This window comes from Haematobia irritans, chromosome 1, assembly GCF_050003625.1.
Source record: "Haematobia irritans isolate KBUSLIRL chromosome 1, ASM5000362v1, whole genome shotgun sequence".
NCBI lineage: Eukaryota > Metazoa > Arthropoda > Insecta > Diptera > Muscidae > Haematobia > Haematobia irritans.
Window position 1 is genome coordinate 231,542,811 of NC_134397.1, and position 104,026 is coordinate 231,646,836.

A 104,026-nucleotide genomic window follows, 5' to 3' on the forward strand; every position below is an offset into this window, starting at 1 on the left:
TTCTCGCCGCTTCAGCTACAGTCCTATTGAATCCTATTGAGATCTTCTTGGTATATTACCTGATTTAGAGGCTCACTTCTGTAACGCTGTCTGATCTTGCGTTCTAGAAAGTGAAAATCACAAGATGTTGGATGGTTAGATACAACTTATGGGACCGATCTTGGTCTCCACATAAAGATAATCCCAGAGTGTACTGCGGAGACATCCTTTCGCAGTTCTAAGGGCAGCGTTCTGATAGGTCTTTAAGTCTTAGGTGCCCACACTTGCGCTGTAGTCAACAAGGTTTCTTTGTCTGTATCCCAAGTGCAACCGGCAAGCGACTTGTTGAACTTGTTTCTACTGCAGAGCTTTTCCCACATTGCAGTGGAGAGGGCACACGACAAAGACTATCGAATGTAACCGCGGGAATTTTGGAGTAGTTTTTAGTTGGAATTGTTATCCCATCGACTCTGACATTTTACTGGCTGCGTACTTCCTTCATGTAGTAGGATATTCTCCACGATCATTTTCTCCCATTCACAGAGTTCAAAGTGGGCTAACGTATTTCCAAAGTGATATAAGGGCAGGACTTCGGCCGTAGTTTGGGACTTTCTCCTCTGGATGGAGTACATAGTAGGCTATCTCGGTCGGTGTTTTAAACTTTCTCTAACGAACCGAGTAAATTTTAAAATTTAATTAGATTTAAATTAAAAACCTAATAATAAGATTCGGCAACGGTTACCTTTACTTCCAATATTGGCCACTCATATATACACAAAGAAAATATTACATACCAAAATCGTGAATGGACGGAATGTTCATGGTTTCATCCATGGGCGTTCACATGATCACATGAAAGGCTTTCGTTTTTCTTTGGTCATTAAACTATTCGTTGTTATGGCAACTCCGTGGGTGGTGCAAGGCGACTGTTAATGCAGACAATCCAGGTTCGAATCACGGGAGCGGGTTGTCTTAATAAATTCGGAACCATTACGTTTTCAGATCATCAACGCTGGTTGTTGTTTTGACAATATTGTCAGATTGACACCGTCTATTCTCCGTCTGACACCACACGCCGTTCATGATTTTTTCTATGGGTGTATTTCCATTCACGTAATTTAAAAATGTTCCACGTTTTCGGAAGCAAAAAAACCTCATCCCACTATCCCATCCCATGCAATGGCAAACCTATTGAGTCACTTATCTAAGACACCCATCACCACCAAGTATCGTCTACGTAACTTTCTTTTTATTGATTCAAAGAAATGTAAATTCAAATATTGTGTATCTACCAAAGCTAAAGTAACTTGTTGCTCTTCCCTTGATGTATATTCGAAGCCCTTTGAGTATGAGTGATATGAGGGTGTGTTTTACAATGTCCTTTGAATGCCATCATATTTTTGCAGAAAAATGCTCTCTTAGTCCTTCTAAGAAATTGAAGTCATCGACGCCATTCCCGCCGACGTTTTGGATTTTTCATTGTCGTCACACTAGCCGTCGCTGAGTATTTTGATGAATAAAAGGACATTCCATTTGCTTTAAAGGATATTGCAACATTAATACCGACATGAACCATGGGCAGCTATAAAATTAGGTTAATTTTTTTGTCTGGCGAAAGCCATTGATGCGTAGGAGTATATGGCTCTATGGTGGCAGATATAATTTCAAAATTAAATTCCAAAGGACTTTAGTTATTAAAATTTCTCAGCTAGAAGGGAAGAGTATTTGTGAATATTTCAACCATTGTTGTATCAGTCATAGCAGTCACACATATTGGGACGTTAGAGATGGAAAGAGGAGATATTTTCTCATTTTTCGATTTATAGGATTATTGCACAAACAGTAACAGTGTTGTCAGTATTGAAGATTTTAACCGAAATTGGAATTTTTTTCCCCATGAATGGGACGAATTTTTTGTTTTGGGAATTTCATGGAGAATTTCAAGAAATCTGGCGATTATTCGTTAGCCCCCCAGTAAAATTGGAAGTTGATCCACAAACATGTCATTTGAAGTGCATCCCGGGATAATCTATATTGTTTACATGCGTTTTGACCTATTGGATTCAAAAATTAATTTCCCACATTATTCGTGATGGAATTCAAGCGTCATTGTGTGATTGCTTTACATTTGAAACCATATGTGGCTATCCTTAGTGCCCACCAGCATTTAAAAGTGAATAAATGTTTTGTTTAGCGTACCATTGCTCGTTACCATGATAATGGCAGTGGATGAAAAATCCATATAATAGGTTAGGTTGAAAAGATGATCAAGGTTTCCCTGTCTCATGTCGGGTGACATACCCATAAGCTAGTATTTGTTGTGCGCTCTAATTTCTTATTTCCGTCGTACTCTTCTTTTATTCCAGGTACTCTGTGTCCTTAACGAATTCCCTAATTTGTTCCCAGCCTGAACTATGTCCCGAATCACCTCTTCAGCGACCTGATTGCCTAGTAAAGGCTGGCCAGTGACAAAGGCAGTGTTCCAAGGTCTCATTATCTTCAAAACTCGCCCTACGTGTGCCATCCTCTACCGCTCCTTTTCGGAACAGATGTACTCTCAATTCTAGGTGCCCGGCCATTATACCTCCTGACTATCGTCCTACTATCCTTTGGTAGTTCTCCAGACTTTTTCTTGCCAAAGTCACCCCACAGTATTTTCGTCGTTCTTTCGGCTGTTCCTTTGTTCCACATCGCTTCACATGGCTCCCATGGCCATTCATCCATCTCGGCCCGCGATGTTGCTATAGGCTTTGCGTTCTCTAAGTTCATTTCCCTATGTATCCCCGCTCTTATTGCCAGTTCATTTGCCTTTACGTTTCCTCTTATCGCGGCATGTTACGGCAACCATATGATGCGAATCCTTCTGTATTCTGAGTATTCCTTGATCATTCTTTTGCATTCAAATGCAGTTCGCAATCGCACCGTAACTGTCCTCCGGCAATATGTGTGAATGGTCATGTTTTGTGACCGCGTGCTATTTTCGAGCCATTTAACACATTCCATTATGGTAAGCAGTTCTGCCTGCAGGATTGTGATGTGGTCCGGTATTCGGAATAGGATCTCGGTGACTGGGTTCTCCACATATATGTCCCGTATTCTCACCCACCTTCGATCCATCGGTGTAGCCGTTATTTCTCTCTGCTGTATGTTCTGGGGTCCCATTTTCCCAGGACCATCTTACTGGGGTCAGAATGTCCCACTCGGCAGTTATAGCCACCTGAGGCACACGATTATGGCTTGCTGTGGCGGCAACACAAGAAATGATCCGAAAGTGGATGCCAGACTTGATCGAAATCCACGCCGAAATCTTGTTCCTGAGCTGATCATATTAAGTGAACGGATGCAACACACAAATAAGCTTGGACTAAGCAATTAATAAGCTTGGACTAAAGCAACTAAAAGGGCAATAAAGAGCTCACGGATGCAAAGAAAATGTTAGACTGGAAAGAACCAAGGAGTGGCTACGCTTGCACGGAAGTGGCTAGTGTCCGAATTTGGGTTTATCCGATGGGAAATCATTCCAAAATGAGCAGTTTGCGAACAAACAAAATGATCGGGTTTACTTGTTAGAGAGATCAGCTGAAAATGTACAACTTCGATTGGACACCAGAACTCAATGGCCGTCCACTGTAGTCGTCATAACGGCGGATGGTTCAAATTCATCGACCGTGTGATCAAAACAGATGGCATTTTTCCTGTAAGGCGTATTATCGGCAGAATGTCCTAAAGACAGTATTGAAGTCCTGGGCAGCCAAACATTTCGACCGCAGACCATGGACATTCCAACAGGACTCAGTACCATTGCACTCAGCTCACATCAAGCAAGAATGGTTTATGTTAACATGGTCGTTCCTCTCATCATTTCTCTCCGTATCTCAAACCGTTGTACTTTGCGCCTGGGACATTTTGGAGATTCAATCTCAAAAATCGTTTCGTTGGCAGTCCGCCAAATTACCACAGATCCACTTTCACGCAGCATGTAATGACTTTGTAGGTCGTGTAAAAGCCAATATGAAGAAATCTAAACTGAGTCTGAAGTTTGATGTTATTTCCCACATTTTTGCTTTCGAACAATAAAATTAAAATAACAAATACAACTCTTTACAGTCTTTACTTCTCGGCAGTTTCCTTGGATTTAATTTAGGAAAAGTTTGTGTATATGAGGCTAATTCTCTATTGACAGGGTTTCTCAAATGACAACTCTATCACATTGAGTGTTGTGTTTATTTATTTGCTATCGTGGCCGAGACATCCGTTTAACAATCAAAATAATCCTTATCTTCGAACTAAAATTTTTTTGAGGTGTGTCAATATTTTATGTTTGTCCAAGATTCCATGTGGCATACCGCTATTCCATCATTGTCGTCAAAATAGGGTTAGAACACCTGCATTTTATCGGCTATTAAGTTTTTTTTTTTTTGCTTTGAGGACTAATAACAATAGTTGCGAATAAATGTTGTAGATACGTTGAACATAAAGGGTGATTTGTTAAGAGCTTGATAACTTTTTTTTAAAAAAAAAACGCATAAAATTTGCAAAATCTCATCGGTTCTTTATTTGAAACGTTAGATTGGTCCATGACATTTACTTTTTGAAGATAATTTCATTTAAATGTTGACCGCGGCTGCGTCTTAGGTGGTCCATTCGGAAAGTCCAATTTTGGGCAACTTTTTCGAGCATTTCGGCCGGAATAGCCCGAATTTCTTCGGAAATGTTGTCTTCCAAAGCTGGAATAGTTGCTGGCTTATTTCTGTAGACTTTAGACTTGACGTAGCCCCACAAAAAATAGTCTAAAGGCGTCAAATCGCATGATCTTGGTGGCCAACTTACCGGTCCATTTCTTGAGATGAATTGTTCTCCGAAGTTTTCCCTCAAAATGGCCATAGAATCGCGAGCTGTGTGGCATGTAGCGCCATCTTGTTGAAACCACATGTCAACCAAGTTCAGTTCTTCCATTTTTGGCAACAAAAAGTTTGTTAGCATCGAACGATAGCGATCGCCATTCACCGTAACGTTGCGTCCAACAGCATCTTTGAAAAAATACGGTCCAATGATTCCACCAGCGTACAAACCACACCAAACAGTGCATTTTTCGGGATGCATGGGCAGTTCTTGAACGGCTTCTGGTTGCTCTTCACTCCAAATGCGGCAATTTTGCTTATTTACGTAGCCATTCAACCAGAAATGAGCCTCATCGCTGAACAAAATTTGTCGATAAAAAAGCGGATTTTCTGCCACTGATTTTGGTAATAAAATTCAATGATTTGCAAGCGTTGCTCGTTAGTAAGTCTATTCATGATGAAATGTCAAAGCATACTGAGCATCTTTCTCTTTGACACCATGTCTGAAATCCCACGTGATCTGTCAAATACTAATGCATGAAAATCCTAACCTCAAAAGAATCACCCTTTAGTTCCCCACATGAGCAATGTGAATCCACAGTCTGGAAATTTTTGCCTATCATTCTCGCTGATAAGAACGCGACAAAATACTCATTATAGTTTTACGATACCCTACACCAAATAGTGAGTACAACTGAGAGTTCCATAAACTACAACCTCAAAAAGATCGATTCTGTAGCAAACACATTCTGCTTCAAGAATATATATTTTCAGAATTTATTCCGCCTAAATATTTTGTATTTTTGTAAGGCTCCAAATAGTTACTTACAGCCAGTCAAATTGCGGATATTATTTGGTGGGTGGGGACGACATATTTGAGTTGGGGACTTGTAGACTTGGTGGAAAATTTCCAGAAATTAGGGAATTTTTGTGGGGATATTTTCGAAATCGGTTCAGTATAATCCCCCACCTTAGGATGGGGAGGTTTTGTAACACATCGAAATATTGGTTCAAGGCCCCATTAAGTACATATATTCTGCGTGGTGGTGAAATTATGAGTCGATCTAGCCACGTCCTTCCGTCCGTCTGTTGAAATCACTCTAACTTCCCCTACACTGAACAAAATATTGTCGTGAGGTCAAAGATTTCATGTCTTTAAAATACGAATACAAATTTTGCTTAGCATAGAAGACGCATTTCTCTAAAATAAAGTTATTTTCCTTGTCCAAAACTCGATAAACTTTTCAATGAAGTCGTATTGTCCTTAAAATTAAGTGATTTGACTTAAAAATGGGTATCTTAACATGAAAGAAAAAATGTTTGGGCTAAGGTCAACTTGACTTTAATAATTCAGAAAAATTCTTTAAATTTAATGAAATTGTCTTTAAATTTGTTGTCTTTTTGCATCTTGACTACAAAGCAAAAAATCGTTCAAATATAGGACATGTTTTTCAAAACTTTATTTTAAAGAAGTTTTTTACTTCAAACATAGCATAATTTCTACTGGAAGTCGAGTCCTAATTTGGAAAATAAAGTTGCCGTTAACTCGTTTTTAAAGGACTTTGATAGCATATGGAGAAAAAAGCTGAGAAAGCGAAAAATTAAAATTTGCTTCCTAGAAGCAAGTACACAAAACCTAAATTTAAAAGAGAATTGTGTCCTAAAAGTATCCTTACTTGTATTCTCCGCTTCTTTGGATCGGAATCAATACCAAATTTTTTAAAGTAAAGACAAAATCTTTGGAACCGAGTATGCTTTTTTTTCAGTGTACATATAAACGGACCACCAGATTTGACTTGCGGAGCCTCTTAGAGAAACAAATTTCATCCGACCCTGTTTAATACCCATGCACCTATACAATGTCCATATCGGTCCATAATTATATATAGCCCCCATATAAACCGATCCCCAGATTTTGCTTGCGGATCCTCTTGGAGAAGCAAAATTTATCAGATCCCGTTCAAATTTGGTGAATGATATTAGTATATGGTTTCTAACATTCACGAAAAAATTGGTCCATATCGATCCATAATTATATATAGCCCCCATATAAACCGGTCCCCAGATTTGGCTTACGGAGCCTCTTGGAGAAACAAATTTCATTCGATTCAGTTGAAATTTTGTACGTTATGTTAGTATATGGCCGGTAACAACCATGAAAAATTGGTCCATATCGGCCCCATATATACCGATCCCCATGATTTGACCTCCGGAGCCTCATGGAGGAGCATATTACATCCGATTCGGTTGAAATTTTGGCCTTTAACACCCATTATACCATCCGATCCGGTTTTTTTGTACGTGGTGTTAGTATATGGTATCGAACATTCATGCAAAAATTGATCCATATCGGTCCATAATAACATATAGCCCCCAGATTAACCGATCCCCAGATTTTACTTCCTGAGCCACATGGATAAACAAATTTCATTTGATCTTGCTAAAACTTGGTACTAATCACACAAAAATTGGCCCATATCGGTTCATAATTGTATATAGCACCGATATTTCATCACCGGTCTCCTGATTTTATGATTCGAAATCTTGATCTTAATACAGATCGGAAGCTGGTATGGCAAAGATTTTATATACATTTTTTTAATGTTTAAATTATTGTTTTTTTAATAAAAATTGTATTGGGGTTTTTTGTTGTGAATTTTAATTTAAAATGGGGTTTTTGGAAACGAAAACATTTGGGGATAAGAACTAGAAAACTTCCGGCAACACTATTTCCAGCTTCCAAACATTTGTCCTATATACAATTTTTCATTTGAGCAGAACTTTGATTGTCGGTATTTGCTTAATGGCATAGGCGTAGCTAAAGGGATTTTATGGGTTTGTCATCTCCCCCTACCTAATACCATGCAGTAGTTCCTCAAACGTTGATTATATATCATTGAATTAAATATTCTGGTTTCTTCCCATCTACAAGAATTATTTTTTTCTCTTTTTGAGGTATCTTCACAATGAACACACATTATAGCTATTACCCCTTACGAGAATGTTGCTATCTACGCCAATGTTTAATTATCAATTGTGACAAATAAAAACTCAAAATAAAATTATTTTATACCAAAAATTTCGAAATATTCAATTTGTTTTAAATTTATGACAGAATAGTATCGAAATAAATGGTCCTCATAATTGATGGTAAGAATTACTTCAATTATTCTTGCGAACCGTAACACATTTCCTCATATTTCGAATTATACATCGATACATTTCCAGATTTTCTCAATTTTAAATTTGTTGAACAATGTTTCCAACAAGTGGGAAATTTAAATCAATTTGTCTGACAATCAAAGTTTCAATATGGCAACTGACATTTTTGTTTTTGTAATACTAAAACTACCTTATTAAATATGCCTTCCCTGCCAGCATTTCAAAGTTCCATTTCATCCTCATCGCTACCACAGACTCGTAAGTGACACTGCAACAATCGCCAACTGTGATGGGGGAAGCGTATGAAAAAGTAAGAAATTTACATGAAAGTATTTTGCCATCCCTATTGTTACAAGAGCCATTTTATATTTTGTGAAACACCAAGCGCAACTAGCTTCTTATAATTTATTTAAATAAAAACGATAATGAAGTGCTGAAAACATAGTTATTTTGCTTAAAATTGTGAAAGGTATATTGTTGACTTTCCAAATGGAATAAAGTGATCGTTTTTCAAATATTTTTCCAGACACGCTGCCTCCATCGAGAATAAAAGCACTGGCTGATAGACTCTGCAACATGTAACTTGTAACTCAACATTATTATTTTGTTAATGCAACAAATTATGTTGAATGTGATGTGATAGTCGTATAAATGTTATATTTATAAGAATTTATAAACGTTTAATCAAATAATTATACATCTTAACAATCGTGTACAACTACCTTAAAATTCACTTTTTTCTGATAGTTTGAAGGGACTGTTATTGGCGTCGTTCTAAATTTATTAAAACAGGCACCTAATAATTGCACTCATGCGATACTTTTTTGTAGTAACTTGGAGTGGTACAACTTCTCAATAGTGACGGCGTTTTTCCGACTAGTTTTGGATGTCGTATACGATTGTTTTCGACGTGGTGGGGATTCTCAGAAGTGCCGTCAAATTCAAAAAATGTTGGCAGGGTTGATGTAGGTCTAACTGATGTTTATGCCTCGACCCATCTTCAAGCAAATCTCTTGAATTTGTTTTATACTGGAGAGTATATATGATTCGACCGGGCCGGACCATATGGGTTAACTTTTAAGTTGATTAGTCATTTTATTTACCATGAACACTAATTCTATGAGAACGTAGACCTAGTTCGCCTTATCTCAAACCCAAAATTTATGGGGAAATCTTAAGAAACAAACTTTATTAAAAACAATCAAAACATTTGCCATAATTTATGAATAGGGTCTGGCGTGAATTAAATATAGTCTAAAATACAATACAATAAAATTCAACAGACATTCTTATCTGTGGGGGAAAGACTATAAAGTAACCACGATAAATCTATTGACTTGATGACTCAACATATTTCCAAAGAAAGATTATGCTTATAGAGAATATACTAATGATTAGGGCAATCACAATCAGAGAATGAAGACATGTCCTTGTCATGTGAATGGCAATGTCAATTATATCCATACATTATCCAAACCATTATATCCGTTATAGTATCCAAACTAAAATATGGGAACCGTTATAAGATTGATTGTAAAACCAATATTTAAAGAATAATTTTCATTATTCATTCGCAAAAACTTTGCGAATACGCAAAATTTTGATCGCACTTCTTTGAGCTTGCGAATTCAATAGTTTACGGCTTTTTTTCATGCCATTACGAAAAAATATATCCAAAACCAAAAGTGATGTAATAGACAATACGCTTGAGAGTTGATTTGTACCAATCAAACCCTCATCCGAAGTTTAGTTCTTGGTAAAATCAATCATTTTATAATACACTGATCAAAATTGATTTTACCCGCTAAAGTAATGAAGAATTTGGCAACTCCGAAAAATACTTTGAACAATAAACTCATTACTTGATTTGCGTTGCCATACTATGAACATACATTTCATTTCGAATGTGCAAAAACACAAATCTAATACGCACGATTTCAAATCGTTTCAATTACGCGACAATATGTGAAAACCAGAACAATCCTGAATGAAGACAATTAACAACAATGGCTTAAAAAATTTGATAGGCAATGGCAACACCACCCCATTGTTTGCCAGAGAGAATAAAAACACAAGAGGACGAACATTTCTCTTCTATAAAAACAACAAACGTCAATCGTGTAGATGTCGCACAATGCCTGCAGCTTTGGTATTACCGACGTTGCGGTCGAAGCGCTGTTTTAAATTCTTTATAAAGCCATCGGCAGTTATAATTTCAAATTGTCTGCCAAAAAATTTAATAGAATGAAATGATTTATATAAAAGAACATTTGTTATTACAAAGAAGGTTCTATACCTATTTTCCTTAGGTTTCGTAAAGCCGGCAAAGAACTGAACTGGGTGACGCCGACGAAAACTGTATGATATTTGCCAAAAAATTTAATAGAATGAAAAGATTTATATAAAAGAACATTTGTTATTACAAAGTAGGTTCTATACCTATTTTCCTTACGTTTCGTAAAGCCGGCATAGAACTGAACTGGGTGACGCCGACGAAAACTGTATGATATTTGAGAGAAGCGCCGACACAAACTGCATGATATTAGAGAAATTTTCCTCATGACTGCCACCTACTGACGCAGCTTCGCTTCACAGTTTCGTCCTCTTGTATTTTTATTCTCTCTGCCGGAATACCATTCCGTTGCAATGGCAACACCACATATATCACAGGGTGACTCGTTACTTAAAAATTAATTTGTACAAAACCACACTTCTAGAAAACATCGAAATTATCCTGTGTTACCCTGTTGCACACACAAAATGGTTCGGAAACGTACTACGATAACATTTCATAGCATACGTTGCTCTTTCAAAGACATATACTTCAAAAGATGCCGTACTTGAGTTGCAGACTATGTATAACAGAGGGCTATAGTAAATATTATTCGGGAGACCGCCCGAATTTGCAGTGCACAGCAGAGAACGGCGGCGATCTACCGGAACCGACCAGTGTATTTAGTAAACACCAATATTTGCAATCTTAAAACACCAATTGGTAAAATGAATTTCAACCACCAATATCCAACGCAACCGACGACTGTTGGAGATTGGAGTGTTGGTCTCTCGAAAACAACGTAGTAAAACCCCTGCCAGCATTTCAAAGTTCCATTTCATCCTCATCGCTACTACAGACTCGTAAGTGACACTACAACAATCGCCAACTGTGATGGGGGAAACGTATCAAAAAGTACGAAATGTACATGAAAGTATTTTGCCATCACTATTGTGAGAAGAGCCATTTTATATTTTACGAAACACCAAGCGCAACTAACTTATTATAATTTATATAAATAAAAACGAAAATGAAGTGTTGAAAACATAGTTATTTCGCTTAAAATTGTGAAAGGTATATTGGTGAACAATTTTCTACTTTCCAAATGGAATAAATTGATAGTTTCTCAGATATTTTTCCAGACACGCTGCCTCCATCGAGAATAAAAACATGTAACTTGCCACTTGTAAATCATCATCATTCTATTATTATAAAAAAATTATGTTAAATGGGTTGTGATAGTAGTATAAATGTTATATTTATAAGAATTTTTAAATGTTTAATCAAATTAATGAGCATCTAAACAATCGTGTTTTACTTGACCACTATGATTCTTTCATAACTATCTTAAAATGCAGTCGTATCGATCCGACACACTGTAGAGCGGACCGTAGACGGTCGGATAAACACTACGACAGAGGTTCGCCTATTTGTTGTGTGTTCGTTCAAGCTTTACCCTCACACTGCTAAATTAGGGATCCCTCATTAATTTAATTGCAGAAATGCTTGATTTAATTATGAAAATAAATTTGTTTTTGCTAATGTTTGGCGAACATCCCCTTACACGTGAAGCTTTGTGCCTCCCAACCAAAGACAATTAAAGAGGAAGATGTGATTTGGGCTTTGATAGTGTTAGTGTTAAGAACCAGAGATTAGCCCCATACTTGTAGGAAAAGCGCTTCGAACTTACTGGTTTGATGCAGACAATTTTTATTTTGCTATTTTCTCAAAAGTTCCCGCAAATTTCTGTGTCGATTGCACTAAATTACTGACTAAATGTTTCATGAAGTGTTTTTGTTCTTTTAAAAGTTAAAAAAATACTAAAATAAGTGAATTAGGTTTTGTTACGAATGCAAAATGAAAAGAGAAACCGAAAAAAAGTTGCAACTTCTCATCGAACATGTATGGGGCTAATCTCTGGTTCTTGAGAAAAAAGAATAACAACATGCCCAATTCACATCTTCCTCTTTAATTGTCTTTGCTCCCAACCGGAAAAAATCAAAGTTGTTTTGATTTTATGACAACACGTCCCCGAAACACGCGAACATGGCCTTATACTAGCGGATTTGTCGCCGCAACGTGTTGTGTCGCAGTTTATCCGACCGTATAAGGTGCCCTTAAGATTCTTTACAAACGCCGACATTCCGTCCGGAATAACTGATAGTCTGTAAAGCGCATTAAGCTAATGCCAACCAGGGATGGAAAATGCAGTACTATAGTACTTTTTTCAATACTTTTTCACCCCGGTCAGTACCGTAGTACCCCCGCGAAGGATTTAGTACCTTTTGTGAAGACATTTTTGAGTCGATATCAGATTTATGGTACAATAGCTTTGACAAAATATTTTAATATTTTGAGAAAGTCTTTATCAACCTTATTTGCTAATAGCCTTTAAAAATATGGCAAAACAGATATGTTCATGTGGGAAGAAAATCTCGATTTTGTAAAAGACAGTCAAAAACAGGATTTTATTGAACTTCAAGAATGTTTTAGTCGAAAAAAGAATGCGATTCTATATTATCGATTTTTTATTTCGGTAGAAAATGTTGTCAAAATTTTATTTCTATATAGAATTTTTGCAAAATTTTATTTTATAGAAAATTTTGTCAAAATTTTATTTTATAGAAAATTTTGTCAAAATTTTATTTCTATAGGAAATTTTTGGAAAATTTTATTTCTTTAGAAAAAATTTTGCAAATTTTTTTTCTGTAGAATTTTTTTGCAAAATTTTATTTCTATAGAAAATGTTTGCAAATTTTTATTGATATAGAAAATTTTGTCAAAATTTTATTTTATTTAAAATTCAGTCTGTTGACAATAATCTTCCAGTGATATTTTTGTTGGAATTTAGTAAAAAGTACTTTTCCGCTCAAAAAATACCTTTTTTGTACTTTCTTAAAAATTGTATTTTCCATCCCTGATGCCAACTGCTGGTAGTTGTTGTTGAGTACAATCACACTTATGTTTTGTATGGGATCAGCTGTTTTATCGACACGATAAATAATAACAAGACATTGAGAAACTGGCCCTTAATTGTATGTATATATGGTTTAACACCGCAAAACACTGCAAACGAACATTGGTATATACCCTGTCAGCATTTCAAAGTTCCATTTCATCTTCATCGCTACCACAGACTCGTAAATGTCACTACAACCATCCTACTGTGATGGGGGGCAGCATATCATAAAGTTCAAAATGTACTTCATACATGTATTTTGCCATCACTACTTTTACAAAAGCCATTTTATTTTTTGTGAAACGCCAAGCGCAACCAGCTTGTTATATTTTATTTAAATAAAAACGAAAATAAAGTTCTGAAAACATAGATTTTACGCTTAAAATTGTGAAAGGTATATTGGTGAACAATTTTTGATTTTCCAAATGGAATAAAGTGATTGTTTTTCAAATATTTTACAGACAAGCTGCCTCCATCGAATAAAAACACTGGCTGATAGACGCTGCAACATGTAACTCGCTACTTGTAACTCTACCTCATCATTATTGCAAAAAATTATGTTAAATGTGATGTGATAGTGGTATAAATGTTATATTTTTAAGAATTTGTAAATAATTAATTAAATTATTAAATATCTAAACAAACGTGTTTTACTCGACCACAATGATTCTTTTACCACTATCTTAAAATGTGTTTTTTCTGATTGTTTGGAGGGTCTCTTATTGGCGTCGTTCTAAATTGATCTATAAAGGCACCTAATAATTGCACTCATGCGAAACCTTTTTGTAGTAACTTGGCGTGGTACAACTTCTCAATAGTGACGGCGCTTTTCCGACGAGTTTTTGATATCGTATATGATTGTTTTCAACGTACTGGGGATTCTCAGAAGCGCCCCCAAATGCAAAAAATGTTGGCAGGGTACTGCAGGTGTTTTTATTCTTACATTTATATGAATGTAAGAGATCGCATGGTAATTGGTGTCTTACTCACTGCCACCGACATTTTGTGGGTAGGATTTCAATATGAAAAAACGCCACTGGATGTAGTTCCCTTGTGCACAGTCACCACACTCAATTGCGCAGTCAAGTGACTCAATTTATTTTTAGATAATGAGAATTACCGTACAAATAAGTTAATTCGTATTAAAAATGAGGTGTATATGTACATAAATTTATATTCTTTTACAAAATTTGGTGTTTAATCAAACGAACAAAGGAATGAAAACAAAATATAGACAATTAAAAATCACCCATTTGCAGAAGAAAATGTGTCATCTACGGTGTACAGACAAACTACGTCGCTGTGAATGAACTTAGGACGTCTACACAGTGGCAAACATAAGTATTAGCTTCACCACGTCGAAAGCAGTCGTATACGATATCCAAAACTCGTCGCAAAAGTGCAGTCACTATTGAGAAGTTGTACCACGCTAAGTTACTACAAAAAAGTATCGCATGAGTGCAATTATTAGGTGCCTCTTTAGATAAATTTAAAACGACGCCGCTAATAGCCACTTCAAACTATCAGAAACAGTGCATTTTAAGATAGTTGTAAAATAATCATTGCGGTCAAGTAAAACACGATTGTTTAGATGTTTATTAATTTGATTGAACATTTATAAACTCTTATAAATATAACATTTATACGACTATCACATTTAACATGTTTTTTTACATTATTAAAAGAATGATGTTGACTTACAAGTGGAAGGTTTCATGTTGCAGCGTCTATCAGCCAGTGTGTTTATTCTCGATGGAGGCAGCGTGTCTGGAAAAATATCTGAGAAACTATCAATTTATTCCATTTGGAAAGTAGAAAATTGTTCACCAATATACCTTTCACAATTTTAAGCGAAATAACTATGTTTTCAACACTTCATTTTCGTTTTTATTTATATAAATTATAATAAGTTAGTTGCGCTTGGTGTTTCGCAAAATATAAAATGGCTCTTCTCACAATAGTTATGGCAAAATACTTTCATGTACATTTCGTACTTTTTGATACGTTTCCCCCATCACAGTTGGCGATTGTTGTAGTGTCACTTACGAGTCTGTGGTAGCGATGAGGATGAAATGGAACTTTGAAATGCTGGTAGGGGCCCTGCCAACATTTTTTGAATTTGGGGGCGCTTCTGAGAATCCCCACTACGTCGAAAACAATCATATACGACATCAAAAACTCGTCGGAAAAGCGCCGTCACTATTGAGAAGTTGTACCACGCCAAGTTACTACGAAAAAGTTTCTCATCAGTGCAATTATTAGGTGCCTATTTAGATCAATTTCGAAGGACGCCAATAAGAACCCCTGCAAACTATCAGAAAAAGAGCATTTTAAGGTAATTGTAGAAGAATCATTGTGGTCAAGTAAAACACGATCGTGTAGATGTTTATTGATTTGATTAAACATTTATAATTTCTTATAAATATAACATTTTTCGGTTTATCTCATCACATTTAACATAATTTTTTGCATTAATAAAAGAATGATGTTGAGTTTTAAGTAGCAAGTTACATATTGCAGCGTCTATCAGCCAGTTTGTTTATTTTCGATGGAGACAGCGTGCCTGGAAAAATATTTGAAAAACGATCACTTTATTCTATTTGGAAAGTCGAAAATTGTTCACCATATACCTTTCACAATTTTAAGCGTAATATCTATGTTTTCAGAACTTTATTTTCGTTTTTATTTAAATAAAATATAACAAGCTGGTTGCGCTTGGCGTTTCACAAAAAATAAAATGGCTCTTCTAACAATAGTGATGGCAAAATACTTTCATGTACATTTTATACTTTTTGATATGCTTCCCCCATCACAGTTCGCGATGGTTGTGGTGACATTTACGAGTCTGTGGTAGCGATGAGGATGAAATGGAACTTTGAATGCTGGCAGGGAATATAACATTTATACGACTATCACATTTAACATAATTTATAAAAGAATGATGTTGACTTACAAGTGGAAGGTTACATGTTGCAGCGTCTGTCAGCTCTCGATGAATGTAGCGTGTCTGGAAAAATATCTGAGAAACTATCAATTTATTCCATTTTTAAAGTACAAAATTGTTCACCAATATACCTTTCACAATTTTAAGCGAAATAGCTATGTTTTCAGCTCTTCATTTTCGCTTTTATTTATATAAAATGGCTCTTCTCACAATAGTGATGGGTAAATACTTTGATGTACATTTGGTACTTTTTGATACGTTTCCCCCATCACAGTTGGCGATTGTTGTAGTGTCACTTACGAGTCTGTGGTAGCGATGAGGATGAAATGGAAATTTGATATGCTGGTAGGGGGATAACCCATACAGACGTTGCATCGAAAATACCTTTTCAAGGTATTTTTGCTTCTATCATGGGTACTAAAATAAAACAAGCATAATAACCCTGCCAACATTTTTTGAATTTGGGGGCGCTTCTGAGAATCCCCACTACGTCGAAAACAGTCGTATACGATATCCAAAACTCCTCGGAAAAGCGCCGTCACTATTGAGAAGTTGTACCACGCCAAGTTACTACAAAAAAGTATCGCATGAGTGCAATTATTAGGAGCCCTTCTGGATACATTTAGAAGGACGCCAATAAGAGCCCCTTCAAACAATCAGACCAAGTGCATTTTAAGATAGTTGTAAAAGAATCATTGTGGTCAAGTAAAACACGATTGTTTAGATGTTTATTAATTTTATGAAACATTTATAAATTCTCATAAATATAACATTTATACGACTATCACATCACATTTAACACATTTTTATGCATTAATAAGAGATTGATGTTGAGTTACAAGTTGTAAGTTAAATGTTGTAGCGTCTATCAGCCAATACTTTTATTCCCAAAGGAGGCAGCGTGTCTGGAAAAATATTTGAAAAACTATCACTTTATTCCATTTGGAAAGTCAAAAATTGTTCACTATATACCTTTCACAATGTTATGCGTAATATCTATGTTTTCAGAACATTATTTTCGTTTTTATTTAAATATAACAAGCTGGTTGCGCTTGGCGTTTCACAAAAAATAAAATGGCTCTTCTAAGAGTAGTGATGGCAAAATACTTTCATGTACATTTTGTACTTTTTGATATGCTTCCCCATCACAGTTCGCGATGGTTGTGGTGACATTTACGAGTCTGTGGTAGCGATGAGGATGAAATGGAACTTTGAAATGCTGGCAGGGTAATAGGGGGCACGTTAATGCAATTAATAACTTAAAGCCCTCAAAATATTTCAGATGAACTGTAAACAATTCAATTGTTCTTATCAATTTCTTTGAAACCACTACATAAACAATGAAATTTTAATTTGCGTATGGTAAAACCCAAATTCTATAGTCGACGAAATGTTGTGCCAAATCAAATCTATTTGAATCGAAGTACGACCAAAGTATACATGAAAATGAATTTTTTCAAATTTTCTAAAGAAAACAAAGGTGAAACCTAAACCGAAACCAAAGCCCAAATCTCAGCCGCGGCCAAATATTAATATCAATACCCATATAAGTGAGTAGCATGTGTGCAAAGCACAGTGGCTAATTGCCAAAATTTATATATAAAGCAAATAATCAACATACTAATTTATATGTAAACTTACCAACATTTTGAGATACTTAATCATTTATACTGGACAGTCATTTGAAGAACATTTCAATAACCCTGCCAGCATTTCAAAGTTCCATTTCAACCTCATCGTTACCACAGACTCGTAAATGTCACTTCAACCATCATGAAAAGGTACATCAAAAAGTACATACATGTATTTTGCCATCACTACTTTTACAAAAGCCATTTTATTTTTTGTGAAACGCCAAGCGCAACCAGCTTGTTATATTTTAATTAAATAAAAACGAAAATAAAGTTCTGAAAACATAGATTATACGCTTAAAATTGTGAAAGGTATATTGGTGAACAATTTGGTGATTTTCCAAATGGAATAAAGTGATTGTTTTTCAGATATTTTACAGACACGCTGCCTCCATGGAATAAAAACACTGGTTGATAGACGCAGCAACATCTAACTCGCTACTTGTAACTCAACATCATCATTAATGCCAAAAATTATGTTAAATGTAATGTGATAGTGGTATAAATGTTATATTTTTAAGAATTTGTAAATGTTTAATCAAATTAATAAATATCTAAACAAACGTGTTTTACTCGACCACAATGATTCTTTTACAACTATCTTAAAATGCACTTTTTCTGATTGTTTGGAGGGTCCCTTATTGGCGTCGTTCTAAATTGATCTATAAAGGCACCTAATAATTGCACTCATGCGAAACATTTTTGTAGTAACTTGGCGTGGTACAACTTCTCAATAGTGACGGCGCTTTTCCGACGAGTTTTTGATGTCGTATATGATTGTTTTCGACGTAGTGGGGATTCTCAAAAGAGTCCCCAAATTCAAAAAATGTTGGCAGGGAAAGTACTTAGTTTAGGCATCTGAAATTGTAACAACTTTTGAACTTTAAACTTTTTGTTATTTATTTGCTATTTATTTCCTTATATGATTTATTTACTCTTTATTTTCAGATATAAAGATTGGATAAGGTAATGGACGAAAGTTTTTTTTTTTGCATTTGTGTTCTAAAGATAAAATATTTATAAAAAAATTGGCTTTAAGATTCTTGTTGTAAAATAAAATAATATACTTGAAACAAATGGGACTTTTTCATTTTTTATCCCTAGGTGATTATAAATTTGTGTTGTAAAATAAATAATTGGAATATGAATGTGAACTCATCCTAATCTTATGCGCTTTACAGACTATCAGTTATTCCGGACGGAATGTCGGTGTTTGTAAAGAATCTTATGCGCTTTACATATTATCAGTTATTCCGGACGGAATGTCGGTGTTTGTAAAGAATCTTACAGTGTGTCGGATCGATACGACTTGTCGGCGATGACTAAATAATCGGTAAATGTGTTATCGATCCCATAAACATGCAGCAGTATCGATTATGCCTTCGGACTTAACTTATATTGTGCACAATATATGGGATATGTTCGACACGAGCACTGTCGTCCGGAATAACTGACAGTCTGTAAAGCGCATTACAGTGTGTCGCATCGGTACGACTTGTCGGCGATGACTAAATAATCGTAAATGTGTTATCGATCCCATAGACATGCAGCAGTATCGATTATGCCTTCGGACTTAACTTATAATGTGCACAATATATGGGATATGTTCGACACGAACACTGTCGTCCGGAATAATTTTTTTTTTTTTGATAAATAATTTTCTTTGATTTGAAAACAAACCTATTACTGAAAGAAAACATTACAAAGAATTTAATCAGATTTTTTACTTGACATATTCTGTGCAAATTTTTACAATACATGATATTTGTTTCCGAAATATGAAAACAGCACATTTATAAAGTAACGACCGTTACTTTTTTAATGGTCAAAAGTATTAAGTTCGAGTTTAGCCGCTAAAATCGTCATTTTTTCACGATTACTTTTCTTTAATAATCCATTTTATGGAATACAAACTTTGTGAAAATTAGCTTTGTGCTATTCCCCATCAAGTTATAATGAAATCTGCAACAAATATGTATAATTTTATGCCTTTTTTACTGATTTAGTTTTCACTTTAGTGAAAACATGACGATTTTAGCGGCTAAACTCGAACTTAATACTCACCTTTAAAGTGAAAACTAAATCAGTAAAGATAAAATTATACATATTTGTTCCAAATTTTTTTATAACTTGGTTTGGAAAAGCCCAAAGCAAATTTTCACAAAGTTTGTATTCTTTTAAATAGATTATTGTAGAAAAGTAATCGTGAAAAAATTATGATTTTAGCGGCTAAACTCGAACTTAATACCCACATTTCAAATGCAGGTCAAATGAATCTTTTGTAATGTTTAATAATATTTTGACCCATATTTTAATGCGAATTCATACTTTAGATCATTGGTATTTTTAGATATAATGACACCAAACCCTTATTTTACAGCAGACCTCAAAGAAATTTGTTTTATTTTTAAATCTCTTCCGAAAAAAAAATTATTGTGATTGGATTTTTCAATTGATGAAATTTCCTATGACAATATTAACGATTAGTGATAGTGACTCTAATTTAATTGAAACATTTATGAGTAATATTTACATATATTCAATTTAAAAAAGTGCGTTTTTAAAATAAAACTTGGATAAGAAATAATTTTAGCAATTTTAAACAAAAACGTATATTGTTGTTATTAGCGATATAGCAATTTATTCTATAAAAAGTTTGTGGGCTAATTGGAAAGAATTCAAAAAAACGTTTCCATTTGAAATAAAAACGGTTTCATTTGATTTGAAACATGTGTCATTTGATTAACAGGTTGGCTGATAAGTCCCCGGTCTAACAAAGAAAAACACATTTTTTTTGTCAAAATTCGTTTTTATTATTCCACATAGTCCCCTTCAAGAGCGATACAACAATTATAACGGCCTTCAAATTTTGTGATACCATTTTGGTAGTACTCCTTCGGTTTTGCCTCAAAATAGGCCTCAGTTTCGGCGATCACCTCTTCATTGCAGCCAAATTTCTCAGGAGTGTAGTGATGGAGCCATGTTTCATTGTCACATATCGACGGAAAAACTCGGGTGTATTACGAGTTAACAGCTGCAAACACCGCTCAGAATCATCAACACGTTGTTATTTTTGGTCAAATGTGAGCTCGCGCGGCACCCATTTTGCACAGAGCTTCCGCATATTCAAATATTGATGAATGATATGACCAACGCGTTCCTTTGATATCTTTAATGCCTCTGCTATCTCGATCAACTTCATTTTACAGTGATTCAAAATCATTTTGTGGATTTTTTTTTTGATGTTTTCGTCGGTAACCACCTCTTTCGGGCGTCCACTGCGTTCACCGTCATCCGTGCTCATTTCACCACGCTTGAATTTTGCATACCAATCAATTATTGTTGATTTCCCTGGGGCAGAGTCCGGAAACTCATTATCAAGCCAAGTATTTGCTCCACCGTATTTTCCCCTTCATAAAACAGTATTTTATCAAAACACGAAATTCCTTTTTTTCCATTTTTTTCACAATAGCAAAAGTTGCTTCACACAAGACGCTCTATCTCACAAACTAACTTACAGACGTACTATATAAAAATAATATGCATTTAATACTTGCGACGCCATCTATGTGTCAGACCGGGGACTTATCAGCCAACCTGTTATTTATCACGTCTTTTGGAATTATGGTTGAAAAATTTCGAAGGCATTGATTGTGAAACATTTAATATTTCTAAATGAATTGATTCAAAATAGTACTTCAGGTGATAGTAGACATAATTCTTTAATCCTCTAATACCCCATTTTTATACCCTTCACCACTACTGTGGTACAGGGTATAATAAGTTTGTGCATTTGTATGTAACGCCAAAAAGAAAAAGTCTGAGACCCATCGTTTAGTATACCGATCGTCTTAGAATTAAATTCTGAGTCGATTTAGCGATGTCCGTCTGTCTGTCTGTCTGTCCGTCCGTCTGTCTGTTCATGTATTTTTGTGCGCAAAGTACAGGTCGCAGTTTAAGTCCGATCGTCCTCAAATTTGGCATAGGGTCGTTTTTGGGACAGACAATCGCTATTGATTTTTGGAAAAAAAACGGTTCAGATTTAGATATAGCTGCCATAAATATTTATCCCCGATCTGGTCATAATTGGCGTATTTATCAACCGATGTTCTTCAAATTCAGTACATCCGAATATTTTATGAGTCTCGAAAAACTTGCAAAATATCAGCTAAATCGGTTCAGATTTAGATATAGCTCGAGGCCAAAGGTTACTACCGATTTTCGTGAAATTTTGCATAAAGAGTAGAATTGACATTCTACCAATGCTTGGTAAATTTGATTCAAATCGGTTCAGATTTAGATATAGCTCCCATATATATCTCTCGTCCGTTTTAGACTCATATGATCACAGAGGCCAAAGTTTACTACCGATTTACGTGAAATTTTGCATAAAGAGTAGAATTGACATTCTACCAATGATTGGTAAATTTGATTCAAATCGGTTCAGATTTAGATATAGCTCCCATATATATCTCTCGTCCGTTTTAGACTCATATGACCACAGAGGCCAAAGTTTACTACCGATTTATGTGAAATTTTGCATAAAGAGTAGACTTGACATTCTACCAATGCTTGGTAAATTTGATTGAAATCGGTTCAAATTTAGATATAGCTCCCATATATATCTTTCGTCCGATTTGAACTTATATGGTCTCAAAAGCTAGAGTTTTGCCGTGATTTGGTTCAAATTTTGCACAAGGAGTACGTTTAACAGTATCGGTAAGTGTGCCAAATTTGGTTGAAATCGGTTCAGATTTAGATATAGCTCCATATATATCTTTCGCCCGATTTATACTCAAATGACTACGGGGGCGAAAGTTAAACTCCCATTTACGTGAAATTTTGCAGAGATAACAGAATTATTATTCTAACTATGCATGTCAAATTTAGTCGAAATCGGTTCAGATTATATATAGCTCCCGTTATATGTACACCAGAGTTGGGAAAATATGGTAGACTATTTCATATTTTAGACCCATTTTCAATGGGATTTTCCTCCAATTGACTGCATAGTTTCCACGGAGAATATATTTAATATGATATTTAAATGTGTCAAGTTTGATCTAATTTGGTTCAGAATTAGATAAAGCCTCCATATATTCGTTTTTCCGGTTTAAACAAATATGGCTAAATTGCCACACTTTACACAAAATTCTGTGATGATTTCCCCATATCTTAGTCATAGCCTACACACTGTAATGCCAGACTTTCCACAGAACGGTTGAGTTTTAAATGAGGCTCCAAGTCGCCCGACTAGACCAAATAATATATCACAACCCACACTTGACCACATATCTTGGCGAGATCTAACCAATATCCTTGTAAAATCGCCACTGCTGAGTAGCAAAAATTGTAAATATTACTCTAATTGTCCTATATCTCGAATACATAAGTATCGCCTGATAAATCGCAAATGCTCTTTTGTACAATTGCCTCAAAATTTCTCTCGCTTCATACTTCCCATATTTTTTTATTAACATTGTGTTTCATTCCAGGGCGTTAGCCAATTTCAATTTTAATTCTAGAGATTTTATACATGTACAAAAAATTGTCTCCATTATAAGTATTTGTATCTGGAAATGCAAACCTTTATATAGCTCCCAGCAATCCAACCTAGTGCATTAGCCGACTTAAATTTTGAGCCTATAGATTTTGTAGAAGTCTATTAAATTCTGTCCAGATCGAGTGATATTTAAATGTATGTATTTGAGATAAACCTTTATATATAGCACCCAACGGATGTGATATGGTATCGAAAATTTAGATCTACAAAGTGTTGCTGGGTATAATATAGTCGGCCCCGCCCGACTTTAGACTTTCCTTACTTGTTTTTCAGCTGAATTTTTTAGGGTTTATCACAAAAAAGAAAATAAAACAAGAAAATTCCTTACGGTAAGCCACTACATACTGTAAAGTATCTTACAAAGTTTTGACCAAATTTTCTTAGGACTTCTGATCGAAAAATGTCTGGATTTCCTTTCACATAGGTGGTGAACCTCATACCACAGGTGGTGAACTTCAGATGTAATAGGTGACTCGCTCCATGAAAAACGACATAGTCAAATTCTAACAATTCTGAAATACTATGAATTGTTAGCTTTTTGTCCTCAATACGTAGCAACATAGTACTCAATACGTAATTTATTCAGCACACCATTTCAAAAATAAAAAAATACATGTTTTGTTTTACAATTCCTTGTAAGGATTGTTTTATTTCTTAATTGTTTGAGGTTTTCTTTTGTTTGTAAAAAATCTTCTGAATTTCAGAAGTTTTTACAAAACCTTACGACTTCCTTTACTACTCCTTCTTTTCTTAAGCCCCATATTTTCTTTCGTTTTCACACAATAAACAAGTGACACACGTGTATAACAATGTTTCAGTTTTTTGGACTATAAAAATAATTTATTGACAATTTACATGGTCAAATAGTTGTCGGGGAATTCGAAGGTGACATCACGGCCAGTAAGTTTCTTGTAGACCGAGGTGAAGGTGTCAACCTGTAATGACAATAAAAAGGAGAAACAACATTAGCATTGTGAAAAATCAAATCAATGATGCAAACGATAAAAACTTAAGGTAGTATTAACTTAAAAACTAATTTAATTAAAAATTAAAACTAACATTTATAGAATATTTGGTAAATTACTTATATAAAATAGTATCGGTTAAACAATGAAAGAAAAACTAAATAAATTCATATCGATTGAGCGTATCAAATTCTAGAATAAAATTCCTCTCAAATTGAATCAAAGGAATTCATAATTTCATTCGAAAATTTGTTTTATATGCCGTTTTGTAGGAAGTCCTGTAACACTTTGAATAAAAACGTGTACAGGAGGCAAATAGACGGCCTGGAAATACTTGATCACTTAAATTTTGAAATGTAAATATTTAAAATCTAAATACCCTTCACAAAGAGTCTAGGATATTTATAGAAAATTTTAAAAATTCTTTGATCTGCCGTTTTGTAGGAAGTCCCTTAATACTTAAAATAAAACGTATAAGGGAGGCAAATAAACGACTTAAAATTTGGTGACCAATAAATTTATATATTTCAATTGTAAACAACAAATGGAATATGACGATACTTTGTTTTTATGGAGTATAGACAATAACGAGTTGTTGTTCAACTTTAATATACGTTCTTTTTGACAATCATTGATTTTAGTTAAGACAATCAACAAAAAACACAAGAACGGTGTATAAAGGAATAAAAAGAATTAATTGATGTGGTGTTAAATTTTATGGAAATACTTTTTTATTTTGTAATCGTGTAAAGATTTTCAAAATTATTTTAGAATCGAAAAGTAGTACTTGGGTTTTTTTGTTTGTCCTTTTTGACGATCACTGCGACTAGAGGTCGTTAATTCAGCAATTAACACAAGGACGAAATTATTTATATCTTTACAACATATATGCCATTTATAAAATATAGAAAAAATAAAAAAAAAACTCTTAATATAACCTATATATAAATTTGCTTTATCAATTTGTAGGAAAGCCCTTCGTTTTTGGCAATTTGCTGACCAATGCCACAAATTATGAAATGAAAAAGCTATATTCCTTGGTATTTACTTTGTGTCCTTTTTGACGATCACTGTGACTAGTGGTCATTAATTCAGCAATTAACACAAGGACAAAATATAAAATAAAATATATATGCTTATTAACTAAAATTATTTTTTTATTCCTTTATTTTGTACTGTGCTATTATAACCAATGTATGGAAATGCTTAAACGGCTAATAATGGCCTATTTCAAACAATAACGAGACATTGGTATTACTATTTGTCCTTTTTGACAATCACTGATCTTGGTATAAAACAATCAGCAAATAACACAAGGACATTATTTTAAATACTATGAAAAATATATGTAGAATATATTGGATGACACAATCTGCACTATTCATTTTGTAGATAATTTTTCAAAATAACAATTTTTTTCGTTTTAAACAAATTACATTGTAATTTAAATTATATGGATGAGATTTCCTTTTTACTTTGGTATGAACTAGGGAGCCACCGTGGTGCAATCGTTAGCATGCCCGCCTTGCATGCACAAGATCGTGGGTTCGATTCCTGCTTCGACCGAACACCAAAAAGTTTTTCAGCGGTGGATTATCCCACCTCATCAATGCTGGTGACATTTCTGAGGGTTTCAAAGCTTCTCTAAGTGGTTTCACTGCAATGTGGAACGCCGTTCGGACTCGGCTATAAAAAGGAGGTCCCTTTTCATTGAGCTTAACATGGAATCGGGCAGCACTCAGTGATAAGAGAGAAGTTCACCAATGTGGTATAACAATGGATTGAATAGTCTAAGTGAGCTTGATATATCGGGCTGCCACCTAACCTAACTTTGGTATGAACTAACAGGTTGGCTGATAAGTCCCCGGTCTGACACACACAACCTTCAAATGATTCGTGTCAAAATTTGACGTCTGTAAGTCAATTAGTTTGTTAGATAGAGCGTCTTTTGTGAAGCAACTTTTGTTATTGTAAAAAAAAAATAGAAAAAAAGGAATTTCGTGTTTTGATAAAATACTGTTTTCTGAAGGGAAAAAAATACGGTGGAAGCAAAAACTTGGCTTGATAATGAGTTTCCAGACTCTGCCCCAGGGAAATCAACAATAATTGATTGCTATGCAAAATTCAAGCGTGGTGAAATGAGCACGGAGGACGGTGAACGCAGAGGTGGTTACCGAAGAAAACATCAAAAAAAAAATCCACAAAATGATTTTGAATGACCTAAAATGAAGTTGATCGAGCAGATAGCAGAGGCCTTAAAGATATCAAAGGAACGTGTTGGTCATATCATTCATCAATATTTGGATATGCGGAAGCTCTGTGCAAAATGGGTGCCGCGCGAGCTCACATTTGACCAAAAACAACAACGTGTTGATGATTCTGAGCGGTGTTTGCAGCTGTTAACTCGTAATACACCCGAGTTTTTCCGTCCATATGTGACAATGGATGAAACATGGCTCCATCACTACACTCCTGAGTCCAATCGACAGTCGGCTGAGTGGACAGCGACCGGTGAACCGTCTCCGAAGCGTGGAAAGGCTCAAAAGTCCGCTGGCAAAGTATTGGCCTCTGTTTTTTGGGATGCGCATGGAATAATTTTTATAGATTGTCTTGAGAAGGGAAAAACCATCAACAGTGACTATTATATGGAGTTATTGGAGCGTTTGAAGGTCGAAATCGCGGCAAAACGGCCCCATATGAAGAAGAAAAAAGTGTTGTTCCACCAAGACAACGCACCGTGCCACAAGTCATTGAGAACGATGGCAAAAATTCATGAATTGGGCTTCGAATTGCTTTCCCCACCCACCGTATTCTCCAGATCTGGCCCCCAGCGACATTTCTTGTTCTCAGACCTCAAAAGGATGCTCGCAGGGAAAAAATTTGGCTGCAATGAAGAGGTGATCGCCGAAACTGAGGCCTATTTTGAGGCAAAACCGAAGGAGTACTACCAAAATGGTATCAAAAAATTAGAATGTAGTTATAATCGTTGTATCGCTCTTGAAGGGAACTATATTGAATAATAAAAACGAATTTTGACAAAAAAATGTGTTTTTCTTTCTTAGACCGGGGACTTATCAGTCAACCTTTTACAGCATGGAAGGTGTATCTCCTCGTCTTTATTTATGTTGTTTCGAAATGCATATTCATCATGTATTCTAAAGTCCTATATCGAATGGGTTAATTTTTTTGGTTTGAAATTGTTTGGGACCTTAATTTTGGTTAAGTACCTTCCGTTCAGAGATCAAATTTAGTTTTGATCTAATTTTATAAATATTTGCAGAAAATTCGAATATAAGCTATAAGTTCATAGCTATCACCTAGTCCACCGAAGGTAATTTAAGGCGTGAAAGAAAAACACCTGCGGTCGGTTACTAAATGATTTTGTTGAATCTATGGATATATGGCTAAAATCCAATGGAAAAAGGCAAAAACATCAACAATTTGGTCCGGTTGGTCCTATTTTTACCAAGACGAAGATTTTGAAATGTAGATTTGTTTTACGGAAAAGTCTATCTATATTCGTTGTTATGGGCTCGTATGTTTCCATTGTCGATTATATTGGACTTTGTATCCAGCGCACAAAATCTACCCAAATATAATGAATATGATATTCAAATAAAACCTTTTCAAAACGATCGCGCAATTTAAATTTTGGATTCGCGCTAGACCAGTTTGGACATTGCTCACGATTCGCTTATGGTGCCCCTTCGACCAGATTTCGAAGCCTATCGCTTCTCCCACAAAATTTGTACTTATTTATTTATTTTTTTTTTTTTTTCAATACAAAAAATTACAAATTCAAAGAATTCTAAAATTAATTTAAAAACCTGCATCTAATTTAGAAAAAGAAAGAAAGCTCATGTTTAGAGGTCTTTAACTCGAAAACTAGACTTTCGGCCGGGGTTTAATACTTTCTCCTATGGACAGCGTCCAAAATGGGCTAAGGCAGTCCCAAGGAGGGGAAAAATTGACGGCCTTTGGCCGGGGTTTAAAACTGTCTCCTATGGACAGTCTAAAGTGTGCTAACGCAGACCCAAGGGGAAAAAGTGGCCGGCCTGCGGGCGGGGTTTAACTGCCTGTTCATGAAATCCAAAATCGACTCGAGACGAATCGTTCGTCTAGATTGAAACTAAAATAACTTTAGATATATTTGCTAGAAAATGCTGCAATTTGTCATGAACTCATTATTAATGATTTAATATCGAACACCGAAATAATTCCACAGACTCTGGTTTTCGAGATATCAATATGGGATTGTTGACGAATCGTTGACCATGAACAGGCAGTAAGACTTTCTCCTATGGACAGAATCCAAAGTGGGCTCACATAGGCCCAAGGGGCTAACGCAGACATAAAGGGGGAAAAAATATTTCAGTAATAGTCAATCGAAGGACCAGAATATAGGCTTTCAAACTATTTAAGAAAAATCTTAGGGTATAATCGAAGACTTTTTGAGATACAACTAATATATTAAAAAATTAGGGTAAACATTTTCTCTTTTTGTTTATATCTCCCAAAATAAATATGTAAAAAAGTGCATTAAATAAGCTTCCATACGATACGAAGTTTGTTCAGATTGGACAACAAACAAAAGATATATATCAAGTTTTTATGAACCCTTTGGAGGGCTATATCTCAAGACCCGGGTACCTCCCCCGGCAATGGGTCACTTCGTTGGAATCAGATGACCGAATGACAGAACATATATGAAATTTATGCAATTCGGTGAGGGGCCCATAAAATTTTTCTCACTTTAACAAGAAAAATATTTTCCCAAAAATAAGGCACTAAGAGCGAATAAGACCCACATAAAAATTAACCTCTAAGCGGCCACCTTCTAATTTTGGACACTGTGTTGGCCATCATGGCAGAACATTTCTCAAAAGATTCGTCTTATTTTGAGACGGTAACATTCGATGTCAGTTATCCTTTGGAATAGATTATCGATCTAGAAACAACTGATTTTCCCAACTGAAAAAACAACCTTCCTTTGAAAGTCTGATCTCATCCAATATATCCTACGATTCCAAAAAATAAACTATGTCCTATGATTCACTTAAATATAATCACTTTGCATTAATAATCTCCTTTGTATACATTCACAACTACTCACTTTATGTTCAATGGTGGTTTGTTGATTCTTATCCAAATGGACCTTAATCAATTGGGAGCCATCCAACTTAACACGGATACGCTTGCCAACAATTTCAGCAGGGAAGACCAAATCTTCCAAGATGGCATCGTAGACAGCGGTCAAAGTGCGGGAACGTGGACGCTTTTGTTTCAATGGATTTCTGGCCTTGCGTGTGGGCTTGGGCAAGATTTTACGTTCGCCAACAACAACGACATGTTTGCCAGAGAATTTCTTCTCCAATTCACGAACCAAAATGATTTGGATCTTTTGGAACACTTTTTGTTGGGGAATGGGAACATAGATGATGACAGCCTAAAAGGAATATAAACAAAAGCAAATTAAAATAAAAAGTCTCTAGCATTAGTTACTGACCCTGGTAGCTTACCTTCTTGGTGCCAAATTCAATTTCACGGGCACGTGTAATGTGCAAATCTCTCAAATAAGGCTTGAGGTCACTGTTGGCCTCGAGCTCAACAAGAGCTTGGGCAATAGATTTCTCAAAGTCATCGGGCTCAGCGCCACCGGGCTTGATAATCTTGGAGCCAATCATCTGTAGCAGCCAGCAGCAGCATCAGCAAGGAAAAAAATAACAATAAAAACAAAACATTTTGTTAGTATTTACACAAGCACATTGGTAACTATCAACAAAGGCCACTTTAGTTTAATTTAACTAAGCGAAATGTCCCATCACTTTATGGCTTTTATATTTATTCTTCCTTGGCCGGTTGTAAGAATTTTTCAAACACAACTTCAATCATCGAACATCTTGTCGATTTATTAGGATATTTAAATTCTTTATTCACTAATTTCCATATTTTTATATACGTTTTTATTTTTTATTCACATTTTTGTATTTGTTTAGCTTCGTTTGGCATTATTTTCGTTTTTATTTCAAAGACTATCAAAAAATACACCAACCTTAGTCAATTATTTTGACAGAAAAGGAAGTAAAAGAGAACCCCTGAACAGTAATTTCCTTCAAATTACTCGTTGCTGCTGTCAAACAAACGCCTAAAGTTGGCTGTAGTTACAGCCAGGGTTGTATCTTACTCGCCAAATTGGCATTAGAGATGGTACGTATTTATCGTTCAGATTGATTGTACGAATTGTATAATATTGTGTGACACGCTCAAATAATGATTAAAAATGTATGACGCATTACAGACTATAAAGGTTGAATTACACACCATGCGTTGAGGGAAGTGTTAATTTTTTTCTGCTTGCTGCAGACTATTCGAGCTTTTGATTTCAAAGAGAAATTTCAACGAATGGTATGTAATTCTACCTTAAGCCTAGTACTAAGATAACGTTTTCGCACGAAGAACTGTTATACTCCATATAAAAAACGTTAGCGCGGAATAAATACGAAATCTTTGTTTTGAGCATTTTCAAACACATATTTATACAACCCTGGATTTTTCGCACGAAAATATAGGCAGGTATATTATTTCGCATAAATAAGTTAAAATCCCGGGGCTTGAGACCCTATTTACGGAGATAAATGAAGATATTCGTTTTTCGCAAAAACGAACTTAGTACTACCCAATAAACACAACCGTTTGAAAAATACTAAATTTCAACAATTTTTCAAACATTTTCGCAAAGGATTAGGGAAATATTCAAGTTGAGAAATTGTTGAGAAATTCGCGTTCTCAACAAAAAACAGACATTACCCTCAACAGTGAAATTCAACACATTAGCAATAATATCTCAAGTGTTATCCTCAAATTGAAATGCATCGCTACTCAATAATTTGTCAAACAATTTTCGATGCGAGTCAAATTCAAAATTAACATCGTTGCAAATACTTTTCAACCTAAATTTGTATGAATGATATCCACACTTCAAATTGAAAGTCAAAGCCAAAATTCTATGAATTTTGTATAATTTATTCATTTTCATCAAAATAAAATATATAATAATGCACTACACTACATAATACACTACAATACCAATTGATAATTAATAATCTTATTAAACATATCAACAAATAAGAACTAAATAAAAACAAACAACAAAACTTTAAACATCTTAAACACTTTTGCATTGATAATTCGTTTTCCTTCCTTTTGGTGTCATAAAACAGCATTAAAATTTATTAACATGCGGGTAATTTGAAATTAGGAACGTACTGACCGCGTGTTAGAATTGATTTCCAGCAGAAGGAATTCACAAAATATCCATTTTAAACAAGGCATATTAAAGAGGTAAAGTCATGCAATCAGGTGACTAATATCGACATTCATCTTGCCAAAGGCTTTGTTTACGTTTAGTAGGTTTGTTTACATTCTTTGTGTACATAAATATTACAATATAACAACACTACACATACACAAAATGTCAACTTAAGTGACCTGCCATTTTAGTTTGACTTTCTAAATATCATGTGGTGTACTCACGTTTGCTCGTGACTTTACCTTTAATTAATATGCCTTGCATTTTAAACTGATAATAGCATATGAATTAAACTGACGATGTGCTGCACATTTTCATCCAGAAGTTTTTTGATTTCAACAATTTGTTGTTTTTAACAATTTTAATTGGTTGCACTTGTAATGTTTCTGGAAACTTTTTATTGTCGATAAGTCACTCATTTTTCATTGGTCAGCTTCTTAATGTTTGCAAGAATGTAGCATCCAAAGATTTTAGTTTTCTGCAAAGAGATTTAAATTTAGTGACTTCTCTAAAGTGTTGATTTAATTTTTCATATTGACTTACCAATTATTATAAACTATTTGAAACAGTTCCAGTTAATTGTCCACCCCCTGCCAACATTTGTTGAATTTGGGGGCGCTTCTGAGAATCCCCACTACGTCGAAAACAGTCGTATACGATATCCAAAACTCCTCGGAAAAGCGCCGTCACTATTGAGAAGTTGTACCACGCCAAGTTACTACAAAAAAGTATCGCATGAGTGCAATTATTAGGTGCCCTTCTGGATACATTTAGAAAGACGCCAATAAGAGCCCCTTCAAACAATCAGAGAAAGTGCATTTTAAGATAGTTGTAAAAGAATCATTGTGGTCAAGTAAAACACGATTGTTAGATGATTATTAATTTTATTAAACATTTATAAATTCTCATAAATATAACATTTATACGACTATCACATCACATTTAATATATTTTTATGCTTTAATAAAAGATTGAAGTTGAGTTTCAAGTTGCAAGTTACATGTTACATGTTGTAGCGTTTATCAGCCAGTGCTTTTATTCCCAATGGAGGCGGCGTGTCTGGAAAAATATTTGAAAAACTATCACTTTATTCCATTTGGAAAGTCAAAAATTGTTCAGCAATATACCTTTCACAATTTTAAGCGAAATAACTATGTTTTCAGCACTTCATTATCATTTTTATTTAAATAAATTATAAGAAGCTAGTTGTGCTTGGTGTTTCACAAAATATAAAATGGTTCCTGTAACAATAGTGATGGCAAAATACTTTCATGCGAATAGTGATGGCAAAATACTATCACAGTTGGCGATTGTTGCAGTGTCACATACGAGTCTGTGGTAGCGATGAGGATGAAATGGAACTTTGAAATGCTGGCAGGGCCATTTTTTCACCGGTCAGCTTTTTAATGTTTTCAAGAACGTAGAATCCATCATTTTAGTTTTCTGCAAAGAGATATACATTTAGTGACTTCCATAAAGTTTTATTTCATTTTTTATTTTCACTTACCTATTTTTATAAACTATTTGGTTATTTGTCTAAAATTTTCCATTTTTTTATTTCTTCCAATTGACCACGAACTTCGATGCACAAATAAGTATTGAAAACCACATGGTTTTTTCGTTGCATTTTAGGGTAGTGTTTTGTCAAAGTTTTCTCATATTATCTTCAACACCTTTTCAAAGATTTCGTCAACATTTTGGCAAATGGAAAGTAATTCGCAAACAATTTGAAGATGTATTGAAGATGAGCTATTTCAAGTCAAGTTGAATTTATGTTGAAAATTATATTTACCCTCAAACTGAAAAATTGTTGCATTTGAAAAACGCTCATCCTGTGTTTATTGGGTAGGCATTAAAGGTGGGTACTATGTTCGGTTTTCGAGTTGAAAACCACTTTATTTTCGCGATTACTTTTCCTCAAATAATCAAAATTATAAATGAAAACAAACTTATTCCTGTAAAGTCTTGTCGAAATCTAGAGAAACAAGAAACAGCGCATCAATTGAGTTAATTTATCTGTTTTATATTGAACTGTTTTAATAAAGTAACCACGAAAATTTCAACGCGAAAAGCGAACATAGTACTTACCTTAAAGGCCGGTACTATGTTCATTCTTGCGAAAAATTTTTATGGAAACCATTATTTCGCACATAGAAAGCGGCGTTTTTTTAGGTAGCTTGGAGCGCTATTTTACAGGGAGCGATATTGGATTAAGTTGGTGGTTGTTGCTTGTTTTTACAAAATAACATTTTATTTTTCCTTGGACAATTGATCTGCTATTCCTTTGATCCTTTGTATAGTTTCGGAACAAAAATATGGTCCGTGTTTGATTTATAAACCCGCACAAATAGTTTTTAATAAATAAATTATTTCTTAATTCACATTGCATATGGCGCCGCGCTATAAACGTCAGTTTTTCAACACGAAAAAACAAAGTATCACAAATGGAAAAAATTTCGCAAATTTTTCGCATTTTTTGGTTTTGTATGGAGTTTCAACGCGAAAACCGAACAGAGTACCGGCCTTAAGGTAGAATTACATACCATGCGTTCAATGCGTCCGATTATTGAAGAGTTGAAATATCTCTTTGAAATCAAAAGCTCGAATAGTCTGCCGCAAATAAAAAAATCAACCCTTCCATCAACGCACGGATTGACGCATGGTATGTAATTCAACCTTTATGTATTTCCGGACGGAATGTCTGTGTTTGTAAAGAATCTTACAGTGTGTCCAATCGATACGACAATTGATTGATGACTAAATAATCGGTAAATGTGTTATCGATCCCATAAACATGCAGCTGTATCGATTATGCCTTCGGACTTAACTTATAATGTGGCCAATATATTGGATATGTTCGACACGACCATTGTCGTCGGTATAAACTTATAGTCGGAGTCAAAAATTTAGTGTAGCCGTGCCGACGAAATGGTTCGGCTTCATTCTCTGATCAGCAACAGAGAATGAAGCCGCCGGGTCGCGCCTCCGATTTTCGCCAACCCTTTTTTGCCAGCCTACGTCGCCGTCGAATACGTCGACTCATTACGATTTAAAATTAACCGCTAATTAATGAAAAATATTCATTTATATTAGAAAAATGTATTAATACCCTGCCAACATTTTTTTTGAATTTTGGGGCGCTTCTGAGAATCCCCACTACGTCGAAAACAGTCGTATACGATATCCAAAACTCGTCGGAAAAGCGCCGTCACTATTGAGAAGTTGTACCACGCCAAGTTACTACAAAAAAGTATCGCATGAGTGCAATTATTAGGTGCCTTTTTTAATAAATTTAGAACGACGCCAATAAGAGCCCCTTCAAACAATCAGAAAAAGTGCATTGTAAGATAGTTGTAAAAGAATCATTGTGGTCAAGTAAAACACGATTGTTTAGATGTTTATTAATTTTATTAAACATTTATAAATTCTAATAAATAAAACATTTATACGACTATCACATCACATTTAACATATTTTTATGCATTAATAAAAGATTGATGTTGAGTTATAAGTTGCAAATTACATGTTGTAGCGTCTATCAGCGAGTGCTTTTATTCCCAATGGAGGCAGCGTGTCTGGAAAATATTTGAAAAACTATCACTTTATTCCATTTGGAAAGTCAAAAATTGTTCACCAATGTACCTTTCACAATTTTAAGCGAAATAACTACGTTTTCAGCACTTCATTATCATTTTTATTTAAATAAATTATAAGAAGCTAGTTGTGCTTGGTGTTTCACAAAATATAAAATGGCTCTTGTAACAATAGTGATGGCAAAATACTTTCATGCGAATAGTGATGGCAAAATACTATCACAGTTGGCGATTGTTGCAGTGTCACTTACGAGTCTGTGGTAGCGATGAGGATGAAATGGAACTTTGAAATGTTGGCAGGGTAATTATTGCTATAATAACCCTGCCAACATTTTTTGAATTTGGGGACGCTTCTGAGAATCCCCATTACGTCGAAAACAGTCGTATACGATATCCAAAACTCCTCGGAAAAGCGCCGTCACTATTGAGAAGTTATACCACGCCAAGTTACTACAAAAAAGTATCGCATGAGTGCCATTATTAGGTGCCCTTCTGGATAAATTTAGAAGGACGCCAATAAGAACCCCTTCAAACTATTGGAAAAAGTGAATTTTATGATAGTTGTAAAAGAATAATTGTGGTCAAGTAAAATACGATTGTTTAGATGTTTATTAATTGGAATAAAAATTTATAAATTATTCCAGGTATAACATTTATACGAACCACGCCAAGTTACTACAAAAAGTATCGCATAAGTGCAACTATTAAGTGCCTTTTTGGATAAATTTTGAACGACGTCAAGAAGAACCCCTTCAAACTATTGTAAAAAGTGCATTTTAAGATAGTTGTAAAAGAATCATTGTGGTCAAGTAAAATACGATTGTTTAGATATTTATTAATTGGAATAAAAAATTATAAATTATTCCAGGTATAACATTTATACGAACAAAAACACATTGAACTTAATTGCCCATATGCAAAAAAATTTATTGACAGTTTATCGAATGAATTTATATGGCAAAAGTAGGCTTGAAGTATTCTGTAACTTTATTGCATATGGGGGAATGTCTTAACAAAGGAATTATGGTGATTTGTACGTTGCAATTGCTAGCAGTGTTTATTATTGATGGGGGCAGCGTGTCACGAAAAATATCTGAAAAACTTGGAAAGTCGAAAATTGTTCACCAATATACCTTTCACAATCTTAAACGTAATAATTATGTTTTCTGCACTTCATTTTCGTTTTCACAAAATATAAAATGGCTCTTGAAACAATAGTGATGGCAAAATACTTTCATGTACATTTCGTACTTTTTAATACTTTCCCCATCACAGTTGGTGATAATTGTAGTGTCGCTTACGAGTCGATGGTCGCGATGAGGATGAAATTGAACTTTGAAATGCTGGCAGGGAGATTACAAACTATATTATAATAATTTTTTTTATTATTTTTAATAAATTTATTCTTAATATTGTTTAAAATATGCATCCTAAAATTTAGTTTGGTTAATCTTAATACCAAGCAAATATTTTTTTCAGTGTATGCGAAGTAAAATTTATTAAAGTAAAGTAAAATTTATTCATTTTAGAGAAATATGAAATATTTTGTGCGAATATCGAATTTAGTAAAATTATGTACTTCATTTTTACATCATTTTTATACCCTGCACCACACTATGGAACAGGGTATTATAAGTTAGTGCATATATTTGCAACACCCAGAAGGAGACGAGATAGACACATGGTGTCTTTGGCCAAAATGCTCAGGGTGGGCTCCTGAGTCGATATAGCCACGTCCGTCTGTCCGTGAACACATTTTTGCAATCAAAGTCTAGGTCGCAGTTTTAGTCCAATCGACTTCAAATTTGGCACAAGTATGTGTTTTGGCTCAGAATGTAACCCTATTGAAATCGGTTCAGATTTAGATATAGCTCCCATATATATCGTTCTCCCGATATGACCACAGTGGCCAATCTTTTACTCCGATTTAGTTGAAATTTTGCACAGGGAGTAGAATTAGCATTATAGCTATGCGTGCCAAATTTGGTTGAAATCGCTTCAGATTTAGATATAGCTCCCATATATATGGTTTTCTGATTTCGACAAAAATGGTCAAAATACCAACATTTTCCTTGTAAAATCGCCACTGCTTAGTCGAAAAGTTGTAAAAATGACTCTAATTTTCCTAAACTTCTAACAGATATATACCGAGCGATAAATCATAAATCAACTTTTGCGAAGTTTCCTTAAAATTGCTTCAGATTTAAATGTTTCCCATATTTTTTTGTGTTCCACCGTAGTGCATTAGCCGACTTAAATTTTGAGTCTATAGATTTTGTAGAAGTCTATCAAATTCTGTCCAGATCGAGTGATATTTAAATGTATGTATCTGGGACAAACCTTTATCTAGCCCCCAACATATTTGACGGATGTGATATGGTATCGAAAATTTAGATCTACAAAGTGGTGCAGGGTATAATATAGCCCGCCCGACTTTAGACTTTCCTTACTTGTTTTCATTATTTTTTAAGTAAGTAGAAATAATTAAAACAAGGAATATTTTTATGAACTAAAAAAAAGTTAAATTGACTTTGGAAATTTTCGTTGACTTTTTTATTGAATTTTGTACATAAATTAGATTAATTTCCTACACTTAAATGTTACACTTAAATTATTTTGTACCAAAACTCTTATATATATAAGATATTGTACTTCAATGAAATCACCCTTTTAATGTTGCAGCAACATTGGCAGCCTGTTGCGCTATACCTATAGCTTGAATTGTAGCATCACGAGTGTGTTTACCAGCACGTTCCTGCAATGGAAAAAAAGTATTTTTTTTTTAATATTTCAATTTGTTGCATACATTCAAAAGAAAAGATTACTAATAACATTACAAAATATTTTAGACATTTCTGCCTGCTAAAAAATCTCATTTGCGAACTTTTTGCTAATATTTCGATTAAATATTTTTTTCTTTTCAATTAAGGAAAATTTTTGATAGCAATAGGAATTCGGTTTGTATGTGTATTGAAAACAAAAATAATTAAATAAATCATTAAATTATTTTTAAATTTAACAATACTTACAATTTTCTTTCCAATCTTTTTTAACCATCCAGCTTCACTTTGACCAATCAATATTGCCAAGATCAAGGCAACAAAAATTACAACTTTATTGAAATTCATTATTTCTCAAAGGTTTTATTGAATCTACAATGTCAGTGTCAATGAGTCAGAGAGATGGTTAACTGGAAGGTAGCTTTCTTTAAGCTTTCGTCTACTGCTGTTGCTATTGCTGAAATGTTTAATGAGGAAGTAGACAACCACAGCTTATATAGGGGGGCAATAAGCGCGTGTTATGCTCGTGATGGGGTCTCTGACCATCTGTGATATCAAAATGTTTAGTAAATGTGACACAAATGTTATGATGGGTAGGTAGGTAGACACCTTTGAAAAGGGGAATTTATTTTCAGTTTTGCCAAAGAAGAAAGAAATGTTTCTTATATAGAGGCTTCCAATGGGAATCCCATAAAGAATTTGTTATTGATTTTGGGAGAGACGTTTCGAACAAATTTTTATTTCGTTTGTTTTTTTTTTTTGGCTTTTCAATATTGATTGAAAAGGGGATTCCTATTATTATATACACGTTTTCAAATTTGCTCTAATTTTATGTTTGAATTTATTTTGAAATGTTTTTCTTATATGATGTGGGAATCACATAATAATTAAATGATATACCCCCCCAAAAAAAAAACAACGATTTTTTATAGCCAATTTATTAATTCATAAAAATTAGTTGATCTTAATTCAATTTTTCCAAATGTGAAAATGTTTTTCATCCCCTCCACCATAGGATGGGGGGTATATTAACTTTGTCATTCCGTTTGTAATACATCGAAATATTGCTCTAAGACCGCATAAAGTATATATATTCTGGGTCGTGGTGAAATTCTGAGTCGATCTGAGCATGTCCGTCCGTCTGTTGAAATCACGCTAACTTCCGAACGAAACAAGCTATTGACTTGCCAGTATTTTTCTGGCTCTTGTCCCCAAATTATGATGTTTTCGTCCCCAAAAATCCCAATTTAAATTTAAATTCCTCACAAAAATCCTCAATATATTTTGACATTTTTTTTTAAATTCTATATAGAAATAAAATTTTGACAAAATTTTCTATAAAATTAAAAGTTTGACAAATTTTTCTATAAAAATAAAATTTTGAGAAAATTTTCTATAACCGGTTTTTCCAAAATTGTCTATTGAAATAAAATTTTTACAAAATTTTCTATAAAATTAAAAGTTTGACAAAATTTTCTATAAAAATAAAAATTTGATAAAATCTTCTATAAAACTAAAATTCTGACACAATTTTCTATAGAAATAAAATTTTGACAATATTTGCTTTAGAAATAAAATTGTGACAAAATTGTCTATAGAAATAAAATTGTGACACACTTTTCTATAGAAATAAAATTTTGAGAAAATTTTCTATAACCGGTTTTCGCAAAATTTTCTATAGAAATAAAATTTTGACAAAATTTTCTTTAGAAATAAAATTGTGACAACATTGTCTATAGAAATAAAATTGTGACACAATTATCTATAAAAATAAAATTTTGAGAAAATTTTCTATAACCGGTTTTCGCAAAATTTTCTATAGAAAATTGCAGTTCACTTTGGGTTGAGTGAATTACCCGAAGTTATTCTGATAATTGGTTGATAGTTTTGCTGCAAGTAGAGGATGCTGATGAGGAATGTGGAAATTCCGAAACAGCTGTACATCCAACCATCTTGCAGTCTATAGGGTTTTGCCCAAATAAATTTGACAAGCATACTTTTCCTCTGTTGGTTAAGCTACACTTGTAGTTTAGTCAATGCATGGCTTTAAGCTGAGATCAAAAACAACAATAACGATTGAAGAGAAGCCAGCAATAACAAACAAAACGAATGAAGATAGAGGAAGCACGCTCAAAAACAAACCCAGCCAACTACATTCAAATCGATGATTTGAGTTTGGCAAAGGGAAAGAGATATGCTTGCAAATTTGTTTAGGCAGTAGCCGACTATCAAACCTTTTTTCGGAAGGTTCAGGTGCAGTTCACTTTGGGTTGAGTGAATTACACGAATTTATTCTGATAATTGGTTGATAGTTTTGCTGCAAGTAGAGGATGCTGATGAGGAATGTGGTAATTCCGAAACAGCTGTACATCCAACCATCTTGCAGTCTATAGGGCTTTGCCAAATAAATTTGACAAGCATACTTTTCCTCTGTTGGTTAAGCTACACTTGTAGTTTAGCATGGCTTTAAGCTGAGATCAAAAACAACAATAACGAAATAAAATTTTGATAAAATTTTCTTTAGAACTAAAATTGTGACAAAATTGTCTATAGAAATAAAATTGTGACACAATTTTCTATAGAAATAAAATTTTGAGAAAATTTTCTATAGAAACAGAATTTTGGCAAAATTTCCTATAGAAATAAAATTTTGAAAAAAATTTCCTTTAGAAATAAAATTGTGACAAAATTGTCTATAGAAATAAAATTGTGACACAATTTTCTATAGAAATAAAATTTTGAGAAAATTTTCTATAGAAACAGAATTTTGGAAAAATTTCCTATAGAAATAAAATTTTGTTAAAAAATATTAAACCGATTTCTCGAAAAAAATCCCCAAATTTATGGAAATTCCCCAACTCAAAAAGTTCTTCCCTATTCAAGAAACAATATCCCCAATTTGGGGAAAAATCCCCAATATTGGCAACACTGAGCCCCATATAAACGGGCCCTCAGATTTGGCTTGCGGAGCCTCATGGAGGAGCAGGGGAGCCACCGTGGTGCAATGGTTAGCATGCCCGCCTTGCATACACAAGGTCGTGGGTTCGATTCCTGCTACGACCGAACACCAAAAAGTTTTTCAGCGGTGGATTATCCCACCTCAGTAATGCTGGTGACATTTCTGAGGGTTTCAAAGCTTCTCTAAGTGGTTTCACTGGAATGTGGAACGCCGTTCGGACTCGGCTATAAAAAGGAGGTCCCTTGTCATTGAGCTTAACATGGAATCGGGCAGCACTCAGTGATAAGAGAGAAGTTCACCACTGTGGTATCACAATGGACTGAATAGTCTAAGTGAGCTTGATACATCGGGCTGCCACATAACCTAACCTAACCTAACCTCATGGAGGAGCAAAATTCATCCGATCCAGTTGAAATTTGGTACATGGTGTTGGTATATGGTCTCTAATAATCTCATAATTATATATAGCCATTCTCCAGATTTGACCTCAGGAGCAAAATTCATCCGATCCGGTTCAAATTTGGAAAGTGGTGTTAATATATGGCCGTTAACAACCATACCAAAATTGGTCCATATCGGTCTATAGTTATATCCCCAATCACACAAAAATTGGTCCATATCAGTTCATAATCATGGTTGCCACTCGAGCCAAAAATAATCTACCAAAATTTTATTTCTATAGAAAATTGTGTTAAAAGTTTATTTATATAGAAAATTGTGTTAAAAGTTTATTTCTATAGAAAATTTTGTTAAAAGTTAATTTGTATAGAAAATTTTGTCAAAGCTTTATTTCTGTAGAAAATTTTGTCAAATTTTTTTTTTTTAGAAAATTTTGTCAAAATTTTATTTCTATAAAAAAAAAATTTTTGTTAAAATTTTATTTCTATAGAAAATTTTGTCAAACTTTTTTTTTTAGAAAATGTTGTCAAAATTTTATTTCTGTAAAAAATTTTGTCAAAATTTTATTTCCATAAAAAATTTTGTTAAAATTTTATTTCTATAGAAAATTTTGTCAAAATTTTATTTCTATAGAAAATTTTATCAAACAAATTATATACGTATTTAATCGGTCATTTTTAATTAAATACTTACTTACAATTTAGAAGACGGTGTTAAGAGGTTTAAAGATACCTTGCTATCGGCAAGCGTTACCGCAACTCAAAACACTGCCATACACAATCGAATTATGTGGATGGCAGTGTTTAGAAGAAGTTTCTACGCAATCGGCCTGGCCGAACTTACGGCAGTGTACACACAAAAAATTTTTTTTCTGATTCAATCACCAAATTAATTGATCCAATTAATTTTTTAATTGAAATGTCTTCAATCACGAAAATGATAGTATCAATCACAGTTTTAATTGGGCATAGAAAAAATTCTTGATTAAAAAATTAATTGATTTTTTCAGCAAATTTCAATTAATTTTTTAATTGATTCAATTAAAAATTTAATTGATGTTGATTGCAAAACTCAATTAATTTATTAATTAAAAATGGTAACTAACTGGTAACTATTTTTAATTACTTTCTGAATTGGCTTAGAGTTTTTATTTGGATTAACAAATGATTGTTTGAAATACATTTTTAATTAAAAATTAAAAAAAAATCAGCACTTTTTTTAACTGAATTAGCCTTTCGAATTTGATTAAAAAGTTAATTGTATCATTTAACTTTTTAATTAAAAATGTTAAAATGTTCAACCATTGACTTAATTAATTTCTATCATGATTAAATTAAGTTAATTGTATCAATTAATTTATTAATTGAAAAAATTTTCAACTTCAATTAACTTTTTAATTGGAAATATTTTGGTGATATTTTTTCTGTGTATACTTGTTATATTTGTAAAATTTGTAAATTTAATTAAAAAACAATACAAATAACGTTTTAATCAAACTCTGAGTACTAAGCAAGTAAAAAAATGTATTGGGACTTTTTCATTTAAAAATTTTACTGACACAATCATTTTTTTAACCCTTTGATTAGCGATGTCCACCTATTTTCCCATTTAGTTTCGATTTATTTCTCCGTGTTATGTTATAGTAGGGGCTGTAATGTAAATAATCTATAAATGTTTTCCATATTGCACACAAAAAATGTTTTTTTCTGATTCAATCACGAAATTAATTGATCCAATTAATTTTTAATTGAAATGTCTTCAATCACAGAAATGATAGTATCAATTAAAAAATTAATTGAAGGTCAATTAAAAAGTTAATTGATCCAATTAAAAAATTAATTGATACTATTATTTTTGTGATTGATTTTTGTTTCAATTAAAAAATTTGTTGAATCAATTAATTTTTTAATTGAATATTTTTTAAAACTCATTTAAAATTTTAATTGGAAAAATTTTCGTGAAATTTTTTTGTGTGTGGTGAGTACTAAAATCCATTTTTATAAACTTTTTGTTTAACAATAAACGAAAAATAAAAAATTTTGAGATCATTTTTCTACTGTATGTCTCTAATAAACGGACATTCATACCAAAACTATAGCTGATATTTGTTAAGGTTCTTTTTTTGTAGTTTTTCTCACACTTCCAAAGATATTATAGGCCATTTGGCCACCATTCAAGAATCAAGTTTTCAGAAAAAAATCATATAGCTCTTGAATTATTTGGGTATGACGAGAAGATTTTTCTCAGTGTATCATAAAATATCATATATGTTGTCTTCAACCAATCTTCACCAAGTCAAGTCAAAAAGAAATTATAAAATGAAAAAGGGGGTTACCATAACATATTCTCCCAAGTAAATCCCCTTCTCTTTGGTTGCTTTTACTTGAATCTGCAATTTCCCCCTACATAGCGTATGTGTAACAAATTATGAGTGTATAAAAGTCATGATAGTATATGGTTTCTTCATCAGTTCATATTAAGAATTCACCAAGAATTAAACAAGGAATAATTCCTCGCTATAATATATCGCCATATACAAAAAAGCGAACCACTAATCTACTTAATAATGAATTTTAACAAAGTATTCTTTTTCGTTGCTTTTGTATTGGCCGCCTTTGCTGCTCAGGGCGAAGCTGGATGGTTGAAAAAGATTGGCAAGAAAATTGTAAGTGATACTTTATGGGAAGTACCGCCAATTTTTTTGTTAATACTTTTTATTTATTTTTTTTTTGTTACAGGAACGTGTTGGTCAACATACTCGTGATGCTAGCATTCAGGCAATTGGTGTTGCTCAACAAGCCGCAAATGTTGCTGCAACATTGAAAGGAAAATAATTATGAAGAGATTTAAATAAATTTCATGGAGATTTGGTTAGGCCAAATAAAATAGTATTATGTATTATATAATTATATATTAAATAATTATAATATGTGTATCTCTAGAATATTGAAATATAGGTACAAATTAAATAAATCGTATTTTATCGAATTCAAAAAATATATATTTTTTGCGAAAATCTTTAAAGGTAAAGTGTAGCGCGTTAATTTATCAATGTGTCTATACACACAGAAAACAAATTTGTTGTGTCAACCAATTTTTTTTGCCAACCAAATTATTTGATTCCGTCTACTATCAGAATTTAACCTACATTATTTGTTACTACAACCAATTGAAATTGGGTATCACAACCATTCCATTTTGTTGTTAGTTAGGACAAACAACAATTGTCTGGCATAGCAGTCTGTTGGATTAATGGAACAACCAATATTTTACAATTTACACCAAAAATTAAATGCAATAAATTTTTCGTTAATATATTTATTGTTTATTTGCAACTAATTATATAATTCTTGAAATAAAATTTACACACGGTTTGTACCCTGAACCACTATTTGGTCAGGCGATAATAATTTCAATTTGCGTGCTTACTTGTATTATTAGTTCTTGGTTCCAGGTTGAATTCACTGATCGGTTTTGATTCACATCCTGAGTTCACTAGATTTAGCTGCCCGTATATTTGTTTCTCGTAAGACAGAATCGTATTTCTCCATCCATTATAATGTAGTTCGGAACAAGGATCCAATTTGGGGTTGTTCCTATAAATAAGAACCATGAAATGTTTACAACAATTTCTACCATCGAACACTTACCTACAAATATTCCTGGTTTCAATAATAATATGCTCCAACTAAAGAATGTGGTCTTGTTGACTGTTCCCATTATCAAATTTTGGATTTTTACCGGCTATTACAATAATTGGTTTATATTACAGACGTTTTGAACATTTATTTTACCTTCCCTTTGGAACAGACTATTCTTGGTGTCCTAACTTGAGGTACGAAAGCGTTTATCATCTTGGCATTGCTTAAAAGTTGGACTCTCTCACAAAGCCAGACTTAGGCTGTTTGGCTTCAACACTAACTTTTTCATTGGCATTACCTTTGGTATAGGAAGGACAATATAAAGGATTGACCTTCAATCCTTTTGATAAAGTTGGTTATAACCGTGCGCAAGCTCATGGATTTTCCATAATATCCCAACTTTCTCAAGTAATAAACTATTTGGAATTTCCCTTGTCTTCAATAAATTTTCGAGACATGACACTTTTTCCAAATATATGTTGCAGCAACATGTCCCACTAATAACTACCAAATTTGTTAGCACAACCAATTTATTTATAGTAAAAACTTTCTGTTGGTTTTCGAGACAATTTTAAAAAATAAATCTGGTAACACAACAGTACGGAACAGAATGAAAGTTGATTGTAATTAATAGTTTTATAACAAACAATATTTGGTCGTGAGTACTAGCCTTTGACTGTATTGATATTTTGTTGATTATACCAACTACTAAATAAAACAAATAACTGACATATGGTTCAAACAACTAAAACGAATGGGTCTCAACTATCTTTTTATTGTCGTGATCGAATTTCAACCAAACATTTCTCTGGGTGTACCCAGAAAAGAAACCCATAATAGTACCAAGAAAATCAAAATACATGCCGGATACATGTGGATGTTGTCCATCCACAAATAACATTTTGCTTTTGAAACATGTTTGATGTGATCATATTCCTTTTCTGGGTGTATAGCAGGGATGGAAAATACAATTTTTAAGAAAGTACAAAAAAGGTATTTTTTTGAGCGAAAAAATACTTTTCACTAAATTGGAAGATTATTGTCAAGAGTTCCTTTAGACTGAATTTTAAATAAAATAAAAATTTGTTTGTCAACTCCTCCATTTTAAATATTTTATTTTTTCTTTCCGCTTACATAGACTACCGTAGTAGACAAAAAAACATGATAGTTCTTTTTACGGTTTGGTACTTCATACATTTTCTATAGATAAATAAAAATATTTTTTTTTACAAAATGTTCTATAGAAATAAAATTTTGACAAAATTCCTATAGAAAATTTAAAATTAAAATAAAATTTTGAAAAAAAATTTATAGAAATAAAATTTTATAAATTTTCTTTTTTTTCTACCTTCATCAATATATGAAATAAAATTTTGACAAAATTTTCTATAGAATGTGATGTGGACAGAGTATCGCTCGTACAAAATTATATGAAAATCGAACATAAATTACGACCTCTATCGTGCAAACAAAACTAGATGAACAGACAGACGGACGGAAAAAATGTATTCTAATGTCTGGCTTCTAATCTTCCGATAAGTACACAAATGGAAATGAAACTCCGGTTAGTGAAATTTTTGTATGGCATCAGCTGTTATATAGAACCCACAATAATGCCAAGGCATTGACAAAATCGAGCAATAGTTGTAGTATTAGCCTAGTACTAAGTTTACGTTTTCGCACGAAAATGAATTATAAAAAAGTATTTGCGAAATTATTGCGGACCTTTTTCGCTCAAATAGTACTGAGTTTAACAAGAGAAAACCCTAGCAACATGTTGCAGCAATATTGTCCGACTTCGCGCGAAAAAATAGGTGGCAGCCCGATGTATCAGGCTCAGTGTGTAAATATAACCATAGCGATAGGCGGTAAGCGAAACATTTTTGCCGCAACGGCAAATACAATAAGCTTGACGGCGAATAATTCCCTTTTTCACGTTTCCTAGCGTTTTTGTTGTCAATACAGCACGCTTAGACAATATTAAACAATGAAGTTGAATAAAAACATACAATGGCTTGTTATTTGTTGAGTTATTTCAAGAAAAAATAATCTACACGTGTCCAGGCAACAGCAATTCCTAGTGGTGAGTTAAAAAAATTGATAAGCAATGGCAACACTATACCAGTTTTCTCCAAGGAGTTAGAATAAGTTTTAATTTAGCGACACGCCGCTAGCCGTCACGGTATTCCGTCGCGGATTTTGGGCTTCCCATAAGAAATACACGTAAATAAGTGTTCGCCTACCGCCTATCGCTATGGTTATATTTACACACTCACTTAGACTATTCATTCCATTGTGATACCACATTGTGAGTGCTGCCCGATTCCATGTTAAGCTCAATGACAAGGGACCTCCTTTTTATAGCCGAGTCTGGCGTTCCACATTGCAGTGAAACCACTTAGAGAAGCTTTGAAACCCTCAGAAATGTCACCAGCATTACTGAGGTGGGATAATCCATCGCTGAAAAACTTTTTGGTGTTCGGTCGAAGCAGGAATCGTACCCACGACCTTGTGTATGCAAGGTGGGCATGCTAACAATTGCACCACGGTGGCTCCCAAAAAAAAAATAGCCTTGCTCATTATGTTAATGAGAACAAGTAAGGAAAGTCTAAAGTCGGGCGGGGCCGACTATATTATACCCTGCACCACTTTGTAAATCTAAATTTTCGATTCCATATCACATCCGTCAAATGTGTTCGGGGCTATATATAAATACATACATTTAAATATCACTCGATCTGGACAGAATTTGATAGACTTCTACAAAATCTATAGACTCAAAATTTAAGTCGGCTAATGCACTAGGGTGGAACACAATGTTAGTAAAAAAATATGGGAAACATTTAAATCTGAAGCAATTTTAAGGAAACTTCGCAAAAGTTTATTTATGATTTATCGAACGATATATATGTATTAGAAGTTTAGGAAAATTAGAGTCATCTTTACACCTTTTCGACTAAAGGCCGGTATGCACCTCTAGCGAAAAATTTCATTCCCATAAGATATGCATTGCTATTTATGCTAACGAAATTTTCGGTAGCGTTCAATTTCGTAAGCTGGTACGCACCTCTAATGAAAATAACAGGGTTGTCAAAAGCATATTTTGGCAGCAAACATTTAATTTATTACAATCATTGTGTGCGTACAAGTTTTAAAAGGTCTGTAAATAATAAACAATTTATTTGAGGAATATTTGGAACATATATTAACAATTTTTAAAAGCGATTAGCTGGTTTAAAATTTGTTGTACACAGCCCTGTTTTTTTGTTGTAGACTTAAATAAATTTTTGCTACCGAAAATTTCGCTAGAGGTGCATACCGGCCTTAAGCAGTGGCGATTTTACAAGGAAAATGTTGGTATTTTGACCATTTTTGTCGAAATCAGAAAAACATATCTATGGGAGCTATATCTAAATCTGAACCGATTTCAACCAAATTTGGCACGCATAGCTACAATGCTAATTCTACTCCCTGTGCAAAATTTCTAAATCGGAGTTAAAAATTGGCCTCTGTGGTCATATGAGTGTAAATCGGGCGAACGATATACATAGGAGCTATATCTAAATCTGAACCGATTTCAATAAAATTTGGCACACTTGACTACACTACTTATTGTGCTCCTAGTGCGAAATTTCAACGAAATTGGGGTAAAACTCTGGCTTCTGGGACCGTATTAGTCCATATCGGGCGAAAGATATATATGGGAGCTATATCTAAATCTGAACCTATTTCAATAAAATTTGGCACACTTAACTATAGTACTAATTGTTCTTCTTGTGCAAAATTTTAAGCAAATTAGGGTAAAACTCTGGCTTCTGGGCCATATAAGTCCATATCGGGCGAAATATATATATGGGAGCTATATCTAAATCTGAACCGATTTCTTCCTAAATCAATAGGGTTCTATTCACCAAAACCAAAACACATTGTTGTGCCAAATTTGAAGTCGATTGGACTAAAACTGCGACCTAGACTTTGATTACAAAAATGTGTTCACGGAAAGACGGACGTGGCTACATCGACTCAGGAGCCCACCCTGAGCTTTTTTGCCAAAGACACCATGTGTCTATCTCGTCTCCTTCTGGGTGTTGCAAACATATGCACTAACTTATAATACCCTGTTCCACAGTGTGGCGCAGGGTATAAAAAAAGTCAACACAAAAAGAACTTAAAGTTAGTGATGATAAAACATATAAAAGCTAGAAGCTTCTAGAAGCTATTAAAAATAAGAAAATAGTATGGGTCAAGACCGAGAAAAATCATTGTAACTGTGTTTGCTATGTTGAATAAGTATTTTCACTAACGGACATACAACCATAGAAAGATTATTACCATACGGGCTCAAATCGATACCGTACGTTATTGATAGTTAGCTAACCCCGTATGGTACAATATCAATACCGAATGGTACAGGCAGTACGCAAAGCATGAAAGTACCATTCGGTATTATGAAAGTACCGGTATTATGAAGGTACCAAAATTAAAAGGTAACGTGAATCAATTTATTAATACCAAACGGTAATGGCCAAATACCGCCTTTTTATACCCTTCACCACTACTGTGGTACAGGGTATAATAAGTTTGTGCATTTGTTTGTAACGCCAAGAAGGAGTAATCATAGACCAACCTTTTAGTATACGGATCGGCTTAGAATTAAATTCTGAGTCGATTTAGCGATGTCCGTCTGTCTGTCTGTCTGTTGGTGTATTTTTGTGTGCAAAGTACAGCTCGCAGTTTTAGTCCAATTCTCCTAAAATTTGGTATAGGGTCCTGTTTTGGCTCAAAGACGATCCCTATTGATTTTGGAAAAAATCGGTTCAGATTTAGATATAGCTGCCATATATATTTTTCACCGATCTGGTCATAATTGGCATGTATATCAACCGATCTTCCTCAAATTCCGTACATCCGAATATTTTATGAGTCTCGAAAAACTTGCAAAATATCAGCACAATCGGTTCAGATTTAGATATAGCTCCCATATATAGCTTTCGTCCGATTTACACTCATTTGCCAACAGAGGCCAATTTTTTGCTCCGATTTAGTTGAAATTTTGCATCGGGAGTAGAATTAGTATTGTAGCTATGCGTGCCAAATTTGGTTGACATCGGTTCAGATTTAGATATAGCTCCCATATATATGTTTTTCTGATTTCGACAAAAATGGTCAAAATACCAACATTTTCCTTGTTAAATCGCCACTGCTTAGTCGAAAAGTTATAAAAATGGATCTAATTTTCCTAAATTTCTAATACATATATATTTTACTAAAATTGTGTTCCACCCTAGTGCATTAGCCAACTTAAATTTTGAGTCTATAGATTTTGTAAAAGTCTATCAAATTCTGTAAAAATCGAGTGATATTTAAATGTATGTATTTGGGATAAATCTTCTGCGCAATAATTTCTGCGCAATAATTAATGTTGCAACACATTTTTCGCAAATATGTTGTTTTAAGAGCAAACTATTATTTTTGGTCGATCTACTTGGAACATGTTTGTTGCAACCATATTATGTTCTCGGAAATGATGTATCTAATTGTGGCATGTATTCTGATGTTCTTGGTATTATTATGAGTTTCTTTTCTTATTGCTAAATTAACGCGCTACACCTTACTATTTCAATTTAAAGATTTTCGTAAAAAAACATATATATTTTTTAAGTTCAATAAATTACGATTTATTTTTATATTTATTTCAATATTCTAGAGATACACATATTATAATTATTTAATTTAAATATAATGCATAATACTAATTAATTTGGTCTGACACAATCTCAATATGATTTATTTACATATATCTCTTCATAATTATTTTCCTTTTAATGTTGCAGCAACATTTGCGGCTTGTTGAGCAACACCAATTGCCTGAATGCTTGCATCACGCGTATGTTGACCAACACGTTCCTATAGAAAAAAAAAATATTAAATGAAATTTTTCGTTACTTCCCATCCCATATCACTTACAATTTTCTTGCCAATCTTTTTCAACCATCCAGCTTCGCCCTGAGAAACAAAGGCAGCCAAGACAAAGGCAACGAAAAGGAATATTTTGTTGAAATTCATTATCAAATAGATTAGTGGTTTGTTTTTTGTGTATGACGATTTTAAATAGCGAGGAATTATTCCTTGTTTAATTCGTAGTGAATTCTTAAGATGGAACTGATGAAGAAACCACATACTATCATGATTTTTATACACTCGTTATTTGTCCCACATAGCGTAGGGGGAAATTGCAGATTCAAATAAAAGCAAACAAAGAAGGGGATTTACTTGGATGAATACATTATGGTAACCCCCTTTTTGTGTTTTATAATTTCTTTGTTACTTGACTTGGTAAAAACTAAAGTAAAGATTGCTTGAATATACACTGAGAGAAATCTTCTCGTCATGCGAATATTTGTTCACCATGCAAATGATTTTGTTACGGACTCAAAGCCTAAAGCATCTTTCTAAAGATATTTTAACATGCATTTGGATACACTGAAAAAATATTGACTTAATGAAAACGATTTTAAATTTCCTCAAAATATAGACAGTTGTTAGTGCAGAACGCAAGAAACTAAATTAAAAATAAGTAATTGTATTTATATTACACACAATTTTTTTTTCAGATTCAATCACAAAATTAATTGATCCAATTAATTTTTAATTGAAATGTCTTCAATCACGAAAATGATAGTATCAATCACAGTTTTAATTGAGCATAAAAAATACTTGATTACAAATCAAGTTATTATAATTTAATTTCATTAGCAAAGTACAATTAATTTTTTAATTATTTTAAATTTTTAATTGATGTTGATTGCAAAATTCAATTAATTTGTCAATTAAAAACGAAACTTAATCGCTTTACTATATTTCAATCACTTTCTATAATTATTTTTAATCCTTTTTAGTTTGATTAAAAAATTCATGTTTTTTTTAACATTTAATTAAGAATTAAAACCAAGTATATAAAGCAGTAAGTTCGGCCGGGCCGAATATTAAATACCCACCACCATGAATCAAATATTATAGTTTCCTGTGAAAATTTCAGGGGTATTTGGTGACAAGCAGATCAGTTCAACCAATACACTTCCCGAAGATAAATTCAAAGATTTTACCTATGAAGACTAGATTGGATTCTGGATTTATAAGAACCATATTTGTTTGAGTTTTAGAGGAATCATAAACATCGTGTGCAAGTGTGCAAGAAAATGAAATAACGCCTTGATTTAAAATCTAACACCTGTAGATTTTTACCCCCATTATGTAAATGATTACCAGAAGTAAAATCTGGAAACTATAATTCAGTTCCAAGCAATTTTCATTATCAGTGCACATGGACCGATATTCACCATTTTCGGCACACCTCTTTATAGATCGGTCTATATGGGGGATATAACAAGACCTGGACAGATACTCACCATTTTTAGCACACCTCTTTACGGTCCTAAAATACCTCCAGATTTCAACCAAATTGGATAATAACTACGGATTCTAGCAGCCCAAGAAGTAAAATCGGGAAATCGGTCTATATGGGGGCTATTCCAAAACATCAACCGATAGTCACCATTTTTGGCACACCTCTTTGTGGTCATAAAATACCTCTAGATTTCCAATGTCTGGCAAATTTGGTAGAAACTTAGGTTTTTATAAGCCCAAGACCCCAAATCGGGAGGTCGGTTTATATGGGGACTATATCAAAACTTGGACCGATATAGCCCATCTTCGAACTTGACCTGCCTGCATACAAAAAACGAGTTTGTGCGAAATTTCAGCACGATCGTTTTATTATTGAAGACTGTAGCGTGATTACAACAGACAGACAGACAGGCGGACATGGCTACATCGTCTTAGAGTTTCTCCCTGATCAAGAATATACATACTTTATATAGTCGGAAATCGATATTTCGATGTGTTACAAATGTCACCATTCTATGGTGGTGGGTATAAAAAATTTTTATACCCTCCACCATACACACAAAAAATTTTTTCTCTGATTCAATCACCAAATTAATTGATCCAATTAATTTTTTAATTGAAATGTCTTCAATCACGAAAATGATAGTATCATTCACAGTTTTATTTGGGCATAGAAAAAATTCCTGATTAAAAAATTAATTGATTTTTTCAGCAACATTCAATTAATTTTTTAATGATTCAATTAAAAATTTAATTGATGTTGATTGCAAAATGCAATTAATTTATTAATTAAAAAGGTAACTCTTTTTAATTGCTTAGTTAGATTGGCTTAGAGTTTTTATTTGGATTAACAAATGATTGTTTGAAATACATTTTTATTTAAAAAAGTAAAAAAAATCAGCACTTTTTTAACTGAATTAGTCTTCCGAATTTGATTAAAAAGTTAATTGTATCAATTAATTTTTTTAATTAAACATTTTAAAAATTTCAATCATTGTCTTAATTAACTTAATGTTTCTATCATGATTAAAAAGTTAATTGTATCAATTAATTTATTAATTGAAAAAATTTTCAACTTCAATTAACTTTTTAATTGGAAATATTTTGGTGATATTTTTTTCTGTGTAGGATGGGGGGTATATTAACTTTGTCATTCCGTTTGTAACACATCGAAATATTGATCTAAGACCCCATAAAGTATATATATTCTGGGTCGTGGTGAAATTCTGAGTCGATCTGAGCATGTCCGTCCGTCCGTCTGTTGTAATCACGCTAACTTCCGAACGAAACAAGCTATCGACTTGAAACTTGGCACAAGTAGTTGTTATTGATGTAGGTCAGACGGTATTGCAAATGGGCCATATCGGTCCACTTTTACATATATACCCCCATATAAACGGACCCCCAAATTTGGCTTGCGAGGGCTCTAAGAGAAGCAAATTTCATCCCATCCTGCTGAAATTTGGTACATGGTGTTAGTATATGGTCTCTAACAACCATGCAAAAATTGGTTCACATCGGTCCATAATCATATATAGCACCCATATAAACCGATCCCCCGATTTGGCTTGCGGAGCCTCTAAGAGAAGCAAATTTCATCCGATCCGGCTGAGATTTGGTACATGGTGTTTGTATATGGTCCCTAACAACCATGCAAAAATTGGTCCACATCGGTCCATAATTATATATAGCCCCCATATAACCCGATCACCAGATTTGGCTTGCAGAGCCTCTAAGAGAAACAAATTTCATCCGATCCGGCTGAAATTTGGTACATGATGTTAGTATATGGTATCTAATGACCATGCAAAAATTGGTCCATATAGGTCCATAATTATATATAGCCCCCATATAAACCGATCGCCAGATTTGACCTCCGGAGCCTCTTGGAAGACCATAATTCATCTGATTCAGCTGAAATTTGGTACGTGATGTTAATATATGGCCTCAAATACCCATGCAAGAATTGGTCGATATCGGTCCATAATTATATATAGGCCCCATATAAACCGATCCCCAGATTTGACCTCCGGAGCACCTTGGAAGAGCAAAATTCTTCCCATTCGGTTGAAATTTGGTACGTGATGTTAGTATATGGTATCCAACAACCATGCAGGAATTGATTCCTATCAGTCCATAATTATATATAGCTCCCATATAAACCGATCGCAAGATTTGACCTCCGGTGCCTTTTGGAGAAGCAAAATTCATCCGATCTGGTTGAAATTTGGTACGTCGTGGTAGTAGATGATATTTAACAACCATGCGAAAAGTGGTCCATATCAGTCCATAATCATTTATAGCCCCCATATAAACCGATCCCGAGATTTCGTTTTGGAGCCTCTTGGAGGAGCAAATTTCATACGAGTGAGTTGAAATTTCTGGATGACAGTCTTTCGTAGAAGTTTCTACGCAATCCATCGTGGAGGGTACATAAGATTCGGTCTGGCCGAACTTACGGCCGTATATACTTGTTTTTATTCGAAAATTAAAAAAAAATCAATCATTAACTTAATTGACTTACGGCCATTTTCATGTAGCTCCGTTAGGCTTTAACTGTCAGTTAACAGAAAGTAAATTGCAAATATCTTTTCTCCAGTTAACTTTAACTGAAAAATTTCTAGCAGTTAAGCTCCTAACTGGCATATAGAATACATAGGCAAGATGACAGATATGTCCATAGATCGGGTTAAAAATTAGTTAGCTAACGTATCACTAACGGAGCTTCATGAAAATGGGGGTTAATGTTTCTAGTTTGATTAAAAGATTAATAATATCAATTAAGTTTTTAACCCTCTATATCATAGTGTAGACTGTAGGCAACATACCGTTCGAATGCCTCAAAATTAATAGAAATAACTTCTTTAGCTCAGCTTTTTAATTAGGAATTTGGTCATATTTTTTCTGTTTACAAAGACAATCCACAATGGTGGTAGCAATGTTTCAATATTGGAAGATTAATTGTCATACACACAAAAAATGGTTTTCTGGATCAATCACGAAATTAATTGGTCCAATTACTTTTTTAATTGAAATGTCTTCAATCACACAAATGATAGTATAAATTAAAAAATTAATTGAAATTCAATTAAAAAATTAATTGATCAAATTAAAAAGTTAATACTATTAATTTTTGTTATTGATTTTTGTTTCAATTAAAAAATTTGTTGAATCAATAAAATCTTTAATTGAATATTTGTTAAACTCAATTAAGACTTTAATTTGATAAAATTTCGTGAAATTTTTTCTTTGTATATTATTTTCTTTGAGAGTTAGCATATAAAATAAGTCATCTTCTGCCGCCAGACTATGGGCCCCATGAAAATATGCCCCAAAACCTAAATGAAGTAGGACGCCAAAAAATTATATGAAAAAAAAACAATTTGTTATGTTTTCTGGGGAGTAAGTTAATTTTTTTATTTTTGGACCCGTTTGCATTATGAAAATAATTCCCAATGAAAATAAACCCAAAATTTCGTGTTTGGGATTGTGCTTTGTTTTCAAGTGGGGCATACACAGAAAAAAATATCACCAAATCATTTCCAATTAAAAAGCTGAAAAATTTTTCAATTAATAAATTAATTGATACAATTGACTTTTTAATCAGAATATTTTTAAATTTTCAATTAAAAAATTAAATTTTTAATCAAACTCGGAAGACTAAGTCAATTAAAAAATTTAATTATTTCGGCATAAGCCGGCTATCGAATAAACCTTTTTTCGGAAGGTTCAAGTGTGGTTCACTTTTGGGTTTAGTGAACTGCTTGAATTTATTCTGATAATTGGTTGATAGTTTTGCAGCATGTAACTAGAGGATACTGATGAGGAATGTGGTAATTCCGAAACGTGCTTCCATCCAACCATCTATAGAGCTTTGCCCAAATAAATTGAACAAACATTATTTTCCTCTGTTGTTTAAGCTACACTTGTAGTTTAGTCAATGCATGGTTTTAAGCTGAAATCAAAAACAACAACAACACGCAGAGAAGAAACATGATTGTCACAATCATATTCGAAGAGCAAAATAATATGATAGCAGCTATTTTTGCGGCGACCATGTAACATTTTAACCTGCAACCATGTTGGCTCAGTGAACATGGTTCTAAGAAAAATACAATTGTCCTCGTCTAAAATGTTATTATATTGATAAAAAGAAATTTGTTTCTATTAAAAGACAATGGTCACGATCCAAAATGTTATGTTATTCGTCAAAATGTTTTTCTTCTAGTTAAAAGAACATGGTCACAACCTAAAATGTTTTGATTTTTAGGAAAAAACTTTTTTCGTCGTCGAAAAAAGGACGCCACTTGAGAAAAGAAAACACTAAATCAACTTTATTTATTTGTTTTTATTTATTTATAAACTAATTCATTGTTTATTTGTATTTATAATGTCGTGGAAGCAAACATCACATATTTTTACACACTCTAGTTTGGTTCAATTTCAACAATAAGTAATCATTCCATATTTACTTCGTGCCCATCAAACGTACAAACGCAGACATCATGTGACTGCAAATAAAAATAAATTATATCATATATCATAATGCAGAACAAAAACCAGGTACATTCTTTTCAATTACACTTTCCTTTTTTGTATTCACATAAAACCACGTGCTATTTCTGAATAAATAAATTAACACAAAACACAATAATTCCGTATTCTCCGTCCATTCCAAGAAACAATCAACACACGACTGACGCGCAAAATGAAAATCGTGTGTACCTGCTCAATGTTTTTATAAAATTCTTGTCGCTGCAAAAATATTAAAAAAATAAATGGTCACGAAAACAATGTACATGGTCTTTATGGCCATGTAATGGTTGTAGACATGTCTATACGTAAACTATAAAAATACTTTTTTCTCTGCAAAAAAGTAAAAAAAAATGAATGGTCAGGTACATGATTTTCCTGACCATATAATGGTGTCAAATTCTATCATTTAAATAATAGAACATGTTTGCGGCATTTGAGAACCATTTAAATGCTTATTGCCAACATATATTTTTCTCCGCTCGAAAATTATTTTTACAAAGACAAAATACATGGTTTTCGCGACAACTACATACTCTAAATAAGCATTAAATGGATGCGGCAACCATGTCCAAACATCTTTTTTCTGTGCGTGAATGATTAACGAAAAAACCAACAATAACAAAACAAAACGAATTTAATTAAAATTTTTTTTCAAAGAATCAAATTTTTGATCAATCTAAAAACATAAAGTAGTTAAGAAAGTAATTGCGAATTAGTTTCGTTTTTATTTGAAAATTTTATTAATTTTTGCACTAATATTGTTTGAAGAAAGAACTTTTAGACAAACAAAATTTTCTCTTGACGCTAGAAAATTTCTTTAAAAGTAAATAAAAAGATTGGAGGCAATTGTTTTGTTGCTTTTCATAAACTCTGAATTAGTTGATCTTAAAGAAAGTACTTTAAAATAAATGGGAACTTCATGGGAGAAAATAATTTTTCTCTGTGTGCAAAGAAAAGAGCAAGTAAGAAAATCGTATTATGAGTATTCTTTTATTTTTTTTTTTATAAAATTCCTTTCTTGTATTATTTTGCAATTTTAGTATTAGTTTATAGTAAAATACTTAAAAATAAATTCTTATTTATGGGTACTTAATATCTAATTTAAACTACTTATAAATCTCCATATAACATATTAATATTATGAAATTATATTGTATTTAAAAATTATCCAAAAATGGTGGCAAGCACATTTGCAGCTTTCTGAGCGATATCAATGATTTTAATAGAGGCATCCCTAGTATGTTGCCCAATACGCTCCTGAATATGAAAAAAAAACAATAATTTCGTTTCCCAAGAAATTGTGTATATTTATAAAATTTCAATTTCGACTTACAATTTTCTTGTCGATCTTTCGCAACAAGCCAGCTTCTCCTTGCACTACAAAAACAGTCAAGACAATGGCAAGAAAGATGAAAATTTTTTTGAAATTCATTTTATCGATTGAATACTAACTCAAAGAATTTATATTTGTTTTATTTAGATAAATAAAAAGCGAAGAATATCTTTGAGCTTAGCTTTGATTTCAAATGTAGCTGTTCTCAAGAAATCTTCAACTTTTATATCGAATCAATTATTTGAATATTCAATTTTATTTAATTAATGATATTGGGGGGAATCCGGCAAAAATTTCCATCTTGTGGTAAATTCCAACAAGGTGCGTACACATTTGATATATTAATGTGACATCGAATTCCATTACAGGGAGATATTTTATAATTTTTTTTTTTAGAAAAGTAATCAAATGGGATGATTCATGTGACGGTGCTCGTGGTATTTAACCATTGATAATTACAATTAATGTATAGAAAACAACTTGTTAGAATAAATTTTACATATCATATGATTAATTAAGATCATCTTTATTTACAATCAATTAAAAAACTTCATTATAATAATAAATAAAGCTTTTACTCCTAACTTGTATAGCAATAAAAGTGCGATAGCTTTAATGTGTAAATACAACCATAGCGATAGGCGAAATATTTTTCCGCAAAGAAAAACAAGTATATACGGCCGTAAGTTCGGCCAGGCCGAAGCTTATGTACCCTCCACCATGGATTGCGTAGAAACTTCTTCTAAACACTGCCATCCACAATCGGTAACGCGGTAACGCTTGCCGATGGCAAGGTATCTTAAAACCTCCGTCCTCTAAATTGTATGTAAGTCCATACGTGGTATATATTAAATCAAACAAGTATATACAGCACTAAGTTCGGCCGGGCCGAATCTTAAATACCCACCACCATGAACCAAATATTAGGGTTTCCTTTGAAATTTCAGGAGGGCTTGGGGACTTGAGGACACTTCCCGAAGATAAATTTAAAGATTTCAGATTCTGGATTTATAAGAACCATTTTTGTTTGAGTTTTAGAGGAATCATTAACATCTCTTGTAAGTGTGCAAGAAAATTATAAAATAACGTCTTGATTTGAAATCTTAAATCTTTAGAAGTATAATCTGGAAATTTTACATTGAGTTTCAAGCAATTTTCATGATCAGTGCGCCTTCTACGCCCTCAAGAAGTGAAGTCGGTCTATACACAGAAAAAAATTTCACGAAAATTTTTCCAATTAAAATCTTAATTGAGTTTTAAAAAATATTCAATTAAAAAGTTAATTGATTCAACAAATTTTTTAATTGAAATAAAAATCGATCACACAAATTAATATTATCAATTAAATATTTAATTGGATCAATTAATTTTTTAATTGACTGTCAATTAATTTTTTAATTGATACTATCATTTCTGTGATTGAAGACATTTCAATTAAAAAATTAATTGGATCAATTAATTTCGTGATTGAATCAGAAAAAAATTTTTTTGTGTGTATGGAGGTATTACCAAATGGACCGATAAAAACTTAATCCGATACACGTTTTTGTGAGCCTAAAATACCAGAATATTTACAATTTCAGGCAAATCAGATAAAAACTACGGTTTCTAGAAACCCAAGGAGTTAAATCGGGAGATCGTTCTTATGGGGGTTATACTAAAATATGGACCGATACTCACCGTTTTCGGCACACCTCTTTATGACCCGAAAATACTTCTAGATTTCCAATTTCAGGCAAATAGGATAAAAACTTCGGATTATAGAAGCCCAAAAAGTAAAACCGGGAAATTGGTCTATATGGGGGCTATACCAAAATATGGTCCGATACTCACCATTTTCGGCACAACTCTTTATGGTCCTAAAATACCTCTAGATTTCCAATTTCAGACAAATTGGATAAAAACTACGGTTTCTATAAGCCCAAGACCCCAAATCGGGAGGTCGTTTTATATGGGGACCATACCAAAACATGGACCAATACTCACAATTTTTGGCACACGTATTTGTGGTCCTACAATACCTCTAGATTTCCAATTTCAGGTAAATTGAATAAAAACTGCGGTTTCTATAAGCCCAAGAAGTAAAATCGGGAGATCGGTCTATATGGGGGCTATACCAAAATATGGACCGATACTCACAATTTTTGGCACACGTATTTTTGGTCCCACAATACCTCTAGATTTCCAATTTCAGGTAAATTGAATAAAAACTGCGGTTTCTATAAGCCCAAGAAATAAAATGGGGAGATCGGTCTATATGGGGGCTATACCAAAACATGGACCGATACTCACCATTTTTAGCACACCTCTTTATGGTCATAAAATACCTCTAGATTTCAAATTTCAGGCAAATTGGATAAAAACTACGATTTCTATAAGCCCAAGATCCCAAATCAGGAGGTCGGTTTATATGGGGACTATATCAAAACCTGGACCGATATAGCCCATCTTCGAACTTGACCTGCCTGCAGACAAAAGATGAGTTTGTGCAAAAGTTCAGCACGATTGCTTCATTATTGAAGACTGTAGCGTGATTACAACAGACAGACAGACGGACATCGTTATATCGTCTTAGAATTTCTCCCTGATCAAGAATATATATATACTTTATATAGTCGGAAATCGATATTTCGATGTGTTACAAACGGAATGACAAACTTATTATACCCCCGTCACCATTCTATGGTGGTGGGTATAAAAAGATCGATTAAATACGTATATAATTCAGTTTGACAAAATTTTCTACAGAAATAAAATTTTGACAAAATTTTCTATAGAAATAAAATGTTCACAAAATTTTCTATAGAAATAAAATTTTGGTAGATTATTTTTGGCTCGAGTGGCAACTATGATTATGAACCGATATGGACCAATTTTTGTGTGATCGGAGATCGGCTATATATAACTATAGACCGATATGGACCAATTTTGGTATGGTTGTTAGCGGCCATATACTAACACCACTTTCTAAATTTGAACCGGATCGGATTCACTTTGAGGCTCCGCAAGCCAAATCTGGGGATCGGTTTATATGGGTGATATACATAATTATGGACCGATGAGGACCAATTTTAGCATGGTTTTTAGAGACCATATACTAACACCATGTACCAAATTTCGGCCGGATCGGATGAAATTTGCTTCTCTTTGAGGCTCCGCAAGCGAAATCTGAGGATCGGTTTATATGGGGGCTATATATAATTATGGACCGATGTTGACCAATTTTTGCATGGTTGTTAGAGACTATATACCACCACCATGTACCAAATTTCAGCAAGAACGAATGAAATTTGCTTCTCTTTGAGGCTCCGCAAGCCAAATCTGGGGATCGGTTTATATGGGGGCTATATATAGTTATGGACCGATGTGGACCAATTTTTGCATGGTTGTTAGAGACCATATACCAACACCATGTACCAAATTTCAGCCGGATCAGATGAAATATGCTTCTGTTACAGGCTCCGCAAGCCAAATCTGAGGGTCCGTTTATATGGGGGCTATACGTAAAAGTGGACCGATATGGCCCGTTTGCAATACCATCCGACCTACATCGATAACAACTACTTATGCCAAGTTTCAAGTCGATAGCTTGTTTCGTTCGGAAGTTAGCCTGATTTCAACAGATGGACGGATGGACATGCTTAGATCGACTCAGAATTTCACGACGACACAGAATATATATACTTTATGGGGTCTTGGAGCAATATTTCGATGTGTTACAAACGGAATGACCAAGTTAATATACCCCCCATACTATGGCGGAGGGTATAAAAATGGGATTATTTTTTCTTTGAGTGTAATTACACGAAAACCTTTTTTTTTAGAAGAACATTAGGTTTTATTGTTTGAAATAATTTAATATACCATAACTAAAATTAATTTTAAATAAATTATTTATCAAGCTAATTTAATATACAAATTTAAAATTATTTGCCCTTCACAGTGGCAGCTACATTAGCGGCTTGTTGGGCAATCCCAATGGTTTGAATTGCAGCATCTCGAGTATGTTGTCCAACGCGTTCCTGTAAAAATATACAACGAATATAATTTGGTTAATTTTTTTATTATTATTAATTATTATGAAAAATATTTTGTGTATTAAATTGAAATATAGACTTACAATTTTCTTGCCAACTTTTTTCAACCATCCTGCTTCACCTTGACCAATGAAAACGGCCAATACTAAGGCAACAAAAATGAAAACATTATTAAAATTCATTTTGTGAATAATTTTTTAAACGCAAGTAATAATTTCTTAAAATGAAATGGAATATCACACTTAATTCACTTGCAATGCTCGAATGCCCACTGATGTCACAACCAATGTTACTTTACAATTTTATAGTAAACGCCAAGCTCTGTGATTCATTACTTGAGCATTATAGCTGATGATCAGCGATTACTATCAATGAACCACACTTACGGAACGTGGACTATATTTGTGGGTGATTTCTATACATAACAACATTGGGTGCTTTGTGCGGTTGTTGTTCTTTTATTAAGTAGGGGATTTTTTTTTTTTTTTGCTTTGAAACTCAAGCCATAATTGTTGGTATTTTTCTGAACTGCATGCATCTAATTAAAAAGGAAAAGAAAAAACCCCAAGAAATGGGAACGAACGAAAATATTATTTCTAAATGTATTCATTTCCCTTATCTGTAAATTTGGTTCTTGCTAGAGATGTTGGCTATACTTGTATTTTTTCTTTAATAATTCCCAAATAGCCATTTTTTCTAAATGATACTGAAATACGTATGATTTGTTTATGATTAAAAAAACAGCTGAGAAAAAATTTCCTGTAAACTCTCTGTTTTTCAAATGTCAAATTTGATCTCGCTCTCTCTCTCTCTCTCTGGCCCTCTTTTGCGGTTTTTTATTTTTTGTGTAAACGAACGGCTTCCAGTAAAAATTTGCTGTAATTATTAAATTATATAAGCATTGAAGTGAAAATTTTGTTTTCGAGATGAGCCGCTTAATCGGCGACGGCGTGGTAGCTAAAATGGGCGGTGCGACTCGGCAGCTTCATTCTCTAATAAGATATACAAAAGTATGATTTTTCGAAACTTTCACGAAAAATTTTCCAAAAATATTCAATTAAAAATTTAATTGCTTCAATAATTTTTTTAATTGGAAAAAAATCGAAAATTAATAGTATCAATTAATTTTTTTAATTGGATTAATTATTTTTTTAATTGATTTTCAATTAATTTTTTAATTGATACTATCATTTCTGTGATTGAAGACATTTCAATTAAAAATTAATTGAACAAAAAATATTTTTTTGATTGAAGTAAAAATTTGCTGTAATTATTAAATTATATAAATTAAATGTATCCATACCGCTATGGGATTAATTGTACAACTAATCTGGCATTGAAGTGAAAATTTTGTTCTCGGGATGAGCCGCTTAATCGGCGACGGCGCACACTGTGTCCGCTGCGGCAATAAATCATTTTGGACCTGCTCTCCGATTTTGATGATTTTTGCACAGTTGGTTAAACTATATTACAAAGGTCATGTGTGTAAAATTTTATGCAAATATCTCCATTGGTTTTCTGTCCCGAGCAGCGCAAAGTTGACATATGTGAACAAGTCTCAAATAGGTTAGTTTTCTATGTCATATTTAAAACATTGTTACTTATAAACTATACACCGGGTGTACCTTATAGAAATTTTTTTCACTTTAAATAGGCATCAAGCATTATGTAAGTTAAAAAAAAAAAATAAAAATTAAAAAAAAAACAACAAATTGTTTTTTTTTATTTTGGGCCAAAAAAATAAACATTTATGATTTTCCGTTAAACTTTTAGTTGTGTGCGAAGCAGTGCGAAACATGGAGTCCTATACCAAATTAAAGCTGAGGGTCTCAGCTAACAGATTCAAAAAAAAAAAATTGTGCCCATATTTGCCCGCGGCCAAAAAAACAATGGAAAACCAAAAAATTACAGTAAAAAATATGAGTTATGCGTTATTTTACGAGTGCATCAACAACTGCGCACTCTTTCTTTCGTTACAGCTTGTTGTTGTTTTGCCTGTGTGCATGTCTATTACTATAAATAGTATATTTGTAAGATAATTGTGTATAAAGTGCTCGTACACTGAAATTAAAATCATATCAGTTATTATTTTTTTTTTTAAATAAATTTTTACATACCATAATGAAAACTTGAGCATGAGTTGGGCTCGAACTCCAGATGTTCGCACACCAGCCGCCAACTCTATCCACTGAGCTATTAAAGACGTTGGGGTTGAATGAATAATAACGTCACTTATTATTACACGCAATGTGTAGAATCTTTTAAAATTGTAGCAGTTCTTGCAGTCATTCTAAAAATAGAACCTATGTTGATGTGCAATTTATTTTTGCAAAATTAGAAAATATAACGCTATATATATCAGTTATTATTTTTTTTAAATAAATTTTTACATACCATAATGAAGCAGGAAGCGAGGAATAAAGACTATAAACGTTATAGGCTATATAACTCGCGCAAGACTGGGCGCTGTTCTACTAACGAAGACGTAATGCATTATTTGTTGATATCCTCCGACCCATACATCAATTTATTAAGAACGAAATTGAAGCTTAAAAAATTAGATTATCACGAAGATGTGAAAATGTTGTTAATAAATTAAATAGAGTGAACTGTACAATTTTTGTATGGGGGTTGTACGGGGGACGGGTGTTACAGTGGGCTGATTTTCTTCATATTTTCAAAACAGCATTTAATAGATGCTGTATGCATTTTTGCGAAAAATAAACATTCTAGTTATAAATTTACAGAAGATATGGCATTTTTGAAATATTATTTGTATGGGAAAGATATATACGGGAGCAATATCTAAATCTGAACCGATTTCAATAAAATTTGGCACACTAGACTATGCTACTCATTGTACTCCTAGTGCAAAATTTCAACCAAATTGGGGTAAAACTCTGGCTTCTAGGGCCGTATAAGTTCATATCGGACGAAAGATATATATGGGAGCTATATCTAAATCTGAACCGATTTTGTCGATACTTTGAAATTTTCTTAATTCTATTATATTAGGAACTCGTGCCAAATTTCATTACTCTCGTACAACTCCTTCTATTTTTGGCCGTCGAATGTATGGGAAGGACACACTGTGCGGCGTTGATTGACCAAAAATAGTCGGAGGTAGCTAAAATGGGCGGTGCTACTCGGCAGCTTCATTCTCTAATAAAATATACAAAAGTATGATTTGTCGAAACTTGTACGCAGAAAAAAATTCACGAACATTTTTCCAACAATACTCAATTAAAAATTTAATTGATTTAACAAATTTTTTAATTGAAACAAAAATTAATAGTATCAATAAATTTTTTTAATTGGATTAATTAAATTTTTAAATTGATTTTCAATTATTTTTTTATTTGATACTATCATTTCTGTGATTGAAGACATTTCAATTATAAATTAATTGGACAACAAATATTTTTTTGATTGGAGACAAAAAATATTTTTTGTGTGTAAAATTAAAATTTGTCTTTAGCTCTAGGCCTTAAAATACGATTGCGTCGTTTGATTAGCATACACCCAGAGAAGGAATATGATCAATGTTTATTTTTGGACAGCAAACATTATGTATCTGATTTCCGCCAACATTATATGTTTGGCGAGATAGTAAAATTTTTGTGGCACAAAAGTTATTTTCTCCCCGTCCAAAAATAACATTTTGCTCTAGGAGGTGATCATATTCCTTGTCTACGTGTAGAAGACGGACTTCTGTGACATACCGTTTTTATACCCACCATCACAGAATGGGCATGGGGGTATAATAATTCCGTTTGTAACCCATCGAAATAGGAGCCACCGTGGGCAATGATTAGAATGCCCGCCTTGCATACAAAGGGTCGTGGGTTCGATTCCTGCTTCGACCGAACACCAAAAAATTTTTCTGCGATGGTTATCCCCTCTCAGTAATGCTGGTGATATTTCTGAGTTTTTCAGAAGTTCTGGTGATATTTTGCCGTTCGGACTCGCCTGTAAAATGGAGGTCCCTTGTCATTGAGTTTAACATGGAATCGGGCAACAATCCTTGGGATTCTCGATTTAACTCCTTGGGATACCCGAATTGCCTAGAATTGTAAATATACTGGTAACTATGCCGGATTTAGTTTTTTATACCCTGCGCCACACTGTGGAACAGGGTATTATAAGTTAGTGAATATGTTTGCAACACCCAGAAGGAGACGAGATAGACACATGGTGTCTTTGGCAAAAATGCTCAGGTTGGGCTCTTGAGTCGATATAGCGATGTCCGTCTTTCCGTGAACACATTTTTGTAATCAAAGTCTAGATCGCAGTTTTAGTCCAATCGAAATTTAGCACAAGTATGTGTTTTGACTCAGAATAGATCCCTATTGATTTTGGAAGAAATCAGTTCAGATTTAGATATAGCTCCCATATATATATTTCGCCCGATATGGACTAATACGGTCCCAGAAGCTAGAGTTTTACCCCAATTTGGTTGAAATTTTGCAGTAGGAGTACAATTAGTAGTGTAGTCAAGTATGCCAAAATTTATTGAAATCGGCTCAGATTTAGATATAGCTCCCATATATATCGTTCGCCCGATTTACACTCATATGACCACAGTGGCCAATCTTTTACTCCGATTTAATTGAAATTTTGCACAGGAAGTAGAATTAGTATTGTAGCTATGCGTGCCAAATTTGGTTGAAATCGGTTCAGATTTAGATATAGCTCCCATATATAGCTTTCGGCCGATTTACACTCATATGACTACAGAGGCCAATTTTTTGCTCCGATTTAGTTGAAATTTTGCACAGGGAGTAGAACTAGCATTGGTGCTATCCGTACCAAATTTGGTTGAAATCAGTTCAGATTTAGATATATCTCCCATATATAGCTTTCGCCCGATTTACACTCATATGACCACAGAGGCCAAGTTTTTACTCCGATTTAAGTGAAATTTTGCACAGGGAGTAGTATTAGCATTGTAGCTATGCGTGCCAAATTTGGTTGAAATCGGTTCAGAGTTAGATATAGCTCCCATATATATCGTTCGCCCGATTTACACTCATATGACCACAGTGGTCAATCTTTTACTCCGATTTAATTAAAATTTTGCATAGGAAGTAGAATTAGTATTGTAGCTATGCGTGCCAAATTTGGTTGAAATCAGTTCAGATTTAGATATTGCTCCCATATATAGCTTTCGTCCGATTTACACTTATTTGCCCACAGAGGCCAATTTTTAACTCCGATTTAGTTGAAATTTTGCACAGGGAGTAGAATTAGGATTGTTGCTAGGCAGCCAAATTTGGTTGAAATCGGTTCAGATTTAGATATATCTCCCATATATAGCTTTCGCCCGATTTACACTCATATGACCACAGAGGCCAATTTTTAACTCCGATTTAGTTGAAATTTTGCACAGGGAGTAAAATTAGCATTGTAGTTATGCGTGCCAAATTTGGTTGAAATCGGATCAGAGTTAGATATAGCTCCCATATATATGTTTTTCCGATTTCGACAAAAATGGTCAAAATACCAACATTTTCCTTGTAAAATCACCACTGCTTAGTCGAAAAGTTGTAAAAATGACTCTAATTTCCCTAAACTTCTAATAAATACATATATATCGAGCGATAAATCATAAATAAACTTTTGAGAAGTTTCCTTAAAATTGCTTCAGATTTAAATGTTTCCTATATTTATACCCTTCACCACTACTGTGGTACAGGGTATAATAAGTTTGTGCATTTGTATGTAACGTCAAGAAATATTGGTCATAGACCCATCGTTTAGTATACCGATCGTCTTAGAATTAAATTCTGAGTCGATTTAGCGATGTCCGTCTGTCTGTCCGTCCGTCTGTCTGTCTGTTCATGTATTTTTGTGCGCAAAGTACAGGTCGCAGTTTAAGTCCGATCGTTCTCAAATTTGGCATAGGGTCGTTTTTTGGGACAGAGACAATCGCTATTGGTTTTGGAAAAAATCGGGTCAGATTTAGATATAGCTGCTCGAAAATCTTGCAAAATATCAGCCAAACCGGTTCAGATTTAGATATAGATCCCAAGGGGTACGTTTAATAGTATCGTTAAGTGTGTCAAATTTTGTTAAAATCGGTTCAGATTTAGATATAGCTCACATATATATCTTTCGCCCGATTTGGACTTATATGGTCTAAAAATCCAGGGTTTTGGCGTGATTTGCTTCAAATTTCGCACATGGAGTACGTTTAGTAGTATAGGCAATTGTGGCAAATTTAGTTGAAATCGGATCAGATGTAGATATGGCTCCCATATATATCTTCCGTCCGATTTGCACTCATATGACCAGGGAGGCCAAAGTTATACTCCCATTTACGTGAAATTTCGCATAGATAGCAGAATTATTATTCTAACTATACATGTCAAATTTAGTCAAAATCGGTTTAGATTATATATAGCTCCCATATATACGTACACCAGAGTTGGGGAAATATGGTAGACTGTTACACATTTTAGACCCATTTTCAATGGAAGTTTCCTCCAATTAACTGGATAGCGTTAGCCGATTTAAATTTTAATTCTAGAGATTTTGTAGAAGTAAAAAAATTGTCTCCTTTATATAGCTTCCAGCAAATGTGAAGTAGTTGAGATGGTAACACAAATTTTGCCCTACATAGGGGTGAAGGGTATAATATAGTCGGCCCCGCCCGACTTTAGACTTTACTTACTTGTTTTTTAATAACATTGTGTTCCACCCTAGTGCATTAGCCGACTTAAATTTTCTATAGACTCGATTTTGTAGAAGTCTATCAAATTCTGTCCAGATCGAGTGATATTTAAATGTATGTATATGGGACAAACCTTTATATATAGCCCCCAACACATTTGACGGATGTGATATGGTATCGAAAATTTAGATCTACAAATTGGTGCAGTGTATAATATAGTCGGCCCCGCCCGACTTTAGACTTTCTTTACTTGTTTTTAATTAAATGCATGCTACTCAGAAATAAACCAACAATGATGGATATAGTTCCTAAAAAAATCCCCTGTGCAATCGAAGAACAACAACGGCACAAAGTACCGAAATGCTTTTATGTCTAGAAAATCATAATTTTATGGCACGCTCAATAAGTGTGGTTCATTGATAGTAATCGCTGATCATCACCCATAATGCTCAAGTAATGAATCACAGAGCTTGACGTTTACTATAAAATTGTAACGTAACATTGGTTGTGACATCAGTGGGCATTCGAGCATTGTAAGCGAATTAAGTACGATAATCCATTTCATTTTAAGAAATTATTACTTGCGTTTAAAAAGTCATCTACAAAATGAATTTCAATAACATTTTCATTTTTGTTGCCTTAGTATTGGCCGTATTCATTGGTCAAGGTGAAGCAGGATGGTTGAAAAAAATTGGCAAGAAAATTGTAAGCCAATATTTCAATTTAACACACAAAATATTTTTCATAATAATTAATAATAATAAAAAATTAACCAAATTATATTTATTGTATATTTTTACAGGAACGCGTTGGACAACATACACGAGATGCTGCAATTCAAACGATTGGTATTGCGCAACAAGCCGCTAATGTAGCTGCCACTGTCAAGGGCAAATAATTTTAAATTTGTATATTAAATTAACTTGATAAATATGTTATTATATAATATTATTATTTATTTAATAAATTATTTCAAAGAATAAAACCTAATGTACTTTTAAAAAATTTTTTTCGTATAATTACACTCATAGAAAAAATAAATTCCTAATTTGTATACTAATTTTGTATTTACTCTAAATTTAGTATTAGTTCTAAGTAAATAAATAATAATAAACAAACAAAGTTTTCGTGTTATTCGCTGTCATTATGTCTGTACTCATGGGTCAAGATGATTGTAAGTGGATATAAAAAATATAAAAAAATTTAAAAAAAAAATATATAATAACAAGTATAAACGGTCGTAAGTTCGGCCAGGCCGAAGCTTATGTACCCTCCACCATGGATTGCATTGAAACTTGTACTAAAGACTGCCATCCACAATCGAATTACTTGGGTTGCGGTAACACTTGCCGATGGCAAGGTTTCTTAAAACTTCTTAACACCGTCTACTTAAGTCTAAGTTAGTCCATACGGAGTATATATTAAACAAAAATAGGTCGATTAAATACTATATAATTCAATTAGACAAAATTTTCTATAAAAATAAAATGTTGACAAAATTTTCTATAGAAATAAAATTTTGACTAAATTTTCTATAGAAATAAAATTTTGACAAAAATTTCTATAGTAATAAAATTTTGACAAAATTTTCTATAGAAATAAAATTTTAACAAAATTTTCTATCGAAATAAAATGTTGACAAAATTTTCTATAGAAATAAAATTTTGACAAAATTTTCTATAGAAATAAAATTTTGCTAGATTACTTTTGGGGATCGGCTATATATAACTATAGACGGATATGGACCAATTTTGGCATGGTTGTTAGCGGCCATATACTGCACAATGTACAAAATTTCACCAAGTACCAAATCTTAACCGGATCCGATGAATTTTGGTCCTCTAAGAGCTCCGGAGGTCAAATCTGGGGATTGATCACCTTCAGCGAGATATTACTTTGTAAAATATATTATCTCGCTGAAGATGATCACCGATGGTGTATCGAAATATCCGAGAACAGCAATATTTCAATAAAAAGTAATGAAAAACATTAACACCAGCATTTTTCATTAGTCCATGACCTCAAGCCAAACAAATAAACCCAAAATTTATAATTTTATTGTAAATGTAATTAATCGATAAATAAATAAATAACAACAATATTGATACAACTGAAAATATTAAACAAGCTGGTTAACGGCCATTTTCATGAAGATCCGTTAGACTATAAATTTCAGTTAACAAAAAGTATATTTCGGATATCTTCTCTCCGGTTAACCGAATAACTTTTGGTAGTTTAGTTCCTAACCAGAGTTGCCACAATGAATTTTTCTTTTGGGCCAACATTTTTCCAAAATTGGACCAAAATTCGTACGAGCGGACCATTTTTCCAAATTTAATTAATAAAAAAGCTAAAAATTTTCCATAATTTTACTTCGAAAGAAAATTTTGTCAAATTTTTATTCAAAATGTTTATTTTTATTTATTTCTATATAAAATTTTGTCCACATTTTATTTCTATAGAAAATTTTGTCCAAATTTTATTTCTATAGAAAGTTATCGCAAAATTTTATTTTTGTAGAAATTTTTTTCAATTTTTTTTTTATTTTTATAGTAAGTTATCGCAAAATTTTATTTTTGGTGAAAATTTTGTCAAAATTTTTGTTTCTATAGAAAGTATCGCAAAATTTTATTTATATATAACATTTTGTCAAAATTTTATTTCTATATACAATTTTGTCAAAATTTTATTTCTATATACAATTTTGCCAAAATTTTACTTCTATCGCAAAATTTTATTTATATATAACATTTTGTCAAAATTTTATTTCTATATACAATTTTGTCAAAATTTTATTTCTATATACAATTTTGCCAAAATTTTACTTCTATCGCAAAATTTTATTTATATATAACATTTTGTCAAAATTTTATTTCTATATACAATTTTGTCAAAATTTTATTTCTATATACAATTTTGTCAAAATTTTATTTCAATATAAAATTTTGTCGACATTTTATTTCTATAGAAAATTTTATCCAAATTTAATTTCTATAGAAAATTATGTCAAAATTTTATTTCCATAGAAAGTTATCGCAAAATTTTATTTCTATAGAAAATTTCCCAAAATTTTAGAAATAAAATTGTCTCAAAATATTTTTTTCTACAGAAAATTTTGTAAAAATTTTATTTCTATAGAAAATTTTGCCACAATTTTACTTGTATATAAAATGTCGATTGAAAATTTTGTCAAAGTTTTATTCAAAATGTTTATTTTTATTTATTTCTGTATATAATGTTGTCCACATTTTATTTCGATAGAAAGTTATCGCAAAATTTTATTTTTGTAGAAAATTTTGTCAAAATTTTATTTTTGTAGAAAATGTTGTCAAAATTTTATTTCTACGAGTATATACAATTTTGTCACAATTTTATTCCTATATACAATTTTGTCAAAATTTTATTTCTATATAAAATTTTGTCAACATTTTACTTCTATAGAAAATTTTGTCCAAATTTTATTTCTATAGAAAATTATGTCAAAATTTTATTTCTATAGAAAGTTAAAGCAAATTTTATTTTTGTAGAACATTTTATTTCTATAGAAAACTTTGTCAAAAGTTTATTACTATAGAAAATTTTCTCAAAATTTTATTTCTATAGACAATTTTTCCAACATTTTATTTCTATAGAAAATGTTGTCAAATTTTTTTTCTATAGAAAATTTTGTAAAAATTTTATTTCTATAGAAAATTTTGCCACAATTTTACTTGTATATAAAATGTCGATAGAAAATGTTGTCAAATTTTTATTCAAAATGTTTTTTTATATTTATTTCTATATAAAATTTTGTCCATATTTTATTTCTATAGAAAATTTAGTCCAAATTTTATTTCTATAGAAAGTTATCGCAAAATTTTATTTTTGTAGAAAATTTTGTCCAAATTTTTTTCTATAGTAAGTTATCGCGAAATTTTAGTTTTGTAGAAAATTTTGTCAACATTTTTATTTCTATAGAAAGTTATCGCAAAATTTTATTTATATATAAAATTTTGTCAAAATTTTATTTTTGTAGAAAATTTTGTCAAAATTTTATTTCTATATACAATTTTGTCAACATTTTATTTCTATAAAAAATTTTGTCCAAATTTTATTTCTATTATTATCGCAAAATTTTACTTTTGTAGAAAATTTTGTCAAAATTTATTTCTATAGAAAACTTTGTCAAAAGTTTATTACTATAGAAAATTTTCTCAAAATTTTATTTCTATAGAAAATTTTCTCAAAATTTTATTTCTATAAAAAATTTTGTCAATTTTTTTTCTATAGAAAATTTTGTAAAAATTTTATTTCTATAGAAAATTTTGTCACAATTTTACTTGTATATAAAATGTCGTCAAAATTGTATTTCTATAGAGTTATTTTCTTCCTATACAAAATTTTTGCATAATTTTGTATCTATACAAAATTTATTTTAAGTTTATTTCCGTACAAAATTTTGGCAAACTTTTATTTCTATAAATTTTTTTTAAAACTTTATTTCTATAGAAATGTTTGTCAAAATTTTATTTCTACAAAAATTTTGTAAAAATTGTATGTCTATAGAAAATTTTGAAAAATTACCGATTTGACGAAAATGGACCAAAATCAACCAAATTCCATTTGGTCCGACCACATATACTAACACCGTGTACCAAATTTCAACCGGATCGGATGAAATTTGCTTCTCTTAGAGGCTCCGCAATCCAAATCTGGGGATCGGTTTATATGGGGGCTGTATATAAATATTCATGGTTGTTAGAGACTATATACCAACACCATGTACCAAATTTCAGCCGAATCGGATGTAATTTGCTTCTCTTAGAGGCTCCGCAAGCCAAGTCTGAATTTACTTAAGATGTCTACACCTTCCTTGGTCTATGGTACAAGAGGAAGAAAATGTCTCTTCTGCAAAAGAAATCAAATGTCAACCGTATAGATGTCGCATAATGACCGCAGCTCTTTCGTATCACCGGCGTTGCGGTCGAATCGCTTCTTTGATAAATTGGTTATAGAAGTATCGGCAGTTATAATTTCAAATTGGCTGCCAAAAATTTAATAGTATGAAAATATTAAAAAAAAACATTAGCTTTTACAAAGTAGTAAATCCTATTTTCCTTAAGTATCGTAAAGCCGGCAGAGAACTGAACTGGGAAACGTAGACAAAAACTATATGATATTAGCGAATCTTTTCTCATGACTACCACCTACTGACGCAGTTTTACTTCACCGTTTCGTTGTCTTGATTTCCTACTCTCTGCTATGATCATTCCTATGGTGCCATACGGCGCTGTGAATGGAATTGAGACGTCTTTGCCTTTCTAAGTCTATTGCTTAACATAGGAAAGTTTTGTAATCAATAAGTGAAGTATACTTTTAGGCAAAACTTTAAGATAATGACAATAATGATGCTTCAATCAATGAATTTCTTTATGAGATTCAATCGCTATACATTTTTCGTTTATTGTTAAAGAAGTTTATAAAAATGTATTTTAGTGCTCACCAATATAGAAAAAATGTATAACTTATTTAGACTAAAGCCTCTGCTTTAAAATAACATCGTGAAATAAATCGAAACTAAGTGGAAAAATAGAATTTGGTATCTTTTTCGAATGTCCTTCTAAGTGGACATCGGTAGTGAAAGGGTTAGTTCAAGCTTTGTTAGAGCAGCTTAGCTAAACCACCTTTAAACCGTTCTACATATATATCTCTCGTCTTGCTTATATATCAGTTAGGCACTAAACTACCAAAAATTATTTTCGTTAAATTTAAAAGGAAATTTTTTTCTTAACTGAGAGTTAAAGCCTAATGGAGCTTCATGAAAATGGCCCTTAACTATGTTTAAAACCATTTGTGTTAATGTTTTCATTTGTATAAATATTATTTATTTTTATTTATTATTGGCCTAATAAATAACAACACAATATACGCTGTGAATTCGGTTTAGGGTGCATCCACCACCCTACATCTTGAAAAGTGATGGGATCCATGCTGCTTCGCTGTGGCCCATGAATACAGCCATAATGACAGCGAATAACACGAAAGCTTTATTAAAGTTCATCTTTATAGGACTTTAAAGAAACAGTAGGGCACTCAATCGCATGTAGTTCACTTGCAAACTGATGACAAACTACAATGAACCCTGATCTTTTATATCCGAAAAATGTTAAACTAATAAATACTTTGGTATTAAATTACTGGAAATTTTCCGTCTAAATTTTCACTTGTGTAGATAAATTTTATTATTTTAAAAAATTACAATAGCTCTTTGAGAATATTGAAATAAGTGCTTAGTTTCCTTTAACCATAGACTCAATTATGTGCATATATGTGAGGACATAGACCAAGCAATGTATAGACGTCTTAAGTCCATTCACAATGATTTTATTTATTTGCAGTGCGCAGTCATCGTACTCAATTGCGCAGTGTAGCGACTTAATTTTGTTAATTGGAAATCGAAAATTTCCGTACAAATCAGTCAATTTGCATTAAAAATAAGTAAGTAAAGTAGAAAGTCGGGCGGGACCGACTATATCATACCCTAAATCATATATCTAAGTCTGACCCCATTTGTCGAAATTGGGTGATAAATATATATATGGGAGCTATATCTAAATTTGATCCGATTTCTTCCAAATTCAATAGCCTTCGTCCTTGTACTCAAAAAACACCCTGTACCAAATTTCATTATAATCGGTTAATAATTGCTACCGGAATCATGCGAACAACAAATACATGGACAGACGGACACCAAGCGCTAGATCATCGACTCAGGAGGTGATTCTGAGTCGATCAGTATATATTTTATGGGGTCTAAAATCAATATATCTGGAAGGCACATTTTTTGGCAGATCAAAGTTATTATACTATGACCACTATGTGTTAAGGGTACAAAAAGGTGTGGATGTACTGAATTTTATATGCCTTTACAATAGTTGGTGTTTCATCAAAACAAGAAAGGAAATGAAACAAATTAAAGACAAATTTGACAAGTATATACGGCCGTATGTTCGGCCAGGCCGAATCTTATGTCCACCATGTATTGCGTAGAAACTTCTACGAAAGACTGTCATCCACAATCGAATTACTTGAGTTGTTGTATCTTAAAACTTCTTAACATCGTTTTCTAAATTGTGAGTTAGTCCATACGTGGTATATATTAGACAAAAAAGTTATGTATAGGTAAGTCTACAAATAATTACGAATCGACATGGACTTTTGCACGGTACGTAGAGAGCCATAATTGAAATATGGGGGTCACTTATATAGGGGCTATATAGAATTAAGAACTTGATATGGACCAATTTTTGTATGATTGGGGATCGATTTATCTGAGGGTTATATATAACTATGGACCTATATGGACCTACTTATGCATGGTTGTTAACGGCCATATACTAGCACAATGTCCTAAACTGACTCGGATGAAATTTGCTCCTCCAAGAGGCTCCAAACCCAAATGTCGATTATGGACTGATATGGACCACTTTTGGCATGGTTGTTAAATATCATATACTACCACCACGTACCAAATTTCAACCAGATCGGATGAATTTTCCTTCTCCAAAAGGCACCAGAGGTCAAGTCTGGGGATCGGTTTGTATGGGTGCTATATATAATTATGGACTGATATGAAGCAATTCCTGCATGGTTGTTGGATACCATATTCTAACATCACGTACCAAATTTCAACCAAATTAGATGAATTTTGCTCTTCCAAGAGGCTCCGCAGGTCAAATCTGGAGATCGGTTTATATGGGGCCTATATATAATTATTGACCGATTTCGACCAATTTTTGCATGGACGTTAGAGACCATATACTAACACCACGTACCAAATTTCAACTGAATCAGATAATTTTTGTTCTTCCAAGAGCTCCGGAGGTCAAATCTGGTGATCGGTTTAAATGGGTCTATATATAATTATGGACCGATGTAGACCAATTTTTGTATGGTCATTAGAGACTATATACTAACACCATGTACCAAATTTCAGCCGGATCGGATGAAATTTGCTTCTCTTAGAGGCTCCGCAAGCCAAATCGGGGGATCGGTTTATATGGGGACTTTATGTAATTATGGACCGATGTGGACCAATTTTTGCATGGTTGTTAGAGACGGATCGGATGAAATTTGCTTCTCTTAGAGCAATCGCAAGCCAAATTTGGGGGTCCGTTTCTATGGGGGCTATACGTAACAGTGCTCCGATATGGCCCATTTTCAATACCATCCGACCTACATCAATAACAACTACTTGTGTCAAGTTTCAAGTCGATAGCGTGTTTCGTTCGGAAGTTAGAGTGATTTCAACAGACGGACGGACATGCTCAGATCAACTCAGAATTTCACCACGACCCAGAATATATACTTTATGGGGTCTTAGAGCAATATTTCCATGTGTTACAAACGGAATGACAAAGTTAATATACCCCCATCCTATGGTGGAGGGTATAAAAATCATTCATTTGGAGACGAAAAAGTGTCATCTACGGTGCGCAGACAAACAGCAGCGCTGTAAATGGACTTCAGACGTCTATATATTTCTTGGTCTATGGTGAGGATGCGTCAAGGTGTGTCAGCATGTCATCTTCCACCATGAGCTGCTCCAGACTGGTAGCATCAAAGACTAAGAAAGATATAGACGCCTCAAGTCCCTTGCAGTTTAACTGCTTATCTTAAGATGACACTTTTTCGTCTGGAAATCAGTGATTTTTGGTTTCTTTCATTTGTTCTTTGATAAAACACCGTATTTTATAAAAGAATATTTGATTTGTACGGTAATTCTCGTTTTCCAATATGAAATTGAGTCATTTGACTGCGCAAGGAAAATAAACAAAATAATTGTGAATGGACATGAGACCTCTATATCTTTCTTAGACCAAGAAAATATAAACACTTACCATAGACCAAGGAAGGTATAGACAACGAAAGTTAATTCACAGCGCTGTAGTTTGTCTGCACACCGTAGATGGCTCTTTTTCGTCTGCAATTGAGTGATTTTTTAATTTGGCTTTAATTTGTTTTCTTTCCTTTGTTTTCTTGATGGAACACCAAATATTGTAAAAGCATATAAAATTCTATACATCCACACCTTTTTTGTAATGCAAATTGACTGATTTGTACGGTAATTCTCGTTTTCCAAAAAGAAATTGAGTCACATTGAGTGGAATGATTGCGCACTGCAAATGAACAAAACCACGGTGAATTATCAAAGTTTGTCTCTATATTTTCTTGGTCTATGATATAAAGACATACTTCCATAATTCACCATGGTTTTGACAAATAAACAAAATCATTGTGAATTGTCAAAAGACGTCTATACTTTTCTGGGTCTATGATATATACGCCTCAAGTCCATTCACAAAGATTTTGTTTTATTCGCAGTGCGCAGTTATCGCACTCAATTGCGCTGTCATGACGCACCATAACCTTTATCGTCTAAGCACTGTATCAATATTCACTAAGCTCTATTGTCATTTATTAAAATGATAAAATTTCAAAAAATATTTACACAAGTGAAAATGTCAATGGAAATTTTCTAGCGATTTAATACCAAAATAGTTTTTCGTTAAAATTTTATCCAATATAAAAGATCAGCGTGCATTATTGTTTGCCATCAGTTTTGTAAAAATTTCTTTAGAGTCCTATAAAGATGAACTTTAACAAAGCTTTCGTTCTATTCGCTACCATTATGGCAGTATTCATGGGCCAAAGCGAAGCAGGATGGTTGAAAACAATTGGCAAGAAAATTGTAAGTGGTTATTTTAAATAATATTGAAAACAAAATCAATGGAGTAGTAATATGTTTGCACTTACTGTTACAGGAGCGTGCGGGTCAAAATACACGCGATGCCACAATTGAAGCTCTTGGTATTGCCCAACAGGCAGCTAATGTTGTGGCAACCTTTGAAGGAACCAAAGCACCCTAATCATTAATCACAGCACACACTTTAGTTATTTATTATGCAAATAATAGGGCTGTTTTCTTTTAGCACTGGATATGCTAAGCCGTTAAGGACTAAAATAAAACAGAGTACCTGTTTATCCAGGACATCTCCAAAAATATGCAACACTGTCATCAGCTGTTTAAAAACAATCACAGAAAAGAAGTGAAATCTTGCATTTTTAATGTATGAAATGCTTCAATTAGTAATAAATATTTACTGCTGCGATTATTTATGACACTGTATGACTTTGAATTTCATGTTTTTCGATAAAATAGTCACAATAAATTGCTATTGTGAATCGAAGAAGCGTCACTTTATCGAAATACAATCTGGCAACATCGGCGCGACTTGCACTGATGAGATGTTCTGGATAGAACACCAGTGCAACGATGTTCTGGATAGCCCATACAAATGTTGCATCCAGTACAAAAAGAAAACAGCCCTAATATATAAAAAAAATATTTATACAATTTGTACAACTGAAAATATTAACTAAACTGTTTCTATTAAGTCATGGTTGATTAGCATATAGTAACCAAATAAACACTGAAAAAATTATCAACAATTTGTTTTCAATGAAAAATTTAATTGAATTTGAAAACATTTTCAATTTGTGCGTTTTTGTCGCACAAATTTAGAACAACTGGCAGCTTTATTATTGTGATTGGCTGAAAGTTTTACCTAAAAGTATGGTACCTTTATTAATTACAATTTAAACGATTTTCCGTATTAAGCTGAGTACACGGAAAATAAACAAAACAATTGGGAATGGACATCCCAGCAAAAAAGCGTCGCCAAAAAAGTTATATTCTTTTCGGATCCGGAAGTGGTGCAAGATTGACGTAGAAGCGATGAATTTAACTTGGGCTTGTCATAGGACGGAAGTTCTCCATTTCAACAGACGTTGCACTGAATTTGCATCACTTCTTTAGGTGTGAGCCGAATTCAATGTTTTGGATGTAAATTAAAAAATTCTGAGATATTTAGTCAAATAAATAATTTTTATATATTTTTTTATCATTTTAATGGATTCTAACGCTTGTCGGAAACGTTTGACCTCAAATATTTTTTCAGATTGGATTTAGCGGATTTTTGTCGACAAAATTTTAATGATTTGTACCATTTTATGAATTCTTACTCTGTTTTTAATCTATTTGAAACAAAAAAAGGTAAAATTATCCATTAAAAGTATGAAAAAACCAAGTTATAAAAAATTGGATTAAAAGAACTTCCTATGTAGTTAAAATAAAGACCATCATTGGGAGTGCATCTTCTGGAAGTGCTTTTAAAGTTGTGCATTTGGAAGAACTTCCAAATTTTTTTGCTGGGATGAGACCATAGGCCAACGAAGGTATAGACATCTCAAGTGAATTCACAGCCCAGTAGATTGTCTGCACACCGTAGGGGTGTGCAGACAAACTACAATTGCAGACCAAAGTCTGCAATTGAGTGATTTTATAATTTGGCTTTAATTTATTTCCTTTCCTTTGTTCTTTTGATGAAACACCAAATATTGAAAAAAAAAAACATATAAAATTCAATAAATCTTCACCTTTTTTGTAATGCAAATTGACTGCTTTGTATGGTAATTCTCATTTTTCAAAAAGTAATTGAGTCACTTGACTGCGCAATTGAGAGGAATGACTGCGCACTGCAAATAAACAAAACCATGTTGAATTCACTTGAGATGTCTATACCATAGACCAAGGAAGGTATAGACATCTCAAGTGAATTCACCATGGTTTTGTTTATTTGCAGTGAGCAGTCATTCCACTCAATTGCGCAGTCAAGTGACTCAATTACTTTTTGGAAAACGAGAATAACCGTACAAATCAGTCAATCTGCATTACACAAAAGGTGTGGATGGATAGCATTTTATAAGCTTTTACAATATTTGGTGTTTCAACAAGAGAACAAAGGAAAGAAGGCAAATTAAAGCCAAATTAAAAAATCACTTAATTGCAGACCAAAAAGAGCCCTCTACGGTGTGCTGACGAACTACAGCGCTGTGAATTCACTTGAGATGTCTTATATTTCCGTGGTCTATGATGAGACCATAGACCAAGAAAATATAGAGACATACCTTGATAATTCACCATGGTTCTGTTTATTTGCAGTGCGCAGTCATTCCACTCAATTGCGCAGTCAAGTGACTCAATTTATTTTTGGAAAACGAGAATAACCGTATAAATTAGTCAATTTGCATTACAAAAAGGTGTGGATGAATAGTATTTTATAAACTTTCACAATATTTGGTGTTTCAACGAGAGAACAAAGGAAAGAAAACAAATTAAAGCCATAGACCAATTAAAATAGAGACATACCTTGATAATTCACCATGGTTTTGTTTATTTGCAGTGCGCAGTCATTCCACTCAATTGTGCAGTCAAGTGACTCAATTTCTTTTTGGAAAACGAGAATTACCGTACAAATCTGTTAATTTGCATTAACAAAAAGGTGTGGATGTATAGAATTTTATATGCTTTTACAATATTTGGTGTTTCATAAAGAAAACAAAGGAAAGAAAACAAATTAAAGCTGAATTAAAAAAATCACTCAATTGCAGACGAAAAAGAGCCATCTACAGTGTGCAGACAAACTACAGCGTTGTGAATTCACTTTCGTTGTCTATACCTTCCTTGGTCTATGTTAAAGCCAAATTAAAAAATCACTCAATTGCAGACGAAAAAGAGCCATCTACGGTGTGCAGACAAACTACAGCGCTGTGAATTCACTTGAGATGTCTATACCTTCCTAGGTCTATGATGAGACGTCTATACATTTCTTGGTCTATGTGGCTACAAGGTTTCGAAGGCCGTCATTGTGATTGGATTAAACGGTTGCCTAAAAGTATGCTTTCATGATTTGGCTCTTATGATTTTTCTTCTACTTTCAGTTCAAAGGGTAGTTAATTATACCCTTCACCACTACTGTGGTACAGGGTATAATAAGTTTGTGCATTTGTATGTAACGCCAAGAAATAGTGGTCATAGACCCATCTTTTAGTATACCGATCGGCTTAGAATTAAATTCTGAGTCGATATAGCGATGTCCGTCTGTCTGTCTGTGTATGTAATTTTGTGCACAAAGTAGAGCTCGCAATTTAAGTCCGATCGTCCTAAAATTTGGCATAGGGCCGTTTCTTGGGACAGAGACAATCGCTATTGGTTTTGGAAAAAATCGGTTCAGATTTAGATATAGCTGCCATATATATTTATCCCCGATTTGGTTATAGTTAGCGTGTTTCACAACCGATTTTCTTGAATACCGTGCATCCAAATATTTTCTGAATCTCGAAAATCTTGTAAAATATCATCCAAATCGGTTCAGATTTAGATATAGCTCCCATATATATCTTTCGTCCGATTTAGACTCATATGATCACAGAGGCCAAAGTTTACTACCGATCTTCGTGAAATTTTGCACAGAGGGTAGAATTAACATTCTACCAATGCTTGGTAAATTTGATTGAAATCGGTTCAGATTTAGATATAGCTAACATATATATCTTTCGCCCGATTTGGACTTATATGGTCTCAAAAGCCAGAGTTTTGCCCTGACTTACTTCAAATTTTGCACAAGGGGTACGTTTGATAGTATCGTTAAGTGTGTCAAATTTTGTTAAAATCGGTTCAGATTTAGATATAGCTCACATATATATCTTTCGCCCGATTTGGACTTATATGGTCTCAAAAGCCAGAGTTTTACCCTGACTTACTTCAAATTTTGCATAAGCGGTACTTTTAACGATACTATTGTATGTGCCAAATATGGTCAAAATCGATTCAGATTTAGATATAGCTCCCATATATATCTTTCGTCCGATTTGAACTTATATGGTCTCAAAATCCAGGGTTTTGCCGTGATTTGCTTCAAATTTCGCACAAGGAGTACGTTTGGTGGTATCGGCAATTGTGCCAAATTTGGTTGAAATCGGTTCAGATTTAGATATGGCTCCCATATATATCTTCCGTCCGATTTGCACTCATATGACCAGGGGGCCAAAGTTATACTGCCATTTACGTGAAATTTCGCATAGATAGCAGAATTATTATTCTAACTATACATGTCAAATTTAGTCAAAATCGGTTCAGATTATATATAGCTCCCATATATACGTACACCAGAGTTGGGGAAATATGGTAGACTGTTACACATTTTAGACCCATTTTCAATGGAAGTGTCCTCCAATAAACTAGATAGCGTTAGCCGATTTAAATTTTAATTCTAGAGATTTTGTAGAAGTAAAAAAATTGTCTCCTTTATATAGCTTCCAGCAAATGTGAAGTAGTTGAAATGGAAACACAAATTTTGGCCTACATAGGGGTGAAGGGTATAATATAGTCGGCACCGCCCGACTTTAGACATTACTTACTTGTTTTTTACTAACATAGTGTACCCTCCCAGGCCATTAGCCGAATTAAATTTTAAGTCTATAGATTATAGATTTAAGTCTATAGATGTTCAGATGGAGTCAGATTTAAATGTATGTATTTGGGACAAAAACCTTTATATATAGCACCCAACACATTTGACGGATTTGATATAGTATCGAAAATGTGGATTTACAAAGTGGTGCAAGGTATCATATAGTCGGCCCCGCCCGACTTTAGACTTTCCTTACTTGTTTTATCTTAAAATTTGTCTAGATATTGCAGGTACGCACTGTTCAAGTTCATTCAATACGATTCCCAGCTATACACTCCATTCAAAAATAACGAAAAATCTACTACTTCACATTTGCAACTCTGTTTACATTTGAAACTCTGTTTAGGAATTCAAAAATAACTGCTTTTCAAATTCAAACACATAACGACTTTGGCATCCTATCATCAATTACTGCGCATGTTCATAACTGGCCATAAATTCAAGAGAGAATTCGCTTTAAACTAAACAACAACAAATACACAAAATAAACAGAGTCACAAGGAGACCGCTACGGTGTCAAAGTAATGCACATCAATACACACGTGCATGAGATAGTAAAGTTACAAAAGTTCAATAAAACCTGTCATAAGATGGTCGCAACCAATACGAATATTGTGAGGGCTGGGATGAGAACAGAGTGTACGGTTTACGGCGAATTCGTTAACTATTACGAATGCTTATACAGTTTGAAGTGCAAAGCTGAACACAGTCATTGTTAGTTACCATTAGGACAACGGCGAATACGGTTGTTTCACGGAGAATCCTTACGGCTATCTAACAAAATCCATATACAAACGGAGACCTAAGTTCTCATACAAAACGGAGAAATAATAACTGACATGACTTCAGATATTTGTTGTTCTAGCATATTTTTCCCCTGTGTTGTGAGTTAAAGTACCCGAGCAAAAATAAGATTCAAAGAAAACAAAAAAAATGTACGTGTGAAGAGTGTAAAAAAAAAGTGCGGCACAAACCAAAAAAATATATAAATAAAAGGAATGTAAATTGAAATGTAAATGAGAGTGAATGTTAATGGCTAAAAAGCTTTAATGACCAAATCTAAGGAAGAAAAATATTAAAAATTAAAAAAAAATGAAATAGAATTTCAAATGAAGAATACGTTTTAATGTTTTTTTTGCGAGAAAGTGGCCAGAAAATGTAAAATTGATACGAAAGGAATTATGAAAAAAAATGTAAATAATGTAGCTTAATAATGTATTTTAAATTAAAGCAATTTGAAATGTGTTTTTTAGATGTTGATTCCATATTAAATATTATGAAATCGATATTTGTATAATAGTTATTTTTAAATAAGCTGCTTTTTAGCAGGCTTTTTACGCTAAGAAATCCTATCAAAATCTTACCTACACACACACACTCGCGTCTACACATTTGCCCATAGTGAAACTAACAACAAAGTCATCACCGACCAAAACAACAAGAGTAAGAATAACAACGTGTGTATTCTGGCTATTCATACAACGGCAACATAAGCTATAAACAACAACAACAACAACAACACCACACCCACCCAACAATCTTACTCCTATTTAAGCATACACACCCCTACCCCAAATAGAAGAGAGCGAAGATATGTGAGAGAAAGGCAAGTAGGCAAGTGAATGAGTGATATTATCCACAATGTGTGAGTGTTTTCTATGATGAGCCAAGCCATATAAAAGGAACTGTGTGAAAAAACAATTGAGAGTAGCGGCAACAACAAACCTTACATTTGTTGCAGCCAATCTACATCTATTGATTGGGGCTGCCAGATCTATTAATGGGGGGATAGTTATTGAGTTTTTAGGTAAATATGATACCTATTATGGTTAAAAAATTTGCAAAATTTTCTTTAAACTCGTAATATATTTGTTAGCCGGTAAGAAGAGCGTCTTGAGATTTAGAAAAATTCCCCAGTAAGAGAAGTGTCGTCCAAAAAGTAACGACAATTTTCTTTTTGGGTCCAAAGGGGGTGCAAAGTCGGATCGCAAGCAATGTATTTTATACTGGCAATCTTTTTAAGAATCTATTGCATTGATTTCGCACTAGTACTTCAACGATTTTTGTCAAGATTCGTTTTTATTATTCAACATAGTTCCCTTCAAGAGCGATATAACGATTATAACGACCTCCCAATTTTTTGATACCATTTTGGTAGTACTCCTTCGGTTTTGCCTCAAAATAGGCTTCAGTTTCGGCGATCATCTCTTCATTGCAGTCAAATTTTTTCCCTGCGAGCATCCTTTTGAGGTCTGAGAACAAGAAAAAGTCGCTGAGGGCCAGATCTGGAGAATACGGTGGGTGGGGAAGCAATTCGAAGCCTAATTCATGAATTTTTGCCATCGTTCTCAATGACTTGTGGCACGGTGCGTTCTCTTGGTGGAACAACACTTCTCTTCATATGGGGCCGTTTTGCCGCGATTTCGACCTTCAAATGCTCCAATAACGCCATATAATAGTCACTGTTGATGGTTTTTCCCTTCTCAAGATAATCGATAAAAATTATTCCATGCGCATCCCAAAAAACAGAGGCCATTACTTTGCCAGCGGACTTTTGAGTCTTTCCACGCTTCGGACACGGTTCTCCGGTCGCTGTCCATTCAGCCGACTGTCGATTTGACTCAGGAGTGTAGTGATGGAGCCATGTTTCATCCATTGTCACATATCGACGGAAAAACTCGGATGTATTACGAGTTAACAGCTGCAAACACCGCTCAGAATCATCAACACGTTGTTGTTTTTGGTCAAATGTGAGCTCGCGCGGCACCCATTTTGCACAGAGCTTCCGCATATCCAAATATTGATGAATGATATGACCAACACGTTCCTTTGATATCTTTAAGGCCTCCGCTATCTCGATCAACTTCATTTTACGGTCATTCAAAATCATTTTGTGGATTTTTTTGATGTTTTCGTCGGTAACCACACTGAAAAAACAGTGAACCCACCAGGAAAGATAACTTTCGATTAATTTTAGAAAATTTGGAACTTTTTTAGAAAATTTTAACTAAACGGTATTACAAGCGCTGGCATCACTCCGATATGGCGAAAATAAGTAAATATTTTTCGACAAATTCAAGAAAATTTATTAGACATAACTAAATTTTTTCAGTAGTTAAAGAAAATTTTATAGTTTTAAGAGAAATCTTGGAGTTCAAAATTGCAAGAATGTCTTTAGTGACATACGAAGTTCATGATGGACACATTTTTGGTAAAATTTACAAATTTAAAGAAATAATGAACTATTTTGTAAGAAATACGAAATTAGGAAATCTTTATGCTTTATTTGTGTATAACTTTTTCCCGTTTTTTAGTTCATTTAACTAACATACGCAAAAAATAAACTTTTTCCAAACATAATGATTCTATGAACTAATATAAAGTTAATATGGCTTTAGTGAAATAGAGAGTTCACTTTTTTTTGAGTGCACCACTTTCGGGCGTCCACTGCGTTCACCGTCCTCCGTGCTCATTTGACTACGCTTGAATTTTGCATACCAATCAATTATTGTTGATTTGCCTGGGGCAGAGTCCGGAAACTCGTTATCAAGCCAAGTTTTTGCTTCCACCGTATTTTTTCCCTTCAGAAAACAGTATTTTATCAAAACACAAAATTCCTTTTTTTCCATTTTTTCCACAATAACAAAAGTTGCTTCACAAAAGACGCTCTATCTCACAAAATAATTAACTTACAGACGTCAAATTTTGACACGAATCATTTGAAGGTTGGTACTATATAAAAATAATATGCATTTAATACTAGCGACGCCATCTATGTGTCTGACAGGGGACTTATCAGCCAACCTGTTATCTCGATCAACTTCATTTTACGGTCATTCAAAATCATTTTGTGGATTTTTTTGACGTTTTCGTCGGTAACCACCTCTTTCGGGCGTCCACTGCGTTCACCGTCCTCCGTGCTCATTTCACCACGCTTGAATTTTGCATACCAATCAATTATTGTTGATTTCCCTGGGGCAGAGTCCGGAAACTCATTATCAACCCAAGTTTTTGCTTCCACCGTATTTTTTCCCTTCAGAAAACAGTATTTTTTCAAAACACGAAATTCCTTTTTTTCCATTTTTTTCACAATAACAAAAGTTGCTTCACAAAAGACGCTCAAACTAATTCACTTACAGACGTCAAATTTTGACACGAATCATTTGAAGGTTTGTACTATATAAAAATAATATGCATTTAATACTAGCGACGCCATCTATGTGTCAGACCGGGAGTCCGAGCCAAAGAGGCGGAGAATTGAAGTAAGGATACTTTTAAGACACAATTTACTTTTAAGTTTTAGTTTTGCGTACTTTGTCAGATATAAGAGGTTACTATTAATGTGACAACATTGCCAACACTTCACAATAACTGTTCATTTTTCGGAGGTATCAGCTTTTCACAGTATCAACGTTTGAGAAATTTTACTGTATTTCCGACGGTTTGGATATATGTTTGGACAAAATTATTAATAATCATGCACCGATAAGTATTTAGTCTGTTAATAAATAAAAATTGAAACGCTGAGGCTAATTTTCCACACTCACAGAAAAATACTATATGCAATATGTTCAGAGAGTATTAAGAAAACAAGAGAACGAAACTGTCAAGCGAAACTGCGACAGTGGCAGTCATGAGGAAATTTATCTAATGTCATGCAGTTTTTGTCGGCGCTTCTCTCAAATATCATACCGTTTACGTCGGCGTCACCCAGTTCAGTTCTCTGCCGGCCTTATGAAACGTAAGAAAAATATGATTTAGAACCTACTTTGTAGAAACAAATGTTCTTTTATATAAATCTTTTCATTTTATTAAATTTTTTTGGCAGACAATTTGAAATTAGAACAGCCGATGCCTTAATAAAGAATTTATCAAAACAGTGCTTCGACCGCAACGTCGGTTATACCAAAGCTGCAGGCATTGTGCGACATCTATACGGTTGACATTTGTTGTTTTTGTAGAAGAGAAATTTTCGTCCTCTTGTTTTCTTAATACTCTCTGATATGTTTCCAATCAGCGTTGCCACAATGAATTTTTATTTTGGACTAACATTTGTCCAAAATTGGAACAAAATTCGTACCAGCGGACCATTTTTCAAAATTACATTAATATCATTTAAAAGTTAAAATTTTTCCAAAATTTTATTTCGATAAAAAATTTTTGTCAAATTTTTATTTCTATATAAAATTATGTCAAATTTTTATTTCTATATAAAATTATGTCAAAATGTTATTCCTATAGAAAATTTTGTAAATTTTTTTTTAGAAAATTTTGTCAACATTTTATTTCTATAGAAATGTTTGTCAAAAATTTGTTTCTACAGAATATTCGTGATTCGTTTTTGCTGGGCGGAAGAACTGAAATGTCGGCGCCTGTATCAACTAACACAAATTAAAGTTGACTGTCGGCCACTAAACGGACGAAAATGAAAGTTTTTATATGGTTGGGTGTAAAAATTATATGTTTGAAACTCAATTAATACATTATTTAAAACTGGCATAACATGTTTGCGACATATATGTTATTATGTTAGAACATATTATGTTTGGAACATAACATATTTTAAATATAATATGTGTGGATGCAAACCTATATTAATTTAAAAATTGCCTATAAACATATATGTCTAGAAGGAGAGTCCGAGAGAGTATAAAAATTGATGTAACCAATAGGAGCCTTAAAATTTTACACATACAGAAAATTTCATTAGAAGTTTTTTCTACCAGTGTATGCCTAAGTTGAACAATACAAACAATATTTTGTTTGGAGCAATCCTTGAAATATACATGCTTGAAGCAAAATGTGTTTGGGAGTATATGTTACAGAAGCGATTTATTTTGAGGGTGTATATGCTTTTAGTGACCGTCCAGAGAATGAAGCCGCCGAGTCGTGCCGCAGATATCAGTTGCCGTCGACCTTTTTTTCCAGTCGACGCCACCGTTGAATATGTCGACTCAAATTTACCAGTCGATTATTCAAAAATATCGATTTAAATAAGAAAAATCTATTTATAATTGTCGTATATTTGCCAAAATGTTGAATCTTCGATCCACAATCAATCAATTTCAAACTGCTTTAACAGTTTTGCAAAAATTTAGCTCAGAAAAATTTAACGTAAATTTGATTGTAAGATTGGTTGTACAACTAATCTCATTACCATTCGAATAACTTCAAATTGATTTTATAATGGATAATTGTCCGCCGCCGAATGGACAAATTTATATCGTCTTAGCCATTAAGCCGCCGCCGCCGACAAAAATGGGCCGAAGAGCAGGTTCGAACGAATATGGTTGACGACAGCAACGAGCGTTTCGGAAAGAGATGGTAACCGACGAAAACATCAAACAAATCCACAAAATGATTTTGAATGACCGTAAAATGAACGCAGTGGACGCCCGAAAGAGGTGGTTACCGATGAAAACATCAAAAAAATGCACAAAATGATTTTGAATGACCGTAAAATGAAGTTGATCGAGATAGCAGAGGCCTTAAAGATATCACAGGAACGTGTTGATCATATCATTCATCAATATTTGGATATGCGGAAGCTCTGTGCAAAACGGGTGTCGCGCGAACTCACATTTGACCAAAACAACAACGTGTTGATGATTCTGAGCGGTTTTTGCAGCTGTTAACTCGTAATACACCCGAGTTTTTCCGTCGATATGTGACAATGGATGAAACATGGCTCTATCACTACACTCCTGAGTCCAATCGACAGTCGGCTGAGTGGACAGCGACCGGTGAACCGTCTCCGAAGCGTGGAAAGACTCAAAAGTCCGCTTGTAAAGTAATGGCCTCTTTTTTTTGGGATGCACATGGAATAATTTTTATCGATTATCTTGAGAAGGGAAAAACCATTAACAGTGACTATTATATGGCGTTATTGGAGCGTTTGAAGGTCGAAATCGCGGCAAAAAGGCCCCATATGAAGAAGAAAAAAGTGTTGTTCCACCAAGACAACGCACCATGCCAAAAAAATTCATGAATTGGGCTTCGAATTTTTTCCCCACTCACTGTATTCTCCAGATCTGGCCCCAGCGACTTTTTCTTGTTTTCAGACCTCAAAAAGATGCTCGCAGGGAAAATTTTTGGCTGCAATGAATAGGTGATCAACGAAACTGAGGCCTATTTTGAGGCAAAACCGAGGAGGATCAAAAAATTGGGAGGTCGTTATAATCGTTGTATCGCTCTTGAAGCCACCGTGGTGCAATGGTTAGCATGCCCGCCTTGCATACACAAGGTCGTGGGTTCGATTCCTGCTATGACCGAACACCAAAAAGTTTTTCAGCGGTGGATTATCCCACCTCAGTAATGCTGGTGACATTTCTGAGGGTTTCAAAGCTTCTCTAAGTGGTTTCACTGGAATGTGGAACGCCGTTCGGACTCGGCTATAAAAAGGAGGTCCCTTGTCATTGAGCTTAACATGGAATCGGGCAGCACTCAGTGATAAGAGAGAAGTTCACCACTGTGGTATCACAATGGACTGAATAGTCTAAGTGAGCCTGATACATCGGGCTGCCACATAACCTAAACCTAAACCTATCGCTCTTGAAGGGAACTATGTTGAATAATAAAAACGAATTTTGACAAAAAATGTGTTTTTCTTTGTTAGACCGGGGACTTATCAGCCAACCTGTTAAGTAGGAAAAATTTTACCTAATGCCCGAACAAATTTAAAGCAAAATGTTGATCTGTAGAATTATGCAGGATTTAGTATAGTCTGCTACGCCCGTCTTTGTCTACTTGATTATGCAGGATTTAGTATAGTCTGCTACGCCCGTCTTTGTCTACTTTGTCTACTTGTTTATTTTTTGACCTATTTTATCATATTTGTTTATTTTTTGACCTATTTTATCATATTTGCATAAATGAAGCTGACAAATACAACCGATTGAAAGTTTTGTGAATGCGATTGACTGAAAATATCCCTATAAAACTGCCAATCATCGAATTAATTTATGAGAAACTTAAACCACAATCTGGCATCTCTGTTCCACATCTAAATTGTTTACCATTTGTAGTGGTGTCACTACTCTCACTCTTTTCTTTTTTGCAACATGTAAGAGAATGTTCGTATACTAATGCTAGCTTTGGTATACGAACACCCATGTATAACAATGTGACACAAAGTACCAAGAACATCTGATTTGTTTTTAACTCACTCATTAGTAGGTATGCGAGTGTGTGTGCGTGTGTGTTTGCGATTATATCGCTAGGTCTGGGCCGTAAGGAATATAGAACGCTTGTTTAGTGAAGTTCAGTGTTAATAACAAATCTAATTGCTTTCGATTTTAATCCATAGATAAATGCGAAGAACACAAAATCGAAAATAACAACAATAGATACAACAACAACAACAGTAAAGTAATAGTAAACCAAATGAACCAAATACGTAAACATAAAACGGCAACAACAGTTACCGCACAACTCTTAAAAAGCCGGTTGTAGCAAATCAAATGAATACTTAAGTAAATAAATAAATAAATAAACAGTAAATAACAGAAAATTACTAAAGTCCTCCACAAATAAAACGAGGAGAGAAATTTAATAAAATAAGCTTTGCTCGATTTGGCATTCGTAAATGTGTAAATGTGAACGTGTTCGGGAGAATACAGCAAGAAAAGTACCACCAACAACAACAATAACAAATAAAGTCAAAAAAATAAACGTGTCAAACACGCAAAGCCTGCCTATTATTTGATTTCTTTGTACGAGCGAACAATATTCATTAGACGTTCGTTCATTCGCTTCCTTAGAAATCAACGTAGAAAATTGAATAGTTCCGAAAACACCAAAACGAAAAAGAAAACGTTTTCAAGTTCTAGTGAACGTGTCTAGGTATTTACGTGCGTCGTCTGATGTGTCATTGTATTGGTGAGCCAATGTTGTCGTGATATGTAAGCTTGTCTATTGGCATGCCAACTTTATCCTCCCAATATCCCTTAACAACATTGCGTTATTATTGAAAAAAAAAAAAAATCGAAATGGTAAACGGAAATAGCTATGATGTTATAGAAATAATGTAGACGTTGACGTCTTCGTCATTTTTATTGTGTGTTACCCATCCATCCAATCGATTGACTTTTCATGTTCTATGAAAATTAAATATTATCGAAAAAAAAAACGTCGATACATCGAAGTTTAAGTAAACGTAGTAGACACACACATACCTATACAGGCCTTGGGAAGGAGAATTTCAAGAAACAGCAGGTAAGCAGAAAATCGAAATTAATTTTTTATGAAGATTTATAGTTTTTGTTGTGGTTTACACGTGTATTCTTTTCAATCAATAACATACGATTTATTTAGAATAATGAAAAATAATTCCCTACATTTAGAGGGTGATGCAATTTTAATCATCCGATGGGTGGTAAGCACGGTTACCACTCGAGCCAAAAATAATCTACTAAAATTTTGAAAATAAATTTACCACAAAACTACCAAGCAAAATATTTATTGTGCAAAATTTTATTTCTATAAAACAGATTGACAACATTTTATTTTTATAGAAATTTTTGTCAAAATTTTATTTTTATAAAAATTTTTGTCAAAATTTTTTCTATAGAAAATTTTGTCAAAATTTTATTTCTATAGAAAATTTTGTCAAAATTTTATTTCTATAGAAAATTTTGTCAAAAAGTTTTTCCTATAGAAAATATTGTCAAAATTTTATTTCTATAGAAAATTTTGTCGAAATTTTATTTCTATAGAAAATTTTGTCGACATTTTTTTATATAAAAATTTTGTCACAATTTTTTTTTTATAGAAAATTTTGTTAAAATTTAATTGCTATAGAAATTTTTGTCAAAATTTAATTGCTATAGAAATTTTTGTAAAAAATTTATTTCTATAGAAAATTTTGTCAAAATTTTATTTCTATAGAAAATTTTGTCAAAATTTTATTTCTATAGAAAATTTTGTCAAAATTTTATTTCTTTAGAAAATTTTGTCAAAATATTATTTCTATAGAAAATTTTGTCAAAATTTTATTTCTATAGAAAATTTTGTCGAAATTTTTTTATATAAAAATTTTGTCACAATTTTTTTTATAGAAAATTTCGTCAACATTTAATTGCTATAGAAATTTTTGTCAAAATTTAATTGCTATAGAAATTTTTGTCAAAAATTTATTTCTATAGAAAATTTTGTCAAAATTTTATTTCTATAGAAAATTTTGTCAAAATTTTATTTCTTTAGAAAATTTTGTCAGCATATTATTTCTATAGAAAATTTTGTCAAAATTTTATTTCTATAGAAAATTGTGTCAACATTCTTTTTAAAATTTTATTTCTGTAGAAAATTTTGTCAATATTTTATTTCTATAGAAAATTTTGTCAAAATTTTATTTCTATAAAAAATGTTGTCAAAATTTTATTTCTATAAAAATTTTTGTCAAAATTTTATTTTTATAAAAAATTTTGTCAAAATTTTATTTTTATAGAAATTTTTTTCAGCATTTTCTTTCTGTAGAAATTTTGTCAAAATTTTATTTTTTATAGAAAATTTGTCAAAATTTCTATCGAAAATTTTGTAAACATTTTATTTCTATAGAAATTTTTGTCAAAAATGTATTTCTTTAGAAATTTTTGTCAAAAATGTATTTCTGTAGAAAATTTTGTCTATATTTTATTTCTATAGAAAATTTTGTCAAAATTTTATCTCTATAGAAAACGTTGTCAAAATTTTATTTCTATAGAAAATGTTGTCAAAATTTTATTTCTATAGAAAATTTTGTCAAAATTTTATTTCTATAGAAAATTTTGTCAAAAATGTATTTCTATAGAAAATTTTGTACAAATTTTGTTTCTATAGAAAATTTTGTCAAAATTTTATTTCCATAGAAAATTTTGTAAATATGTTATTCATTTTTAAGCTATACTTTTCATAGTTTCGACTATAAAATAAAACAAAAAGGACAAGGATAATCAACAAAAAATTTTATTTCTATAGGAAATTTTGTAAAACTTTATTTCTATAGGAAACTTTGTCAAAATTTTATTTCTATAGAAAATTTTGTCAAAATTTTACTTCTATAGAAAATTTTGTAAAAATTTTATTTCTATAGAAAATTTTGTCAAAATTTTATTTCTATAGAAAATGTTGTCAAAATTTTATTTCTATAGAAAATTTTGTCAAAATTTTATTTCTATAGAAAATTTTGTCAAAAATGTATTTCTATAGAAAATTTTGTACAAATTTTATTTCTATAGAAAATTTTGTCAAAATTTTATTTCCATAGAAAATTTTGTAAATATGTTATTCATTTTTAAGCTATACTTTTCATAGTTTCGACTATAAAATAAAACAAAACGGACAAGGATAATCAACAAAAAATTTTATTTCTATAGGAAATTTTGTAAAACTTTATTTCTATAGGAAACTTTGTCAAAATTTTATTTCTATAGAAAATTTTGTCAAAATTTTACTTCTATAGGAAACTTTGTCAAAATTTTATTTCTATAGAAAATTTTGTCAAAATTTTACTTCTATAGAAAATTTTGTCAAAATTTTACTTCTATAGAAAATTTTGTAAAAATTTTATTTCTATAGAAAATTTTGTCAAAATTTTATTTCGTATTGTTGTTGTTTTTATTGCAGCTTAAAACCATACATTGACTAAACTACAAGTGTAGCTTAACCAACAGAGGAAAAGAATGTTTGTTAAATTTATTTGGACAAAGCCCTATAGACTGCAAGATGGTTGGATGGACGCACGTTTCGGAATTACCACATTCCTCATCAGCATCCTCTACTTGCAGCAAAACTATCAACCAATTATCAGAATAAATTCAGGCAGTTCATTAAACCCAACAATGAACCACATTTGAACCTCCCCAAAAAAGGTTTTGTATGATAGCCGGCTTATGCCGAAATAAATTCAAAACAAACATATCTCTTTTCCTATGCCACTGTCAAATCATCGATTTGAATTCAGTTGGCTGGGTTTAATAAAAACAAAAAATTTATTTCTATAGAAATTTTTGTCAAAAATTTATTTCTATAGACAATTTTGAAAAATGTTATTACATTTTTAAGCAATACTTATCATAGCTTCGACTATAAAATAAAATAAAAAGGCCAATGATAATCAACAAAAAAAATTTATTTCTATAGGAAATTTTGCCCAAATTTTATTTCTATAGAAATTTTTCTCAACATTTTCTTTCTATAGAAATTGTTGTCAACATTTTATTTGTTTTTATAGAAAATTTTGTCAAAATTTAATTGCTATAGAAATTTTTGTCAAAAATTTACTTCTATAAAAAATTTTGTCAAAATGTTATTTCTATAGAAATTTTTGTCAAAATTTTATTTCTATAGAAAATTTTGTAAAAAATTTATTTCTATAGAAATTTTTGTCAAAATTTTATTTTTGATACAAAATTTTGTCAAAATATAATTGCTATAGGATTTTTGTCAACAATTTATTTCTATAGAAAATTTTGTCAAAATTTTATTTCTATAGAATATTTTGTCAAAATTTTATTTCTATATAAAATTTTGTAAAGATTTTATTTCTATAGAAAATTTTGTAAAAATTTTATTTCTATAAAATTTTTTGTCAACATTTTCTTTCTATAGAAATTTTTGTAAAATTTTTTTTTATAGAAAATTTTTTCAAAATTTTGTTTTTTTAATAGAAAATTTTGTCAAAATTTTATTTCTGTAGCAATTTTTGTCAAATATTTATTTCTATAGAAAATTTTGTCAAGATTTTAGTTCTATAGAAAATTTTATTTCTGTAGAAATTTTTGTCAACATTTTCTTTCTATAGAAAATTTTGTCAAAATTTTATTTCTTAAGAAATTTTTTGGCAAAAACGTATTTTTATAGAAAATTTTGTCAAGATTTTATTTCTATAGAAAATTTTGTCAAAATTTTATTTCTATAGACATTTTTGTCAACATTTTCTTTCTATAGAAATTTTGTCAAAATTTTATTTCTATACAAAATTTTGTCAAAATTTTATTTATTTAGAAAATTTTGTCAAAATTTTATTTATATAGAAATTTTTGTCAAAAATTTATTTCTATAGAAAATTTTGTCAACATTTTATTTTTATCGAAAATTTTGTCAACATTTTATTTTTATCGAAAATTTTGTAAAAATTTTATTTTATTTTTAAGCAATACTCTTCATAGTTTCGACTATAAAATAAAATAAAAAGACCAAGAATAATCAACAAAAAAATTTTATTTCTATAGGAAATTTTGTCAAAATTTTATTTCTATAGAAAATTTTGTCAAAATTTTATGTATATAGAAAATTTAGTAATAATTTTACTTCTATAGAAAGTTTTTTGCATTTGTTACCAAGATGCAAAAAGTCTACAAATTTAAAGACGATTTCATTAATTTTGAAGATTAAAGCCAAGTTGACCTTAGTAAAATGAAAATTTCTTTCATGTAAGGATACCCAAGTTTAAGTCGAATCACTAACTGTAAGGAAAAAACAACTTCATTGAAAAGTTTATAGACTTTAGGACAAGGAAAAAAATTGACATCAGAGAAATGCGTCTTCTATGCAAAGACAAATTCGCATTCATACTTAAAGGACATAAAATCTTTGGCCTTACGACAATATTATTTTCAATGTGAGATGATGTTATTTGTTGTGATGAAACAAAAGTAATGCTTTATTACATGACCGAACATAAAAAGTTTGGATGAAACCATCCAGATATTGCCAAAGGTATAAATATGATTTGGGACAATGTTCCAAAGCATAAATCATATTTATGCCAGCCGAGGCTTTTTGAAAATTGTACAAAAGTTATAGCCAGATACACCCGCCCAAAGTTCCGACTTAAACCCTATAGAAAATTTGTGGATCCTCCTGAAAAACAAACTAATTATACCCTGCGCCACACTGTGGAACAGGGTATTATAAGTTAGTGCATATGTTTGTAACACCCAGAAGGAGACGAGATAGACACATTGTGTCTTTGGCAATAATGCTCAGGGTGGGTCCCTGAGTCGATATAACCATGTCCGTCTGTCCGTCCGTCCGTCCGTCTGTCTGTGAACACATTTTTGTGATCAAAGTCTAGGTCGCAATTTAAGTCCAATCGCCTTCAAATTTGGCACATGTTCCTAATTTGGGTCAGAATAGAACCCTATTGGTTTTGGAAGAAATCGGTTCAGATTTAGATATAGCTCCTATATATATCTTTCGCCCGATATGCACTTATATGGACCCAGCAGCCAGAGTTTTATACCGATTTGCTTGAAATTTTGTTCAAACATAACACCTAGTTGTATAGTCAAGTGAGCAAAATTTGATTGAAATCGGTTCAGATTTAGATATAGCTCCCATATATATCTTTCGCCCGATATGGACTAATATGGTCCTAAAAGCCAGAGTTTTGGCCGAATTTTGTTGAAATTTTGCACAAGGAGTACAATTAGTAGTATAGTCAAGTGTGCAAAATTTGATTGAAATCGGTTCAGATTTAGATATAGCTCCCATATATATCTTTCGCCCGATATGGACTAATATGGTCCTAAAACCCAGAGTTTTAGCCCAATTTGGTTGAAATTTTGCACAGGAAGTAGATTTAGCATTGCAGCTATGCGTGCCAAATTTGGTTGAAATCGGTTCAGATTTAGATATAGCTTCCGTATATATTTTTCGCCCGATATGAACTTATATGGCCCCAGAAGCCAGAGTTTTGGCCCAATTTGGTTGAAATTTTGCACTTGGAGTACAATTAGTAATATAGTCATGTGTGCTAAATTTGATTGAAATCGGTTCAGATTTAGATATAGCTCTCATATATATGTTTTTCTGATTTCGACAAAAATGGTCAAAATACCAAAGTTGTAAAAATGACTCTAATTTTCCTAAACTTCTAATAGGTTAGGTTATGTGGCAGCCCGATGTATCAGGCTCACTTAGACTATTCAGTCCATTGTGATACCACAGTGGTGAACTTCTCTCTTATCACTGAGTGCTGCCCGATTCCATGTTAAGCTCAATGACAAGGGACCTCCTTTTTATAGCCGAGTCCGAACGGCGTTCCACATTCCAGTGAAACCACTTAGAGAAGATTTGAAACCCTCAGAAATGTCACCAGCATTACTGAGGTGGGATAATCCACCGCCGAAAAACTTTTTGGTGTTCGGTCGTAGCAGGAATCGAACCCACGACCTTGTATATGCAAGGCGGGCATGCTAACCATTGCACCACGGTGGCTCCCTAAAAAACTTCTAATACATATATATCGAGCGATAAATCATAAATAAACGTTTGCGAATTTTCCTTAACATTGCTTCAGATTTAAATGTTTCCCATATTTTTTTTACTAAAATTGTGTTCCACCCTAGTGCATTAGCCAACTTAAATTTTGAGTCTATAGATTTTGTAAAAGTCTATTAAATTCTGTCCAAATCGAGTGATATTTAAATGTATGTATTTGAGACAAACCTTTATATATAGCACCCAACACATTTGACGGATGTGATATGGTATCGAAAATTTAGATCTACAAAGTGGTGCAGGGTATAATTTAGTCGGCCCCGCCCGACTTTAGACTTTCCTTACTTTTTTTTTTGCGTTGGACCCTACACAATTTGTCAATCGTTCAAAAAAGTCTCATGTCGATTGGTCCAAAAAAAAAATACTCCAAAAGTGCCATCGCGGAGATTCGAAACATCTAGACAGGTGATTAATCGTGGATTTACCCGTGTGAGCCTGAAAGTAGGCAGCAGAAAGACAAAAGTTGTAAATGACTACGACAATGCGAGCTCTCACAAATCTGCTCGAACAACTTAATATTGGAGCACTCATATAGTCCATAATTGGTATCGAATGACTTCATTTCATTCCCGTGCGTAAAAAATAAAATGAAAGGTCAACGTTTCTCGATACCTGAAGAAGCGGTTGATGCATTCAGAATACGTTATTTGGAGATACCTCAATCAGAGTGGCAAAAGTGCATCGAGGTTCAAACGCACACTGTGAAAAAATATTGTCGTGAGGCTAAAGATTTCTTGGCCGTAAAATACGAATGCTTTTTTTGCTTAGCATAGAAGACGCATTTCTCTGAAATAAAGTTATTTATTTGCCAGTGAAATTTTTCGGTCTACCCTACAAGGACAAAAAAGTTCCCTACTTTCCCCTACATTCCCAAAAAAATTCCCCTACAATATTTTTTGTTCTATAGAAATAACATTTTGACAAAATTTTCTATAGAAATAAAATTTTGACAAAATTTTCTATAGAAATAAAATGTTGACAAAATTTTCTATAGAAATAAAATTTTGACAAAATTTACTATAGAAATAAAATTTTGGCAAAATTTACTATAGAAATAAAATTTTGACAAAATTTACTATAGAAATAAAATTTTGACAAAATTTTGTATAGAAATAAAATTTTGACAAAATTTTCTATAGAAATAAAATTTTGACAAAATTTTCTATAGAAATAAAATTTTGACAAAATTTTCTATATAGAAATAAAATTTTGACAAAATTTTCTATAGAAATAAAATTTTGACAAAATTTTCTATAGAAATAAAATTTTGACAAAATTCTTTATTGTAATAAAATGTTCACAAAATTTTCTATAAAAAAATTTTCTATAGGAATAAAATTTTGACAAAATTTTCTATGGGAATAAAATTTTGTCAACATTTTCTATAAAAATAATATGTTGAAAAAATTGTCTATAGAAATATTGTTTGGCAGATTTGTGGTAAAATTTTTTTTAAATTTTGGTAGCTTATTTGTGGCATGAGTGGTAACCGCTTGCCGGCTTCTAATTTCCTGCTCTAGAGCCACCAAAATGTAAAAATTATTAAAAATTGTATTGAGTGAAAAAATCCCTATATTGTGTCCCTACAAAATGCTAAATATTAAACAAAAAAACCTACGTGTAATTTCCCCTATTTCTGGCAACACTGCCACATAGTGATTTAGATTATAATGGAAAAAATATTTATGGCTTGCCTCTGTAATTGGATCCCCACATGTCCCGCAGTTTTTAATGTTCATACACCAACATGGCATATTGATAGATTTTGCATTGAAAATATTTCACTTTCATATATGAAATGATTTATTGAACCTAACTCTGTGGTAGGTCAAAATGTCCTTGTCCTCGAAACTTACAAGAGTGGTGGCACTATCCAATAACAGCAACAACAAAGAGTAGCAAACCTCATAGCATTTAAGAGAAAGACTATCCTAGTTTTGTTGAAAGCTTTATACGAATCTAAAGAAGGACCTTTATTCAAGGTACTAAACTATAGCCACATACACACTCACACATACGAACGCACACTCATACATATCTATTGTCATAGTTAACGATAGTATTTTTTGATAAGGAAATATGAACTTGGGCCAACGATTGAAGGTCGTATTGGAGAGCTTACACAAAAAATTAAAATATAATCGTCGCTGTCATCGCATATGAGCAATATGGGAAGAAGAAACTATAATGACTTTTCATTTCATAGTGAAACGCACTATCACAAAAGGTGTTCATATTTTATGAATTTTGTGTATTCTGAATAGGAAGAGAAGAAGAAGATGACAAAGAGTCCTATTTCCGTTTCACCCAAAAAAACACAAACCACTTTATCTTTATTTCTATAGTCGACACTTGAAGAAGTTATGGAATTTTCAATGAGGTTTTTAGTGTCGACCTTTTGTTATAAATATTAGACGGAGAGAAAAGGCCAGTGTGAATATAAAATGAAATGGTCGTTGGTAAATGTCCTCATTAAATGCACACTTCTTAATTTAATGTTGAGAGATATTATATCTAGGCCAACATTTTGAAATAATTTTGCCATAGAGATGACAGATTTCCCAAGTCATTGGTGTTAACAAAATCCTTAAAAGAAGGTCAAAATCTTTCTTTTAGCGTTTCATCAAAATTTTATCTTTATAGAAAATTTTGTCAAAATTTTATTTTTATAGAAAATTTTGTCAAAATTTTATTTTTATAGAAAATTTTGTCAAAATTGTATTTCTATAGAAGATTTTGTCAAATGTTTTTTTCTATAGAAATTTTTGTCAAAATGTTATTTCTATAGAAAATTTTATCAAAATTTTAGTTCCATAGAAAATTTTGCCAAAATTTTAGTTCTATAGAAAATTTTGTCAAAATTGTATTTTAATAGAAGATTTTGTAAAAAGTTTATTTCTATAGAAATTTTTGTAAAAATTATATTTCTATAGAAAATTTTTTCAAAATTTTATTTTATAAATAATTTTGTCAAAATTTTGTATCTATAGAAAATTTTGGCAAAATTTTATTTCTATAGAAAATTTTGTCAAAATTTATATCTATAGCAAATATTGTTAAAATTTTATTTCAAAACCAATGGTCCCAATGACTGTGATAATATGAGCCAACAATAGAAAATTTTGGCTAATAGAAAATTTTTCAAAATTTTATTTCTATGGAAAATTTTGTCAAAATGTTATTTCTTTAGAAAATTTATAAAATTTTTGTTAAAGTTTTATTTCTATAGCAAATTTAGTCAAAACTTTATTTCTTTAGAACATTTTGTCAATTTTTTTTTTCATTACAAAATTTGTTAAAATTTTATTTCTTTAGAAAATGTTGTCAAAATTTTATTTTTATAGAAAATGTTGTGAAAATTTTATATCTAAAGAAATTTTGTCAACATTTTATTTCAAAATCAATGGTCGCAATGACTGTGATAATATGAGCCAACAATAAAAAAACATTATTTTTATAGAAAATTTTGTTAATTTTTTTTTCTATAGAAAATTTTGTCAAAATTTTATTTCTTTAGAAAAATTTTTAAAATTTTATTTCTATAGAAAATTTTATCAAAATTTTCCTTTTATAGAAAATTTTTTAAAATTTTTATTTCTATAGAAAATTTTTTAAAATTTTTATTTCTATAGAAAATTTTTTCGAAATTTTATTTCTTTAGAAAATGTTGTCAAAATTTTATTTTTATAGAAAATTTTGTCAACATTTTATATCTAAAGAAAATTTTGTCAATATTTTATTTCTGATAATTGGTTGATTGTTTTGCTGCAAGTAGGGGATGCTGATGAAGAATGTGGCAATTCTGAAACGTATGTCCATCCAACCATCTTGCAGTCTATAGAAAATTTTGTCAAAATTTTAGTTCCATAGAAAATTTTGTCAAAGTTTTATTTCCATAGAAAATTTTGTCTAAATTTTTATTTCTATAGAAAATTGTGTCAAAATTTTATTTCTTTTGGAAAATTTTAGTTCCATAGAAAATTTTGTCAACATTTTAGTTCCATCGAAAATTTTGTCAAAATTTTAGTTCCATTGAAAATTTTGTCAAAATTTTAGTTCCATAGAAAATATTGTCAAAATTTTATGTCTATGGGAAATCTTGTCAAAATTTTATTTCAAAACCAATGGTCCGAATGGACTGTGATAGTATCGATGTCTACATTCCAAAGTACGCTAAGTCTAAAAAGTGAATTTTATAGGTAACAAGTTCAAAGCTTGTTTTTTGGTATTTTTCAAAACCCATATAAGATATAAAATTCCCTTATTTTCGGTCTTAAAATCATATTTTGTATAATTTTTTTTTTAGTACGTACGAACTCACAATAGTGATAATAGAATAGGGCTAAAAATGACTTAGACCACTTTAGACCGAACAAAGCTTTTTGCCCTTTTTGGGTTGGACATTTTTTAAAACTTTAGTCACAGGCTAAGTACAATATTAACCATAACTTTTGATAGAAATGTACAATAAATTTGAAATTTTGACAGGATGCAATTCACATCAATCCGAATAAAAAACAGGGAACTCCATCAAAACACGCTAGGTTGACTTAACGTACTCTGGAATGAGGGCATTGATATGAGCCAACAATAGAAAATTTTGGCTAATAGAAAATTTTGTCGAAATTTTATTTCTATGGAAAATTTGTGAAAATGTTGTTAAAATTTTATTTCTATATAAAATTTTGTCAAAACTTTATTTCTTTAGAACATTTTTGTCAAAGTTTTATTTCTTTACAAAATTTGTAAAAATTTTTGTTAAAATTATACTTCTATAGAAAATTTTGTCAACATTTTATTTCTTTAGAAAATTTTTGTCAACATTTTATTTCTTTAGAAAATTTTGCGGAAATTTTACATCTAAAGAAAATTTTGTCAATATTTTATTTCTATAGAAATTTTTGTAAAAGTTTTATTTATATGGAAATTTTAAAAATTTTTTTCTGTAGAATATTTGTCAAAATTTTATTTATTTAGAAAATTTTGTAAACATTTTATTTATATAGAAAAATTCGTCAAAATTTTATTTTATTTATTTAAGTGAGCCTGAAACAACGGGCTGCCACTATACGAAACCTAACCTTGAGAGGACCTCGTTACATAGGTTAGGTTAGCTTTGACAGCCCATTATTATACCCTGCTCCACACTGTGGAACAGGGTATTATAAGTTAGTGGCATATGTTTGCGACACCCAGAAGGAGACGAGATAGACACATGGTGTCTTTGGCAAAAATGTTCAGGGTGGGCTCCTGAATCGATATAGCCATGTCCGTCTGTCCGTGAACACATTTTTGTAAGCAAAGTCTAGGTCGCAGTTTTAGTCCAATCGACTTCAAATTTGGCACAAGTATGTGTTTTGGCTCAGAATAGATCCCTATTGATTTTGGAAGAAATCGGTTCAGATTTAGATATAGCTCCCATATATAT

General features: G+C 32.6%; 8 protein-coding genes, 5 long non-coding RNA genes and 2 other non-coding genes across 15 annotated transcripts; 5 read left to right on the forward strand and 10 right to left on the reverse strand.

Moving 5' to 3' along the window:
• Positions 1-9,142: 9,142 nt before the first annotated feature.
• LOC142219532 (uncharacterized) lies at positions 9,143-9,715 on the reverse strand. Its single transcript, XR_012717619.1, has 2 exons — positions 9,593-9,715; positions 9,143-9,484 (listed from the first exon to the last, which is right to left on the reverse strand). It is a non-coding gene; the product is annotated as an uncharacterized LOC142219532 (long non-coding RNA).
• A 5,883-nt stretch (positions 9,716-15,598) lies between these two features.
• LOC142219533 (uncharacterized) lies at positions 15,599-15,934 on the reverse strand. Its single transcript, XR_012717620.1, has 2 exons — positions 15,844-15,934; positions 15,599-15,776 (listed from the first exon to the last, which is right to left on the reverse strand). It is a non-coding gene; the product is annotated as an uncharacterized LOC142219533 (long non-coding RNA).
• A 1,690-nt stretch (positions 15,935-17,624) lies between these two features.
• On the forward strand, positions 17,625-18,865 carry LOC142219534 (uncharacterized). Its single transcript, XR_012717621.1, has 2 exons — positions 17,625-17,707; positions 18,737-18,865. It is a non-coding gene; the product is annotated as an uncharacterized LOC142219534 (long non-coding RNA).
• LOC142219535 (uncharacterized) lies at positions 17,862-18,371 on the forward strand. The gene is made up of 2 exons (XR_012717622.1): positions 17,862-18,100; positions 18,158-18,371. It is a non-coding gene; the product is annotated as an uncharacterized LOC142219535 (long non-coding RNA).
• A 5,102-nt stretch (positions 18,866-23,967) lies between the features above and the next one.
• RpS7 (ribosomal protein S7) lies at positions 23,968-30,488 on the reverse strand. The gene is made up of 4 exons (XM_075294140.1): positions 30,369-30,488; positions 29,836-30,000; positions 29,430-29,762; positions 23,968-24,286 (listed from the first exon to the last, which is right to left on the reverse strand). Exons 2-4 carry the CDS (start codon positions 29,998-30,000, stop codon positions 24,203-24,205), a joined length of 582 nt encoding a protein of 193 aa, XP_075150255.1. The 5' UTR covers positions 30,369-30,488; the 3' UTR covers positions 23,968-24,202.
• On the reverse strand, positions 24,864-24,988 carry LOC142222848 (small nucleolar RNA psi18S-1377). Its single transcript, XR_012718442.1, has one exon. It is a non-coding gene; the product is annotated as a small nucleolar RNA psi18S-1377 (small nucleolar RNA).
• Positions 25,498-25,638, reverse strand: LOC142222849 (small nucleolar RNA psi18S-1377). Its single transcript, XR_012718443.1, has one exon. It is a non-coding gene; the product is annotated as a small nucleolar RNA psi18S-1377 (small nucleolar RNA).
• Positions 30,489-31,913: 1,425 nt separating the features above from the next.
• LOC142219536 (uncharacterized) lies at positions 31,914-32,211 on the reverse strand. Its single transcript, XR_012717623.1, has 2 exons — positions 32,169-32,211; positions 31,914-32,103 (listed from the first exon to the last, which is right to left on the reverse strand). It is a non-coding gene; the product is annotated as an uncharacterized LOC142219536 (long non-coding RNA).
• Positions 32,212-37,743: 5,532 nt separating this feature from the next.
• Positions 37,744-38,479, reverse strand: LOC142219537 (cecropin-A2). Its single transcript, XM_075288480.1, has 2 exons — positions 38,248-38,479; positions 37,744-37,973 (listed from the first exon to the last, which is right to left on the reverse strand). Exons 1-2 carry the CDS (start codon positions 38,344-38,346, stop codon positions 37,881-37,883), a joined length of 192 nt encoding a protein of 63 aa, XP_075144595.1. The 5' UTR covers positions 38,347-38,479; the 3' UTR covers positions 37,744-37,880.
• A 5,335-nt stretch (positions 38,480-43,814) lies between these two features.
• LOC142219538 (sarcotoxin-1B-like) lies at positions 43,815-44,353 on the forward strand. The gene is made up of 2 exons (XM_075288481.1): positions 43,815-44,021; positions 44,095-44,353. Exons 1-2 carry the CDS (start codon positions 43,923-43,925, stop codon positions 44,188-44,190), a joined length of 195 nt encoding a protein of 64 aa, XP_075144596.1. The 5' UTR covers positions 43,815-43,922; the 3' UTR covers positions 44,191-44,353.
• Positions 44,354-50,650: 6,297 nt separating this feature from the next.
• On the reverse strand, positions 50,651-51,198 carry LOC142219539 (sarcotoxin-1B-like). Its single transcript, XM_075288482.1, has 2 exons — positions 50,965-51,198; positions 50,651-50,904 (listed from the first exon to the last, which is right to left on the reverse strand). Exons 1-2 carry the CDS (start codon positions 51,175-51,177, stop codon positions 50,809-50,811), a joined length of 309 nt encoding a protein of 102 aa, XP_075144597.1. The 5' UTR covers positions 51,178-51,198; the 3' UTR covers positions 50,651-50,808.
• Positions 51,199-58,020: 6,822 nt separating this feature from the next.
• On the reverse strand, positions 58,021-58,562 carry LOC142224507 (sarcotoxin-1B-like). Its single transcript, XM_075294305.1, has 2 exons — positions 58,274-58,562; positions 58,021-58,197 (listed from the first exon to the last, which is right to left on the reverse strand). The coding sequence occupies exons 1-2, from the start codon at positions 58,370-58,372 to the stop codon at positions 58,105-58,107; spliced, it is 192 nt and encodes a 63-aa protein (XP_075150420.1). The 5' UTR covers positions 58,373-58,562; the 3' UTR covers positions 58,021-58,104.
• Positions 58,563-62,086: 3,524 nt separating this feature from the next.
• On the reverse strand, positions 62,087-62,622 carry LOC142224430 (sarcotoxin-1B). The gene is made up of 2 exons (XM_075294224.1): positions 62,394-62,622; positions 62,087-62,295 (listed from the first exon to the last, which is right to left on the reverse strand). Exons 1-2 carry the CDS (start codon positions 62,490-62,492, stop codon positions 62,200-62,202), a joined length of 195 nt encoding a protein of 64 aa, XP_075150339.1. The 5' UTR covers positions 62,493-62,622; the 3' UTR covers positions 62,087-62,199.
• A 6,827-nt stretch (positions 62,623-69,449) lies between these two features.
• LOC142219540 (sarcotoxin-1B) lies at positions 69,450-70,105 on the forward strand. The gene is made up of 2 exons (XM_075288483.1): positions 69,450-69,688; positions 69,786-70,105. Exons 1-2 carry the CDS (start codon positions 69,590-69,592, stop codon positions 69,879-69,881), a joined length of 195 nt encoding a protein of 64 aa, XP_075144598.1. The 5' UTR covers positions 69,450-69,589; the 3' UTR covers positions 69,882-70,105.
• Positions 70,106-78,552: 8,447 nt separating this feature from the next.
• LOC142219541 (cecropin-2-like) lies at positions 78,553-78,937 on the forward strand. Its single transcript, XM_075288484.1, has 2 exons — positions 78,553-78,713; positions 78,787-78,937. Exons 1-2 carry the CDS (start codon positions 78,615-78,617, stop codon positions 78,889-78,891), a joined length of 204 nt encoding a protein of 67 aa, XP_075144599.1. The 5' UTR covers positions 78,553-78,614; the 3' UTR covers positions 78,892-78,937.
• Positions 78,938-104,026: the final 25,089 nt, after the last annotated feature.

Bases quoted from the DNA above. Each gene is read 5' to 3' on its own strand.
- RpS7 (XM_075294140.1), bottom strand. From the start codon at position 30,000: ATGATTGGCTCCAAGATTATCAAGCCCGGTGGCGCTGAGCCCGATGAC. The intron at 29,763-29,835 runs GTAAGCTACCAG...TATTCCTTTTAG, and splicing joins TTGAATTTGGCACCAAGAAG to GCTGTCATCATCTATGTTCC. The intron at 24,287-29,429 runs GTGAGTAGTTGT...TTGTCATTACAG, and splicing joins AAACCACCATTGAACATAAA to GTTGACACCTTCACCTCGGT.
- LOC142219537 (XM_075288480.1), bottom strand. From the start codon at position 38,346: ATGAATTTCAATAAAGTTGTAATTTTTGTTGCCTTGATCTTGGCAATA. The intron at 37,974-38,247 runs GTAAGTATTGTT...TTTCCATTGCAG, and splicing joins AAAAGATTGGAAAGAAAATT to GAACGTGCTGGTAAACACAC.
- LOC142219538 (XM_075288481.1), top strand. From the start codon at position 43,923: ATGAATTTTAACAAAGTATTCTTTTTCGTTGCTTTTGTATTGGCCGCC. The intron at 44,022-44,094 runs GTAAGTGATACT...TTTTTGTTACAG, and splicing joins AAAAGATTGGCAAGAAAATT to GAACGTGTTGGTCAACATAC.
- LOC142219539 (XM_075288482.1), bottom strand. From the start codon at position 51,177: ATGTGGTTTCTTCATCAGTTCCATCTTAAGAATTCACTACGAATTAAA. The intron at 50,905-50,964 runs GTAAGTGATATG...TTTTTTCTATAG, and splicing joins AAAAGATTGGCAAGAAAATT to GAACGTGTTGGTCAACATAC.
- LOC142224507 (XM_075294305.1), bottom strand. From the start codon at position 58,372: ATGAATTTCAAAAAAATTTTCATCTTTCTTGCCATTGTCTTGACTGTT. The intron at 58,198-58,273 runs GTAAGTCGAAAT...TTTCATATTCAG, and splicing joins GAAAGATCGACAAGAAAATT to GAGCGTATTGGGCAACATAC.
- LOC142224430 (XM_075294224.1), bottom strand. From the start codon at position 62,492: ATGAATTTTAATAATGTTTTCATTTTTGTTGCCTTAGTATTGGCCGTT. The intron at 62,296-62,393 runs GTAAGTCTATAT...ATATTTTTACAG, and splicing joins AAAAAGTTGGCAAGAAAATT to GAACGCGTTGGACAACATAC.
- LOC142219540 (XM_075288483.1), top strand. From the start codon at position 69,590: ATGAATTTCAATAACATTTTCATTTTTGTTGCCTTAGTATTGGCCGTA. The intron at 69,689-69,785 runs GTAAGCCAATAT...ATATTTTTACAG, and splicing joins AAAAAATTGGCAAGAAAATT to GAACGCGTTGGACAACATAC.
- LOC142219541 (XM_075288484.1), top strand. From the start codon at position 78,615: ATGAACTTTAACAAAGCTTTCGTTCTATTCGCTACCATTATGGCAGTA. The intron at 78,714-78,786 runs GTAAGTGGTTAT...TTACTGTTACAG, and splicing joins AAACAATTGGCAAGAAAATT to GAGCGTGCGGGTCAAAATAC.